The sequence below is a fragment of the Pinus tabuliformis genome, chromosome 7 (assembly GCF_031772625.1).
Source record: "Pinus tabuliformis cultivar Carrire ecotype Pingquan chromosome 7, CPIR1, whole genome shotgun sequence".
Taxonomy (NCBI): Eukaryota; Viridiplantae; Streptophyta; class Pinopsida; order Pinales; family Pinaceae; genus Pinus; species Pinus tabuliformis.
This window is the reverse complement of record NC_142293.1, coordinates 875916835-876061013: the sequence shown is the minus strand read 5'-3', so window position 1 is coordinate 876061013 and position 144179 is coordinate 875916835.

Genomic DNA, 144179 nt, shown 5'->3' with positions numbered 1-144179 from the left:
TATAATGGACCAACTCCACCCCTACTATGTGTCAATTTCATGGTTGATTTTTAAGTTTTCATTGCAATCACTCGAGTTTGTCTCCACTGCGTGTCAATTTGATGGTTGACTTTTAAATTTTTGTTGCATTGTTTCAAGTTGTATTAGGCTAAGATTTTAAAATAGCTATACTTCTTGCATTTAAAAAGAAAAATACTCTTGACATAATGTCTCTTTCATTCAAGTGTTCATTTTAAAAAAAATTACTCATATAATTTTTCCATAATTCAATGGTTGAAATATGTTGAAAGCTTAAGATTTTTTGTAGTCATTATATTTTATCTTTAATGTTATGGTTGAAACTCATTCAAATACAATTTAATTAAGAAAAACAAAAAAAAAATGTGAAAAAAAACATACAGAAAAAATGGTCCAATTAAATTATAAAAAATAAAATAAATGAATAAAAGACAAAAACAAAAAGAAAAACAAAACATTAAATAAATATCTAAAAAAAATTCGTTGCAGCGACCATTCAGCCACTGCTAGAAGGGTTGATTTTTTTTTTGTAATTTTTAAGTTTTATTTTATTTCAATGTTTTTTAAATTTTTAGATATTGATTTTTTTAAATAAATTTTTTAATAACTTTTTTTAATGTGTTATTTTCTAATTAATGTTTAAAAAAAAATAATGGTTTTAGTTTAATGTTTTTTATTATTTTTTAAACCTTTTTTCAAAAAAAAATTGTGTGTTTTTTATATATATTTTTATGTTTGATTTTCTTTTTAGTTTTTTTGTCATTTTTTTTAATACCATGGCTAAAACTTGTTGGAATTTTATGGCTTCTCAAAGACATGATATCTTATCTTTAACGCCATGCCTGAAAATTGTGGAATTTTAAGGTTTTTGGAGTTATGATATTTTATCTTTAAAATTGTTCGCATCTTAACACTTTTCAGAGACATGATATATTATCTTTAATGTCATTCTTGAAAATTATTGGAATTTTAAGGTTTTTCAGAGTCATGATATTTTATATTTAATTTCATTGCTAAAAAATGTTGAAAATTTGCCCAAAAATAAAATCTTGTTACAGTATCAACATTTTTTTCTTTAAGCGTGCTTTTTCATGTTAAAAATTTAATTTTCACTACCATTTATAAAAGAGTTCAAAATTTCCCCTGCTTGGGGTGTGAGTTGGCCTCATTAGGCTTGTCCTGGCCCAGTGTTTAATGCATATCCATCAAAATTTTTTGATCACCCTCTGCATGCATGCTACACTTGGAGAGGTGACGGTGCACATGAAGAGTTTAATGACCTTGCTTGAGGGTGGAAACATTATTATGACAATGGTAAATGCGAGATTTCCCTCTGGCTTGGTGGGTAAGTTAGTCAACAAACTTGGGCTTCTCTGGATTTGGTTTGAGCTAGTCGTTCTAGGCAGTTGGTGGTTGTCGTTGACTCCAGGTTTTGGCAATGCTCACTGGTATGTTTCCGGCCTTAATTTAGCATCTTTTGTTTGTATGGATCAATTTATTTTCCCCTTGATCTATGAGATGAATGGGTTTGTGGTTTGGGGGGTTTGGAATTGGAATAGCCTAAAGCATGGCCTTGATAAGTTTCAAGTTTGGGTTGAGTCTATCATTATGTATGTCCTGGTGTCTATCGTGTATGGCATATAGTTGTCCCGCATGGGCTCTCGTAGCATCTGGTTGGTAGAGGGTTATATATGTGGTGGTACTGCGTGCTTGGGTGAGAATGAACCAGAAAGGGTTTGGGTTTGGGTTGAATTTTGTTTGGTTCCAGGGTATGTACGATTTGGGAGAGCTCAAAGTTGAGCCTTGGTTGTATGTAACCCCATCCTTGTCCTATGTTGTCATAGGGTCGAAGATAGGAGATCCCTGGTGGACCCTCTTAGGGCCAGTCTGGACTTGTTGGATAGAGTCTGTCAGGTTTGGCAGTTTTGTTTGGTTATGGGACAGTCCTGGTTTCTTGGCCAGTATTGGATTAATTCCTATCATCATAGGCATACTAAGCAGGTTTGGTTTCTATAGTTTGCATTGTCAGTATGGAGTCTCGATGGAAGGGGCTTAGCAGGCTACAAGCTCATCGTAATTGTTCGCTCAAATTTATCTTCAGTTATTTGTGAAATGTTCTATTGGTGGAATCGATAACCTCTAGGGCTTGCTTGGATAATTCAGAGGTCCTGAATATGGATGGTATGGTTAGTAAATTTAGGCCCCTCAGTGGGAAAAGGTGGAATAGTAATAAAGGTGATACCATTAATCTGTGTTAGCATCCATTTGACAATAAAATTTAGAGCGGGTTCCTTACTTGGTTGGTTTCATTTAAATTTGATTTCACAGGTCTGTACCATTGGAGTGACCCTTCACAATGCCAGGCATCCAAGCTATGATCCTATTCGAGTTGATCTCCAGAGTTAGACGTGAAGTAGTCTTTGTCAAGAAACAGAAAAATCATGGTCCGGGCAGCTAGTACATGTAAGAATGGTCGTGGGGGCCTTAGCCATGGGAAACAAAGGAAGGACTCTTCTTCTCTAACTAGTCAACCCAACTCTTTTGGTGGGGTGGGTCAAGGAAGTAAGGCAACATATCATATAATTCAGGAAGCATCTCAAGCATATCATGCTAGCAAATCCAACCCGATCAAGCAACTTATTACAAATTGGGAGCTTCTAATTCAGCAAACCAAGGAGGATTTTTAACTTGATATGGACGAGTGGAAAACTGTTGCCCCAGATCCAAGCCACACTCGTGGTAGGTCATCTTAATACAAGCAGACAACCCATTTGTTTTGGATGATGAATAACATTATGGCGAAATCTCTAGAGAAGCTTCCTCCTGACATGCATTTAGACCCTTGGGGTCACGAAGATTACACCAAATAATTTCAAAAAATATAGTTTCAATTACAGTAGCATAATGGTTGGCTTAGCCGAATAGAGACACATATCCCATGCATAGCCCAGTTGGAGCTGTCAGTGGATTCAGTTGATGATGAGTAGCGACATTGCATCCTTGCTTCTAGTTTTGCATGACACAGTTTCAAATTTTTAGGCTTATTAGTGGTTATTTTTATAGTTATTTAGAAAATAGAAAGAACAAAGACTCTCAAATTTACATAGCGTGGCTGGTTAGAATTATTATTTTTTGGTTTTGGATGGAATATTTTGTGGTTAGGTGGTCAATATAACTAGTTTCCCTCTCGGCAGGTTGAGGCCACCTTACTCTTAGACATACGGATGTACCCTGCATTATTTTCAAAAATTAATGGAAAAGTACCACCAAGCTTACAAAAAAAAATGTTGAAAATTTACACTGGAAAAAAATTGTGGTTTCAGCTTGTACACTTTTCGTTTTTGGCTTATTTTTTCATGTTTTTCGGTTAGAGTTCTTTTTTTGAGTTCACGGTTCTCATTTCACTAGTAACTTTGTTCTTCCATATTTGAGGAATAATTGTACAACTGTAGGTACTTCCTCATCTCTAACATCCAAGCCTCAACTTCTAATCATTTCCTTTGTTCCTTATTGAATGTGGGAGGTTTATTTTTCTAAGCTCCCTTATAAATTATCCTTGTCTCGTCTACTCTGTGATTTTTTGACTAGTGATAAACTTTGGTTGTTTTTTGATTTCAAGGTAGTGTAAGCCCTCTTGATTGATCTCCTTGTTGAGTGACAATGTTGTTGGGAAACACTTCTAAAAGTTTTTGAGCTTCTAGCACCTCTTTCCTTGATTCCAATAGTGTACTCATGTGTTTTCCTAAACTCAGTCTACTAGTCCAATTTTCTTCTGATTTTGTTTAGACTTTGAAATATTTGTTGTTATTTTAATGTTGATCCTTTATTAGCCTCTCATTATCATAATGGAAGTCGAGTACCTCAATTTTTAGGTTTCTCATGGTCTCCTCTAGATCTTTTTTCTCTAGCCTATCCACTCCATGGCCATTTGACTCTATCTTAGCATTACCCATGTCAATATTCATAGCTCTAACTTCTTCTTCCTCACTATAAGGTCCCTGAGAATACTCTGCACTTCTAGCCCTCATTTTGAATTTTCTCCTTGTTACCTCCTATAGGTTTTCCTAAAGAATATTATTGGAATTCTTACCCAATGTCATATTTTTTTGGCCTAATAATGTATCCTCCTTGTCAATAGATTTCTATTGACTATCTATTTCACAATTTTGATAGTTGGTCTAAAAGCTATGCCCTCTAGAATTTTCAACCTACTAAGAAATTTTGTCCTTTAAAACTATTATAGATTTGTCCTAGAATTTCAACAGAATTTGTTGTCAAATCAAAATTCTTGGTTGGTAGTTGTTTTTTACTCATAAACAACATTTTTTTGACTTCTTTTCTTCCCAATTTTGACTATTGGGCTAAGGGTTATGGGCGTATAAGGTTTTGGTCTATTTATCTCACTTCTTCCTATTCTATCATAACACGCTATTTTCACCTTTCTGAGAAATCACATATTAAAATTTCAAAGTTGACTCCATGGTGGAATTATATAGTCCCATAGCTTTCCATTGACTACTTCAATACCCCAATCAAAACCTTGGTTTCTAAGTTCTTTCCTTTTAAAGTTCCAATTTACCCCATTTTTTACTTCATATTGTTTCAGTCATAAATCCTTCATATTTTCTCTAAAATATAATTGTAGTATATCATTGGAAAGATCTCTTCACTCTTTGATCTCTTTCTCCTTGTGTTACAACTATCTATACTATAGGTACAACAATTTCCAAAATGGTTTCTCCCCTTGAAAGAATTGTTAAGGGCCTCAAAAATGCTCTCCATGTAAATGACCCAAAACATTCGTAGATTTTAAGAGAAATACGAAAAAAATTTGGTTCTTTTCATGCCCTTGGACTAATAAAATTTCTTGTAAGGATGTCCTGTAATTATATTCGGGCCTATGAATTTCCCCTATGCACCCCTATATTCATTTACCTTTTCTCCTTACATTTTTCCTCCCTAAATTCATATTGGGCATGAACTGGTTTGTCCAAGTTATCCTTTTAACACTTGTCATGTCTAGAACTTCCTTTCTTTCATTTAATACCCACTTAAACCTACCATAATTCATATGGGACTTCCACATGGTAGAAGTTGAATGGCTACAGTTGGGGGGTGGGTCCACTCTCCCCTCCCCAAAATATGGTGGCATTTCTTTCTCTTCCTAATCCAACGGTTGTGATTTATTTGATTAGATGGAAGAAATTTAATGTCACGCTATAACCAGCACATCCATTACCCTCACCACTAGCGCCCGATAGGATTGGATGGTCATGATCAAGCGATATCGACAACCATGATTATTTATTGGCATCAAACCTACTTAGCAGTTAAATTTTCCATCCATGCCCAATGAGATCTAATGGTATCTAGATTTATCCTAGTTAATGGTGTCGATCTAACATCAAGCTCCAAAGTGCTCAATGGTTAACTTAGCCTCCCATGCCTAATGGGATCCAAAAACACACTTTGAATATATGATTGTAGACTCAGATCTATCATCAAATCATCACTTGCAATGTATTTAATATCACCCTTCGATTATTATGAGATCTACATCCCAGATTATTTCCAATCAAAAACCCAAATTAATAAAGCTTCTCCACCCCCTCCGGAACTATGCCCAACAAAAAATTTCCTAGAATGTAACGAGAGTGTATTTTAATGATAATTCATGTTTCGTGGAACCCTACCTCCTGATAGAGATTTATCTGTGAACTAACATTGATTACCTCCACATCCTTTGATAGATTTCTCGTCAATGGATCCACCTCCTTAGAACCCTGTCTTCTGACAACAATTTTCATTAAAATGGATGAAGATTCTTTTTCATAAATTGAAAGATATATCCATAACAACAATAATAGGAATTTAACACCTATAACCAAAAATTGGAATGATATTTTCTCGTAAACTAACAGGAAGTTTGGCCATCACCTTTGTAGGCTACCATTGCAAGAATTTAGCCCTCTATGGTTAAATTTCACCCATTAACATCCAATTTCTAAGCATGGCACATCCCTCAAGCTTTGTTAGGTCCCTTTCCTATACAGATCTCGCTTTAATTTTATAAATTTAACCATTTCCAATTCTTATGAATTTTATCAAACAATGTATAAGAAATCTATAACGTTTACCTGTAAGGGTTTTTTCTTGGTCCATGCAGGCCCAAATTTTTAACTTGTGCTCTGATACCACTTTTAATACCCCCAACCCCTGTCGGGAATCACTACGAACTACAAAAGCTTGGGCACTAACAAAATTTCAGCAGAAGCATATAAACCCTGGTAGTTTCCAAAATATTGGCTCATTTCTAGAGCCCCTATGACCACCCCAACCTAAGACCAGTCCTCTATAATAATTTAATATCTTATGTATCTATCAATTTAGTCATACCAATTCTTCCATGGTGAATACATGTGTACATGTTAATTTATTAATTTAAAAAATGCATATTAACTTTCACGAATCCTTCAATACCTAGTTGTTATATACCATGTAATAATTATCCATTTAATCACATGTTTAACTAGAAAATTATATACATGAGATAAATTATGCACAATAGAATCAACACACAAATACCAAAACCCAACTAGGGTTTACAGAAAACTAGCATATAAATTTAATATATGGCAAAAAAATAGAATAAACTACAAAGTGAACACTTATCTGAACATATGACTAACTAGTTGCAGACCTTCCACATTTCACCCAGCAGTAGACCACGTAGTTCATAATATTTCAACTATAAGTCACCCTGACTTGGGGCCTCAACTCCATAGGAAACATTATGTACACTGAGTATCAAACATCAACACCGGCCAACGTACCAAACCCAACAGTATCAACCTCTAACCACAAGCTCATGCTTCACCACCCCATCTTGTTCCCAAGAGGAGAAAGCCTTCTTTACGGCTAGGAGTCCCTTAATTGTGCCCACCTTCGAGGGTGCCTTACAACGAGCTAGGGTTGGTCTCAACCTTGTGGCTTCTAGGTGCTCATACTGCTCTCTCAGGCTTCCAAGTACCCTTTTAAGGCAAACAAAAACAACTCCCAATCAGTTACAAAGCCTAAGCATGGGGCTCACTAACTGGTCACCAACACCAAGTTACACCAAAACCCCATGGCTTCCAAATCCATAAATTGGAGCCATCAAGGACCTCACCAAGATGCATCCTCTATGGCATGATTAAATGAATAACCATGCCCTAGTTAGGCATAGATTCCAAGCTTGGGGCTCACTGACTAACTAACAACCTAAAAAAAAATGCATAATTGAATAAACCATTGAAAGAATTCCTTCACAAGTAAAACACTCACTTTATATATGAATGGTTGTGTCTTCCCATGTGGAACCCTCCAAATACACTTGGGATTTAGTTCCTTTTCATCATAAACTATCACATTAGAAATTGTTCCATCTTTCCTTGGAGTTGAATGCTCCCCCATACTCTTTTCCACGGAGTTAGTTTGCAGCCAACCATTTTATTTTATTAATTTATGTACAAAGTTTATATCATGTTTACAATTCCAATCTCTTTATACTTATGGCCTCTAAAGGGATATATCCGAGGGAAATATTCCTCTAAAATATATATAAAAAAATATACATGGCAGGTCCTAAAAATATACCTCAACTCACCTACCTATTGATCGCATGTATCTACCTCACCAGCCTAAATATCATATGTACATAGATTTACATCAACTAGATTAAGCATGGGTATTACAATTATGGTGAACATTAAAATAATCACTATATCTCTCTAGATATATATATATATATATCCCCAAGGGTTAGCTCAACTGGTCTAGAGCTAGACATGAAGGTCTTTGATATTACTACTAATTTATGAAATTAGGTTTATGTGATCCATAACTTGTATGTTAAGAAATATTTAGGTAAAATCACATAAGAGAAATTTTGTGTCGACGCATTTCGAACCATCAATTGCGCTTCATCTTCAGGACTAGCTATTGTTGATTGGGAATTCAACTCTCTTAAAATCCCTTACAGAAAGGCCCCATAATCATGACCAGCAATTTAGCAAGTTTACCTTCCAAGAAATGTGAGTACTCTCGGGTATGTCATGATTTTATTCCAAGTAAAACACACACACACACACATACACACAAACACATATATCAGAAGTTGATATTTTTCATTTTATGTGAATTAAGATTGTATTACCTTGAAATTTCAGCACACATCATATAAACATATCATTGTTCATGCAAAATTTAGTCTCAATTTTCCACTAGGGAAACCAGATATGTTTACCATTAACTTAAATTCAAGTAATGTCAATTAAAAACATCTAATGCTTAGAAACTACTAAAATCACCATATGTTGGACTACAAGAAGAAATAAAACAGTTTCTAGAAGGCATAGCATGATGTTAAGAGTCTAAAGAGGTAACTAGGAATAGGTTATGTGCACTAGTATTTGTTGGAGAAAGAGGTTTTATATCACAATGAAAGTGTCTTTCCAGATGAGCTAGTTGGGCATCCAAACTAGCAAGATAAGATCATTGGTATCATTGCACTCACTTGATTTTGTTCAAGGAGGAGGTGTTACCATTACGGTCTTCATGATTTTCCTTCAAGACCCTACATATAAGAGTTTCCATCTGCTAATGGAGTTCAAGTATTGGCTTCATCTTCCTCTGGTATGACCAAGTTCGGGAACCCAATTAGCTACATCTTCTTATAATTTTGAAACTAAATAGACTTTTTGATCATTGGTTTTGGGCACTTCAAGTTGACATGTTTCTTCATGAATTTCATGGGGTGTAGCAGAATGGAAGACAAATGTCACTGGCTAAGCATCATGGCTTGGGCATGAGCTCTATATTGAGGTCTTCTACCCCCATTCCTTCAATGATGGCATGTTTATTGTTAGGAAATAATGCATCAGAAGGAAATATCCAAGCTAGATAACGTAACCACAAAAATACAACACTTAGGGGAATGAGACTAAGAAAACCCATAAGATGTAAACACCAATGGATTCTATGAAACTAGTGCAAGAAAGGCCAATATACAAATAAGAGAAAATAAAATAAACTAATAAATGAAATTATTTTGGTAGGGCATAAAATGCACCGAGAGACACTAAAATTTTGGCCATGAATTAACACAATTGAATTCAAAACCAAGTAAATAAGCATACGTCAACAAGAAAAAAAAGCATAGAATAATATTAAAGAACCAGAGGGATAAACAATACCCTGAATTTTCTACCCACCAAAATCAGACCGTCGAATTTATGTGATCTAAAGGAAGATGAACATCATAAACTCTTACAACTGCCATCTCTGTTGCAATGAGTGAATTCCTAGAATTTAAAATCCTTTTCTTCGCAAGTCCTTCTTTCTAACCATTACTCAGTTGCTAAGGTCGACGTCGAAGACCTCCAAATCTAGAGACCAGTATATCATGCATGCATATGTAGGTTAATTCTAGCCCATCACAGAAGGCCAAGGACAATGCCTAGTTAATAGCCCATGGATTATGTCATGACTCTAAGAATTTTCCCCTGCACATAGACCTTCCACTATTAGACATCTAAGGGAGTTGTCCACATGTGGCAAGGGAAAGGTCCAAGAATATTGGGAAAGCCAAGGAGTGAGAGACTTCCTCACATAATAGTCAAATAAAGGAAGTCTTGACATTGAAATGGTAAAATGTGTGCAATTCGCATGTGTGTTTCCTGGTGATGGTTAACCATGCCAACCCCTTGCCACTCCCCGCCCCCTTAAATGTTATGGGAAGTGGTGGGATAGGGGGCTTTCCTCGACCTCCAACATTCGATCGAAAAACACCTCGATTGAGGGCATATACGATGTTGGTATTAAAATATACTAGCACAATCATATAAATTAAATGACTTGTAAATATGGATAGACATCAAAACACTTATATATAAGAAGTTGATATTGGATCATATTGATTAACATGGATATTTAAATAGTTTATTATGATGATAGGCATGTTTATTTTGGAATAGGGCTTCTAAAATTTTAATTTAATTATCAATATTTATTATGTGATTGGTGGGGATTTAACCTCCACTAATATTTTAGAATAATTTTAGTATTACTCTCAAATTAAAGGTTGTTATTTATCTCTAAAGTAGATATATATTATTTTCTCTTTCAATTAAAATTGATTAATTCTAAAAGATATCTTAAGAACAAGTGTCATATGAAATGAGCTACCCTTTTTTTGGGCATGTCACCTATGAAACTTTGATTTCAATGAATCCCTTATGGATTTTAGACAAATTATATCAGAAAATAAAAAGGAAAAATCTTGAAAAAGTAGCCATATAAGTTAAATCTGTAGTAAATTCTCATAGGAATCAATCTATAATAAACATCAAAAATATCATAAAAACTAATTAAATTTAATTTTAACTTAAATTATTATAATTATTATTATTAATAAAAAGAATTAATATATAAGTTAAACATATATACATATTTAAAAACACAGAACAAGATTCTCAACTATGGATATTTAGCCCAGTTTACCATGGTGATTTTTAATTTTTGTATAGAGTTTGTTATAATACCATGAGTTAGATATCATGAAATAAGTGTTCTAATGCTTATTATGGATTGTTGTCTATTGGCATATATTAGTCATTTAATTTATATGCTTGCTAAGGAGCACAATGTATATAAGAGAAGGAGTTGCATAATTCATTTTTTTCTCAACCTAGAGTTGACATGTCTATTTTAAAATAAAAATAAAATATTATCTAAATGAAAAAAAAATGTAAATTAGAAACAAAAATTAATATACATGTTTGATTAATTTTAATTAAAAGTTGTCTGAGAGAGAATTCTGGGGGGAACTCCCCTGACTAGCCTGGTGAGCATTGGTGATGTCGTTATAAAATATGCACAACAAAAATGGGCAAAGTGAGATTGTAAACATATTTTGTAATATGCACAACATATTTTGTGATATGCACAACAAAAATAAACAAAGTAAAATTAAGATTATGAATATTTCATTATATATATATATATATATATATATATATATATATAATATATATTTTTATTTTGATATTTTATTTTTATTTTATTTATTAATTCAAAATTAACTATAATTAATAATAATATAAATAAAATTAATTTAAAAATTATAATATAATACTATCATGCATATATTTGTGTAATGATTATTATTTAAAAAATCACTGTAAAAATTATATTATATTAATAATAATATAGATAAACTTAATTTAAAAATAATAATATTAACACTATCACTATACGATGAGTATTTGTATTTGTGTAATCATTTCAGAGAACAATGAAAATCATGCTAAAAATAAAAATAAAAAAAATTGGGAACCGGACTAGAGCAATGATAGCATACAGTAGAATAGAAACTTTTGCGGGTATGGTGCTACCTATCAGACAAGAGAAACAAACGAAACGAGGCAACCAATATGCGTGATGATGACATGACATGACATGACGTAACAAGTAACGACATCCTATGGGGGAATTAACATAGGGGTCGGTCTCTAATGAGACTGTTTTTCGTTTTGAAAGTTATGTAAATATAGGTTATATATTGAGAAAATCTAATGTGTGATTTTGTAAATTCAACTTAAAATTGTTAAACTTTAAAATTTTAAATTTATTTCTACCATAACTATTTAAAACAATTAATCGGAGTCCTCCTTAACATAATGTTACATGTAATCCCATTTTCGGAACACAATTACCTATCCTATCGTAGTATATGATAACACCATGAAAGTAAGATAATAGTAATAACAACTGATGCTATGTTATGCTATCCTATCCAATCTTAGTACATGTCATAATTTCCTCATCCTCTACACATACACATGTGATATCATCATCATTACTACTATGGTGAATAACGGGAATGATCGCCCGACTGCGATTTCTTCTTCATTATCATAGCAGAACAGCCTATCCACACCAGGATCATCGCCGCTTTAATTGTAATAACAACAACCGTACATGCCATTTCCTCATCATCCTTCATCATCTCGATCTGCACACACACACATGCGATACCATCATCATTAGTAGTATGCAAAAGATCAATAACCAGAACGAACAACCGTACATGCATGTCCTCAGAATTTCACAATAACACAGAGATTTCGAAGGAGATTATCCTTTGGGATTTACAGGGAATTGCTTATCCACATACATAGAAACCAAATTTTCCCAATTTGCTGGATTCGCTCCAGGAACGCCAAATTTCTTCAACAGTCAAAATCCCCTTATAATAGTGTGAAAATTACATAAGTACTGGTTCATCCTAACAACCAGATCCTAATTCAAAGGCTAAAATTGATTAACCCTATCTGTCCTGCGAGGCATTCTCCTCGAGAATCTCCACTACAGATAACTAACTAAAATTTACTACATCATGATCAAATCCTATATTCTAGCTCTATGCTTAACTAAAAAAACATGGAAAATGATGGCTAAAGGATCCCACTCCTTTGCCTATAATATTTTTTTGTATTTTTGGAATAATTCTTTGAATTTGTCTTCAAGCCTTATGCTCCTGCATCAGACTCCTGAGGAAAAAATTCTTCATTGGCTCCTGTCCATGAGCTCTTCTACAGAACTGTCCAATTTCTGTAGCATGTTTTCTGTTACCCAAGTAGCTTCAACAATTGGCTAATCCTTCCATTTGACAAAATACTGAAAGTACTCTTGTCCTCTGGTTTTCTTGAACACTTTCTTATCTAAAATCCTTTCTGGTTGTAATTCCATTACTGTAGGTAACTGTTTTACTCAGTCAATTTCCTGTGTCTCTTGGTCTTCTTCTGTATCATTTTCAATTTCACCTTCATACTTGTACAAATCAACAACATTGAAAATTGGATATATTCCAACATCAGGGGGTAATTCAGTTTCATATGCATTTGCAGAAAATTTCCTTAATACTCTACATGTTCCAATTTTCTTGAACTTCAATTTGTTATACTCCCTCTTTGGAAATCTTTCCTTCCTTAGGTGTGCTAAAACCAAATCCCCAACTTCAAAGTTCACTTCTCTTCTTCTCATGTTTGCTCTGTTTTTGTACTTGATGTTTCTATCCTATAGCTGTTGTTTCACTTGTTCATGTATTGCTTGTATTTGTAAAGCAAAATCTTCTCCCTCTGCACTTCTCATCTCATCTTTTCCCAAGTTTCTTAACTTAGACACTCCTCTTGGATTCATTCCATAAACTATGTGGAATGAACTTTGACCTGTACTCCTGTTAGGTGAGTCATTATATGCATATTCATCCTGTGCCAATACTTGATCCCACTGCGTAGGATTTTTCCCAGTAAGACTCCTTAAAGGATTACCCAAACTCCTGTTCACAACCTCAGTCTGTCCACTACAACAAAAATTGAATCATTTCCTCTTTGAGTCTTTGGTAAGCCCAAAACAAAATCCATACTTACCATATCCCAAGGCCTATCTAGAATTGGTAATGGAACATACAAACCTGTGTTTTGACTTCTTCCCTTTGCATATTGACAGACTTTACAAGTTTTCACATACTTTTCCACTTCAAATCTCATTTTCGGCCAGAAATAAAATCTGTTCAACTGTTCATAAGTCTTATCTATACCAAATTGTCCTGCAAGTACACCACTATGTTTCTCTTTGATTAAGTTCTCCCTCATAGAACAATTTGGTATGCACAGCTGATTTCTCTTAAACAACAATCCATCTTGTAAGAAATAATCAAACCATTTATTCCTATCCATCAAAACAGGATTCTTACAAGCCTCAAATGCCTCTTTAAAATCTAAATCTGTCTCATACAATTCTTTAAGAAAATCAAAACCCAACACTTGAATTTGACTCTCTTGAAATAATGTATTTCTCCTACTTAAAGCATCTGCAACTTTGTTTGATTGGCCATTTATATGCTTCAAGACAAAATGGAAACCCTGAAGATACTCTACCCATTTGGCATGTTTCTAGTTAAGCTTTGGCTGTTGCATAATATACTGCAATGCATGGTTATCTAAATAAAGTATAAACTCTTTTGGAATTAGATAATGTCTCCACTTCTTCAATGACTGCACAACTGCATAAAACTCTTTATCATAAGAATAATACTTCTTCTTTGAATCATTCAACTTTTCACTAATATAAGCTATAGGTCTGTCTTCCTGACTTAAAACACCTCCGATAGCTTCTCCATTGGCATCACATTTCACTTAGAAAGGTTTACTAAAATTAGGTAGAACCAAAATAGGTTTTTAAGTGATCTTCTGCTTCAATAGCTAAAAATTATTTTCTACTTCAGCAGTCCATATAAATGGTTGTTTATCCTTCCTTATAGTCTCAACAATAGGAGCATTGATCTTACTAAAATTCTTTATGAATTTCCTATAAAAACTAGCAAGACCATGAAAACTTCTTACCTCAAAAATACTTTTAAGTGAAGGCCACTCCATGATTTCCTTGATCTTCTCTAGATCCATCTTCAACCCTTTTTAGCGGAAATAACAAAACCCAAATACACTAATTCCTCTTTCATGAATGAACATTTCTTCAAATTGAGCAATAATTTCTCTTGTTGTAACCTTTGTAAGACATAATTCAGATGCCTCATGTGTTCCTCCTTAGACCTGCTGTAAACTAATATATAATCAATATATACTATTACAAATTTACCAATGAACTCTTTAAGAACTTCATTCATGAGTCTCATAAACGTACTTGGTGCATTTGACAACCCAAAAGGCATTACTCTCCATTCATACAAACCTTCATTTGTCTTAAAAGCAGTTTTCCACTCATCTCCTTCTCTTATCCTAATCTGATGATACCCACACTTAAGATCTAGTTTTGTAAAATACTTTGCTCCACTCAAACAATCCATCAAATATTCAATTATAGGTAAAGGAAATCTGTACCTGATTGTGATTTTATTGATGGCTCTTGAATCAATACACGTTCTCCAGCCTCCATCTTTCTTTGGCCTCAACACTGTTGTTATTTTACAAGGACTCAAACTTTCTCTGATCAGTCTTTTGTCAAGCAATTCCTGAACCTCCTTTCTAACCTCTTCATTTTATGTAGGAGTCATTCTGTAAGCTGCTTTGTTTGGTAGATTTGCTCCAGGAATCAAATCTATATGATGGCTAATTCTTCTAATGGGTGGTAACTCATTAGGCAATTCATCAACAATGATATCACAATAGTTGTCCAACATTTCTTTAATTTCAATGGGTAAATCAGAAACTTTAGTAGAAGTCATTATTACTTTGGGCTTGAAAATTATGGCAAAATTCACCTCATTTTCTTTAATCCACTGTAAGTATTCCTTTCCTCCTAGTAATAGAGTTTTTGGGTCAGTCTTCTTTCCTGATGCATCCTCTTCTTCCATAGGCAGCAATGTATGATTGACACCATCTTTACCAAACTTGTATGTGTTTCTTTTCCCATCATGCATAGCTCCTCTGTCATATTGCCAAGGTCTCCCAAGCAATATGTGACACACATCCATAGGCATCACATTACATACAATTTTATCCTTATATTTGCACAACTGCAACTCCACTTCACACTGTTCATTCACTAACAACTGATGTCCCTTTTGTAACCATGACACCTGGTAAGGTGTTGGATGTCTCATTGTCTTCAACTTCAATTTCTCTACCACTTCTGTAGAGACCAAATTATCAATGTTGCCACTATCAATAATCATCTGACAGCATTTCCCTCAAACCTTACACACTGTTCTGAACAAAGTCTTTCTTTGTGATGGTTCAACTATCTCCTTTGTTGGCTTGAGAAATATTTTATTGACTATAAAGATTCTCCCCTCTTTGGTACATCTTCTTCTTCTGTCACTACTGCTGCTTCTTCCTCAACTTGAGCAACAATTTCATTCCCCTGACTTGTTCCTGCATTCTCTGGGCACTCAAAAGCTCTGTGTCCCAGGTTGTTACACCTGTAACATCTAAATTCTCTTCTTCTCCCTCTGTCTCCTCTTCCTCTAGAAAAACTCCCTCTACCACTTTCATCACCTCATGTGGTTGCATGCTGGTTTGAGATACTACTAGCTCCATCTCTAGGTGTTGTAGATCTTCCTCTACCACCTTGACTTCCTTTTCCTCGGAAAGTACCTCTTCCTCTGGCAGACTTCTTCCTCATGAGTTTTTCTTCAGCTTTCAGTACCATCTGATAAGCTTCTTCTACTGTTTTAGGAGAGTATACTTATCTCATCTTAAATGTCCATTCTAAGACCATTCACATATCTAACCACCTTCTCATCTGTATCCTAAGTTTTTCCAGCTCTTATACTTACCTTATAGAATTCCTCTGTATATTCCCTCATTGTCATAGACCTCTGTCCAAGATTCTGCATCTGTTTGAACAAGGTTTGTAGATAATTACTTGGTAGAAACTTACCTCTTAGCTTTGCTACCATCCCATTCCAATTTTGTCTTGGTTTCTTGCCAAGACTCTTTCTTTCTGCTTGCACTCCATCCCACCAAAGTGTTGCATGTCCTTTTAGCTTGGTGACAACAAACTTTACTTTCTTCTCATGTTCTGTTTCTTCATAATCAAAGAATTTCTCCATGCCATTAATCCAGTTTATCAATTCTTCTGGATTCAATCCTCCTGCATATATTGAAACCTCAGCTTTTGGCCTAGTTGTGGATCTCAACACTGATTGGAAGAATCTCATCTCAGGAGTAATTGCTATAGTTTGCTCCTCTTCTTTAGTTTCAACCTCAGGCTCACTAACATCTCCATCATCTATATTTCTCCCTGTTGTTAATGCTTCTAATCTAGCGTACATCTATTGCATAGCTTCCATCACCTCAGCATTTGCAACTAGTCATCCTCTTCTACCACGTCCTCATCCTCTTCCAACTTTGAAAGCCATATTGGATTTCCTTTTCTTGCTTCTGAGATTCAATTCAGTTTCAACAAGTTTCTCTAATACCACTAATGACGGCGGTATGGATGTAGGAAGGAGTGTTAATCTCCCAAATTGTGAGATTATATCTTCTACTTCTGTTTGCAGATGTATTTGTTGGTTCAATGGGCTCTCTATCATCCATTGACAACTTTAGAGATTTCTCTAAGTTAGCAGATCCCTCCCAAAGTCCCAGAGTTCCGCTAAACTTCCACTAGTCCGGACCCGACGGTACTACAAACCATAGTTTAATAAATTTGAAATCCGCCTTCTAAAAACTCGTTGGCACTTCTTCACCATTGATCTATTCATGATCCAACATTCACAACACTCCCCCACCTCAAACTTGCTCCACGTCTGTCAATCGTCGATCTCGCTCCACCAGATCTCATGGCTCACGCATATCGGCCTGTTAACTTGCCACTCCAAATCAACCCGAAAAGTGGTTTCCCTCTCTCTCCTCGCTGCTATGTGTCACTGCATCTCTAGTTATGGCAATCCTTAATCATCGTCTGATATTTGATAATAATCAATTATCTAACTTCACCAAATCAACACACCATTCAACTCTCCGTGTGGTCCAATCGCAGAACACAACGCACAGCCTATCATCGCCCCTTTAATTGTAATACGCCATCTCGATCTGCACAAACACACATGTGATACCATCATCATCATTAGTAGTATGCTTAGCTGGGCTGCCCGCCGATTCATATCTACACCCTCGTTTTACTTAATTGTCAATCAACTTATTAAATTATCTTTTTACTTAATTGTCAATCAACTTCTTAAATTATCGTAGGTTGAAAAGATTAAACATTTCATGCAGTAGGTAACCGGAAAATTTAAGATTAAAATTCTGGGTTTAAGTCCAATTATGCATTGAATTTCTTTATCAGCGGACATTCTTTACAAAGATGCTTGGACCGTGCGGGACATTTTTTATTAAAAACACTTCGTCAATGGAAATCTTGATATATTTTTTTAATGTTGTTTTCCATATAATCGCAGTAGCATGTTGTTAATTCCACCGCATTGATATTTTGTTATGAGAACGCACATGACAACAAAATGAATTATAGAAGAAGGGAAAAGAGGTTAAAATTACACAAAAGTAAAACAAAGGAAAAAAGATGTGGTTTATAAGAAAAAAAAAACAAAAACCAAACTATAAAAGAAAATGGAGAGAAGTCATAGGCTCATTTTAGTGGTAGAACTATGATGACATTGGTAATGATTCTAACATAAGTAAGGAAAATATTTGACATCTTGTGTAGATTATGACTCATTGGTTAATTTTATTTGGTTATATGTTTTTTAATTTGTATTAAATAGTTTTAATTTTATTTGTTTATATGTTTTTTAATTTGTATTAAATATTTTTAATCATTTTGATGTAGTTAATATTTATAGGTGGGTGTAAGTTAATGATGGTCTTTCATAATGTGTTAGTGGAAATTTAAACATAGAAAAGGAACATCCTGTTAGAAAATTATATATTACAGAGCAATGGAACACATAAAATATTGCAGAAATATAAACACAGAAAACGAATAAAACAAGAGAGACACAGATATGTGGTTCACCCAGTTTGGGCTATGTCCATGGAGAAACAACCAGTCCTTCTTTTATTATATTATCCAGCAAATTGAAGAGATACAACCTACAACACACCCTCTTCACTCTCAATTTCCTCTCTCTTCCTCAGTTAGAATACAGATCTACATAGATGCAATACAATTCCCTCATATATAGCGGGGGGTTTCCTTCTAGGGCAAAACCCCTAAATTAAACATAACTTCTACCATCAGATCTCCGCCTAATTTTTATGACCAAGGTTGACTACAAAATTACAACATTTGAAAAAGCAATTTTACATCTATTCTTATCTTCGGGGGCACTACCCCCGAAACCCCCCACCAAGGGGGACCCCCCCAAAGGTCGCAGCCAGTCCCCCTTGGACCCCCCCTGCAGCGAATATTTTATAGGTGGCGTTACCACCCCATTTCGAACTGGGGTCCAATGCGACGATACCTTTGAATACAGAAGATAATCAGGCTCCACACCCAACAATCTCCCACTTGGAGACTGATTATAGCAACTCCACCGCTGTTTCATTTGCTAGACAATGACTCCACTTTAGACCTGGATGTTTCTCATCCTTTTCATCATACTTGAAGACCAATTAAAAATGAGCAGATTCTCAGTTTCTCCCTGTTTACAACTTTTGTTAACATATCTGCAGGATTCTGGCTAGTGTGTATCTTTTCTAGCTTCAATTGTCCATCTTCCAACCCTGACCGTATGAAATGGTACTTGAGCTGTATATGCTTAGTCTTGGAATGAAATGTAGAGTTCTTTGCAATATGCATGACACTCTGGCTATCACTGTATAACCTACCCAACTCCTACTTCTTACCCAATTCATCTAGAAACCTTTATAACCAAATCATTTCTTTACTAGCCTCTGTAGCAGCAACATACTCTGCTTCTGTTGTTGAGAGTGCAACATCACTTTGCAGTTTTGAGACCCAACTGACAGCTGTTCCACCTAGAGTAAACACATACCCTATTGTGCTCCTCCTGTTATCTTTATCACCCGCAATATCTGCATCAACATATCCCTGTAGAGCAATGTTTGAACCACCAAAGCATAATGCTTGATTTGTGGTACCTCTCAAATACCTGAGAATCCACTTCACTACCATCCAATGTTCTTTTCCTGGATTGTTCATGTACCTGCTTACAACTCCCACTACATGTGCAATATCAGGCCTTGTGCATACCATTGCATACATTAAGCTTCCAACTGTTGACGCATATGGAACTTTAGACATATGAGCCATTTCTTCCCGAGTCTTGGGACACTCCTCCTTACTTAATTTGAAATTGCTAGCCAAAGGTATACTAACTGGTTTTGCATTCTGCATATTAAACCTTTTCAACACCTTTTCTATGTACTCACTTTGAGACAATGTTAATTTGCAATTCTTCCCGTCTCTAGTTATTCTCATACCAAGGATTTGTTTTGCAGCACCCAAATCCTTCATTGCAAATGAGTTTGCCAATTTTCTTTTGAGCACATTTATTTCCTGCATGTTAGATCCTGCAACAAGCATGTCATCTACATACAATAACAATATAATGTAGCTGCCATCATTTTGCTTTTTCAGATAAACACAATGATCAGAGTCACATCTAATATAACCTTGTTCAGACATAAACTTGTCAAATTTTAGATACCACTGCCTTGGAGCCTGTTTTAAGCCATACAAGCTCTTTTTCAACCTGCACACTAGTTTCTCCTTCCCTTTTACCTCATATCCTTGTGGCTATTGTATATATATCTCTTCTTCCAAATCCCCATGGAGAAAGGTTGCCTTTACATCTAACTGCTCTAGATGCAAATCTTCAACTGCTACTAGACTTAGAATAGTTCTAATTGAAGTCATTTTCACAACAAGAGAAAATATCTCATCAAAGTATATACCCTTTTTCTGTGCAAACCCTTTCACCACAAGTCTAGATTTATACCTTTTTCTACCACCATCTTCTTCCTTCAACTTGTAAACCCATTTATTCTGTAATGTTGTTTTACCTGCAAGCAATCTGACTAAGTCCCAAGTCTGGTTATGTGCTAAGGAGTCCATCTCTTCTTTCATGGCTTGCTCCCACTTCTTCCTGGTTTCTACCTGCACTGCTTCTTCATAACATTCTAGTTCACCAGAATAAGTCAATAATACATAATATAATGAAGGAGAGTATCGTTCAGGGAGTCTAATTTTCATGGTTGTGATGGCCTTGTAATATTCCTATGCCTGCTTATGTCTTCTCATGTTCTCTTATGATGTGCCTCCAAGAATAAGACTCATAGATCTATAGTCATGGTTATTGGTGAAAGTTCCTAACTGATATAGGCCTTAATCAAGTAAGAGATAGGGTTAAGGAGATAGAGGAACTTAACCCTTTGATTTCTTGAAGAACCTAAATGGTGGGCTGGTTTCAAAAGACTCTCAAGGAGTTTTAAATAGAAGTCTAGTCTACCCTAGACAAGCCAAATAAGCTCAAATTCTATTGTGGAGAATGCAAAATCCTTTAGTGATGTGGACTCAACTACAAGAGTAGAAGCTTGATTGCAGAGTGGATACTCAAAAGAAGGATCCTTATTGGAACATCTGAAGAAAAGTATTATATAGGTCCACAAAATAATTGTTGAACTAGTGGAAGGTTGTTAAAGGACACGATCAAATTATAAATAAGCTTGTGAGGCCTTAAGTGATGATGTTGGCCTTTATTAGGCCATCTAAGGGATTGAACAACCATGTTGCATCCTTGCTTGACCATTATTCCTTAAAAAGGTACCCCTATTTATGATAAGAATGCTTGAAGGCCTCAAATGGGAAAATTGGGACAATGACCTTCTTCTAAATCTTGGGAGGAAAGGCCTAGAAAGTGGCTAAAGATTGAAGGACCTTGGGATTGCATTCATAGGTTGGAAAAGAGTCTTGTATCATTAGAATCCTTGTAGGAAAACCCTTACTATGGTGAGATGTTAGGCTTTTGGGAGAATCAGGATGCGATATCAAACTTCCCCCCAATACTGATAGAACCTAAAACCTCATTAAATTCCAAAGATTGGTATTCATCAACTACTATTGAGGATTAGGTGACTGGGATTCAATGATTGATAGATTGGTGTTCAAATATTAGGAGGTCAAAAAGATGTTATCGGGATTTCCCTTTGATACAAATCAGGCCTAATATGATAGCTAGCATCAACGTGGTAGAGTGACATGGTTTAGTAGAGGATGTGGTCCAATGCAATGTTGAAATGTGGATGTGGGATGCCACATGTCATTCACATGGTATGGGGTACATATGTTGATGTGGCACATGGAGTGGAAAAACCTTTAATTGGGAATAACTTTGAGGGTATATCTCACTTTAAGATGAAATTTATATCACTAGAAATCCCTTGGAAAAAAGAAGATGATGGAAATATCAATATCAAGTTTTGACATGGTTGTAGAAAAATGAAAACAATTTAACCCCATCTCCATAATTTAACCTTAGAGTTCGGGTTTGGACATTGTGTAGCCATAATCAAGAATTTAGGTGGTGGGCACCTTAGATAAGGTATAAGAGCTAAAGGTTTAATACTTGGATTGAATGGGATCAAGAAATGAGAAATTATAAAAATGTGGTTCAAGTATGACCTAGAGGGCCAAAGATACACCACTGAGATGAATACATCAAGGCAAAGTTCAACATTATACTTGGATGGGCTAAGAAAACAAAATTGAAAATTTAAGGCAAATCATAGAGTATAGGTTCCAGAGCAAGGAGTATAATAATAAGGTTGTACAATAACGGACTAGGATTGCTGAGTGAACTAGAAAGCTTTTATAGACCCAATATTTTTGTTAAAAGAGTTTTAAACTATTTGCGACAAGAGTATAATATATTTGCTAAGAGATTGAAATAGAATTATTGAAGATAAATAAAATGAGGAAATCTAGTGGAATATTGATTGCCAAGGTTGTGAAAAGTGATACGATTAGGATGTTGCCTAGAGTTTCCTTGAACAACTGAATTGAATGATAATTGCATAAACATATTTCCAAGTGAAGTAATCATAACCTTGAGGGGGGGATATCTCAACTTATCTCTTGCTAATTTAAATGTGTTTTCTTTAAGTTTTTAAAAGTATGTTATATGTTAGTGAATAAGGGCATAGGCATGAGGAAAGTGAAATGTTAAATGCATATAGATATGCCATGTGCATATAAATAATGATTGATCATGCATTTATTGTACTTATGGACTCATAGTAGCCTACTATCATAAGAAAATTGTGATGGATGAACATTGTTAATGATGAACCTGCAAACAAGAATAGGTTAACTCTATGGTTAGAGAAGTTGACAAGGATAATACATAGAGTCTTTAGGGGCAAAGCTATGGATAAAAAATTATTTATCAAATCATTGGAAAGATAAATGAAATAACCCTTCTTGAGATACTAATTGATCAAGTAGCATCCAGTAGTTCCTAGCAACCATACAAGTACGATTTTGGTCTACTCAAAGTATTAAAAGGGAATTAGGTAAGAAGTTCCTGATTTGATCTAATAATAGCAATGATATGAATGCATGAATGGTAAGTAAATCAATATATAGCACTATGTTATGGATGAGGTTAATGATCACTTGGTAATTTCATGATACTTGGAGTAAAGGAATTCTTGTTATTTGTTGTCATAGTAAACAGGATAACATGTTATTCCTATGAGACATGTTATTGAATGGTTATATGTTCTCATAAAGTAGGTTATTGTTGCATATATAGATGAATATGAATGATGAGAAAAGTATAAGGAGTATGCAAGCATGTTAATGTGCATGATGAATGCATAAAATGAATGCATTGGTATGTATACTCACATGAAATGGATAAATAAGCAAGAGGAATGATAGAGTTGGACATTGCAACCAAGGAGAGTTACGAACTAAGGTGGTCACAAGAAAAGGGACTAGAGGAAGGATATTATTGAGGAAACAAATATACACAATATGGGCATAACAACTAAGTATTACGATATTATTAGATTGGACTTGAACCATTGATTTTCATTTGATTACATATATTGGATACTACTATGCTCTGCAAAGTGTTTATGTTATGTAGAAAGAAGGGCTCAATCAAAGAGTCCAATAACAAGCTAGATTGATAGTAACTACTTAAGAGAATGTGGTAGAGTTGTGAATTTCAAGCTATTCAAAGGAACTAAAAAAGGAGAACCTTAAACTTTCTTCCCTACTAGTGTTTTGTTGAGAAGGAAAAATACTAGGATGTAGAAAATTATAAAGGCCTGAGAATGTTTGAATAATTGATACCAAAAGGACATTGGTATTGATATAGCCAAGTATGAAATAACTTTGTAAGCATAGGAGTGTTGGCTAATTGGGGCCTAACCCAGGTTCAGAAATGTGTTAGCCGAACAAATCCCGAAACTACCGGCCCTTTCGGCAACAGTCTGCGGAGCGCGGACTGAGGTCTCACACTAGGCAGTATGGGAGGGTGCTAGAACCATGTTTCCACACTATAGGGATGTCTTGATGAGATCTGGATAGGTCGTGAACCAGTCCTACACACTAGTGCAGCTCCGCGCAGCTGTCTGACCTTTGCGTAGCTCTGTACAGAGTGTGAAGGGGTGCTATCTAGATCCTCTAACCTTACTATGTTATTATTATAGATTTGACTTAATTTTGTGGGCCCGATAATCTTTATAAATCATTCAACATTTATAACCAGTGCGCACAATCATAAATTGTAAAGAGCTGCATAAACATCCAAATCTACGAATAGATGCACAATATTTCCAAGTCAACTTAGCTTTTATTAAACTTTTGTTCCATTACAATCCCAACTTTTCCCTGTGCACTCAGCAGCAGGGGTCCGCGCACACAGTTGCAGACTGTACCAAGCCTCTACACACACAACTGCAGTGCCTCTTCCTCTTCCTACAACCCAAGACTCGAACTTACAGACTCAAAGTGAATATCGCATTCAAAATCCCATATCACTTTATATTACATCTAAAAACTTAAACTCCCTTCTACAATTAGAGCCTCGCTCTATTTATACATTCCCATGGTCTACGGACCATGGGCAGGCCAACTCACTACATTACCTTACATTATTTGAGGCAAACAATCCTTTGGCTTGACTCATTACAATTCGCACTCCGTGCACTTCGTGGAGCCTTTACATTATCATTACCCAAAATTATGGGCTTTAAGCCCCAAAACCATTACGCGGGGGATCTGCTGCCCAATGGGCCCACAACACAAACATCGTGACTCACCCTCGAGTCACCCCGTCGGTGTGGTGAGTCGCGCTGCCAAGGCTTTGCGGTCCACCATCCCTGTGAGTGACGCACTACAATCTATTGCTTTGTCATTACCTCCTGCGATGCTTCTTCAAGCTCCTGCTCCATTGCCCCTACTAATTCGCTTAACTGATGATGCTCATTCTGCTCTGTTAGGTTAACAAAAAGCAACCACTCATAAGATCTTAGCTCTAGCTGAGATGTCAAATGCATGAACTTTTTGTGCAAGAGCAGCAAGCTTGCGATCTCTGGTTCAGTATACTCAATGTCTGTTGAAGCTTGTGTTGCATTTTTGCAAGAGAGTTGTTGTTGTCTGTGAGGTCCCAATCTTCAAGATTCATTGTGGACACTCGGCCTAGAGACAACTTTTTAAACAGAATTATGTCTTTTGTCTCAATATTCACTGTCCTTCCCTTATTTTTCATAGATCACTTACCAGACCGCGGGTTTTGCGGTGACATCCGGACTAGTCCTGCTACTTGTCTGGGAATTTCCAGTACATCTCCCACCATTGGCATTGGGCTCAGTGCGACATCCTTAGCTGTCAACCTTACACTATCCCGAAGGTATTGCGTCTCTTTTGGCAATGTTGCAAATGTTGGGCTTGCTCTCAATGCGTCAAAGTTCGACAGGTCCATACCTATTAGATAGCACAATAACTTAATCCTCAAGATTCCATGGTTTGTTCAGTGGATGACCAACTGTGATTTATAAGGCTGCTGAAATTCAAATTCGGCCATTCCCCCCTTATTCGAGTCATTAATGCGAGATTTAGGGTAGATCATTCCAAATGTGGCTCTTAATTCAAATCTTAGTTTCCTACCGCCCGCGCCTTTTTGCCTTAACTTGGACATCTTGTCATGTATAGTGACACCAACGGTCACTTGCTTGTCTATCCACGCAGCAGTGCAGCCCTTCTGCATGACCGTGACCCTTGTGACATATCGACCCTGTGCGTACCCCTATTGTCACACAGCTCCCTAACAAACTGTTTTATAGTTCTACACTCTCTTTCAATTGTCTGGAGCGGTGAAATTGTCTCCTATTCAACTAGTCAGGGGATCTCACCCTAGTGCGAGGCTTTAAGTTTTCTGCTAGCCTGGGTTGTAGGCACCCTTCAAATACCCTTGCATCTAGTAGTGTGTCGCGTTCTTCCTTGTATGGTACATTCCCCTGTTTAGTAAGGTGTAGTCGCAGCCATGATAGCAGGGTCGCAACTCTTTCTAATGCATTAGTAGGTCCGGATAGACTTGGTCCCATCATGCTTAGTTTATTGCGGCCCACTTGCGCGACTTTAGTTTCCAGATCGCTAATTTCTTCGTCCAATGTCACGCTTTTCTTCCTCATCCATGCCCACTCTTCATCGATTTCGTGAAGTTTCAAGCTCCCTCGCCGAATGGCTTCCTGTAACTTCCTAATTCCTTTACCCAGGTCCTCGCGCCTCGTCTCAACTATGAGAGTTGTGGTCTAGGGATTCTTCTCTGCCCTCCTCGTTTCATCACGTCTTGTCAATGTTGGGGTCATTTTATTGCTCTGGTTTTTGCTTATGGTCCTATAGGCCCATTGAACCTCTGGTATGCGCAGGTCCCAGTTGGTTCGGCTCACCTGGTGAACTCTATTCATGACTCCACATAGATTTTTGACTGCTCCGTCGCGGACTGTTTTTGGAGTGCGTCGCCTTCCCTACTGCCGCATCAAGTTCTAATTTTCGATCCTTAGTTTGGGAGGTGTTTGCACAGCAAACGTCTATACCCATTGATACAGGTGGGCGCGCAAACTGCATCGTCCTGGCTACCGAGCTCATGTTCATCGCTGATGACTTCCAAATTGTATGTGCATCCACCTGCTACATTCGCACCAGGTTGTATGCCCCCACCATGTGTGTGTCGCGTGAAACACCCCTTTGAGTGCACCGCCCTGCCACTGTGCCAGTACTGCACTTTCAAATTTGTCTAAGGATTCATCCACTCTTGTTACCCCATCATCTGTTAGCAGTTCCCTTGCTCCAGTCGTCACGCACCACAGTGATCTAATCATCATGCTTCAATTTAGCGTTGTCACTTCGTGCAACTGGTTTTTCCAGTGCTCTATTTCTTCATCTGAATCTAAAGTATAGGAACTGTCGCGCTCCCATGAGATTCTCCCATATATTGTTGGGTTCACCCAATCCTGGTCTTGTGCCGTTATCTGGTAAATTCAATCTAGCTCATCGTCACTGTCGTCGTCATGCACAGGTTCAGTGTAGTGCGCTCCTTCGACTGGATCTAGCGAAACTACTACGCGTAGAGACTTTTTCTCGAATATCATCTTCTGCTTCTTCAGGTTGATGACTCCATTCATATCAATGGCCCAGTCTATTCCTAACAATGCTAGGTAAGAGTTACTGTCATCAACAATCTCTATTACATCAAAGTCCATCTGCATGCTCACACCTTCAATATCCATTGTTACCCCTTGCAACCTCCCCATGGGCAGGATCTTTTTTTGGTTCACCATCCGTAATTAAATCGGGGACCACTGTAATGCAGGCCTGCCCATGCGTTCCCATGTCTGCTTAGGTAACACATTCGCATCCGAACCCTGGTCTAGGCTTACCTGATCCATTTCATATTTGCCAATCTGCGTCGTTAACCTCATCTCCCTCTCGATGCGCAATGTATGGTTTCCTAGTTTCCTAACTACACACAGTTCCCCTAACCCTACGCACCTAGTTATCAGTTCTTGTAGTCCTTTAACCACCTTATTATCGCGCAACAATTTCATGCATGTCTCTACAAAGGTAGTAAGCATAGAAGGATCCATTCCTGGCTCTGGTTGATCCTTACTACCTGAAGTAGAGGCCTCCGTGAAGCTCTTCTTAGCTTCCATAAACATCTCCTTTGCGCATTCCAAGTCAAACTCAAGTTCCTTTATAGGAGCCTTTCGAACCCATGTATCTTCCTTGGGCTACTTCCCCTCATCTTCCCTATGGTTGCACCACTTCTGAGCACCATATTCACATTTGGGTCTTCTTCACGCAATTCAGACCTCATCATTTGAATATTCTACATTGGAGTAGGCTGAAGGACCCCTTTCTCTTACATATGCATGATCAATGTAGGACAATCTACTACTTCATGATCGAATTGAGCATAGTAGGAACAAGATAGTCTCGTCGGGTTGGTACAATTGCGATCGTAGTGTCCCGGTCCTCCGTAATTGTAACAGATTAATTGCCTGCAACCCCTTCCTAGCCCTATTCCTCCTCGTCCTTGACCCTGCCCTTGAAATCCAGCGCGCACCATCCCCGCGGCTGGGTCAAGACTTCGCGTTTCTGTCTGCATTCTATATGCTGGGGTTCACTCCATCATTAACTCGTAGTTGCGACAAGTACGCTCTTCGTGACCCACCGATCTACAAAAATTGCAAAACAGCTGCTGGGGAGTCTATGTATACTTCTGTAACAATTGATAGTTGTCTATCGTGTGCTTTCCTCCCACCTAACAGATCGCACACTAAAGCGTGGGTGTCGTACTTGGCCCTACCTGTGCCTTTGGTCTCAACGGTATTAGTCCCCCTCCTACCAAGTAGTTCGCGAAGAATGGGTAGTGGTCTTTGTCATGGCCCTGGCCTTTACATTTTATGCACCACACTTCTTCGCGCGCCCCTGGTCGAGGTGCCCTATCCTGCTTCAAGCTCTGCATTTCCAGGTAGAGAGTCTGAAACTACACGTGGATCTATTGAACTCCCAATCCCGGATCCTGTATCAGTGTTTCATGCAACCTCATCGCCATTTCCAATGCTTCGGCCTGTGTTGAAAGCTTTTGTTGTGACAACGCCGTCCTCAGGTGTGGTGTCAAAGACACTACAAACCATGCACAATGTTGTGCATCCGTCAACGTCATATTACCCTCGTGGATCATACTCTTCAACCTCTGATCCAAATCCCATGAAGTATCACCTGGAAGCATCGCGATCTCCTTAAATTTGATGATTGACTACGTCTCTGATTTCGGTCGGATAAATTCTCTGTTCAGCGCATTCTGGATCTCCGCTATTCCTGCATTTAGGTGATCGTTTGAGTGTTTGATATACCACGTCAACGTGTGATCCTGTAGTGCGCTCACCAATGTATCCTTCTTAATGTTATCTTCCGTAGCCCCTTGTGCTTCCCACACTGCTCTTACCATGAACCAGAATTGATCTGGGTCCTCATTTCCTACTCCTCTAAATATGGGTAGCTTAATCGCACTCACCATGCTAAACCGTGGGGGTGGTGGTGGTGGGGTGGGTGAAGATGGAAATGAAGAAGGTGAAGCGGGTGATGGCATAAGTGGAGGTGATAACTACAGAATGCACTGTCTTATTAAACTGATTGCACTTCTCGGAGAAACCAGAGCATGCTCTTTCTCGCTCTCTTGCGAAGGTGAAATTAAGGGACTATTTCCTAACCCTTCGATACTTTTGTAGACCTTTCCGCTCCACGTCGTTCCAATCATTAATGTATTCGCATCACCCATTTTTCACATAACAGCATCTTAATCCAGGTATTCAAAGATTCGATGTACTTACCTCGCAGTCCCTTGAGAAAATGTCTTTTTGCCTTGTTGTAGCTCATAGTCATGTCTATCACAAAGTCAGTGATAAACCATCATATTACCATTCGAGCCAATGGTCCATGGTCCGCGCAATCTTATCTTTTGATGCCTCTAGTCTGCACACTAACTCCAGAGTCCACACTATCCATTAATCGAGCTTATACCTTCCCTGGTTGTCGGTTAACCTCGCGATCCAATCATACAACTCTGAAGAGAAGGACGTGAAGAAGATCTCGTGGATTTCTGTATATACGTAGCAATCTGGCCACATCTTCTCAGATATCTGCACAGTTATGTTTTCCTGTGTTACGAACTAGTGAAGCTCTGATCCAACCAATCTTCAATTTCCTTCTTCGTAGGGTTCCAATGTTCCGACATCAAACATCCCTTAGGTAGATCTCGGTCCTGGCAACGGAACCATTTGTTGGCTTATTGGGGCCTGACCCAGGTTCAAAAGTGTGTTAGCCAAACAAATCCCGAAACTATCGGCCCTTCCGACAAAAGTCCGCGAAGCGCGGACTGAGGTCTCACCCGAGGCAGTATCAGAGGGTGTTGGAGCTAGGTTTCCACACCCTAGGGATGTCTTGATGAGATCTGGACAGGTCGCGAACCGGTCCTACACACTAGTGCAGCTCTGCGCAGCTGTTTGACCTTTATGTAGCTCTGTACAGAGTGCAAAGGGGTGCTATCTAGATCCTCTAACCTTAATGTGTTATTATTATAGATCAGACTTGATTTTGTGGGTCTACTAATCTTTATCAATAATTCAACATTTATAACCAGTGCACGTAATCATAAACTGTAAAGAGATGCATAAACATATAACAGATGCATAAACATCCAGATCTACGAATAGATGCACAATATTTCCAAATCAACTTAGCTTTTATTAAACTTTTGTTCTATTACGATCCCAACTTCGTCCTGCACACTCAGCTACAAGGGTCCGCGCACACAGCTGCGGACTCTACTAGGCCTCTGTGCACACATCTGTAGAGCCTTTCCTCTTCCTACAACCTAAGACTCAGACTTACAAACTCAGAGTGAATATCACATTCAAATACCCATATCACTTCAGATTACATCTAAAAACTTAAACTCCCTTCTACGCTTAAAGCCTCACTCTATTTATACATTCCCATGGTCCGTGGACCATGGGTAGGTCGATTCAGTTTACATTACCTTACATTATTTAAGGGCAGAAAACCCTTTGACTTGACTCATTACAATTCACGCTCCACGCACTTCACGGAGCCTTTGCAATACCATTACCCAAAATTGTGGGCTTTAAGCCCCAAAACCGTTACGCGGGGGATCCGCTGCCCAACAAGGAGTGTAAGGGGGAGGGACCCCTAGGCTGTTACAGGAAGTAATTTGGGTTTCTAAGCCTCTTGAAAATTATGTGAAAAAATTAATCAAATTTATTGCATATGTTTAATAGATAAACTTGGAAAAATACACTTGTTGAAATGAATGCAAAGTTGCATCATTTGATTTATTAGAATTCTTCTATATAAATATTTATTGCGATGATATGAATAGTTGGACCATGGAGTCCCTAAGTTGTGTAAAATATTTAGGAAGGGGATTCTACCTTGAAACGATTTTTGTAATGGTTGCTATCCCTTCCTTTAAATTGAAAAAGGATGAATTATGAAAGGCCTTAAGCTTATCTGTGATAAGTTATTAGTAATAGTTGAATGTATAATTTCAATATTAAAAATGAATGTGTGTATGTCATGTAAATAGATTAAATTAGTTATTGAATATAAGTGTTGAAGCACATATTTGAGACTAATTTAACTAACAAATGTTGTGTGTGTGATATTGTGCATAAGGAAAAGCAGTATGTTCTTAGAAATTTGACATAAAGGACCACTTATTGAAGTGGGATTGGAGGAAAGGGACCTTCAGTCATTGAAAAGGTCTTGATGACAATGACAAGGTAATGCAAGTTTAGAGAAGGAGACAAATGGACATTGTTGGGTCATGGAATTGGATTCCTTTTTACCATTATTTTCCCATATTCTCAACTATCTTTATCCTTATAATCATACTTTGCTACTGCACTGATCGCCATTTTGATTAATGCATGCAACCCTTTCATGTGACCTTAGTTCATGAAGTTTTGCTTGTATTTTGATGAGAGGTTAACTTCTTTAGTTGACTTTATTAATAGAATTGACAAAGAGGGTATTTCAGGATGACTTGGCTGACTAAAGTGTTGTTGCTCACATGTAATGTTGTTTCTCCAAGATTTGTGTTGTTGATATTCTAGAACAGGGTATGTTGATGCTGCTATTGATGTTGATACTTAGTTTCATAATTCTCTATTTTCTTGATGATGTCATTGGGAGTCAACGCGGGATGCTACTCAATTGTAGTTAATGCAGATCATTATGCCTGCAAGGAAAACTATATTTTTACGATACAACCAACTTGGTTGTGAAAATTATGATTCTTCATGGTTGGATTCTCAGTAACTAAAGATATTATTACAACAATATTTTTATTCTTATCAAATTAGTTGTAAATTTTTGTATGATCCACTCAAATTGGACAGACTAAGAATCAAAATATTCTCATGGTTGATTAAAGATTAGAAGAAATGCAATTCTATAAAAGGAGAATCCCTTCGCCTCGTATGGGGGAGAAACTATTGTATTTTGGAGAAATTGTGCATCTGTAACTTTTTAAGATTGATATAAACTTTCATGGATTCATGGCTCAACAGTATATTTCTGTTTTAGCTTGTGAGTTATAAATTACTAGCTCCCTACTAAGGAGGAAGGGCCCTCCTCTTTAGCAGGGATCACTATCTTAGTAAGCTAGTGTAGTAGTGTGTTTGGTTTCCTCGTGGTTAGGTTGAATATTTTTTTTTTCTAAATAAGTTTAATCTATTAATATGATACAAAAAGGATTTATAGTGAGGCTCGACCTCAGAGGATCTGAGCATCATTCATCACACAGTCATATTAACTAGCTTTGACTACCCCAACAGAGGGGAAACCAGTCCAAAAAATCATAAGTCCAAAAATAGCCCATGCAGGGGTTACCAGTTTGATCACAACACAACAGAAACATTTTAAACAAAACAGAATCCTAACCAGGAGACACAGAAACTTAACCAAAACTGCCTAGTCAACAAGACAAAACATCCACCTGGCAAACTCGACACCTGGCTATCAATTGTCCGGGGCTGGTTCCTCCACAATCAGACACGCATACTTGTCCAAATTGTCATCCTCATCTGAAGCACCACATCCATGTGCTGGAGGGTCTCCCTCAATGTTGCATGCACCCACACACGTTCCTGACATGTCTCCACAGAGATTACCTGATGCCTGCATGTTACTGTGCTTACCCTCCTCAACATGCTGACTGCCAGCCACCGCTTTACCATGTAGGGTGGCTCTATCTTCATCAGCTCTCCAATCAACAATGTTGCCTCGGCTTCTGCTGCTTGGTTCTGCTTTGTTCGGCTCATCGTTGTGTTCAACCAAATGAGTTGGCAGCTCAATTTCTTCCGTAAAAGTAATTGAAACGGTGGCTACAATTACTGGGTGATTCAGGGAGCTACGAAATCGAAATTGCGTGGTATGGGGAGCAGGAAGCAGAGGTAGGGGGAAATTAGCAGTGCAAACTGCCACATCTCCTCATCCTGTGCCATGGAGTTAGGCTCTTCCTCTTCCGTTGTGGGTGTCTGGGTAACACCCAGCGAAACTTAGCGGATTTGGGTTATCATCTGAGGAGGCAGGGAAAAACGAATCGGGGTTGGGCATTACAGGAGAGTGAGAGCTTCCACCTTTGGTGCCACCTCTCCTACTTCACATATGGTGGTGAACCATGATGGGGATGAATGCAGGGGTTGTAGCAGCAGGGATGGTGGAGGAATTGATAGAAGAATGGTGCGGGGAATTCACATAGGAATTGGGGACCTAAGCTAGATTGCAGAGGAGGGTGTGGGAATGGTGGAATCCGTTGCCCAGGTCAATGCAGCTTAACAACCAGCATTGACTACCTGTTACAGTGTGCACATTAGGCTCTCCAGCCTACGGAGGAAAAACACAATGAATCAGGGGGGAAGGAATAACAGAGTAGTTTGCAAGCTCCATCGTTATGTGAGAATTGGTTCTATCTCGGCCTGTGCATTCATTAAATGGCGCCTGCAAGGTGCCTTGAATGCAATTCAGATTGGCATGGGGGAAGCCAACCCATCTGCCGCCTTGCCGTCTCATCATTTTTAATGATTGGGGTAATCACTCGCATATAGGTTGGTTATGTTGAATATTGTTTACTTGTCACTTTGTAGATTTCTATCAATGTGTTACAATTATTTATCAATTGGTTTGCATAATAGTTGATCTTGATTATTTATGTAACAACATAGATCCCAGATCAATTTGTTTCTCAGTGTGTGTTATTAATTATTTTGCTGCTACAATTTATGGGTTTTACTTAGTAGAATATTTGTAAAATTGTTGCATACTTGTTATAGTGTGTTGCACATATTAATGATTTGATGATTGCAAAGAGTTTATTGGTTGTGTGAAGCTTTATTTGAATGGTTTTTCAATTCTTTCCATGAGTGTCATTTCCTTTTCCACAAATGTGATCTTGAATGATTGGAGTGGTGTTTATTTTGCAAGAGTGATTTTGATTTCAGAACTATATGCAAAGTGCTTGGAATGTTTGAAGTGTGAAAGTGATGATTTCAGTGTGCTAAGAGTGAAGAGTTACAACGACGTGAGTTTTGATTGTGTGACATGATCGTAGATATTTTAGTATTAAATAGTGTTATTTAATTATTGCTACCTGCATATACTTTTCATAATAACCTTGAAATAAAATACCTACCTTGGTTGAAAATTTATTTGTGTGTGCAATTAATTGGCTCTAACTAAAAGATAATTAATTTGCCCAAAATTTTGGCATTGTTTCCACGAAGGTTATTAGAGGTGCATAAGCGTGCTAGCATTATTTTTTTCTGCATTGTTAGACAAATGTATTATAGGTGTTCCTGGTTCTAAGGTGACAAGGTGATAAGATGAGGGGTAATAACCTGCGCATAGCTTCGACAAACTAAAGCGGGACCAACCTCATAAGGAGTTAGAACACATAGAATTGTGTGAATAGAGAAGAAGAAAAATTCAATTCCCCCAAAAATACTAACTATGCAGGTAGAAGACGACGTAGAGGAAAGAATAATCAAGATCTAGGAATGGTAATATTCATCCAGGAGTCTATCTCAAAATCCAAGGCAAAATCATCTACCCCAAAAATAATTTTCAAGAAAATAGGATCCCATAAAACTATTCTTCAAAGGTCGGAATCTCCAAGATCATCCATGTTGGGAGCACGTATTTGGGAGGTAGAATCTCATGAACATTCAAATTTAGACATGAGCTCAAAAATTTTTGGTTCATCTGTATCAACAGAGGAAGAGTATCAGGACTTGATGGAAGGACAAGGAGGTACCTATGGGCATAAATTGGAATATCACAAATTAATTCCAGAATTTCAACCTCTTGCTCATTCTGTTCCAGATTAGGAAATGTTGTGAAACAACCTTAGCATCCATTAGATGACCTCTCACATCCAAGGGAACAATGAATTCTTGAATGTGTTTGGAACGATCGTCAAAACTTGAAGGAGAAGAAGATGGAAGAAGAAATATTTACCACTTTTGAGTTCCCTTTTGGAGAAGTCTAGGGGAAACATCCAATGAATAACATTCCTTTATTAGCCCATCCAATTTTCCAGGGTACAACCAGTGAGATCCAAACACTTTTATTTTTTATTTTGATGTTCTATGTAGGAGTTATGTATACACCATAGGTGGCCAAAAGTTGAAATTTTTCATTCCTACTCCAAAGGGAGTCACACTAAGATGGTTTATGGAGCCTAGTGGTGCATTTATTTCCTCATAGGATGATATGAAGAAAACCTTTCTGAAAATGTACTGAGATTATTACCGGACTAGGGATCAAAGAGATAAATTATTTAGGATATCCCAGAGAGAGGAAGAAAGATTGGAGGACTATATATAGTGCCTTCAAAAATTGCAGGTATCCAAGCATAGCAATTTAGATAAGGACATTTTGAAGAAAATTTTGATCAGGGGAATGAAGGAATACTAATTGGATATGTTAAATCTAAGGGGCAATGGGACATATCTAAAGAACCCTATGATGATATAGTTGCACTTTTCTTGAGATGTTCAAGAGGATCCTCAAAAAATAAAACCTTGGTACAAGATGCCTATGAGAGAGTACAAAAATCAACTAATGGTGGGTTGACAAGAGAAAATATTGGAAATCTATTTGAAAATTTCAAAACCAATATCATTAGCTCTTTATCCTCTCAATTGGATATGTGATAGGTGAAACAGGATCATATTGAGGCTCAGAAAGATCTACCCATATTCAACCCCAATTGTAGAAAGAAGCATCCTCTTAGGGAATGCCCACTGAACAATATATAGATATGTAGTATTTTCGAACAAGATCATTCTTCAGAACATCACCCATCGTTTTCAAGACTAAAGGAAATTTTTGAGAAATTGAGTGAAGAGGATGAACATCATACTTCATCGACTCCAAGGAACCATGGCAAGCTCAACCACCAAGTATGGTCCAAGTCCTTTATCTTATTTTAATACTTGGTCTAACATGTGTTTAGAATCATGATTTTCATTAAACCAAAACTCCCAGGTGTTAGTCAATGATCATATCGCCAGAGATAAGGATCCACGAGAGGTGGTTAGTCCATGTCACGAAACACACGAGTGTTGGTTTATCCAATGTCCAACAATATCCCCCTGCAACACAAGCCAGTTGTGCATCAAACTCGTGACCTATGCTTTGATACCACTTGTTGGGAATCACTATTGTCGTTAAAGCAAAACCAGCAGGTATTAGTCAACGATCATATCTCCAAAGATAAGGATCCACGAGAGGCGGTTAGTCCATGTCACGAAACACACGGGGAGCGTTGGTTTAACCAATGTCCAACAACATGTACAATCCTCAATGATTTTATCAGCAAATGCAATACCTTATATCCCCTTGGTAGTTTCCTAACCCTCCTCTAGTCCAAAATCTAATTCCTTGGACCTAGTGGCCTTCTCCTCCAAACCAATCACTTACATGGCCTCAAGGATGGCGTGGAACCTATTTCCCAAGATAATTTCCTATTCAATTACCAATGTAGTAATAAAATTTATAGATTCCTTCTAATACACAAGTAAACCTCCCTTATGACCTTAGTTACCTATACAACCTAACCCCAATCCAAATAATAAGTCAGCGTAACAAGTTGAAGCACCAATTTTCCCCACTTACTATATCTCCACTATTGGGTGTAATGAAGTGTGATTATGGTCAAGGATAATAGTAAGTCCAGGAGCTTTCCCTGTTATTATATAAAATGAATAATATAGTTCACCTAGAGAGGAAACTAAAAACCAGGGATCGTTGGACCAACAACACATTGAACCCTTTGTAACAACCAATAACAGTGTTACTATTGAGGCCATAGTAACATTCGATGTTGTTGATACTACTAAAGTTCCTGTAATAGTTGATGCTATTGTGACTGTAGGTTCTATAATAGTCGAAGCTCATATCAATACTGAGACTCTTTTAAATCCACCATATCCAAAAATATTAATTGTAGCTAAGTCTACCCCTCAATCTAAGTTTGATTTTCTAAAAGAATTAAATAATTAACTCGTCTAAATTCCATTACTTCAAGCAATTAGAGATGTCCCAATTTACACAAAAACTGTAAGGGAGATTTGTATTAAGAAATCTAGTAGGAAGCCCCAAGATCCACCCACTATGCATGTGGTGGGAAAACTGTCAAATTTGTATATTGGGAGAAAATCCACCTACCAAGTACAAAGATCCTAGGAATTCAATAGTAACTATTCATATTGGAGGAACATTTATTCCAAATACATTGGTTGACCTAGGTGTTGTATTCAGTATAATGACAAGGAAGACCTTTGAGTTGTTTGGATTCATTAATCTATAACCAACTCCTACTAGGATGGAATTTCCTGATAGGTCTAAAATTCGGCCTAAGGGAATTCTAGATGAAATATTCTATTAGGTTCTTATACCGAGTCATAATTTTGAATGGCCAATGTTAAGCCTTGAAATATTGTACATACCTTTGCTTTCTGCAAATGTTTTCCATATTAAAAAAATTAAAAAATATAAAGAGGGTATGTCCTAAAAGAAAAATCAGAGGACAAAAAGAATGAGAAAAGGTCAAAAAATGAAAATATATCAACCCCAAAAAACAAAAAGAGACCATGAAAGTGTGCAAGTCTAAATGCCACTACTATTTACTTTTATGCATAATAATAATTGTGTGTAACTTGTTTTTCATGCCATAATCCATGGTATTAATATTGATTATATCATGCTTTGGATTTTATGTTTATAGTTAGAGAATAAAATCTGACCAAATAATTTAATCTTGGCAGATCATTAGATAGGTAGAGAAAATAAAATGAGCTCATCAGTTTAATCTGAGCCCCTGGATGATATAAGGTTAGAAATAGATAGTTTGTTTTATTAAAGAAAAGATAGAATAAGGGTTTGATAGCCTAAATGCACCCAAATAAATGAAGAAAAAATGTTAGAAGAGGTAAATGGTTAAGTAGAAGAAAGGTTGCTCAAAGCATAAAGTTAATTGGATCAAAATGCATGCATCATGCTTAGATACATATTTCAAAATGTATGATCAATTATGAAGGCAAAAGAAAAGGTTACAAATTCATGTGATTTAACTCCCCCCCATTCATTTTTCCCCTTTACTTACTAATTTCCTATCCACAAGTATGTTCTAATACTTTAAATCCTACAAGTCAAAGAGGCTCAGAATATTTCTCTAACTTTTGGAGGGACCGAACCCTTGGCTTAATGACTTACGGACATCAAGTGCTAGAATCCCCTTCATAAAATCCATTCCCCCCCTCATTTCCCTAATAAAACCCCTTTTCCTAGGGTAAAAACTCTTTTGCCTAGGAAAAATAAAAACAATTCCATGTTAAAGCCCTTTTCATTCCAAAAACCCACAAAAAGTACTTTATCCTAAGTGCCAAATTTATGAAATAAAATGCACATATTTTACATTATGCTAAGGATATATCCACTCCGCTCATCACTTTTCTTATTAAGTTTTAACTTAATTATATAAATCCCAAAATACGTTTTCCTGTATATTAATTAAATCACCTATATAAATATTCCCAACCTTAGTTTTAATATAAAATATATAATTTACCCCATATCCTGTCAAAACCCACTTAATTTACCAAATCTCAGTAAACCTAAGTTGATCTCGTCAATAAGTTCCACCTGATCCCCTAACCTCGTGATTAACCCCACGTTAATCACAAACCACAGTGATTAAGGCCCCTGGCCCCCCCCTAAACTCTCGTTCATTTCATCCACGCAAGTTTGTCACTCGACTGCTGTCAGATCAACTTCCCACTCATCCAATGGTCCACAGCCATATCGGCTGCGCCCGATGGATGAACGTGACCCACACGATAAAGTGGTTTCCCCCGACCTCCCGAAGGCTATGTGTCAAGCTCTAGATTATATCAACTGGCCCCTACTAAAAACTTCCTTCACCTCATAAGTGGTGCGATGGCCTGGGAAACTGCCTCCCCGCTCAACCCGCCAAACCACCTACTGTTCATTCGAAATAACCCACCAAAAAATAATCGTTGCTTCATAAAAAGGCCGAGAAGCCCTTTTTCACCCTTTTTCACTCATTTTCTCTGTGAACTAGTGTGATTCCTACAAACGCTGAATTCACCATTTAAACTCTGAATTCACTCCTCAAGAAAGTTGCAGAGACCCCAGTCGACCTCTCAGTCCATACTAGATCCATTCGAACCTTTGTAGCTGCCTCCAAATTTGAAAATTATTAACCCAATTGTAGGTATTTCACCACAAATTATCACTCACCCTTTCAAATTCAGAAATGCTCAGCCTTTTACAGTGTTTCAATTAAGTAAAATTAATTGAATAAATACTTTAAATTTAAAAACCCATGATCAAACCCTTTGAAAAATCCTAGTTTCCATTAAAAGCTTCTGAGTAAACTTGTAAAGCCAAATTTAAATCCACAAGAACTAAATTATGGCTGCCCCTGTTGCCATGGATGTTAGACCTATCACAACTCCCCATTTGGACCTCGAACACCTTCCCTTGGCTGACAGGGATTTCCAAATTAAGGATACATCTACCCAAAATCTCCTGCTTAAAATCCATTATTCAAGTCGAGACGAATACCTCAACCATGCTGATGATATTGGCCTTTGGGAGTCAAATTTTCCCAAATACCAATTCCCACAGGTACATGTTTTCCCTGAAATCGTCCACTAGTGCCATGCCCGTTACATTCCCAGCCTGAGAGCTAGTATGTCCCCTTACCAAAAGATTCTATTCACCATTACAACTAATTCCATAAATAAAATGTTGTAACTCCAACCAGGACCAAACCTGACTCCACTCTCAATTGGAGATTTTTTAGACCAATAATCAAGGTTAAGTCCATCTAGACTGGCCCAATTGTTCCAAGATTTCATTGTTGAAGAGTAGCACATTCCTAAAATCCCCCCCCCCGCCATATGTTTATACCATGTTCTCTAAAAGGGGAAAAAAATCATCACCATGATATCATGTGTCCTAGGATGCTCCATTAATGAGTTCATTGATGAACTTGTCCTATCCTTCATGTCAATTTATACCCCAAGACTGCCTCCTGCTATTTTGTACAATTATGCTGAGTTCATAGCTGAGAGAATGCATGAAAAATTCACCAAGATGCATTATGAGAGAGTATTTAAATACTCATCTGTCCTCTACCATATGTTCCTATGCTATCAGCCAGATAGATTCCCTTTTTCCATCCAGAAGATGGATACCAAAGGCCAGCCCAAGTCTGCCATTTTTTGGACCCCACTATTCCATAACTTTCAGCCACCATATAACTATTCAAATTTCATAGATTCTTTTGTTCATACATTCATGACTATGTTGAAAGGAAGCCCTCCACCCAGGATAAGTCCAGAGATCAAAAGGGTCCTTCAGTTGTCTAAACAAAGCAAAGTGGGAGATCGGTACCTTTACCAAAACCACACAGAGATAAGAATTTATGGTTGCCAGCTTGCACCATATAAACTACCGAAATACCTCCCCATGAGGTTGTTTTCTCTAGAGTACTATAGAAAAATAATGAACTTTGATGAGATAAATTTTGTCTCGGCCAAGAAAAGATCAAAATTCAAAGTAAAAAACTAGTTAGGCCCCTTCATCTACAATTCTAGAGAGGTAGGGGAGGAAGCAGACCAAATTTTGCAGAATATGAAGTTCTGAAAGAGTTTCATGTGGAGGTATGACCCTCAAGAATGTATGACCAGATTGAGAAAGAAGGCCAAGTTGGGACCTTATATTCACCACCCCATACCAGAGATAAAAAGATATGAAAATCAATCTGAGTGGGTGGAAAACATTCTTGTAGACAAAGACAGTACAAAGGTAGATGTAGAGAATGCCTTATGTGACTTAGAAAGACAGTTTGATGAGAGCTCGTTTCTGTAGGTACCTGATGAGCAATAGCTAGCCATGAGCACCCTTCCTATCATGCAGACTCCTTAGAATGAGGAAAAGAACCCCAAAAGGACCAGGGAGGAACCCTCAAGTTCAGGAATGGGCACATCAAATGTACAATATGGGACCAATGAGAGCAAAAGACCTAGGCTAAATCCTATTTCAAAGCAAGAAGACACAGAAGGCTCAGTAGAAATAACCGATAGTGAGATGGACAGAAGTAAAGGCCAGCTCTATCTGAGGAAACATAGGGGTCATCCACATCATAGACCCAGATTTTGGAAAGACAAATAAGTGTAGAAGTATCCTCATTCAGTAGACCTGCTGATAGGGATAAGGATATAAAAGATCGATATAAAGAGATCAAGATGAGAAATGACAAACTAAAGGCCAAAACTTATGCTCAGTATCTCAAACTCACACCTACCAATCAGACAAGGTTGATGTCAGCTTTTGACATCAAGGAGGGAAAATTATAGATGTCCTTCATGAAACCAACTGCACAACAACCAAGGACATCAGCAGATTACAAGAGAATTGGTTTTGAGGTATTGGCAAGGGATATTTAACCCATTGACCAAATTTAATTTCACAAACAGGCTGGAGAAATGGTTTATTCCACCCTCACAGGTAAAGCCATCGTTGCCCATCAACTACAAAATTCATTGAGTAATATCTCAGCTCAATATCAATTAGAGAAGGCATCCTCACAGGCCAAGGATACTAGAATCAAGTCTTTGGAAGACTTAGTGATTGAATTGGGACATGATCCCAAAGATATCAAAGCCACTGAACAACTGATAAAGAAGAAAAATGATGAAATTACTGCACTGAAAAAATAATTGAAGATACCTCAGCTGCAATATCCCCAAGCACAGGAGGTCTTAGAGAGCCAAAAAAAACATGAAGAGTTAATGGAACTGGTCCTAAGACTTAATGATTAGTTAAAGGATACAGAGAAATAATTAGACACTTTATTCAATTGAAGCAAAATGATATTGCCACTACATCTGCAAATGTCATCCCAACGTTCTCAATAGCAGTCCCTTCAATGCTGACAGGCCCATTGGCTCCCCCAGCTCCCATGCCTACAACACAACCAGTTTCAACAGAGTCTACATCAGTAGCAAGTGCATCAGGAGAAGAAGCAGCAAAGTTGGTCAGAGACATGGAGGAAATGTCTATTCAGGCTACATAAATGAACAAACTAAAAGAAAAAGTGACAAGCTTGGAAATAGATTGAAAGCATTCCAAGATCATGCACAAGGAAGAAATGAAGAAAGCTTCTAGAATGAATGAAAGATTAAAGGCCATGGAGAAATATCTAACACTAAAGGAACCCCTTGGGCAAACCAAGGAACTATTATGGGCCAATATCATTGACTCTATCAATGATATTTGGCCATCTATTCAAGTGATTTTTGAACAGATAGACCCGATAAGGATAGCTACAGAAGCTATCCAAAAAGTCAAGGAAGAACTAGGAGACATGCCTAAAGATGCAACCAGACTTATCCACTTCCTCAATAGTAAAAACAAATATGAACTTCAAGAATTGGATATAGAGGACAGGACATAAACAATTTTGGAGGTAAGAAAGTTCCTTTCCAAGAGAAAATTAATGTTAGACTTGGAGGACAAGTGTCAAAATATGCAGGTAGCATTCGATAGACTTATGACAAGGTTTCTAATTTTGAGAGAGAAAGGGTTACCCAATCCCTTGGTCATAAATGACAAGCTCATGACACAACATTATTATGACAAAAAAATCAGAGAGCTAGCTAAAGAACAGGCCAGTACCTCATCGATAAAGGCATTGCCAACAGGTAAAGTTCTTTACCAAACATTTGAAAACATGTTTTTCCTCTAGCATGAGGTGAAACACCTATTCATCACCAGGCCTACTTTTGCTAAATACTCCGAGGCAGATGAGATATATAGAAGGATGTTGAAAATCAAGTTACCTGATGCTGAATTATGGGAAAATTTGACTGATTTATTATAGTAAAATGTTGTAAAAGGTTAATGTACAGTTAGCAAGGTAAAAGGTAAAGGCAGGTTAGCATGGTTAAAGAGTATTTGTGCCAAAGTGTATCAGATGAAAGCAAAAAGTGAATGTAGGCTCCAACGTGAAAGTTCAAACAACAAAGAGCATAAAGGGATACAAACCAAACTATAAAGGCCAACAACACCACAATAAAAGGGACATCATGAAAGCAATTCAATAGTTGTCTCTATCTTCTTGCAAGAAGATATTTGTATTTCCTAGATTAAATCTCAAGTTAGTTTGAGATATTTTGTAATAATTTTTGTATAAATACTCCACAATTCGAAGTATGTAGGGCGGATTCTTAGACATTTCAAAAAACTTCTTGATCAAAAGACTATAAAGCTATTGTATCACTAACTGGAGCAACAAGTCGGATTGATGAATAAAGACAAGATATTTCACAGGATTCATGTGTTGAGTGAAGTGCAGACAAGTATTTTCTCATGTTGTTGTTATCTTTCTTAAAGTTTTTCCACAATCTTTAATGTATATCTAAATTTTCATTATATAACTGGAGTATTATCTCAGAATTTGTTTAATTACACTAGGTTTTAACAGTTAGGCATATAAACGTTTTCTACTGATATCTAAGTTAAGGAATTCTTAATTGCTACTTAGTTTAGTTTGTCTCTTTATAATCTACAGCAAAGGATTCTTAATTTCCCTTTGTTTCTGATTACCCTTTGTTCCTTGTTTAAGTCCCGATCTGAGAATTCTTGATTGCTCTCTCACCCTGACTCAAACCATTTCACCCCTCTGGCCCAAAGACCTGCACTTTCCTCTTCAAGCTTGCCCTTTGAACATTCCCTTTAGTGAGTTAATCCAGTTCTGCTACCCCTCTATTGACTCCATAGCCCAATGGTCTAAAGACATCATTCTATCCATCTGTTTTAAGGATCCCACCATCTAATCATCAATACAAATTAAAAACCCCCCTAAACATTCATAACTAGCCTGAAATCCTAGCAAAAAAAGCTAAATCACATAGAGAGAGCCCTCTTTGAGCCACAGGTTGGATAGATCCTATGCTTAAAAGTTGTTTTGTGGTTACCTCAGTCATTTTCTTTCTTCTAATAACTTCTAGAGAAAATTATGAGTGATAACATAGTGGCGACCATAGTGGGGACATCGAATCCTCAGTCCTAATAAAGCTTTAATAAAATTTTAAATATACGTTCTGAGCCTCTTAAAGTCATTTGTTAGAAGTTCTCACAAAAGCAATTAAAAAATTTAAAATTCTGGCTTCCAGAAAGATTCATTTTACTAGGACTAATCCAGATCCAAACCCTACCCCGGTAGTTGATAATCCCAACCTAATTTCAAGAAAATCCAAAAAAGAAGAAATTCGAGTTAGCCAAATACCATTAGGTAAAGCTAATTCATGTCCTGATGAGTGGTTATTTTTAGAAGAACTTCCCTTTGATGTGCCATTTGATCTTTCATTATTTAGAACAAAATCTGAAAATGCACTCAGTGAAATTGTTCTAGATCCTGATTTTATTGCAAACCTTGAAGTTCAACAAGCCAACAAATCCATTGATGAATACATTTTGAAATCTCCACAATCATCCATTAATACTACCACAGCCCCGAGCTTTCTAAAAAATCGTCCATTACTTTGAGTTCACCATTGTTCCCTTCAACTTCATCAATAATACCTTCTGAAGTCCATTCTTCGCCACCATTTATACCTATTCTCCCTCACCAACCTATCATTACTCGTTCATCACCCACTAGTCCTAGTTCTTCATCCACTACTGCATCATCTCCAAGTACCTCAACCCCACATCTTAACCCCTCCCAGCTTACATCCATGGCAAATAGATATGCTCCTCTTGCTTTACCTGCCCAACTTGGTGCTATGCCAGCAGAATACCAAAACAAAATTGTTCAATTTGATGGTACAGGACATTACTCTGCATAGCAACAAGTCAACAAAATCACATATTACTTTGAGTTGCACGAGATTGACACAGATAATGTTCAAATGAGACTCTTTTCCCAGACTTTAGCTGGTGATGTTAGGAAATGGTTTAGAGCATTGCCTGCTAATAGTATTGATAGTTTAGATGCATTTCACTAGCAACTTTTGAATATATGGGAAACGAAAAAGAATCCCCTACAAATCCTTTCAAAACATGAGAATATTAGAAGAGGACCTAATGAAACTTTTCAAGATTACTACACTTGATTCAATAATATATATAATGCCATCCTAATTAATCTAAGACCCCCACCTAACTTAGCATTAATAAAGTTCCCTGATGGTTTTGACACAGATATGGCATACCAACTTAGGGAAAGAAATCCCCCAACATTGGAAGAAATGCAAAGTGTACCTGTTAGTGTTGAAGCTAATTTGTTAGCTAAAAGGGCTAGAGTCAGAAATGAAAAAAAGAAAGGAACTTCTAAGGATGAAGCTTCACCATCTGACATTAAAATAGATAGTTTAGCCAAAAGTATGGAAATACTAATGGATATAATAGAAAACATAGAAAGGAAACCCCAATGGGATAACCAACAAGCACCTCCAGTTAGAAACCCGAATTTTAGAAAAAACCAAAACATTGAGAAAAATGGACCGGATCAGAACATTAGGCCTCTTTTTCAAGAAAATTATGCAGAGACATCCCATCTAGAAGATCCAGACCAATATACACAAAATTAACCTAATGGGAATAAATGATGAGGATATTGTTTTTCTAACCCAAGATGAGCAGGAACTGCATATGCTGCAGCAATTACAAATACAGTCTGGAGAATCATTTAATTACAAACAAGGATATGATTCTGCCATCTTTGAAGTACATAAAAAGTATAATCTAAGAAGCAAAAAGAATGTTGATGTCCTTTACCAAACCAAGAAAACAGTGCAAACTCAACCCAAGAAAATAAAAGAAGCCCCTGTTTCAAAGATCCTCCAAATTCTCCCTAGGCAGAACCCAAATCCTTCTGGCCCCACAATTGTAGATATAACCTCTGAGCAACCTTCTGTTGATTTTCCATCCACTTCAATTCCACCTAAGGAACCAGTGGAAAAAGCTCAAAACACCGGATCTGAAAGTCCACATAAGGAGATCCCCAATAAAGGAAAAGAAGATAAGCCTACTCAAGTCCCTACTGCAAAAATTCAAAACCTTCAAACAGAAAAAAGTCTCTTTGTCATTCAATCTGGGAGCAGAGATAGCAAAGCTAAAGATTTCACTTCCTTCAACATAACTAATCAAGAATGAAACTTACAAATCACATATAAACCAAACCTTAAACATTGCTGAAAATGAGGATTCAGTCAACTTCTTTGATGACTAACCGGAACTCATATTTGGTCCAGATGTTAATGGAAAACCATTAGAAGGAGGAGTTCCACCTTTTTATATTATCCTTAGTATCCATGACAAAATTCTACACAATGCAATGTTGGATTCTGGGGCCTCTCACAACTTAATGCCCAAATCAGTGATGGAGAAATTAAACCTAGACATTACAAGGCCTTACAAAGACTTATTATCATTTGACTCCAATCAGATACAATGTCTAGGATTGAACAAAGACGTGTGTGCCACTTTAGTTCACTATCTTGCCAAAAGCATCCTTATGGATATTGTACTTTCTGACATCCCACCAAAGTATGGCATGTTGTTATCCATATCATGGGGAGCCAAAATTCAGGGATCCTTACAACTAGATATGTCATATGCAACGATCTCTATTTTTGGACAACCTAAGAAACTATACCGAGAAACCTTATTGAAATATATGGTGAGTAGCTAGGATCGGCCTCAAAACTTTCCCATCTACTCCATACACTCAGATATCGATTCTTTTATCTTGTATAATGCTGATCAAACACAAGAAGAAATTCCGGACAGTATTAATACAGAACCAAAATAAATTGCAGTTTCTACACAAAATGAAACTAACCAAATAACATAACTTTTCAATAAACAAGATGGTCAAACTTCTATAAATGATGAAAAAATTGTTGCACAAGATAGTGAAAATTATGAGCATGAGATATTATGGCATCTAGAATTTGATGGGTTAGTCAATAAGTTAGGAGTAAGAGCAGGAGTGTGGATATATAATTTGGAAAATAATCACTCAAAAGGCCATGCATATCGATTGAATTTTAAATGTACCAATAATATGGCCGATTATGAAGCAAATTAGGTCTTAAGTTAGTCATGAATCTAGGAGCTAAAAGAGTTTCTGTCATGGGATACTCTGAACTAATTATAAAACAGGTTGATGTTGTATATATGAAAAAGGACCCTAGATTAAGTTGTTATAGAGGAACTATTGTAGAAATACTTAACACTTTCCTAGAAACAAAGCTTGCAGTAATTCCTAGAAAACACAATATGCAAGCCCATAGTTTAGCAATGTTTGCCAGCACCTACAAATTACCCTTCCAACCTAACCATCAATACACTACTGAAGTTAGGAACAAACCTTCAATTCCAAATAATTTGAAGAATTGGCAAATATTTTCTAGTAAAAAACAAACAAATAAATTTTTGCTTTCAGAGGAAGAGTTTGTAAATAACAATATAGATATTGATACATCCATAGATCCTGACACTAAGGATGAGATAGAAATAAATGAGATAGAAGGTGACAAACTAGATAGACTCAACCCAACTAAATTTACTAAATCAGATGTAGATAACTTAGAGCAAATTGAGATTGATGAAATAATCAGTGAAGAACCTGAAGTAATTAATCTCAAGGATAATTTCTTACCAAAAGGATTAACCCCTCTGGAAGATTTATTTGATTCAAATGGTGTTCCTATGAAACCAAAAATGGAACCATTAAGGCTTGATATAGAGGAATGTAATATAGGCACCAATGAAAATCCTAAACTGATCAAACTTTCAAAATCATTACCTCCAACTGAAAAATTAAAATACATTGAGTTGTTGAAATAATTTCAGGATGTATTTGCTTGGAGTTATGAGGACCTCAAATCCTATGACACCAATATCATCCAGCACATAATTCCTATTAAAGAAAATAAAAATCCTTTCAAACAAAAACTTCGAAGCATCAATCATGTCTTATTACCTGTAATTGAAAAGGAAATTCAAAGGATGTATGAGGCCAAAATAATTGCACCAATCAGATTTTCTGATTAGGTCTCAAACTTGGTGCCAACTAGAAAGAAAACTGGTGAGATCATACTCTGTGTGGATCTCAGAAACCTCAACAAAGTGTCACTGAAAGACAATTACCCTCTCCCCAAAATGGACTACATTTTACAGAGAGTAGTTGGATCAAACATAATCTCATTGTTGGATGGGTTTTCTGGTTACATTCAAATCTTGGTTCATCCTGATGACCAACCCAAAACTGCTTTTACTACTCCTAGGGGCACATTTATGTATGTGAAAATGCCTTTTGGGATAATGAATGTAGGAGCCACTTTCTAGAGGGCTATGGATATAGCCTTTGCAAAAGAAATTCATGATTTCCTTGTGATATATCTAGATGATATTACCGTATTTTCAAAATCTGACAATCAACATTTGGATCATCTAAGACAAGTTTTTATTAAATGCAGGAAATTTGGAATCTCCTTAAACCCCAGAAAGTCCTTGTTTGGGTTAGAAGAAGGAAAGTTGTTAGGTCACATAATTTCAAAATATGGTATAAGAATAGACCCAACGAGAATAGAAACCATCTTGCAAATACAACAGCCTAGGAACATTAGAGAGTTACAAGCTCTTTTAGGAAAAATTAATTTTCTTAAAAGATTTATATCTAATCTAGCAGAATTAATTAGATCACTAAACAACATGCTAAAAAAAGATTCCACCATAAAATGGATTGTTGAGGCTAAAAAATCCTTTGAAGACATTAAACTAGCCTAGACTAAAACACCTGTGTTAATCAGTCCTAAATTTTACAGAGATTTCATCTTATTTTCCTTTGCTTCCGAGCACACAATTGCTGCAGTTCTATTGCAGAATAATGACCAGGGCTATGAGAAACCCATTTCTTTCTTTAGCAAAGCCCTGAGAGATTCCCCCTTGAAATACAATATAATGGAAAAAACAAGCATTGGCTTTAGTCAAAGCCATTAAGGACTTTAGGGTATGCATCTTGTATTCTCATTTAATAACCTACGTTCCAAATTTAGTAGTCAAAGACGTCCTAACTCAGGATGGTCCTGATGGAAAGAGGGGAAAGTGGATTGCTACTATTTTAGAGTATGATATAGAAATCAAACCTACTAAGTTAATCAAGGGCCAAGTTTTAGCCAAGCTCATGGTTGAATCGAACTGTCAGACCTTGGATATAAACTTTGTTGCAACAATAGATAATGAAGAGGAGATGGCAACTCCACTAATCATCCAGGCCTTTATTGAATCACCTTGGTATGATGATATTATTTCTGTTTTACTGAACTTAGAAGCTTCTCCTAAATTATCTAGGACTAAAAGCAGGCTTTTGAAGATGAAATCCTTGAAATTTTGTATATTAGACAATGCTCTGTTTTGGAGAGATCATGAAGGTATTCTTCTTAATTGCTTATTAAAAGATGAATCTGACAAAGTTTTGTAAGAGTTTGATGTAGGTGACTATGGAGGACGCCTTTACTGGAAGATCACTGCAGCTAAAATCCTTAGAGCTGGTTTCTACTAGCCTACCTTGTTTGCTGATGTGAAAAAATATGTGACCTCATGTCACAAATGTCAAATTTTTGAGGGGAAGAAAAAGCTTTTACCTTTTCCCCTCAAGCCAATCTCTGCTGAAATACCTTTTCAATAATGGGGTTTAGACTTCAATGATGAAATTCACCCACCCTCCTCTGCCCAGCACAAATGGATCCTCACAGCCACAAACTACTTCACAAAATGGATAGAGGCCATACCTTCAAGGCAAGCCACAAACACTATTATCATAACCTTCCTTGAAACCAATATTCTATCAAGATTTAGATGTCCAACTAAACTCATTACTGATAATGCAGCAGCCTTTAAATCCAAAATAATGACATATTTCTTCAATAAATACCATATCACCCTGGGCCATTCTACAACATATTACCCTCAAGGAAATGGACTGGCAGAGTCCTCAAACAAAAGCCTAGTAAACATCATCAAGAAGTTACTAAAGGACAATAAGAAAACTTGGAACAAAAAGCTATTCAATGCCTTATGGGCAGACAGATTGACTACTAAGAAATCAATTGGTACTTCTCCCTACCAACTAGTTTATGGGATGGAAGTTATCTTTCCATCCTCTTTGGGAGTACCAATAATGAAGATACTTCAAGAATTGTAGGTTGAACCTAATAATATCCAAAGAAGAATCAACCAAACTATTCATCTACAACAAACTAGAGAAGAGGTCTATATCAGGTCTCAAGTTGTGTAGGAAAGGGTTAAAAATATTTTTGATAAGAGAACCAAGGCTGAAGATTTCTACCTTGGTGACAAGGTGCTCAAGTGGGATTCAAGGAGGGAAGACAAACGTAAACATGGGAAATTTTATTTCCTATGGAAAGGTCCCTATGTCATTTATGCTTACAGAGGAAATAATGATTTCTTCTTGAGATAAATTGATGGTACAGATGCAGAAGGTGGGCCAATGAATGGTCGAATGCTAAAACACTACTTTGAACCTAGTTACTAATTTTCATTTCCCATGTTGTAAATACTTCATTTACAAAGCTTAGTTTGGTTTGGGTGGTGTTATTTGAAGTTGAAGCCCGAAGAGAAGGCCCTAGGCTTTAAAAGATTTACTATCATAAGTATCAATAATGCAGATGCATAGAAGAACACTTTGCAAGGTAACATCAACAACAATTCAAAGGCTATTGATCTTCATTAGTTCTTGACATCTTTTCAAAAGATTCCATCCCCAAGTGGAGCCACTGTTAGGTTCCTATACCAATAGGAGTCATAATTTTAAATGACTAAGGTTAAGCCTTGTAATATTGTACATACCTTTGCTTTCTGCAAATATTTTCCATATTAAAAAACTAAAAAATATAAAGAGGGTATGTCCTAAAAGAAAAATCAGAGGACAAAAAGAATGAGAAAAGTCAAAAAATGAAAATATATCAACCACAAAAAACAAAAAGAGACCATGAAAGTGTGCAGGTCTAAATGCCACTACTATTTACTTTTATGCATAATAATGATTTTGTGCAACTTGTTTCTCATGCCACAATTGATCGTAATCAAATTGTTTAATCTTGATTATATCATGCTTTGAATTTTATGTTTATAGTTAGAGAATAAAATCTGACCAAACGGTTTAATATTGGCAGATCATTAGATAGGTAGAGAAAATAAAAGGAGCTCATCAGTTTAATCTCAGCCCTTGGATGATAAAAGGTTAGAAATAGATAGTTTGTTTTATTAAAGAAAATATAGAAGGGTTTGCTAGCCTAAATGCACCCAAATAATTGAAAAAAAAAATGTTAGAATAGGTAAATGGGTAAGTAGAAGAAAGGTTGTTGAAAGCATAAAGTTAATTGGATAAAAATACATGCATCATGCTTAAATACATATTTCAATATGTATGATCAATTATGAAGGCAAAAGCAAAGGTTACAAGTTCATGTGATTAACTCCCCCTCATTCATTTTCCCCTTTACTTACTAATTTCTTATCCACAAGTATGTTCTAGTACTTTAAATCCTACAAGTCAAAGAGGCTCAGAGCATTTCTCTGACTTTTGGAGGGACCGGACCCTCGGATTAATGACTTATGGACATCAAGTGCTAGAATCCCATTCATAAAACCCATTCCCCCCTTCATTTCCCTAATAAAACCCCTTTTCCTAGGGCTAAAACTCTTTTTCCTAGGAAAAAATAAAAACAACTCCATGTTAAAGCCATTTTCATTCCAAAAACCCACAAAAGGTACTTTATCCTAAGTGCCAAATGTATGAAATAAAATGCACATATTTTACATTATACTAAGGATATAGTCACTCGCTCATCACTTTTCATATTAATTTTTAACTTAATTATATAAATCCCAAATTACCTTTTCCTGTATATTAATTAAATCCCCTTATAAATATTCCCACCCTTGGTTTTAATATAAACTATATAATTTACCCCATATCCCCTAAAAACCCACTTAATTTAACAAATCTCGATAAACCTAAGTTGATACCGTCACTAAGTTCCAACTGATCCCCTAACCTAATGATTAACCACATGTTAATCAAAAACCACCGTGATTAAGGCCCCTGGGCCCCCCCTAAACTCCCGTTCATTTCCTCCGTGCAAGTTAGTCACCCGACTACCATTAGATCAACTTCCTGCTCATCCAACGGTCCACAACCATATAGGCCGCGCCCTATGGATGAACATTACCTGCCCGATAAAGTGGTTTTCCCGTACCCCCTGAAGGCTACGTGTCAAGCTCTAGACTATATGGGGTGACCCCTACCGAAAATCGCCTTCACCTCATAAGTGGTGCAATGGCCTGGGAAACCGCCTCCATGCTCATCCTGCCAAACCACCTATTGTTCATTCGAAATCACCTGCCAAAAAACAACCGTTGCTCCATAAAAAGGCCAAGAAGCCCTTTTTCACCTTTTTTCGCTCATTTCTTTGCGAAACAATGTGATTCCTACAAACGACGAATTCACCATTTAAACTTTGGACCTCTCAATTCGTACCAGATCCATTCGAACCTCTGCAGTTGCCTCCAAATTTGCAGATTATTCACCCAATTCCAGGTATTTTACCACAAATTATCACTCGCCCTTTCAAATTCGGAAATGATCAGCCTTGTACAGTGTTTCAATTAAGTAAAATTAATTGAATAAATACTTTAAATTTAAAAACCCACGACCAAACCCTCTGAAAAATTGCAGTTTCCGTGAAAAACTTATGAATAAACCTGTAAAGCCAAAATTAAATCCACAAGAACTAAATTATGGCTACCTTTGTTGCCTTGGACATTAGACCTGTCATAACTCCCCATTTGGACCTCGACCACCTTCCCTTGGCTGACAGGGATTTCCAAATTAAGGATACATCTACCTAGAACCTCCTGCTTAAAATCCATTGTTCAAGTCGAGACAGATACCTCAACCATGCTAATGATATTGGCCTTTGGGAGTCAAATTTTCCCAAATACTAGTTCCCACAGGTACATGTTTTCCCTAAAATCATCAACTAGTGCCATGTCTGTTACATTCACAACCTCAGAGCTATTATGTCCCCTGACCAAAAGATTCTATTCACCATTAGAGATGATTCCATAAATGAAATGCTGCAACTCCAACTAGGACCAAACATAACTCCACTCTCAATTGGAGATTTGTTAGACCAATATTCCAAGTTAAGTCCCTCTAGACTGGCCCAATTGTTCCAATATTTCATTGTTGAAGAGCAACACATTACTAAAATCCCCCCCCCCCCACCATATGTTTATGCCATGTTCTCTGAAAGGGGAAAACAAATCATCACCATCATATCATGTGTCCTAGGATGCTCCACTAATGAATTTGTTGATGAACTTGTCTTGGCCTTCATGTCAATTTATACCCCAGAACAGCCTCCTGTTGTTTTGTACAATTATGTTGAGTTCATAGCCAAGAGAATGCATGAACAGTTCACAAGGATGCATAATGAGAGAGTATTTAAATACTCATTTGTCCTCTACCATAGGTTCCTATACTATCAACTGGATAGATTTCCTTTTTCCCTCTAGAAGTTGGATACCAAAGGCCAGCCCAGGTTTGTCAGTTTTTGGACCCCACTTTTCCATAAGTTTCAGTCACCATATACCTATTTAGATTTCATAGATTCTTTTGTTCATCCAGTCATGACTATGCTGAAAGGAAGCCCTCCACCCAGGATAAGTCCAGAGATCAAAAGGGTCCTTCAGTTGTCTAAACAAAGCAAAGTGGGAGATTGGTACCTTTACTAAAACCACACAGAGATAAGAATTTATGGTGCCAGCTTCCACCATATAAAGTACCCAAATACCTCCCCATGAGGTTATTTTCTCTAGAGTACTATAGAAAAATAATGAACTCTGATGAGATAAATTTTGTCTTGGACAAGAAAATATCACAATTAAAAGTAAAAAACCAGTTAGGGTCCTTCATCTGCAATTCTAGCGAGGCAGCGGAGGAAGCAGACAAAATTTTGCAGCAAATGAAGTTCCAAAAGAGTTTCATGTGGAGGTATGACCCTCAAGAATTTATGACCTAATTGAGAAAGAAGGCCAAGTTGGGACCTTATATTCACCACCCCATACCAAAGATAGAAAGATATGCAAATCAATCTGAGTGGGTGGAAAACATTCTTGTAGACAGAGACAATACAAAGGTAGATGTAGAGAATGCCTTATGTGACTTAGAAAGACAGTTTGATGAGAACTCGTTTCCACAGGTACCTGAACAACAAGAGCCAGACATGAGCACCCTTCCTATCATGCAGACTCCTTAGAATGAGGAAAAGAACCCCAAAAGGACCAGGGAGGAACCCTCAAGTTCAGGAATGGGCACATCAAATGTACAATATGGGACCAGTCAGAGCAAAAGACCTAGGCTAAATCTTGTTTCATAGCAGGAAGACATAGAAGGCTCAGTAGAAATAACTAATACTGAGCTTGACAGAAGTAAAGCCACAGCTCTATCTGAGGAAACACAGGGGCCATCCACATCACAGACCTAGATTTTGGAAAGACGGCTAAGTGTGGAAGTATCCTCATTCAGTAGACCTGCTCATAAGGATAAGGATATAAAAGATAGATATAAAGAGATGAAGATGAGAAATGAGAAACTAAAGGCCCAAACTTATGCTCAATATCTCAAACTCACACCTACCAATCAGACAAGGTTGATGTCAGCTTTTGACATCAAGGAGGGAAAATTACAGATGTCCTTCATGAAACCAACTGCACAACAACCAAGGGCATCAACAGATTATCAAAGAATTGATTTTGAGGTATTGGCAAGGGAAATTCATCCCATTGACCAAATTGAATTTCACAAACAGGCTGGGGAAATGATTTACTCCACCCTCACAGGTAAATCCATAGCTGCCCATCAACTGCAAAATTCAATGAACAATATCTCAGCTCAATATGAATTAGAGAAGGCCTCCTCACAGGCCAAGGATACTAGAATCAATTCTTTGGAAGACTTAGTGATTAAATTGGGACATGATCCCAAAGACATCAAAGCCACTAAGAAACTGATAAAGAAGAAAAATGATGAAATTGCAACACTGAAAAAACAATTGAAGGTACCTCAGCTACAACATCCCCAAGCATAGGAGGTCTTAGAGAGCCAAACCAGACATGAAGAGTTGATGGAATTGGTCCTAAAACTTAATGATCAGTTAAAGGAGACAAAGAAAGAATTAGACACTTTAATTCAATTGAATCAAAGTGATATTGCCACTACATCTACAAATGTCATCTCAACAGTCTCAATAGCAGTCCTTTCAACGCTGGCAGCCTCATTGTCTCCCCTAACTCCCATGCCTACAACACAACTAGTTTCAACAGAGTCTACGACAGCAACAAGTGCATTAGTAGAAGAAGTAGCAAAGTTGGTCAGAGCCATGGAGAAAATGTCTATTCAGGCTACAAAAATGAACAAACTGAAAGAAAAAGTGGCAAGCTTGGAAACACATTGCAATCTTGCCAAGATCATGCACAAGGAAGAAGTGCAGAAAGCTTCTAGAATGAATGAAATATTAAAGGCCATGGAGAAAGATCTAACACTAAAGGAACCCCTTGGGCAAGCCAAGGAACTATTATGGGCCAATATCATTGACTATGTCAATGATATTTGGCCATCTATTCAAGTGATATTTGAACAGATAGACCTGATAAGGATAGCTATAGAAGCTATCCAAAAATTCAAGGAAGAACTTCAACTAAGAGACATGCCTGAACATGCAACTAGACTTATCCACTTCCTCAACAGTAAAAACAAGTATGAACTTCAAGAATTGGATATAGAGGATAGGACAGAAACAATTTTGGAGGTAAGAAAGGTCCTTTGCAAGAGAAACTTAATGTTAAACTTGGAGGGCAAGCGTCACAATATGCAAGTAGCAGTCAATAGATTTATGACCAAGTTTCAAATTTTGAGAGAGAAAGAGTTACCCAGTCCCTTGGTCATAAATGACAAGCTCATGACACAACATGCTTATGACAACAAAATCAAAGAGCTAGCTAAATAATAGGCTAGTCTATCATCGATAAAGGCATTTCCAACAGGTAAAGTTCTTTACCAGACATTTGAAAACATGTTTTTCCTCCAGCATGAGGTGAACACCTATTCATCACTAGGCCTACTTTTGCTAAGTACACTGAGGCAGATGAGATATATAGAATGATGTTGAAAATCAAGTTACCTGATGCTGAATTATGGGAAAATTTAACTGATTTACTATAGTAAAATGTAGTAAAAGGTTAATGTACAGTCAGCAAGGTAAAAGGTAAAGGCAGGTCAACATGGTTAAAGAGTACCAGTGCCAAATTGTATCAGATGAAAGCCAAAAGTGAATGCAGCCTCCAGCGTGAAAGTTCAAACAACAAAGAGCATAAAGGGATACAAACCAGATTATAAAGGCCAGCAACACCATAGTAAAAGGGACAGCATGAAAGCAGTTCAATAGTTGTCTCTATCTTCTTGTAAGAAGATATTTGTATTTCCTAGATTAAATCTTAAGTTAGTTTGAGATATTTTGTAATAATGTTTATATAAATACTTCACAATTCGAAGTATGTAGGGTGGATTCTTAGACATTTCTATAGAATTCTTGATCAAAAGACCATAAAGCTATTGTATCACTGACTGGACTAGCAAGCTGGATTGATGAATAAAGACAAGATATTTCACAGGATTCATGTGTTGAGCGAAGTGCAGACAAGTATTTTCTCATGTTTTTGTTATCTTTCTTAAATTTTTTCCAACATCTTTAATGTATATCTGAATCTGAATGCTATAACTGGAGTATTATCTCAGAATATGTTTAATTACACTATGTTTTAATAGTTAGGCATATAAACGTTTTCTACTGATATCTAAGTTAAGGAATTATTAATTGCTCCTTAGTTTAGGTTGTCTCTTTATAATCTATAGCAAAGGATTCTTAATTTCCCTTTGTTTTCGATTACCCTCTCTTCCTCGTTTAAGTCCCAGTATGAGAATTATTGGTTGCTTTCTCACCCTGACTCAAACCATTTCACCCTTCTGGCCCAAAGACCTACACTTTACTCTGCTATCTTTCCCTTTGAACATTCCCTTTAGTGAGTTAATCTAGTTCTATTGCCCTTCTTTTGACTCCATAGCCCAATGGTCTAAAGACATCATTCTATCCATCTGTTTTAAGGATCCCACCATCCAATCATCAATACAAATCAAAAACCCCCCTGCACCTCATAACTAGCCTGAAATCCCAACAAAAAATGCTAAATCATATAGAGAGAGCCCTCTCTAAGCCATAGGTTGGATAAAGCCTATGCTTAAAAGTTGGTTTGTGGTTACCTCGGTCATATTGTTTCTTCTAATAACTTCTAGAGAAAATTCTGAGTGATAACATACTCATTTTATTTTACTCGTAGGAGTATCCATTTGATTTTTTGTTGCTACATCCTAAGACACACTTGGGAGGACACCCATTGATTTTAGGAAGACCCTGGTTAGCCACTGCAGATGCATTTATCAGCTGCAAATCAGGTTTTATGACCATATCCAATGGAAATACTAAGAACCTTATTCTTTATTGTCCATCTATGTCAAGTGTTGATTATGAGAGCCCTCTATGGCCTAAATTTGAGCTAAAATGGGATGATACATGACCACTACTTACCATTGGCAAGGCCTTGTATTTCAAAAATGACATAGAGGACGATACCATCAACAATTTTATTAATGGTGCTTTGTTGTTACTTAGCCAGTCCCACTTATCAAGCTCTATTATAGACAAACCCAATGGAGATGATGCCACTAATGATCTTATTACATAATAGATACCAATTGTCCCAAGCCTTAAGAGTATTCCAGTTGAAATTGAGCTTGGAAAGACCCTAAATATTAATTATAATTTATCTATTGCATAAACACGGAAGTTGGTACAGTCATTGAGAAAGTATAAAGAAGCCTTTGCATGGGACTATATGGACATGAAGGGTATTCACCCGAGTTGATGCATGCACCACATTTATTTAAGAGAGGGTTCCCATCCTGTCTAATAACCTTAGCATAGAATGGACCCAACATTGAAAGATATTGTTAAAGAAGAGCTTCAAAAACTATTAAATGTAAACTTCATCTGCCCAATTTTCAAAAGTCAATGGTTATCTTCACTTGTTGTTGTGCCTAAGAAAAATGAAAAGTGGAGAACCTGTGTTGACTAAAGGGATCTTGATAAATCCACTCAGAAAGACCATTTCCCATTGCCTTTTATTGTTCAGGTCCTTGATATCCTATCTAGTAACAAAAAAATCATTTCTTCATGGGCTTAGTGGTTATAATCAGATCCAAACTTCCCTTGAATGATAGAACAATACTACCTTCACTTGTAAGTTTGCCCATAGAGTCCTTGATTTTGGGAATATTATATGATCTATTTAATGATTGTTTGTAAATTTCCATGGATGTTACAAAATACGATGATGAGTTCGATGAAGCCTTAAATAATCTTGAGAAGGTTCTTAAACATTGTATATAGATTCATCTTTTTCTCAAAAATAAAAAATGCCATATGATGATGAATGAAGGGAACGTGTTGGGACATTATCTCTATGTTGAAATTATATAGGTTGGTCCAATAAATATTAAGGTAATTTTAAGAATTCCTACTCCTAAGGCACAAAAATATGTACATATATTTTTAAAGCATGTTGGACACTATACGTGTTTTATAGAAAATATTGCTAAAATTTCACCTTCATTGTTTTCCCTACTTTAAAAAGACAAGGAAAATGGAATGGACATTGGAAATAATAAGAGGGGGTGAATCAATATTTCACTTCAATTAGTTAATTTTTAATCTTCATAGAATTAATTAACATTAGCATCAAATCAAAACATAAATCAAAAACATCATTTAACAATGCACAAGGTCAAAGACAATAGACAATATATTTTTAGGTGGAAATCGTTCCGAGAGAAAAAAACACTAAATGCTTCTTAATATAGGGATTCAAATTTACAATGTACATCAACAGGAAACTCCAACTTCCAAGATTTTTAGCATCAACTAAAGGAAGCTCCAACTCCTTAATTTACCAACTCCAACTAGAAGGACGCTCCAATGCCTTGATTTACCAGCTCCAACTGGAAGGATGCTCCAACACCCTATTTTTATCAGCTTCAACTGGAAGGATGATTCAACACCCTGCATGGGCTCCTACCTACCCTAGAACCACCCTATTACCCTGAAGTGTTATCAAGCTCCAACATGAAGGAGATTCCAATCTCCTGCATCGCACCACCCTACTACCCTACTCAGAAAGTAGAACACATTTTGTATATTTTCATATTGGATCCACCTTTGCTTAATATCAATACAAAAACAAACAAAAATGCAATATTTTCTTAATTAATTATGCTTTTTCTCAATATGGCATCAAACCCTACCTTCATAAAACCTAGCTAACCTTTTCTCAAGTTACATCAACCTATCGTCAAACATCCAACCATATAACCTAACATCATCTACATAAATGCACTAGCATTATATCATGCCAAACTTCTCTAAATGCAAGCTTTCTCTATTGTCTTAAACCCCAGCTATTCTGATTAAATGAACTGACGACTCCACAAACAACTCCTGCAAAGTCAATGTGATTAGTAGCACACTTACTCATTAATAGATTTAAACCATGATTTCCAACAAACAACAACCTTTTTCCTTTGTCTTAATATATGCATCAAACCCTAAAAGGAACAAACCCTGGTACAAACCCAAGGTCTACCGACACTACCAAACAAAATCATTGTAATCACTTTAACAAAATTTGACTCTAATTTCTTATCTCAATGCTTCTTCTACCTTTTAATTTGGATCAATAATGCTCTCAAAACCCCATTAAAGTGCTAACAAACTTATATACAATTTAAATTTTCTACAAAATGGTGCTTTTCAAGTGCTTTATACAAAGAGGATCCTTTTGGTGCTAGTGTTCCAAAGTTCCAATCGGATATTGCAAAAAGTGCGACAAAATGGTAAGATATAAAATATAAATTGAGACCCACCTCTCAATCAATCCCGTGATCTCAATCATGTAGTATACAGGCCCTAGCAACTTGGGTTTACACTGAGATTCACATGTGCATTTTGTCATAAATGAGTTAACTCAAAATACAATCTCATGTTTTACATTGACCATCAATTCTGACCGACTAAGCTACGATCTTTGCATCTGTCAAATGTTTAATTCAACCTTCACCAAATATGAATGAAAGTATATGTATGTTCCATTCATTTAGCAAACACAACACTTATAGTAAAGAGTAGAAGTCAATTGTGAATGCAGGAAGGTGTAGGGTGAATGAGTGGAATATTAAAGAATCATCTCTCACATGTACACAAAATGAATTGTAGAAGGCTACACAATCAATGTGTCTATTCCATTTCTTCTTATGGCTTTGTCTATTTCCTTCAATCAAAACGTTATTTATAACTACCAAAGAGGAGCATACAATTTTATTTACACGAGAGTGCATACAATTTTTTTCTCAATGCATTTAGATCCATATGCATCATCGCATAAATACCTCTTGACCTAGTCGCTCTCTAACATATGCATTGAACATTTACTCAATACGCTCCATCCCTCTAACTACCATCACATTGATCTATTGTTCTTAGCTCTATCCAACGCACTTCTCTTAGGCTACATGCATTGTCTTTGTGGTATACGTGTATCAATCTCAACAATACACACATGTGCACTCCACAGCATCAAATTCGACCCATAATCACTAAAGTTTTACACAGTGACATGAAACAAAAACAAAAAAAATATAGTTTGATGGTGCCAACAATATCCTTAGGTACAGTTAGGTTCAAATAAATTCACAAATAGCGTTAGATCTAATACAAGATATCAACAACAAATTACCACCAAAAGGTCTCCTAGCCAAGACTGAGTTTCCACAAAGGATCTGAGATTTTATCCATAGAGACTACTTTCAAAATGCTTCACAGATACATTGGTAATGACTTGGATCTGCCCTACCATAGAAGGCCACAACTATGATCATATATATGCTTTAGTTTCCTTGAATCAACAAAAGGTGTCGAGATTGACCCTTAGGAAATTTTCCCTGTTGTAACGAAATTCCATACAAAAAAATATTAGGAATGCTCTATCATAAAAGGGGCTAAATGGACTCAAGATGCTTCCATACAAAAAAAATCTTAGGAATACTCTATCATAGAAGGGGTCGAATGGACTCAAGATGCTTGAACAGATACATAGAATATCTAACAAAAATATTCAATCAAAGAGACATAAAATTAACCAAGAACTTCAACCTTCTTATTTAGATTTGCAAGAATATTGAAGGTCGCAAGATTCATAGTTGATTTGTTTTAGATCATTTGTATTTTCTGTGTACTTACTTTGGAGGGCTAGTGAATTTTAATTTTATAGGAAAAATAATAATCTAGGAGGAGGCCGACATGCTTAAAGTAATGGAGCCGACCCATAAAAAAGTTAATTTTGAATTTTCAAAATTTATTTTTGGAGTCAAATTTTAAAATCCCTTTGAAGTCGACTTAATATGCATAATTCTAAAATTAAACGAGAATTTGTGTGAAGGTCTAATAGGTCCATCATTATTTTTAACTTTTCATGAGAATAAATGTAACCAATAAATCAATCATCATGCAACCCTTGTCCTTTTACATTTTGCGACCTTGACCAAATTTCAGGGCACAAAGTTGAAACAAGAATATCTCCTCAACATTGAGGAGTTATAGAGCATGCCACCTACCATTGGAATTGACAAGATGAGGAAAGTAAATGAATAATGTATTGTAATCAAAATCATTTTCCATTCAATCCATTTTCCTCAACAAGTGTGGGGAACCTAGGGCTTTCCATGGCTTCTTGCCATTTGGAGCTTCCAATCAATGCAAACAAGATGAATATTAAGAGTGTTCAAGGACCAACGTTGGCATCAATGACAACACCATTCAAAAATATCCCCCTTTTTAATTGATGGCAACACACATTATCCCCATGTGATTTATGCTCCCCCTTACTCCATGCTCTGATCTTCCTTTCTTGATTTCTCTCCCGCTTTGACATCAATGGAAAATAGTTACTCCCCCTCATGAATAATCTTCCTCTAATTCTTCATGCAACATGCCTTCCTTTCATTGACTGCTTCTCTCCCCCTTACATGCTATGTCTTTCATGACTTGCCACAACTGATTCTACTTGTCAATAAACATTATTAAAAAGAAGAGTCCTTTTGAAAAATTGTCCATGACCAAATCTTCCATTCCACATGTTGACTAGACTATTAACAATTATGCTTTGATGACTTCTTCATATCTACCATGTGTCATTCCAAATAAAATTGTCGAAGGATAGATCTATAAGTTTTGCAACCACTTCTACTTAGAATCCCCCTCTTCAATATGCACAAGATACGGAGCTTCCAAGCTAGAATGTTTAGAATGATATATGAACCTACCTTGTTATAGGATCATTCTAAACCTTGACATATTCCTTCCCATCAATGGATTCATCATGGTTTTATCACTTCAAAAATATTGAGAGCATGGTTTCTAATATTTCTACATTCACTTTATTTTCTTACTTTTGTTTTCTTCTCCAAACCTTCTTGTACCTGATATTAGAGTTCTCCTTCATGGAGGATTCCATCTTGTATTTATATTCTTGAGTTATATGTCTATGGTTATGTATTTGAACCACTATATATGGTACCTGAATGACGAATCATCTCACTGTTAGGACTCAGAATTGACCAATTTTGACCTTATATTTTTGCCATAATATTATCCTTTTTCAGTCATAGGTTGAAAGCTTTGATTACATAATGACTTAATCACCCCAAGGTACGAAGTAACTCTCCGCATATCTATATGTTTAATTGTTCATTGCATATTCATGAATATCTTTATATTTATCTTTGGAAAAGCTAATTAAGTTGCCAAGTAATCGCTGGACTGTCTAAAGTCTGCAGGAATTATAATTCATAGTTGCTGTAACACCAGAAACAGCAACTACGCAGTTGCTGCAACACCGGAAGCAGCAACTACGCAGTTGCTACAGCCAGCAACGGCAACCATCTAAAGCAGGGGAATGCTATTTTTGCAACAACTGGAAATAACAAACGGCAACTATCTGGAGATCGCCAGAATTCCACGCTGACACGGCATGATCAGAAACTGTCCAAAAAGGGCAAAACACAGTTACAGTTGCTAAAATATCAGGAACAGCACGGGTTTACTAAATCAGCAACCATGGGGAAACGACAAAGGATAGTGCGAGGATCCCAAGAAGACGGTCGAAGTGCGGTTACCAGCTGTGTAACAGCAAGAAACCCAAGAAAGAATACATTGTCACATTGTTGTAACAACATCCTGTAACTCTTATTTTTGACAGAAAGGTCTAACTGAATGAACTGTGATAATCTATTGTAATAGATGTCTCCTCTATAAAGAGGAGAAATCTACATTAGAGAAGGGGGGAGAAAAATAGTTTTGTAAGGGGAATTCTGAAAGACAAACAGAAAAATCTGAACTTTTCTTGTAACTGGATCTTTTGGCAGATGAATAGAAGATTGTTCTGAGCACCTAATCTAGCAATTGTGTTCTGGGGAATCTTGTGAGAGGGACCGGGCCCACCTTCCTCACAAGATTCACCCATTTACTTTTCTGTCAAGTGTGTAAGTGTGTTTGGTGATTTCTTTATGCTGATACTCTGTTTTGGATTCTGTAGCATTACCTCTGATAATTTCCTTTTTGCTGGCACTCTGTTTTGTTAATCGTTTGAAGCTGTACTTCACCGGTGAATTAGAATTGCAGTGTGTATTAGCAATCTGGTTACAGGGGCAGGTGTTGAACGTCCTTGCTTGGAGGATAGGGTCCTGATCCTCTGATAACAGAGCATCCACCACTCTTCTTTTCAGATTTGTCATCTTAAATTAACTGCTTTCATTTTATCTTTACAGTACACTGTTATGACATAACGTGAGAATTACGTATACTACAACTTTTTAATGCTTTTAGAGTTAAGTACATACAGTACGCGGTAGCCTTTGAAATAAAAGACTTTCCCAGGTTGACAATTTAATGTGGTACTTGATTGTTAATCAATAAACAATTCAACTAGCCAACATTTTGGCGTCGTTTCCGGGGAAGGCAACTAGAGATTTCTAAAAGCATTAATGATTTCTTTTTTAGAATAACAGGTGCATGAGAGGACGCAGGAAACCTAATTTCACAGGCGGCAAAGGCGGAGGAGGAAGAAAAACTTTTATTGACGAAATCATCTCAAAGGCCAAAACATCACAGTGGACAAGTTCCCGGAGACCTCAGATCCAGTATTCCTCACAAATAGATCGACAGACGGAGGAAGTACTGGGACCTGAAAGGAAGCTGGAAGTACCAGAATACACTGAGGAACCGGTAGAAGAACCTGAAGAAACAGAAGATACAGAAGATAAAGCAAGTGATTCAGGAAAAAGACCAATGGAGGATAACAGAACAGAAGGAAGAGGGGAAAATTCGCTCTCTACCCTGGAATTCCCTATTGGGGAGCTCCCGAGAGGGGCAACCCCCATGAAAAACATTCCACTCTCAGCATTACCCAACTTTCATGGGTTATCCTCTGAAGACCCGGATGAATTCCTCTTTGAATTCGACATACTATGTAGGAGTTATGATTATGTGAGCCCTAATCAGAAACTAAAACTGTTTCCAGCAACACTGAAAGGGAATGCGTTAAGGTGGTTTATGAGCTTAGGAGCTCAGGCAATCACTACCTGGGATCAGATGAAAGAAAGCTTTCTGGCCAAGTATCAAGATTACTGCCGGACAAGAGAAAGGAAGGAAGAATTGTTTAAAATGGTTCAGAAGGAGGACGAGAATCTGGAAGATTTTGTGGAAAGATTGCAGTATAATCTGCAGCGGTCTGACCACCCTAATATGAGTAAAGATATTCTGAAAACTATATTGCTGAAAGGGGTACGAGATGACTGCTTGGACATGTTAAACATGCTGGGAAAAGGGGACATTTCCAAGGAACCATTTGATGAAATTATCAATCTCTGCATGAGATGTTCAAGAGGAGCAGTAAGCAGATCAAAAAGCAGGGACAATGTATATTCAAGAGTTCAGAAGTCAGCAAGTGGAGGAGCAACAAGGGCTGAAATAGGTAATTTGTTAGAAGAATTTAAAACTGAGATGTTAAGCTCTTTTGCTTCACAAATTGATGCTCTGCAGGTAAAGAAGAAACAGGCAGAAGCAGAAGCTGCCCTAGCTATTTTTTGTTCCAAATGCAGAGAAAAACACCCACTCAGGGAATGCCCACTAGATAAGGTACCAATCTGCACGATCTGCGAAAAGGACCATGAGACCCAGCAATGCCCCTCTCTGCTTGGAATTAAAGCAGCATTGTAGTCAACTAAAGAAGAGGCTGAAGCAGTGTACCTGATGACACAGAGGAGGCAATGGCCACAAAGACAAGGTATGAATTCTAACACAGCATTTAATCGTTGGAATAATCATTCTCCTTTTCAAACAAATTACCCACCCATGAACCAAATGCAGTACCCACCCTTTAACACAATGAATTTTCCACCTATGCAACAACCAAATCTTCCTTTTCCTGATCCTACCATATGGAATCCTTGGGCTCCCCAGCAACCATATTTCAATCAATGGAACTCAGGCTGGGCAGCCCAACAGATGCCATTTCCTCAACATCAACAGTCTCTTTCCTTACCATCCAATACTCCTCCAAATAACCAGGCAATTAGACCGCAGCTGCCTGTGCAACCCAACCCCAACCCAAATAATAATAAAGCCTTGCAAGTAATTGATATTCAAAATCAGCCTGTCTCCCCCATGCAATGTAACGATATCCATCTTCGTTCAGGGAGAATTGTTGAACCCATCATTGATGACATCACTGACTCTGATAAAGAGGAAGTTAGAAAAGAAAAACCAGCTAACAATAATGCTGAAACAGTTGAATCAGCATCTAACAACAATGATCAAACAACAGATCCGCCATTCCCTGAACGTCTGGCTCTCACTAAAACACTGGAGCAACCTGCTTTTAACCTTTTAGGTGAACTACAGAATTTATATGTTAAAATCCCATTGTTGCAAGCGCTAAGAGATGTTCCCATTTATGCTAGGACTGTTAGAGATATCTGCATAAAAAAACCTGGAAGAAAAGCTAAGGACCCCCTCACAGTTCATGTGATGGGAGAACTGACTGCTTTAATGACAGAAAAAGATCCTCCTGTGAAATATGGTGACCCTGGTCACCCTACAGTAACAGTTCAGGTTGGAAAAACCTTTGTCTCTAAAGTTCTAGTAGATTTAGGAGCTGCAATAAATATTATGACACTGGAAACAACACAATTGCTGCAGCTAAAAAAATTTATTAGGGAAACACCAACCATCCTAGAATTGGCTGATCGCTCTACAATTAAACCTGAAGGGGTCATTGAAGATTTAATAATTTCTGTAGAATCCTGGAATTACCCAGCCGACTTTGTGGTGTTACAAACTAAAACAAAGTTGGGGGGTCATCCGCTGATTCTAGGAAGACCTTGGCTGGCTACAGCAGATGCTTTCATTAGCTGTAGATCAGGATCAATGACCATCTCTAATGGACAGGAAACAAAACAGCTTACCCTTTATCCTCATGCTACACCCATGATTAATAATGACAGCTCTGTATGGGTAGATTATGAGGATGAAGAAACCCAACCTATATTGACTATCGGACAAGCCTTAACTTTCAAAGATTCTACCGAAGATGAATTAATCAGCAGCTTCATTTCTGAACCTTCTTCGGTCAACCCAGAAATGTACAGTCACTTTACTGCAATCTTGGAATCTGAATCTCAGCAGAACTTGGAAGATAAAAATTTATTTCAGACAACAGTAGGCAGCCCCTCCAAAAGTACAACAATAGAAATTGAGCCTGGCAAAACATTAAATATAAATCCTAATTTAACTGACAATGAAAAACAGCAATTAATAAAGTTACTCCAGGAAAATAAAGAAGCATTTGCATGGGACTATACAGACATGAAAGGGATCTCCCCTGAGCTATGCACTCACCGGATTTATATTAAAGAGGGATCCCGGCCAGTCTGTCAACCCCAGCGGCGAATGAATCCCAATCTAAGGGAAATTGTGAAGGAGGAACTTCAAAAACTCTTGAATGCAGGATTTATATACCCTATATCTGATAGTGAGTGGGTTTCCCCACTTGTAATTGTACCCAAGAAAAATGGTAAATGGAGAGTATGTGTGGATTACAGAGCACTGAATAAAGCCACCCAGAAAGACCATTTCCCTTTACCATTCATTGATCAGGTATTGGATAATTTGGCAGGTAAGAAATTCTTTTCATTCTTGGACGGGTTTAGTGGATATAATCAGATTAATATTGCACCCCAAGACCAGGACAAGACCACGTTTACTAGCCCTTGGGGGACCTTTGCTTACAGGGTACTTCCATTTGGGCTATGTAATGCTCCAGCAACATTTCAAAGAGCAGTAATAGGGATTTTTTCTGATATGCTAAATGATTCATTAGAAATATTTATGGATGACTTTACTCCTTATGGAGTGACTTTTGAGGATGCACTGCAGAATCTTGAAAAAGTACTTAAGCGGTGTATAGAAGCACACCTTGCCTTAAGCACTGAAAAGTGCCATATGATGATGAATCAAGGTATTGTATTGGGTCACTTTGTCTCATTCCTAGGAATTCAAGTCGATCCAGCTAAAATACAGGTAATTCAGACTCTCCCTATCCCCAAAACACAAACTGATGTAAGAAGCTTTTTAGGACATGCTGGATACTATAGAAGATTTATTAAGAATTTTTCCAAAATAGCTTCTCCTTTATTTGTGTTATTAACAAAGAATGCTGAATTTAAGTGGACTGATGATTGTGAAAAAGCATTTAATGAACTTAAACATCAGTTGTCTACAGCTCCCATTTTGAGAGGACCTGATTGGGCACTACCCTTTCATATATCCTCTGATGCCTTAGACACTGCAATTGGAGCTGTCTTAGGTCAGGAAGAAAATAGTCTTCCCTATGCTATTTATTTTATCAGTAAGAATATGACACCAACTGAATTAAATTATACAGTCACTGAGAAGGAATTCCTAGCAGTTATTTATGCAATAAATAAATTTCGACATTATATTACTGGCTACACTACTTTTGTGCATACTGATCACTCGGCCATTAAATATTTGATGAATAAATCAGTTACAAATGCTCGAGTCACTAGATGGTTGTTATTATTGCAAGAATTTGACATCACAATTGTAGATAGGCCAGGAAAAGAAAATGTAGTTGCTGATTTCCTTTCTCGATTAAAAACTGATGAAAATGCTCCAGTAGATGATTCTTTTCCTGATGAATATTTATTTGCAGTATCTGCTCACTCACCTTGGTATGCAGACATTGCCAATTATCTAGTTGCAGGAAAGTGCTAGGTACAGCTGGATAAGCGGGTGTCTTTTCCATACAGGAATCGATCAGGAAATTTGAAGGTGCATTGGTGAAGATGAAATTTATGATGTACTAAAAGCTTGTCATGATGGCCCTTGTGGAGGACATTTTGCAGATAAAAGAACAGCACACAAGGTACTCAGAATGGGTTATTATTGGCCATCACTCTTCAAAGATGCTAGAAAATATGTCAAGGCCTGTGATAGCTGTCAAAGAATGGGCCAACCTAATCACAGGGATGAAATGCCACTCAATCCCCAGGTAATTCTTGAACCTTTTGAGAAATGGGCATTAGATTTTATAGGTCCCATTAATCCTCCATCCAATCAAAGAGTGTACATATTAGTATGCACAGATTACATGACTAAATGGGTAGAAGCTAAGGCACTCCTGAAAGCTAATGAAGAAGCAGTACTAACATTTTTATTTGAAGAAATCTTTGTTAGATTTGGATTGCCTAGAGAATTAGTCATAGATGGAGGACCTCCTTTCAACTCTCATGGCTTCAAAAATACGCTTCAGAAATATCATATTAAGCACAAAATGACTACACCTTATCACCCCCAAGCAAATGGGCAGGTAGAAAGCACCAATAAAGTCATAGAAGCCATCTTAACAAAAACAATAAAGGAGAATAGAAGGGACTGGTTTCAAAGGTTGCCCGAGGCATTATGGGCCTATAGAACTACTTGGAGGAATACCACAGGTTTTTCACCCTATGAATTAGTTTTTGGAAAGAATGTTATTTTCCCTGTAGAGTTTGAGATCAAAACCTTAAGAACTGCTTTAGCTATTAACCTTGATTTGACTGATGCACAGACAGCCAGGTTACAGCAACTTCAAGAATTGGATGAGAAAAGACTGGATGCCATCCATCAGACAACCATGATACAGCAACAAAGAAGCAGGTGGCATGACAGAACCATCAAGCAAAAGCAGTTCCAGAAAGGTGACTGGGCTCTACTTTATGATTCCCGTTTCGATAATTTCCAAGGTAAGTTAAGAACAAGGTGGTTAGGGCCTTATGAAGTGGATGATGTTTTTCCAAATGGGACAGTTAGACTTTTAACAATTGATGGAAGCAGAACACCCCTACTAGTGAATGGATATCGACTTCGGTTATATCAGAGGCTGTTTCTAAAGAAGATTTTAAAGCCACTTGCATGGCAATTAAACAGTATTCTTTTCCGGGGGAACTTGCTGTCCCTCAAAGCACTTAAATTTCTATTTATTTATGCATTTTTTATAGATTAGATATTCTTTTTTTTTTAACTACTAATAATCCCTGCCAAGGGCTACCATATTATGTTTCAGTATTTTGCAGATTTGAGTGGTGGAAAATAGCTGAGAACGAAAGCTTTAAAGGAATCACTTTGCGGACTTGGAATTCTCGTTGCTACAACACCAATTCTCGTTGCTGCAACACCAATACCTGTTGTTGCAACACCACTTCCCGTTGCTGCAACACCGATCCCCGTTGCTGCAACACTTTTTCACGTTATTACAACATCTTTTCCCGATGATGTAACATCACTTCCAGTGGCTGCAACACCAATCCCGTTGCTGCAACACCACTTCCTGATCCCGTAATACCTTTTCAGCAATCCTCTCATTTACAAAAACACCAGTCTTACCACTTCAGCCCCCAAGAAACGAATTTTTATAAAATACACCACTTCTTGTGATGATTACAATACTCCACTATCACTTCCCGTCATTATTATTAAAAATCGTCGATATTCCCATGCTCTTAGACCCGCTGTAATCATTATGATCCAGCAAAAGATAAGACAAGACTTTTTGACGTAGCAACCAAAAAGGTAAAACATAAAGGTACGCATGATTATGTATGGACATTAAATAATAGTTAATGCAGAGAAGCTGATAGGACTACCAAATAATTGTACTTCCAATCATATCACTTACGCGTAGGGGGGGGGATTACCAAAGCGCTCTCATAATTACATACTATGCCAACTGTCGCCGCCCTTAACTCTCCCGGTAATATGTAAAAGTCACCTTATCATGGCATGTTACCATTTGCAACGGTTTACTCTGAACTGAATTCGGAAGCTCGGCTCTGAACTGTGAAATTCACTGAAACAACAGCCATGGGAGGAAACCTCATTACATATGAACCTGGCACAACAGCACTTCTTGAGCTCTATCCCGAGGTTTATCAAATCTTTCTGCAAGCGGGATGGATAGATTATTTCAGGAGACTTCCAGACTTCGACGCGCAGCAAGTCCTCGAGTTTGCATGCAATTTAACAGAAGGATTTTCTGTCGTTCAAGGAGTTCAAATTCCAGTCACGGAGGAAGTCATAGTCCAAGTTACTGGGCTACCAGCTAATGGCATACGGTGGTTCAGTAGAAAGCACTTGATCCTTAATGCGCAGCAGGATTTTCTTCAACTAGGCGAGTAGGTAGAACCCAAGGGCAGAGGCATAGCACTTCAATCATTACCTCAACCGTGGCCGAAGGTTGCTGAATTTGTGAAGCAATATCTGACGTGCGAAGGCCGGTACCAGGTAATTTACCAGCATGATTTCGTCTTGTTGAATCATTTGAGAAATGGTCAGTTGATAAATATGCCATATTATTTGTTGGGATGTCTTAAAAATATGTCACGTTACACTGTCAACGCAAAGCGTCCGCTTCTTTCCCTGAAACACCACCGTTTAGCCCAATTGCTGATAAATAGAGGTCTCGCCTTAAATAACCCTCCACCCCCCATTAATCCCCATCCAGAGGCAGAAATTCCACAGCCAGAACTTGAAATTCCTCATCAACAAGAGGAAATTCTTCACCAAGCTGAAGACATACCTCAGCAAGATGAAGAAATCCCTCAGCAAGCAGAGGACATTCCTGAGAAAATACCCATAGAAACCCCTCAGCAAGCAGACGACATTCCAGAACAAATGTCCAAAGAAGTCCTCCAGCAAACACCCCCACAAGTTGCTGAAAATGAACAATCAGCGGTAGAAATACCCGCGGAAACAATCCCATCCCCCAATAGAACCAATCCTTCCATTCCCATACTTGGTATTTCTACCGATGACTCTGAGGATAACATCCCTATTACTCTCCTCAAACGGAAAATACAGCAGAAAAAGGGAACCCCACCAAAAAGAAGAAGAACTAGGGCTTCGGCTAAAGCAGCTGCTATTTCTGCCACCATCCCTATCTTAAAGAAAGCCAGCTGAAAAAGAAAAATGTCTGAATTCCCTGCTTCTCTACCAAAGCAAAGGACTCGGTCGTCTGTAATAGCTGAAATTCCTAGCCATACCCTCCCTAGCTCACCACCCATCACCTTAAAAACCCGCATTCCCACCAGCCCTGGAAACTCCTCTCCCTCACCCTCGGAGGCTGAGATGCAGAGTGTTCACAGTTTCGTGACATCATATTTTAAGGCAGCTGACACACAAGAACCAGCTGCCGACACCCAAGGTAATATTGGCCAAGAAGCTGCAACACAAGAAACAGCCACTACCCCAGGTGACACACAAGAACCACCTGTCGAGGGTATAAGGGATCAAATCAATGATGAAGCACAACCTCTGCCTCCACTGGAACCTGCTACTCCACAAGCTCAGCCTACCATATCTGCTCTGCAGGAAGAAATTGAATTTCTGAAGTCCCAGATTCAGGACTACCAGGAGGAAATAATAAGGGTCAAGGAAGCCTATCAAAATGAATTTAGCCTGCATATTTTAGCACGAGTAGCATCTGCAGCAGAGAAGAGTAAGGACAATGAATATGTGTGTGCCAATTGTGGTGAGATATTTACTCAAGCAGGATACAAGGTAGTGGCAGAACCAATGAATGAAGTTCCTGCTGTTGTGGTTGAAACAAAAGAATCTGTTGTTACACAGATGGAAACATCACAACCCTCTGCTCAGACAGAAGAACCTGTTGTCACACAAGAACCAACAGGCTCTCCAGAAAAGGTGCAGGAGTAGACAGAAGAACCTGTTGTCACACAAGAACCAACAGGTTCTCCAGAAAAGGTGCAGGAGCAGACAGAAGAACCTGTTGTCACACAAGAACCAACAGGTTCTCCAGAAAAGGTGCAGGAGCAGACAGAAGAACCTGTTGTCACACAAGAACCAACAGGCTCTCCAGAAACGGTGCAGGAGCAGACAGAGGAACTTGCTAACACACAAGAACCAGTAAGTTCTCCAGAAACTACACAGGAGCAAACAGAAGAACTTGCTGACACACAAGAACCAGTAAGTTCTCCAGAAACTGCACAAGAGCAAACAGAAGAACTCACTGAAACACAAGAACTAGCAAGTTCTCCAGAGACTATGCAGGAGGTAACAGGGAATAAAGAAGAGGAAAAGTCACCACGGCCTACCCAAATTTCCATGGAACGAGAGGAAGAAATGGTTACAGAAGAAAATGAGGAAGAAAACATGGACTCACCCAGGCCTATTCAAACTGCCATAGAAAAAGAAGAAAATGAAGAAGAAAATATAGACTCACCTAGGCCTATTCAAACTGCCATGGAACGAGAAGAAAAAGAAGTTATAGCAGGAAGTGAAGAAGAAGGCATAGACTCACCCCGGCCTACCCAAAAGGAAGAAATAGTTACATGAGGAAATGAGGAAAAAGGCATAGACTCACCCCGGCCTACCGAAATCGCCATAGAACAAGAAGAGGAAGCAGATACACAGGAATCAGTACAGAATATAGAACATGAAGAAGAAACAGTAGCTGGAAATGGAAAGGAAGACATTGGGTCATCCCGGCCTACTCCAATTATCACAGGGCAGATTACCCTTGTTGATGCCTTTACATAAACAGAACTTCCCTCTGTTAGTGATGCATGCACAGAAACAGATAGTTTTCAGGAACTAAAAGGAAAATGGTGGAGAGAATATGAGCTGTCACAAGGTAAAGCATTCCAACAGCAAAAGGGGACCTGGTTCAATTATGCATATAAGAACTGGGAAGCACTTGAGCAGTGTAGAGCTCAGTACAAAGAAATTAAGGAACTAAAAGCCAGATTGTCCCAGATGTTTGAGTTATTCCAAAGAATACTTGCGACAAGGAAACCCTCTTTCAATTATGCAACATTTTTTAGGGAAAGACTCACATTCTTACAGATAAATGCTGTTAGAGAAGGTAGACCTCATCAGGTGGTTACATCAGAGCAATTTATGCAAACCTTTGCAGAGGCACCTAAAAATGATCAAAATTTGTTATGCGAGCTTTATCTCCATAATGAAGCCATGTCCGAAGAAAGAAACATGAATATGATACCTGTTGTTGGCGACATACAGCTGAGAGCTTTCATCTCCTTTTTAGCTAACCAACTTACATGGCAGAACGCCTTTACCTCAGCTCAACATAATGAACAAAATTGCCTTCTGTGGATTAGGGCTGAACCTCAGAACGCAGCCACCTTCATCGCACAACATCAAAGAATGATAAGTGATCCTGAAATGAAGGACCACGTCAGGAAACTACAAGCAGTGGTCCTGAGAGACTGTCAACACTATGTGAGAACTAAGGCACCCTTGGCTGTCAAGGCAAATAACTTGTTTTGGGAAAACTGCCCCAAGGAGAGGCAGGAATATCACCCTTATAATCCACCTAATTTACAGGTAGCACTCTCAAGGGTACCTTACTATGTTAGATGCATGCAACACTGTGCTGAAAATTGGATTGGCTACAGATTTAAATTTCCACTTCTATGGTTATCTGGTGAACAATACAAGGGCCAGTTTGGATTATCTAACAAGGAAGAAGCAGCAGCATGGAGGCAAATACAGACTGTCTGTGGGTTCATGAAGAAGTTTGATGCCACTTCCTATAACTATTGTCTCAGTAATCTACACTGTTCATCCCAGTTCTCCGACTTAGACTCAGAGTAAGCATTGCATGGGGACATGCAATCTCTTCAGTTGGGGGGGATGTTAGGACTCAGAATTGACCAATTTTGACCTTATATTTTTGCCATAATATTATCCTTTTTCAGTCATAGGTTGAAAGCTTTGATTACATAATGACTTAATCACCCCAAGGTACGAAGTAACTCTCCACATATCTATATGTTTAATTGTTCATTGCATATTCATGAATATCTTTATATTTATCTTTGGAAAAGCTAATTAAGTTGCCAAGTAATCGTTGGACTGTCTAAAGTCTGCAGGAATTATAATTCATAGTTGTTGTAACACCAGAAACAGCAACTACGCAGTTGCTGCAACACCGGAAGCAGCAACTACGCAGTTGCTACAGCCAGCAACAGCAACCATCTAAAGCAGGGGAATGTTATTTTTGCAACAACTGGAAATAACAAACGGCAACTATCTGGAGATCGCTAGAATTCCACGCTGACACGGCATGATCAGCAACTGTCCAAAAAGGGAAAAACACAGTTACAGTTGCTAAAATATCAGGAACAACAGGGGTTTAATAAATCAGCAACCATGGGGAAACGGCAAAGGATAGTGCGAGGATCCCAAGAAGACGGTCGAAGTGCGGTTACCAGTTGTGTAACAGCAAGAAACCCAAGAAAGAATACATTGTCACACTGTTGTAACAGCATCCTGTAACTCTTATTTTTGACAGAAAGGTATAACTGAATGAATTGTGATAATCTATTGTAATAGATGTCTCCTCTATAAAGAGGAGACATCTACATTAGAGAAGGGGGGAGAAAAATAGTTTTGTAAGGGGAATTCTGAAAGACAAACAGAAAAATCTGAACTTTTATTATAACTGGATCTTTTGGCAGATGAATAGAAGATTGTTCTGAGCACCTAATCTAGCAATTGTGTTCTGGGGAATCTTGTGAGAGGGACCGGGCCCACCTTCGTCACAAGATTCACCCATTTACTTTTCTGTCAAGTGTGTAAGTGTGTTTGGTGATTTCTTTATGCTGATACTTTGTTTTGGATTCTGTAGCATTACCTCTGATAATTTCCTTTTTGCTGGCACTCTGTTTTGTTAATCGTTTGAAGCTGTACTTCACCGGTGAATTAGAAAATTGTTTGTGTATTAGCAATCTGGTTACAGGGGCAGGTGCTGAACGTCCTTGCTTGGAGGATAGGGTCCTGATCCTTTGATAACAGAGCATCCACCACTCTTCTTTTCAGATTTTTCATCTTAAATTAACTGCTTTCATTTTATCTTTACAGTACACTGTTATGACATAACGTGAGAATTACGTATACTACAACTTTTTAATGCTTTTAGAGTTAAGTACATACAGTACGCGATAGCCTTTGAAATAAAAGACTTTCCCAGGTTGACAATTTAATGTGGTACTTGATTGTTAATCAATAAACAATTCAACTAGCCAACACTCACGTATACTTTTTGTTAACAAATTCATTTTGAAATATGTCCTGCAATGCTGCAAAATTGCTTCTAGGGTTTTGATAATGTTTGCAATCCCTAGCCATATGTTAGAAGTTAGAACCTGAGAAACAATAACCATTAATCATACTAAGGTAGCTAGATGAGATGTTTTGTCTTGACAGTATTCTATAAACAATATTTCTTGGAGGAGGTACAACCCTTTATTGATCCTTGTCCTTGATCACTTTAGTATTATTTCTTGGAGTAGAATTACTTTTAATATTCTTTTGACCTTGATTTGGCCTTTGAAGGATCTTGTAGTCAGGATTTTCGTATATCTTTCTTTTGGGGGGCTTGGATTTTGTGCCTTCATTGTATGGGGATTCATCTATTTCTTTTTCCTTCATCTTCAATCAACAAATGACATTATTATTCCTTTCGTCATCAAAAAACTTCTCCTTTTTCCATTTCTTGAGCTCATATATTTCAATTAAGGCAGTGTCAAGTTATTTTTTCTTTTGAGGAATATCTTCTTGAAACTGTATTTTCAAGACTTTTCTTCTTTCTTTTGCCTCCTCTACCTAAAGTTTTAGAAGGGTGACCTTTTCTTTTTCTTTGTTAAAATCTTTCATTTGTTCCTTTTGTCTTTTTATTTCCTTTCTAAGCCTATTTATTTTTGCTAGAGATGCATGAAGATCATTTTTATTTTGACTAACTTCTACTACATACTTCTAAATGGATTCCTCTAATTCGTTTTCTAAGTTTTTCTCTTTCTTTCCATCTTCTTGCACTTCAACTCTCAGAAGGGAACTTTGTATTCGAGTATCTAATTTGTTTCCTTTATTTGTTAATATCACATAAGGCGTTGATCAGTTCTCCTTCCATGTCGACTAGTGCTTCTTCTTCTTGATCTACCTCATCTGAATCACAATCATCATCATCTTCATCTTGACATGTAGGCTTCTTTGAGTAGAGATCATGAAGTTTCTTCCAAAGACTTTTGGTTAATGAGTATTGATCTACTTTGGCTTTTGCAGGGTCTGAAAGAGCTCTTAGAATGAAATTCATTAATTTTGTATTGTAATTTCTAGATTCATTGATAGATATGTCACTAGAAACAATAGAGCACCAAACATCTCTTCCATGAGGTTTCAAATATGCTTCCATGTTGGATTCCCATAATTCATATTTGGCTTCATCGAAATCATGAGCTGAATAACCAACTTGACTCTTTTCATTAGCTATAATAGATTTGGAGACTAGTGTAATATCATATGCTTCCTTTTATCATTTGGATGTGTGCTTCTTTGAATTTCCCATATTTTCACTTTTGAGATCTTCCTTCCAGTTGTGAAGCTACAACAAAAGGAACATGGCTCTCGTATTAATTTTTGGAAATACTGAGAGGGGGTTGAACCAATATTTCACTTCAATTAGTTAATTTTTAATTTTTAAGGCATTAATTAACATTAAAATCATATCAAAACATAAATAAAAAACACCAATAAACAATGCAAAATATTAAAGACAATAGCCACGATATTTTTAGGTGGAAACCCTTTTAGGAGAAAAGCCACCAAACGATTCTTAATATAGGTCTTTAGATTTACATCAACTAGAAGCTCCAACTTCCAATATTTTCAAGATATATTGAAGGAGGCTCCAATCCCCTGGTTTACAATATCCAACCTGAAGGAAGCTCCAACCCTCTAATTTAATAGCTCCAGCTAGAAGGATGATCCAACGCCCTGATTTACCAACTCCAATTGGAAGGATGCTCCAATGCATTGATTTTATCAACACCAATTGAAAGGATGATTCAACATTGTGCATAGGCTCCAACCTGCCACCCTGAAGTGTTATCAAGCTCCAACTTAAAGGCGAATCCAATATTTTTCATCCCACCACCATGCCACCCCACTCAAGTGGACCACATTTCATATATTTTCAGACTAGATCCACCTCTTCTTAATATCAATACAAAAACAAATTACAATACAATATTTACTTGATCAAATCTAATTTTGCTCAATATGTTCATCAAATCCTAGCTTCATAAAACTTATTTATCATATGCTCAAGCTACATCAACCTATCATCAAACATCCAACCTTATAGCCCATAATCCTCTACATTAATGCACTAGCAATATATCATGCCAAACTTCTCTACAATGCAATCTTTCTTTGTTGTCTTAAACCTTGGATATTCTAATTAAATGAACTAATAACTCCACAAACAACCACACAAATTCATTGTTATTAGAAACACATTTAATTCATTAATAGCTACCTTGATTTCGAACTACAGGAAAACATTTTTCCTTTGTCACAACATATGCATCAAAACCTAAAGGGTGCAAACTCTAGTACAAACCCTAGGTTTATCGACACTTGCAAGCAAGATCATTTTAATCTCTTTAACAAGATATTCCTATGAGTTTTGATCTCAGTGCTTCTTCTACCTTTTAATTTGGACCAATAATGATCTCATATTCTCATAAAAAAGAATAATAAACTTATATATAATTCAAATGTTCTACAGAATGGTCCTTTTCAGATGATTTTTACAAATTCCATCCTTCTCGTGCCAGTGCTAGAAAATTCTAGTTGGATATTGTAAACAGTGCAACAAAATGGTAATATATAAAAGATAAAATGAGGCAGACCTATCGATCGAGTCTGTGATATAATCCATGCATTATAAATGCCCTACTAACTCGGTTTTACACAAAGATTCTTTGGTGAATTTTATTATAAATGAGCTAACTTATAATACAATCCCATGTTTTATGTTGGCCATTAATTCTAACAGACTAAGCTATGAACTTTTCTTTTGTCAAATGTTTAATTCATCCTTCATCAAATACTAATGTGAGTAGATGCATGTTCCATTCTTTAGAAAACCTGGTACTTGCAGTAAATAGTAGAAGTCAACTGTGAATGCAAGAAAGAATAGGGAGAATGAATTGAATATTAAAGAATCCATCTGCCACACGCATATAATGAATTGCAAAGACAAACTGCAAAAGGTTATGGCATCATTGCATCTATTCCATTTCTTATTATGGCTATAACTATTTCCTTCAATCAAAATGTTGTTCATGACTACTAGAGAGGAACATACAAATACTTATTTTATTTACACGGAAGCACATATTTTGTTTTTCTCTGTGCATTTAGATCCATACACACCATCACACAAATACCTTTGGAGAGAGTCTCTCTTTGACATGCACATTGGACATTCAATTTTAATCAATATGATCCATCCCTTTAACTGTCATTGCACTAATATACTATTCTCATCTCTTTTCAACGCACTTCTCTTAGACTATGTGCATTACGTTTGTGGTTTATATGTATCAATCTCAGCAATATGCCCATATGCACTCTACGACATCAATTTCAACCCATAATCTCTCAAATGTTAGATAGTCACATGCAACAACAAAAAAAATACCTTGATTGTTCCTACAATATCCTCATGTATAGTCTCGTTTAGCTTCAAAGAAATTCCAAGAAGTGGCTCAGATTCGATACAAGATATAACATAAAATTACCACAAAAAGGTCTCCTAGCCAGGCCTGAGTTGCCACAAAGGATCCAAGACTTTATTCCAAAAAGGCTAGTTGAAAATTTCTTCACAAATACATTGGTAATGATCTGGATCTTCCCTATTGCAAAAGGTTGTAATTATGCTCAGATATTTCCTTCATGTTCCTTGAATACAAAAAAGATGTCGAGATTAACCCTTAGGAAATTTTCCTTGTCGCAATAAATTCCATATAAACAAAAATGTCAATAATTCTTTGTCACAAAAGGGGGAAAATGGCCTCAATATGCTTGAACAGATCCATAGAAGCTCCAACAAAAATCTTCAATCAAAGATAAATCAAATTAACCTAGAACTTCGACCTTCTTCTTTAGATTTGCAAGACTACTTAAGGCCTCAAGATTCACAGTTGATTTGTTTTAGATCATTTTTATTTCTTGTGTACCTTAGAGGACCATCAATTTCTATATTTATAGGATGAATAAGCATCTAGGAGGAGGGAGTTGACATTCTTAAGGGAAAGGAGCTAACCCAAAAAAAAATGAATTTTTCAAAATTAAAGTTTGGAGCCAAATATTAAAATCTCATTAAGGGCAACTTAATCTCCATAATTCCAAAATTAAACAATTTTTTCTTATACATGAGAAGGGCTAATAGTTCCATCATTATTTCTGAAATTTTCTTGAGAGTAAATGAAACCAATAATCTGATCATCATGCAACCCTTTTTGTTTCACTTTGGGTGACCTTAACCAAATTTTAGGTCACAAAGTTTAAGTATGCATATCTCCTCAACCATGAGGATATATGGAGTGTGCCACATACCATTGTAATTGGCATGATGAGGACTATCAAACGAATATGGTCTTCCAATCAAAATTAGTGTCTTTTGCATCCATTTTCCTCAACACGTGAAGTGCATCTAGGGCTTCCCAAGGCTTCTCACCATTTGGAGCATCCAATCAATGCAAATGAAACAAATATTAAGAGTGTTCAAGGACTGAAATTGACATAAATGACAACACCATTCAACATTGACAAGTGTAAAAATGATTTTTTTGATCTAAAGAGGTGTGTAATAGAAGCTCCCATCTTACGAGGACCTAATTAGATCTTGTTGTTCCATATCTCTACAGATGCCTCTTGTTGGCATTATGATGTATGTGTTGTACTTGATGGCAACCCACTTATAGAAAAACAACTCACTTGTATATGGTAACTAGATGAATCTACAGAAGAGATATCAGATGTGACAAAATGCATGACAATCGAGTTTACAAATGTGATGAAATGCAGGGCAACTTCAAGGAATCATTTTAGAAGGCAACTCACTCAGATGAAAGATCACATTATAGCAGGTAAACAGAAAAGAATGATAGATCAATATTCACAGAATGAAGAAAGAGAGGTATACGTAGGTTCACCATTGACCAAGTTGTGTATACACGCAGGTTCACTGTATACAAGTCACGTATACATACACACGCACTTCCATAGAAGGAAAAGCGCGTATACCTTGGAAAACTAAATTTTTCGTCCGAAGTATTTGGCCCATGGTATTTTGATCCATGGTATTGGTCCAAGGTATCTGGTCCAAGGTATTGACCCCAACTATTTGGTCCAAGGTATTGGTCCTAATTGGTTTTGGTCCATGGTATTGAAAAAGGCCTAAAACTATAAAAGGAGGAGAAGATCATTAGGCCAAGGTGTGCAAGTATCGAATATCTGATGAACTGTGAGATCTAATATACAGGTGATTGGCTTATGGTGTTGTGCTCGATCTGAACCAAGGATGAACCTTATCATTTAATGAAGGATAAGATCTAATGTTGTATTAGGATCTTAAGGGTTGAAGTGAATTATATTTATGTGGTTTGTTCATGTATCTGAATAACTGGCGCATGTTGTAGTCTGTAAATATGATGATCGAGGTATGACTGAATTCTGGAATAGTTGTAATGTTTAAATCATCATTTACAGATCTCTACGCAAGTTCACTTTAGAAAAGTAGCATATACACGTTGGTTCTGCATATCAAAGCAACCGTATACATCATAAATTTGATTTGCAGATCTGTACGCTGGTTCACGTTGAGGAAAGCACGTATGCATGCAGGTTTGACACATGGAAGTATTGTATACCTTATAAAATAGTTTTAGTTGCTTCTATTTGCTATTGCAGTGTTCTGGGTTTTGGCTTGGGTTTTGGTTACTGTATTCTAGTCACAGTATTTTGAATGATCAAATTGATGGGTTGTCAAAGTGATTGATTGATTCGGTTATGGTTGGTTTGAAAGGTGATTTTTTGATGAAGATATATTTGATATGATGTTGTTGATGGATCCAATCTGAAAATTTATGAAACGTGGTCCCTGGAAGAAAAAGGAGAAGGTCGTAGCCTTCTGTAGGTCGGCACCTACGTACTAGTAAACACATCAGCTAGTACAAGAGCTAAGGGGTTGTAGCTCCCTTCTAGTAGAATCTAGAGAACGAGAGAAGGTTGTATCCTTCTGCAGGTAGAAGCCTGCGTATTGGTATAAGACTACACCAATACAAAAACTGTAAACAGAATTTTCTTATTAAAAGAAGACAGAGACGATTGTAGCAAGTGGTTTTAACCCACATTGGGTTTCCACCTTATATCTTGGTGTTCATGTGTTAATTCTAACAGACTAAGCTATGAACTTTGCTTTTGTCAAATGTTTAATTCATCCTTCATCAAATACTAATGTGAGTAGATGCCTGTTCCATTCTTTAGAAAACCTCGTGCTTGCAGTAAATAGTAGAAGTCAACTGTGAATGCAAGAAAGAATAGGGAGAATGAATTGAATATTAAAGAATCCATCTGCCACACGCATATAATGAATTGAAAAGACAAACTGCAAAAGGTTATGGCATCATTGCATCTATTCCATTTCTTATTATGGCTATAACTATTTCCTTCAATCAAAATGTTGTTCATGACTACTAGAGAGGAACATACAAATACTTATTTTATTTACACGGAAGCACATATTTTTTTTTCTCTGTGCATTTAGATCCATACACACCATCACACAAATACCTTTGGAGAGAGTCTCTCTTTGACATGCACATTGGACATTCAATTTTAATCAATATGATCCATCCCTTTAACTGTCATTGCACTAATATACTATTCTCATCTCTTTTCAACGCACTTCTCTTAGACTATGTGCATTACGTTTGTGGTTTATATGTATCAATCTCAGCAATATGCCCATATGCACTCTACGACATCAATTTCAACCCATAATCTCTCAAATGTTAGATAGTCACATGCAACAACAAAAACAATACCTTGATTGTTCCTACAATATCCTCATGTATAGTCTCGTTTAGCTTCAAAGAAATTCCAAGAAGTGGCTCAGATTCGATACAAGATATAACATAAAATTACCACAAAAACGTCTCCTAGCCAGGCCTGAGTTGCCACAAAGGATCCAAGACTTTATTCCAAAAAGGCTAGTTGAAAATTTCTTCACAAATACATTGGTAATGATCTGGATCTTCCCTATTGCAAAAGGTTGTAATTATGCTCAGATATTTCCTTCATGTTCCTTGAATACACAAAAGATGTCGAGATTGACCCTTAGGAAATTTTCCTTGTCGCAATAAATTCCATATAAACAAAAATGTCAATAATTCTTTGTCACAAAAGGGGGAAAATGGCCTCAATATGCTTGAACAGATCCATAGAAGCTCCAACAAAAATCTTCAATCAAAGATAAATCAAATTAACCTAGAACTTCGACCTTCTTCTTTAGATTTGCAAGACTACTTAAGGCCTCAAGATTCACAGTTGATTTGTTTTAGATCATTTTTATTTCTTGTGTACCTTAGAGGACCATCAATTTCTATATTTATAGGATGAATAAGCATCTAGGAGGAGGGGGTTGACATTCTTAAGGGAAAGGAGCTAACCCAAAAAAAAATGAATTTTTCAAAATTTAAGTTTGGAGCCAAATATTAAAATCTCATTAAGGGCAACTTAATCTCCATAATTCCAAAATGAAACAATTGTTTCTTATACATGAGAAGGGCTAATAGTTCCATCATTATTTCTGAAATTTTCTTGAGAGTAAATGAAACCAATAATCTGATCATCATGCAACCCTTTTTGTTTCACTTTGGGTGACCTTAACCAAATTTTAGGTCACAAAGTTTAAGTATGCATATCTCCTCAACCATGAGGATATATGGAGTGTGCCACATACCATTGTAATTGGCATGATGAGGACTATCAAACGAATATGGTCTTCCAATCAAAATTAGTGTCTTTTGCATCCATTTTCCTCAACACGTGCAGTGCATCTAGGGCTTCCCAAGGCTTCTCACCATTTGGAGCATCCAATCAATGCAAACGAAACAAATATTAAGAGTGTTCAAGGACTGAAATTGACATAAATGACAACACCATTCAACATTGACAAGTGTAAAAATGATTTTTTTGATCTAAAGAGGTGTGTAATAGAAGCTCCCATCTTACGAGGACCTAATTAGATCTTGTTGTTCCATATCTCTACAGATGCCTCTTGTTGGCATTATGATGTATGTGTTGTACTTGATGGCAACCCACTTATAGAAAAACAACTCACTTGTATATGGTAACTAGATGATGCTACAGAAGAGATATCAGATGTGACAAAATGCATGACAATCGAGTTTACAAATGTGATGAAATGCAGGGAAACTTCAAGGAATCATTTTAGAAGGAAACTCACTCAGATGAAAGATCACATTATAGCAGGTAAACAGAAAAGAATGATAGATCAATATTCACAGAATGAAGAAAGAGAGGTATACGTAGGTTCACCATTGACCAACGCAGGTTCACTGTATACAAGTCGCGTATAAATACACACGCACTTCCATAGAAGGAAAAGCGCGTATACCTTGGAAAACTAAATTTTTCGTCCGAAGTATTTGGCCCATGGTATTTTGATCCATGGTATTGGTACAAGGTATCTGGTCCAAGGTATTGACCCCAACTATTTGGTCCAAGGTATTGGTCCTAATTGGTTTTGGTCCATGGTATTGAAAAAGGCCTAAAACTATAAAAGGAGGAGAAGATCATTAGGCCAAGGTGTGCAAGTATCGAATATCTGATGAACTGTGAGATCTAATATACAGGTGATTGGCTTATGGTGTTGTGCTCGATCTGAACCAAGGATGAACCTTATCATTTGATGAAGGATAAGATCTAATGTTGTATTAGGATCTTAAGGGTTGAAGTGAATTATATTTATGTGGTTCTTTCATGTATCTGAATAACTGGCGCATGTTGTAGTCTGTAAATATGATGATCGAGGTATGACTGAAGTCTGGAATAGTTGTAATGTTTAAATCATCATTTACAGATCTCTACGCAAGTTCACTTTAGAAAAGTAGCATATACACGTTGGTTCTGCATATCAAAGCAACCGTATACATCATAAATTTGATTTGCAGATCTGTACGCTGGTTCACGTTGAGGAAAGCACGTATGCATGCAGGTTTGACACATGGAAGTATTGTATACCTTATAAAATAGTTTTAGTTGCTTCTATTTGCTATTGTAGTGTTCTGGGTTTTGGCTTGGGTTTTGGTTACTGTATTCTAGTCACAGTATTTTGAATGATCAAATTGATGGGTTGTCAAAGTGATTGATTGATTCGGTTATGGTTGGTTTGAAAGGTGATTTTTTGATGAAGATATATTTGATATGATGTTGTTGATGGATCCAATCTGAAAATTTATGAAACGTGGTCCCTGGAAGAAAAAGGAGAAGGTCGTAGCCTTCTGTAGGTCGGCACCTACGTACTAGTAAACACATCGGCTAGTACAAGAGCTAAGGGGTTGTAGCTCCCTTTTAGTAGAAGCTAGAGAACGAGAGAAGGTTGTATCCTTCTGCAGGTAGAAGCCTGCGTATTGGTATAAGACTGCACCAATACAAAAATTGTTAACAGAATTTTCTTATTAAAAGAAGATAGAGACGATTGCAGCAAGTGGTTTTAACCCACATTGGGTTTCCACCTTATATCTTGGTGTTCATGTGTGTTGCTTGTGTGTGATGCTTTAATCTGTTTTTACTGCACTGTCTAATGAATTCCTAATATACTAATTAAAGTTCAATAGATGATAATTTGGTTAAATCAAAAGATCTCTGCATATACGCTGGTTGCATTAAGTACAGTCGTGTATACATGCTAGTTCACTGAGCTGAAGTAGCATATACAAATGAGTTTTGAAAATTAAATTATTGATCTGATAATATTGATTCACCCCCCCTCTCAGTATTATTTCCAACACTTGGTATCAGAGCAGGTCCTTCAGAAGAAGATTGATTGCTTGAAGGAAGGTCCATCATCATTAGTAATAAATAAGGTGGGGGATCCATCAGACCGCCAATATTTGATGGGAGCAACTTTCTTTACTGGAAGGTAAGAACCAAAGCCTATCTTCAATCACTTGGAACAGATGTTTGGGAAATCGTGGAAGGAGGATATACATTTCCATCAACCATTCCTATAGATACGGCAGGTAAAAAGCAATATGAAACCAATGCCAAGGATGTCAATCCATTATTGGGAAGTCTATCACAATCAGAGTTTGTCAAAGTTATGTAGCTCAAATCAGCCAAAGAAATATGGGACAAAATCGTTCTAAGCTACGAAGGAGACTCTCAGGTAAAACATGCTAAAATGTAAACTCTCAGAATTCAATATGAAACTCTCAAGATGCACAATGATGAAAGTATAGCTAGTTACTTCTTACGTATAGATGAGGTTGTTAATTGCATGAAGAATCTAGGCGAAGAGATAAAGGAAGTTACCTTGGTTGAAAAAGTTTTAAGATCCTTGTCTGCTAAATTTGAATCAAAAGTATCTGCCATAGAAGAAAAGCAAGATCTATAGACTATTACTATGACACAGCTTCACAAAATCTTAACTGCCTTTGAGATGAGAAAAGGAGGTCCATCATATATGAGAGAAGCCGCATTTAAAGCGTCAGCAAAATGAAAAGAGGAACTCAATGAATCAGGACATATTTCAGAAGAAGAAGAAGCAAACTTTGTCAAGAACCTTCAACAGGGTTCCAGAAGATTCAGAGGTAAACTACCTTTCAAATGTTTTTCCTGTGGTAGAGTCCGTCATTATGCTGCCAAATGTCCTCATAAAGATAAATATGATAAAGGAAAGGAATCTGCAAAATGGAATAGAAAACAAAGTGTAAGTAAAAAGAGCTACTATACTCATGAAGATAGCATGGTTTATCAAATAGTGATGAAGATGAAAATAGTATTGACTATAGACTTCTGATGGCTTATGAAGATGATGATTTCTTGGATGCTTCAGATGAAGATGACCTTTATGAAGAAATCTCTAAACTTAAAATCTGTTTAGAAGAAAATAATATGATTATAGATACCTTGACATACCAACTTGTTGAAAGAGAAAAACACAATGAAAAACTATAATGTGAAATTGTGGGTCTAAGAAAGGATCTTCAGAAAACAAAAGCTATCAATATTAGATTTGCTAAAGGATCAAAAACCTTAAATGAACTTATCAAAGTGCATCATTCTCATCTGATAAAGATAGGTCTTGGATCTATTGAAGAAGCATCTCAATCACATAAGCCGTTAACCTCCACTAAAATCTATATTGATGCAGCAAAGAGTAGTGAACAGTTTGAAAATCGTCAGCAAAGGCATAAAGCAAATTACTAGGTAAACCAGGCTCAATTTACTTCAAGGATGAACAAAAGCCATAACCAACCTCAGGTAAATTGTACTCAATTTGCTTCAAAGATGAATATCAATAAAAACTACAATCATCAGGTCAGTAGATTCGATAATTGCATGAACTTATTTAATGGTCAATGTTTCTCATGTCATAATTTTGGACACAAAGTTGTTCAATGTGTTGCTTACAAAACCATCATGACTAGAGAAGCATGAAATCAAAGGAATGTGACAGGGATCAAGAAAATTTCCTATAATAACTTTTCTCTGCTTGAAAATGAAATAGAATGCTCAATCTGTAACAACTTTGGCCATGAAGAATCTGAATGTAGGAGCAAAGTCCATTGAATCCCAAAATATGGAGAAAGAAAGAACCACAAACAGAAAGATGTGGTATAGCCTTGTATGTAGAAGGACAAGAAAACCAGTGGTACATCGACAGTGGATGCTCAAAACACATGACAGGTGATAGAGAAAAACTACACTCATATAATGCCTTAGAAAAGGAAAAGAGTGTCTCATTTGGAAATGAAACTCATGTTGTCATAAAAGGTACAGAACTCCAAACAACCTATACATACTCAAGGGAGGACAACGACATTGTTATCTAAGCAAAAATGATGAAAACTGGCTATGGCATAGAAGATTGGGACATCTAAGATTTTCTCAAATAATAAATGCATGCAGATTCCAGGTTGTTCGAGATCTTCCAAATATCAACATTCCTCAAAATAATATATGGAAATCATGTCAATTCGGTAAGTAAACCATATCTCAATTCATCAAAAAGGAAGGATCAGCTAGTAAGCCTCTTGAACTTGTTCATATTGATTTATGTGGACCATCAAGGAAAAAATCACCTCGTGGAGAAGAATACTTTATATTGTTCATTGATGATTTTTCCATAATGTGTTGGATAGGTCTTCTAAAGCATAAAGATGAAGCATTTGAAAAGTTCAAAGCCTTCAAAGCTTTGGTTGAAAATGAATCAGATCGCAAAATCAAATGCCTCAGATCTGATTGAGGAGGGGAATTTACCTCAGATGAATTCTTTGACTTCTGTGAACAACATGGAATAAAAAGACAATTCTCCACTGCAAGGACTCCTCAGCAAAATGGAGTGGTAGAAAGGATCAACATAACTGTGTTGGCATTATGAGATAAGTGTTGTCCTTGATGGCAAACCACACTGATGACAAATCATAGTGCAAAAGGTCAGCAGCAAGGAATTGATGATCAGACTATAAGAAGAAGAGAAAGTTCATACACGCAGGTTCATTAAGCCCAAGTCGCGTATACAAGCAGGTTCACTATCTACCAAGTCGCGTGTACACGCAGGTTGGCTTCAGTAAAAGCGCGTGTATGTGGAAAACTTATCTTTGGTCCACGGCGGTTATTCCTTGGAAGTTGTGCCTATGGTTTTGGACCTTGGTGTCTCGACGGACGTGTTGATCCCTAGTTTTGAAGTTGATGGTATTGGATTTCTATGGTTTTGGCTCTTGGTACTGAACAAGGCCTAAGGCTATATAAGGAGAAGGAAATCTTTAGGCAAAGGTATCTGAAATGTCTTGAATATCTGAAGAAGCATGAGATCCAGTATGCAGGTTATTGGTTGATGGTGTATTGCTTGATCTGAGCGAAGGAGAGATCTCATCGGTTGATGGAGAACAAGATCTAAGGAGAGATCAGGATCAAATGGTTTGAAATGAACTATCTTTATGATGCTTATTCTAGATCTACATACTGACGCATGTATTGTTCTATAAGTGTTATAAGTATGACTGATGTCTGGTACAGCTGCAAGTTATGAGAAATTATTTTTAGATCTGTACGCGGGTTGTCTTTGGCAAAAGCGCGTATACACGCGGGTTTGATTCATCGAAGTAGCGTATACATTGTAAAGCTTGATATTTGAAGTTGCAGATGGGTCTGATGGTTATTACAGGGTTCTGTGTCTGCTCTGTGTTCTGGTGACGGTGTTGTTAACAGGGTTTCAGTGATTCAGAGTTTGATGATTGTTTTGAGCTTCAATGATAGTTATGGGTCCAGTATGAAAATTGGATGAAAAGTGGCCTTTCAGATTATGTGTTGTGCTTCAGTGTATCCAGTCTGAAAATTGATGAAACGTGGTACCTGGAGGAGAGAGGATTGTAGGTAAGCACCTACGTACTAGTATCTGAGCTAGTACAAAAGCTAAGGGAGATCTTTGGAGCATTGTAGCAGGTAGCAGCCTGTGTACTAGTAAATGGATCGGCTAGTACAAAAGCAAAGGGGGTTGTAGCTCCCGTACTGGTATAAGACTGCACCAATACAAATATTGTAAAAGGATTTTCTTATTAAGAAGAAGATTGAGATGACTTGCAGCAGGTGGTTTTCACCCACATTGGGTTTCCACCTTATATCTTTGTGTTCATGTGTGTGGCTTTTGTGTGATGATATGTTCTGTTATACTGCACCTGTTTACTGTTAATATGGTTAATAATGTTCTGATGCATTTACTGAAGATAAGCTAACTGAATCATAAGATTTCTGGATATACGCTAGTTGCTTTAGACACAGCAGCGTGTACACGCGGGTTCACTTAACTTAAGTAGCGTATATGTTTTTGAGCATTGAAAAAGTTTTAATGATCTGATAATACTGATTCACCCCCCCCCCCCCCCTCTCATTATTATTTCCAACAATTGGTATCAGAGCAGGTCCTTCAGAGAAGCTTTATCGCTTGAAGGAGATCCATGGAACAATGGGAAAGAAGCTTAAGAAGAAAGCTCATAAGAAGAAGAAGACATCTCAGAAGATCTATGACAGTGGGAGAGTCGAATGGGGATTAGGTATAAGAAGTTCTTCAGATTCAGGATCAGATTCAGAATCATTATCAGGTATGAATGTGTTATCCTCTGATGTTCCTGCTATATTTGCTTGTGAAAGTGATGGAAGTGATAGTGAAACTACTGAACATGCTTTTATGGGTGAGCAAGAAAAGTATCAAATAGAGGCAGTATTTAGAAGGCTTGCAGACAAAGTTAAAGATCAACAAGATCTATTGAAAAAAAGGGAATGTGCTTTCAAAGAAGAAGTTACCAAACTAAAGGCCCAACTAGAAGAAGGAAACAAGGTAAGAAAGCTTCTCAAGGACAAGGAAGACCAATGTCAAAAATTGCAGCATGAAGTGACATCATTAAGAAAAGAAGTCAATGAAAGAAGCACAACCATCAAGAAACTCAAAGATAGATCCAGCTACTATGAAAATCTTGAAGCTACAATCCTCACACTAAAAGGAGATCTTGAAGAATCAAAGAAGCAGAATACAGATCTACTCCAAGCTATTGCAATACAGGAAAACGAAGCCACCAGCTTAAAATCTCAACTAGAATGTGCCTTCCGAGTTCGTCAAATGCAGCAGGATCTGAATGAAGAACAAGAAAAGGAGATTCTCAAACTAAGGGAACAAATGGAAGAAGGAAGGAAAGATGAAGAAGATTTGAAAAAGCAATCTCTTGAAAAGGAAGAACAGCTTCAGGTTGAGGTAAATATCTTGAAAGGTAAACTAGAAGAAAAGGATAAGCTTTTACGATTTCAAGATAGTTCTAAAGTCTTGGATGATATTCTTCGTAGTCAAAGGTCTCCTGCTATCAAGACTGGTCTTGGTTTTCATGAATCTGTTGAAGGTGAATCTAGTTCACAAGGTGAGGCAAGGAACTCTAAAGAGAAGTCTAAAATGATCAACAAGGAGTTGAAAGGTCAACCCCATCAACAATCAAGGAAAGGGACTCCTCAAAGAAAATCTTTTACTCGTCCTATGAATAATGTTGAATGTTATGTATGTCATAATCTTGGACACGTTGCAGCTAGATGTAGAAGAAGAAGGGTTCAAGACCATCATGCAGAAACATCATCATACTCAAGGTACTTTAATGGATATTGCTTTGCTTGCAATATGTTTGGTCACAAAGCGGCTGATTGCTGCAGGAGGAATATGAAACATGTAAGATGTTATGCATGTAACAAGCTTGGACATATAGCAAAGGAATGCAGGAACAAAGGATGGACATCACACCAAAAGGAGAAAACCTCATCACACTTGAAGATATGGAGGAAGAAGGAAGTACAGTCAGCACAAGGTACTGAGACACAGCACAGCACATACATATCAGACTCAGGGGGAGCTGAAAGTGTAAAACATCAGTGTTCTGAATCTAATACGCAAGTTCCTTAAAAGGAAGTCGCGTACATACGCGAGTTAGACACTGCAAAGTCGCGTATATGTTAGTCTGAGGAAAAGCAGTGGTGACAGGATCAGAAAAAGGATCTGATATGATTCAATCTCTTATTTGCTCTATTGGTTACAGTCTGTTGAGGATGTGTGGAAATGTTTTATTACATGTCTAGAAGTGTTTTGATCCTAACTTGAGGATGATTATGTTTTTGATGCTTATTGCTGATATATGCATGATCAGATCTAACAGATGGCACTGGTTGAGGGGGAGCATATGCCTTTAGTAATTCATTGTTGGCATTATGGTTAATAATCCTTGGTGATGATTCTTATATGGCTAAATGATATATCTTGCTATGATAAACTCTCATATGATTCTTGAAGTTACATAGTAGATGTTCAGATCAGATTTATGGTTGATCCTTTGATGATGCTTATATGGTGATCTTCATAAGGATAAGGAGAAGTACAAAGCTTGAATACACATCTTCCTCACTTGATGATGAGTCACTCATATACTGCTATCGTCATATGCATAAAGATCATATAATTATGATGCAGGCACTCTTGTGGATAAGGATTGCTGCTATTGATGATATCAAGAAGTTTTGTCAAATGAGCTTGAGCTCAAGATACATAGTGTTGATACATGGATGACTACTCAAAGTTGCTTTGCTGGAGACATGGTGATGAGTTCTTATCTATATGATGATAGGTTGATACTTACATATGTTGATTGATGCAGATGTTCCCAAGTAATGATACTTGGATCATGTAATGGCTATGGTGGTTTCACATGTAATGTGAATGATTTCATGATGATGTTTAAAAGGAGGAGTTGACATCTATGTTCAGACATACCTTGCTGCAGGACATTTACAGGTTGCTGATATGAAAATGGTTGTACGCGAGTTTCATAAGGCCTATCCGCGTATATACGCTTGTTTATGTGGATGCAGACGCGTATATGGAGTTTTGAAGGAAATCAGCAGGGACAGATGTTGGTTGCAGAAAATCTGATATGGGTCCGACAGAGATCACCTGGCACAGGTTCAGGGGGAGCAGATAATCTTCCAATGATGCATTGTTGGCATTTGGTTCTAGTTCACATTTGTTGTTGGTTTCAAGTGGAACAAAGGCGAAAGGAGAACAGAAGGATCTCTTGGTTGCTGATCTGAATGGTGATTATCAGATGCTGCTGGTAACTTTCATAAGTCTTGGTCCAGTTCTTTCGTCTCTATGTCATATATCTCTTTTGTGGTATCTCTTTCATGGTGTCAAGGTCATGTAACGGCCTATTTTGGTTTCCCCACTATGCCTGGGATGATTGATGCAATATGATTGGTTGTCATATGCAAACTTTTGATGTATCCCCACTTGGTTGGGTAGATGAGTCAATTTTTGTATATCCTCACTTAGTTGAGAGATGGATGTATGTATGAGTCTTTGGTGATAGGAAGGTCTTTTATGATGTATAGAGTCATGTTCTTCTTGAAGAACATCTTTTGCAGATCTTGCCTACAGTCAGGAAGAGCATGAACAGCACACTTCAGCAGTACAGAGACTTGGCATGTACTCAGGGGGAGCATTGACAGATTGGTACACTTTGGCATATACAAAGGGGGAGATCATTCAGAGATTTTAACAGATACTCAGGGGGAGTATGGACAGCGAAATGTTCAGCAAAGGAAGAGAACATCTTTGTCCACCCTTTGCCCTTGATGTTAAAGGGGGAGAGTGATTTGGTGTTGTTGCCATCAAGTCCAAAGGGGGAGATTGTTGGCATTATGATGCATGTGTTGTACTTGATGGCAACCCTCTCATAGAAGAATATCTCACTTATGTATAACTGGATGAATCTTCAGAAGAGATGTCAGATGTGACTAATGGAGGACAACTCAAAGGAATCAGATGATAGTTCTAAGTGTGACAAGTTAGCCTTGCCATCAAGTCCAAAGGGGGAGATTGTTGGCATTATGAGATAAGTGTTGTCCTTGATGGCAAACCACACTGATGACAAATCATAGTGCAGAAGGTCAGCAGCAAGGAATTGATGATCAGACTATAAGAAGAAGAGAAAGTTCATACACGCAGGTTCATTAAGCCCAAGTCGCGTATACAAGCAGGTTCACTATATACCAAGTCGCGTGTACACGCAGGTTGGCTTCAGTAAAAGCGCGTGTATGTGGAAAAATTATCTTTGGTCCACGGCGGTTATTCCTTGGAAGTTGTGCCTATGGTTTTGGACCTTGGTGTCTCGACGGACGTGTTGATCCCTAGTTTTGAAGTTGATGGTATTGGATTTCTATGGTTTTGGCTCTTGGTATTGAACAAGGCCTAAGGCTATATAAGAAGAAGGAAATCTTTAGGCAAAGGTATCTGAAATGTCTTGAATATCTGAAGAAGCATGAGATCCAGTATGCAGGTTATTGGTTGATGGTGTATTGCTTGATCTGAGCTAAGGAGAGATCTCATCGGTTGATGGAGAACAAGATCTAAGGAGAGATCGGGATCAAATGGTTTGAAATGAACTATCTTTATGATGCTTATTCTAGATCTACATACTGACGCATGTATTGTTCTATAAGTGTTATAAGTATGACTGATGTCTGGTACAACTGCAAGTTATGAGAAATTATTTTTAGATCTGTACGCAGGTTGTCTTTGGCAAAAGCGCGTATACACGCGAGTTTGATTCATCGAAGTAGCGTATACATTGTAAAGCTTGATATTTGAAGTTGTAGATGGGTCTGATGGTTATTACAGGGTTCTGTGTCTGCTCTATGTTCTGGTGACGGTGTTGTTAACAGGGTTTCAGTGATTCAAAGTTTGATGATTGTTTTGAGCTTCAAATGATAGTTATGGGTCCAGTATGAAAATTGGATGAAAAGTGGCCTTTCAGATTATGTGTTGTGCTTCAGTGTATCCAGTCTGAAAATTGATGAAACGTGGTACCTGGAGGAGAGAAGATTGTAGGTAAGCACCTACGTACTAGTATCTAAGCTAGTACAAAAGCTAAGGGAGATCTTTGGAGCATTGTAGCAGGTAGCAGCCTGTGTACTAGTAAATGGATCGGCTAGTACAAAAGCAAAGGGGGTTGTAGCTCCCGTACTGGTATAAGACTGCACCAGTACAAATATTGTAAAAGGATTTTCTTATTAAGAAGAAGATTGAGATGACTTGCAGCAGGTGGTTTTCACCCACACTGGGTTTCCACCTTATATCTTTGTGTTCATGTGTGTGGCTTTTGTGTGATGATTAGTTCTGTTATACTACACCTGTTTACTGTTAATATGGTTAATAATGTTCTGATGCATTTACTGAAGATAAGCTAACTGAATCATAAGATTTCTGGATATACGCTAGTTGCTTTAGACACAGCAGCGTGTACACGCGAGTTCACTTAACTTAAGTAGCGTATATGTTTTTGAGCATTGAAAAAGTTTTAATGATCTGATAATACTGATTCACCCCCCCCCCCCCCCCCCTCTCAGTATTATTTCCAACAAACTGTTCAACAAACGGCTTGTGCTATGCTAGATGAATCTGGAACTCCTGCAACCTTCTGGGGTGAAGCTGCATTCACCACTGTCACTATTCTCAACCAAGCAAATGTTTGGGTAAACAACACTCAAACTCTGCATGAACTTTGGTATGGTAAAACTCTTACGGTAAAGTACTTCAAAGTTTTTGGAAGCAAATGTTACATCAAAAGGACTGATGGAAAACTTGGTAATTTTGAACCTAGAGCAGATGAAGGTATTCTTCTTGGCTACTCTTCCCGAAGTAAAGGATATAAATGTTATAACAAAAGACTTGGGAAAAATAATTGAAAGTATTGATGTTGTAGTTGATGAAGCATGCAAAAATCCAACGCAGATAAAAACCAAAGATCATGACAATGAAGAAGATGAGGATCATTTTCCCACTTCAAATCAGATTGATTCTGAAGAAGAAACCAATGAAGCACCAGAAGAAGAGATGACAATAGAATAAAAGACTTTGTCCAGGTATGTTCAGAAAAATCATCCAGAAACTCAAATTTTGGGGGAAAAAGGGGCAGGTGTGCAGACAAGAAGAACTATTGCCAAAACCTCAAACTATCTAGCATTACTATCTTCCACTGAACCTCAAAATGTGAATGAAGCATGCAAAGATGAATGTTGGGTCAAGGCCATGAATGAAGAACTTGAGCAAATTGAAAAGAATAATACTTGGGAATTAGTTCCTAGTCCTCATGATAAGAATATCATAGGAACTAAATGGATATTCAAAAACAAGCTGAACGAAAATGGAGAAGTTATTAGAAACAAGGCCAGACTTGTTTGCAAAGGATATGCTCATTCTCGTCGACTTTGATGTGGTCTCCCTTTATACTTGCATCCCTATAAAGGAGGCCTTGGAAGTGATCTTTCGCATAACAGATCCCGATACTGCGCATCTGGTGGAGATCTGTCTCACTTCCACTTTCTTCTGTTTCGAGGGTGAGTTCTTTGAACAAACTTGTGGTGTTGCCATGGGTTCCCCTCTTTCCTCTATTGTTGCAAATCTTTTTATGGAAGATTTCGAAGCCAAAGCTTTAGCCTCGGCTCGTCTCCTTCCCAAGCTTTGGAAAAGGTATGTAGATGACACTAATATCATCTGGCCCCATGACCTAGAGGAGCTTGAACACTTCTTTAATCACCTCAACAGCCAGTCCTCTGCCATTAAGTCCACCATGGAAAAAGAGGTCAATGGTTGCCTCCCTTTCCTAGATATTCTTATATCCAAGAATAAGGATGGCTATCTCTCTCACTCTGTGTTCCGAAAGAAAACGCATACTGAGCAGTATCTTCATGCAGATTCCCATCATTTCACTGCTCAAAAGATGGGTGTTCTTAACACCCTCGCTACTCGTGCCCTTAGGATTTCTGATAGCGAGAGCTTTGATAAGGAGAGATCCCATCTCCTTGATGTCTTTGTGGAAAATGGATATAGTAGGCACCTAGGTCAGAAGGCTTTCCGTAAAGCCTCTAAAAATGTGTTAATTAAGAAAGAGCCTAAAGAACGTCGTCTAGGTGTACATCTTCCCTATGTCCAAGGAACCATGGACAAGATTGATCAGATCCTTAAGATGTATGATATTCCCTCAACCTTTAGGTCCCTCAACACCATCCGCAATTCCCTCCGATCGGTGAAAGATCCGATTAACCCTAAGGACATGAAGGGTGTCTACTTGATCCCTTGTTCTTGTGGGACCCCCTATATTGGGGAAACAGGGCGCTCCATCCATCAGAGGATCAGCGAACATGCAGCTGACCTAAGACATGGGAGATCCAAATCATTGGCAGAGCATGTTGAGAAGACCAAGCATCAGGTGTGTATAGAGGAGGCCAAGGTTGTTGCCAAAGTTGCTCAGTTCCATCATCGTAAATTCAGGGAAGCTATTGAGATTGAAAGAAGGCCAATCAATCTCAATAGAGATGACGGCTGGAAGATCAGTAGATGTTGGATCCCCGCCCTTTCTTCCTAGTCTTTCTCTTCCTCCCTCCTTTTTCATCTTCTTTGCTTTCGTTAGGGTTTGTCCTTATTGTTTTAGGCCTTTTCCGGTCCTTCTCCTTCTTTTTATGTTAGGCGCTCTTGCTTTTTTCTTCTTCCTGATAGATATTAATTTGATCATAACTATTATATATTATTATTATTAGTTAATTAATTAATTTAATTTATTATTATTATTATTATTTATTTTTTATTTTTTTCACGTTCTTAATTAGTTTTATTCAGTTTTATTTTTAGTTAGCTATCCATCTTATTTTAGCATATTAGGACTATATAATTACTATAACCATCTATCACCTTAAATTACCTTATAAATATATTTATGAAAGTAAGGTCCTTTATCTAACTAATTTCCTTTAAATTTATATAAAATTTTAACCAACCAATAAGTTATCACCATATAAAATTATTTTTTAAAAAGTTTCTAGTTATTTATATTTTGACCTTTCCCCCTTAATTTTACTTTTCAACTAACTTTTGTTATTTTATTTATATATATATATATATATATATATATATATATATATATATATATATATATATATTTATATATAGTTATTATAACTAACTACCATATATATATATATATATATATATATATATATATATATATAAGTCAGGTCCTTAATTCTAACTAATTCCCATATAAGTCACTATTCTTATTAAACTAATAACTGAATCAATATATATAATTGTTTCTTTTATTTAATCTAAATAACTCCCCTTAGTTATCATTTTCACTTTTTGACTGTTGTCCCTAAGTCAAAATTAGCCGTTGGTTAAGATAGCCATTGGAGGCTCTGCTCAGACTATTTAGCATGCATAGCTAGATCTATTTCTTCAACTTGTCCTGACGATGAGCCACACTAGTTGGTTCAAAACACGTCGACAAATGTCTCTCTTTATGTGATTTACGCCAAAGTTCTACTTATAAATAAAGAAGGTATAGATTTTGAAGAAACTTTTGCACCTGTTGCTAGACTTGAAGCCATAAGAATGTTTCTTGCTCTTTCAAGTTTTCAGAAATTCAAAGTATACCAAATGGATGTAAAATTTGCCTTTCTTAATGGAGACTTTGAAGAAGAAATCTATATTGAACAACCAGAAGGATTCATTCTTGGAAATGATGCAAAACTTGTATGCAAACACAGAAAAGCTCTCTATGGTCTAAAACAAGCTCCAAGAGCATGGTATTACCGTCTTGACAAATATCTCCACCAACAAGGTTTTTCAAAGGGGTCAGCAGATAGCAATCTATATACAAAGATGGAAACTAATAAATTGCTAATAATTGTTGTGTATGTTGATGATATCATTTTTGGTAGCAATGAAGAATCCGTGAGTCAAAAAATTTCCTCAGTAATGCAACAAGAATTTGAAATGTCCTTGCTTGGTGAGATCACCTACTTTCTTGGTCTACAAGTTCAGCAAAATAAAGATGGTATTTTTCTCTCACAAACCAAATATCTCAAACAAATCCTCAAAAAGTACAGCATGGAAGATTCTAAACCAGTATGTACCCCAATGGTAACAAGATGCAGTCTTAGCTCAAATGATGAATCAGCAGCAGTACATCAACCAAATTACAGATCCATGATTAGCAGTGTGCTTTATCTAATAGGTACCCGACCGGACATCATGCATGCAGTGGGAATAGTTGGATGATTCCAAGCAAATCCTAAGGAAAAACATCTTTAGACAGTCAAAAGGATTTTTAAATATCTTCAAGGAACAAAAAACTTTGGTTTATGGTATCCTAGAGATACAGATCTTACACTTCATGCATATATAGATGCAAATTGGGTAGGAAGTGTTGATGATAGAAAAAGTACAAGTGGTGGTGCATTCTATATGGGTTTCAAGTTAGTGTCTTGGTTCAGCAAGAAACAAAGTTCAATTGCATTATCTACAGCTGAAGCAGAATATGTGGCTGTTGCATCTTGCTACACACAACTACTTTGGATGGTGCAAACCTTACAAGACATTCAGATCACATGTACTCCACCCATCTCCATTCTATGTGATAATATAAGTACCATCATTATTTCAAAGAATCCAGTCATGCACTCCAAGACCATGCACATACCCATCAAATATCATTTTCTATGTGAACAAGTGCTTGAAAAAAAGGTCAAACTGGAGTATATGCCCTCCAAAGAACAGGTTGCTGATATATTTACTAAACCACTACCCAGAGAGACATTTGAATATCTCAGACAAAAGCTGGCAGTAGTTGTTGCTTCATCCTACTGTTAAATCCTAATTTCTTCAAAGAAAGATGGTTATACGCAAGTTTCATAAAACGTAGACGCGTACATACGTGAGTTTCTGTGGGCACAGTTGCGTATATGTTGGTTTAAAGGAAAGCAGTGGGCCAGACTCAGGAAAAAGGGGTCTGCCATAGTTCTGTCAATTATCTGCTCTGTTTGATGATGGTTTCACTCTACTAATAACATATGGAAATATATTGGTTATCATAAAGTTGTCAATAACTTTATGTATATCTGATTGATGATGATGCTTTGATATCTCTTACTGACATATGTAATGATCAAGTCTGGCAGTGAACATGTAGAACAGGTTCAGGGGGAGAACATGGTTGATGATAGTTTGGGAACTAATGATGGACATATACAGGTTGTTGGTCTGGATGTTGATTGACAGATGATGTTGATGGTGCAGATCATATGATAGTTGCTGATGACTATCATGGTCTTGTTTAAGATATTTGGTCTATGTTATATATGTACATCTTTTAATGTAAAGGTCATGAAAAGACCTAATTTGTAACCCCACTATGCATGGGATGGATGATGTAATGTTTTTTGTTTTTTGTTTTGGCATGTATAAACAATTGGTATATCCCCACTTGGTTGGGTGGATGAGTCAAATTTGGTATAACCCCACTTGGTGGGGAGATGGATGTATGTATGAGTCATTGGTGATAGGAAGGTCATTCGTGATCTATGTATAGATTCATGTTCTTCTTTTAGAACATCTTTTTGCATACTTTGATTATGCTCAGGGGGAGCATGGACTCGATCAGGGGAGCTCAATAAACACACTTCAGCATATCAGAGAAGTCAGCATGCACTCAGGGGGAGCATGACCCTTTGCCCTTGATGTCAAAGGGGGAGAGTGACTTGGTGTGGTTGTTGTTGCCATCAAGTCCAAAGGGGGAGATTGTTGGCATTATGATGTATGTGTTGTACTTGATGGCAACCCACTTATAGCATAACAACTCACTTGTATATGGTAACTAGATGAATCTACAGAAGAGATATTAGATGTGACAGAATGCATGACAGTAGAGTTTACAGATGTGATGAAATGCAGGGCAACTTCAAGGAATTAGTTCAAAAGGCAACTCACTCAGATGAAAGATCACAGTATAGCAGGTAAATAGCAAAGAATGACAGATCAGTGTTCACGGAATTAAGAAAGAGAGGTATACGCAGGTTCACCATTAACCAAGCTGTGTATACACGCAGGTTCACTATATACAAGCCGCGTATACATACACACGCACTTTCACAGAAGGAAAAGCATGTATACCTTGGAAAACTAAATTTTTGGTATGAAGTATTTGGTCCATGGTATTTTGATCCATGGTATTGGTCCAAGGTATCTGGTCCAAGGTATTGACCCTAGCTATTTGGTCCAAGGTATTGGTCCTAAGTGGTTTGGTCCATGGTATTGAGAAAGGCCTAAAACTATAAAAGGAGGAGAAGATCATTAGGCCAAGGTGTGCAAGTATCGAATATTTGATGAAGTGTGAGATCTAATATACAGGTGATTGGCTTATGGTGTTGTGCTTGATCTTAACCAAGGATGAACCTTTTGATGAAGGATCAGATCCAATTTTGTATTAGGATCTTAAGGGATGAAGTGAATTATCTTTATGTGGTTTTTTCATGTATCTGAATAACTGGCGCATGTTGTAGTCTGTAAATATGATGATCGGGGTATGACTGAAGTCTGGAATAGTTGTAATGTTTAAATCATCATTTACATATCTGTACGCAGGTTCACATTAGAAAAGTAGCGTATACATGTTGGTTCTGCATATCAAAGCAATGTATACATCATAAATTTGATTTGCAGATCTGTATGTTGATTCACGTTGGGGAAAGCGTGTATGCATGCAGGTTTGACACATGGAAGTAGCGTATACCTTATAAAATATGTTTTAGTTGCTTCTGTTTTCTGTTGTAGTGTTCTAGGTTCTGGCTTGGGTTCTGGTTACTATATTCTGGTGACAGTATTCTGAATGATCAGATTGATGGGTTGTCAAAGTGATTGATTGATTCGGTTGTGGTTGGTTCGAAAGGTGATTGGTTGATGCAGATATATTTGATATGATGTTGTTGATGGATCCAATCTGAAAATTTATGAAATGTGGTCCCTGGAAGAAAAAGGAGAAGGTCGTAGCCTTCTGTAGGTCGGCACCTACGTACTAGTAAACACATCAGCTAGTACAAGAGCTAGGGGGTTGTAGCTCCCTTCCAGTAGAAGCTGGAGAACGAGAGAAGGTTGTAGCCTTCTGCAGGTAGAAGCCTGCATACTAGTATAAGACTGCACCAGTACAAAAACTATAAACAGAATTTTCTTATTAAAAGAAGACAGAGACGATTGCAGCAGGTGGTTTTCACCCACATTGGGTTTCCACCTTATATCTTGGTGTTCATGTGTGTTGCTTATGTGTGATGCTTTAATCTGTTTTTACTGCATTGTCTAATGAATTCCTGATATACTGATTAAAGTTCAATACATGATAATTTGGGTAAATCAAAAGATCTCTGCATATACGCTGGTTGCATTAAGTACAGTTGCGTATACATGCTAGTTCACTAAGCTGAAGTAGCGTATACAAATCAGTTTTGAAAATTAAATTATTGATCTGATAATATTGATTCACGCCACCACTCAATATTATTTCCAACACCTCTAATACAATTATTGGGGTTGTGTTATGATAGCAAGAAGGAAGTAAGCCTTATGTCATCTACTACATCAGAAAGAACTTGACCCCCACAAAATTTAATTATCTAGTAACCAAGAAGGAATTTCTTGTTTTTCTACATGTTATCAACAAACTTACACATTATATTACAAGCTATCAATTTTTTGTACATACTAATCATTCTGGTATTTGACTTTTAATGAGAAAACTAGTTATCAGTAGTAGGGTTATTAGGTGGTTAATGTTATTGCAAGAATTTGACATCACCATTGTAGAAAAGCTTGGAAAGGATAATGTTGTTGTTGATTTACTTTATAGACTTCCTAACAATGATGATAATCTTCCTATTGAGGATTCTTTCCCACATGAATAATTTTTTTGTGGTTTCCACTTACACACTGTGGTATGCAGATATTACTAATTATCTTGCTGCATGCAAACTTCCACACCACCTTTCTCCTAGGGAGAAACAAAAAATCATTCAACAAAGTGCCCGATATTTTTGGATGGATGGTTATCTCTTTCATACTAGCCTAGATCATCAAATCAATGGTGTGTAAAGGAAGACAAAATCCATGGAATTTTAAAGGCATATCATGATGAGCCTTATGGTGGGCACTTTGTTGATAGAAGAATAGATCATATGGTGCTTTAGATAGGCTACTTTTTGCCTACCATATTTTTGGATGCTAGAAAGTATGTGCAAGGGTGTGACAATTGCTATAGGATGGGCTAACCTATCTAATCAGATGAAATGTCATTACCACCTAAAATGGTGACAAACCCATTTGAGAGATGGGACTTGGAATTTGTGGAACCTATTAATCCCCTATCTTAATAGAAGTATTAGATTTCGGTCTGCACAAATTATGTCACCAAATGGATTGAAGGCAAGGAACCTACCAAATCTATTGAACAAGTTGTTTCAGACTTTTTGTTTGAAGAAATATTTGTTCATTATAGAGTGCCAAAGGAGATAGTTACAGATGGAAGGCCACAATATACTTCCGATCTGATTGATAACTATTAAGCAACCAACTCACAAAATATAGGAAAATATAGATCAACAACTAAAAAATTAGCCTCTTTGAGGGGGAAACCTCCTTTACATTACATAAATGAAGAATTATTAGATGATACAAATGATAAGACCTCTTTGGTATGTATAGGAGTCTAAGGGGTCACAATATAATCATAGCCTACATAACAATAATAATCTAAGGGCACAACAATAACAATAGTGGGCTTCTACGGGGCACAACAATAAAAACATGTGGGATACATGGGCACAAAAATAATAATAGGGGGATACACTAACAATAAAAATAATGGCAATACACTAGTATTATAAGGACCTAACATGCCTCTCTCCTTCAAAAAAGTGTTTTCCTCAATGCTTGAGTAGTTCTAGATGCTTCTATATGAAATTCTCATCCTCCAGTGTGGATTCTTCACCAACTAAGTTATTCCACTTAATGATATACTCTGAAATTAATTGATTCCAAAGCTATCAGGTTCTCATTTCCGTGACTGCTTTAAGATTAAATATGAATTTTCCTTCTTCATCAAGTTCTAGAAACATTGTTTGAACTGGAAGTTTGTCACTGATAACCTTCTTTAAGCATGAAACATGGAAAACTAGGTGTACTCGGGAAGACACATGCAACTCCAATTTGTATGCCATAGTACCAATGTTTTGCAACACCTTGTATGGACCATGGTACTTTTTTGATAATTTATTATCCTTCTTAGCTTACTTCAGGGACATTTGTTTGTATGGTTGTAGTTGCAAAAATACCTGGTTTCCTACATCAAAACTTCTTTCATTGCAATGTTGATTTTCCTATTGTTTCATTTAATTTTGTGCTAGATTGAGGTTATCCTTTAAGAGTTGGAGAACTTGTTGTTGATGCTCAATGTGATAATCCACTAATTGAACCTTATACTTTTCTCTTAAAGATGATGTGATGGATGGTGGATGATATCCATAAAGTGCCATAAATGGGGTCATTTTTTTTGCAGTGTGGAAGGAAGTGTTATACCACCATTCACTAGAGGTAATGACTTGCCCATTGTGTTTGTTTATCAGATACAAAGCAACAAATGTATCCTTGCAAACATTTGTTCACTATCTCAGTTTCCCCGTCAGATTAAGGATGATAAGATGAGCTATGAGTTAATTATTTACCATGACAAGAAAATAATTATATCCAAAAATTTGCAGTGAAAATGTGATCTCTGTCACTTAAAATAATCTTTGGGTTTCCATGTAGCTTTTGAATTATTTTTATAATCGCAGTAGCAATTGTACTGGATTTAAAAGGATGACATAATGCAAAAAAGTGTGCATACTTGGTAAGTCTATCAACTACCACCATGATGACACTCTTTCTTTCAGACTTTGGTAAACCTATCATAAAATCCTTTGAGACCTCCTCCCAACATTGACTTGGAATGGCTAAAGGTTGTAACAGAATCAGGGTCTTAATTGTCCCAACTTTATTTTGTTGGCAAACCAAACATTTTGCCACAAACTTTTGAATATCAAATTTAAGGCCATCTAGAAAAAAAACCTTCTTGACCCTATGGTAAGTTTTTAAAAATCCCTAGTGCCCTCCTAAAGGGGAGGTTTGCAATTCCAAAAGAATATTTTGCTTGAGTTGGGAATTCTTACAAAGATATAAACGATCTTTGTACCAAATGAATCATTTTTCGAGGTAAATGTATCAGATGTATTGGGATCTTGCTGTAAATTTTGAATGAGTGTCCACACCTTTTCATCATTCTTCCATTTATCGCTTGCTCTGGTTATCTAATCAGGTTGGATAATAGAAATGGCACAAAGAAATGCTTCCACATCCTCATCCTTTCTTAAGAGTGCATCTGCAACAACATTTTTCTTCCCTTTTTTGTAGATGATTTCAAAGTTGTAACCCAACATCTTTGTGACCCATTTTTGCTGCACTTTTGAAGATAATATTTGTTCCAAAAAGTATTTAAGACTATCATGATTTTTTTTTACCTTGAAGTGTCTTCCCATTAGGTAAGGTCACCATTGCTTTAGTGCATGTAGTATTGCCAACATTTACTTTTCATAAATATGTTTTTGTAAATACTTTCCTTTGATTGATGAATTTTAAAAGAAATGGGTCTTCCTTCTTGCATTTAAATAGCACCAATTCCATTTCTTGATTTATCACATTCCATAATAAAAGATTTTGTGAAGTCTGGAGTAGCCAAGACCGATGCTTGGCACATTTCCTCTTTAAGATGTTCAAAGCCTTAGTTGCTTCTGGAGTCTAAGAAAATGCATCTTTCTTCGGTAATGTTATTAGAGGCATTATTATTCTCCCATAATTCTTAACAAACTTGCAATAAGACCCTATGAACCTGAGAAATCCTTAAATATGCTTTATGGTTGTGGGTATTTTCTATTCCTTAATTGCTTTAATTTTGTTAATGTCTACCTTAACGCCCTCATGAAATACAATATGACCCAAATATTCCACCTCATGTACTCCAAAGAAACATTTGGAGGTTTTTTCATATAATTGCTTCTCCTCCAATAGTTTGAGCACCCTGTCAACATGTTTAACATCATCTGTCCAAGACTTGTTGTAGATTAGAATATCATCAAAAAATACTAACACAAGCTTTCTAAGGAAGGGTTTGAAAATAGAATTTACCAAACCTTGAAATGTGGAAGGTGCATTAGTAAGGAAAAAATTCATGACCAAAAATTCATAATGACCCTCATGAGTTCTTAATGTTGTTTTCATAATGTCTTCAGTCTTCATTCTGATTTCATGATATCCTAAATGAAGATCCAACTTGGTGAAGTAAATTTCTCCATGTAATTCATCAATGACAAGAATAGGAAATTTATCTTTAATAGTGAGCTTATTGAGCTACCTATAATCTGGACACATACACCATGATCCATCCTTCTTGTGCACCAACACTACTAGAGCAAAGAAAGAACTTTGACTAGGTTGAAATATACCAGCCTCTAGCATTTATGCAACCATGTGCTCAATTTCACTCTTTTGGGCATAGGGATATCTACAAGGTTTAATGTTTGGAGGAACACTTCCTGGAATCAAGTGAATAGCATGATCTTGATCATGAATAGGTGGGAGGGCTTTGGGAGTCTCAAATACCCTAGAATGATTGTCCAAGACTTTTTGGAGATCTGGAGAAATAGATGATTTCGATGTTTAAACCTATTGTGAGCTTAGTTATAAAATTACACCTCATTTTTCTTTCTTCATAATATTTGTCATGACATTAGAGCTGATTATATTTCCTGGTTTCCCTGCGATACCCCTTAATTTAGCTTCCTTTCCTTCCAAAAAAAAATTCAAGAAAAGTTCTTGAAAATTAAAATTTATCATCCCCAAAGATTGTAACCATTGGAATCCTAGTACAACATCAGCACCACCCATTGGAATGGAAATCATTTTACTATTAAATACATATTCCCCCATGGTTAGCTTGATATTATGGCATTTTCTAGAGAAATTTATAGTTCCTCCATTTGAAACCATCAATTGACACTCTGGTTTTAGATATAGGAAGGAATTCAATTCCTTGGCTATCTTATAATGAATAAAATTATGGGTACTACCCGAATCAATCAAAACTATTACCTTTTTCTTCTTGATATATCCTTCCATTTTGAGAGTTTGAGGAGTGGTAATTCATGCCAATGCATTACAAGATATGGCCAGATTCATTTCTTCTTTCTTCGGGGTTTGTTCCTGGTGTATATACTCCTCCTTTGATGTTTCTTGTTCCTTTTCTTCCTCATATTCACAATCTATGTAGAATAATTTCTTACCAGCACACTTATGACCTTTAGTGTATTTTCTATCACAATATTAACAAAGACCTTTTTGCTCTTTTTTCCTCCAATTTTTGTTGTGTCAACCTTGTAGGTTGTGGAAGACTAGGAGTAGAAACACTTCCATATTTATAGTTATGAGCGGTAGACTTCCTTATTGCCATAATTTTTCTTTCAACTTTTGTTGCCACCCTCAATGCCTTCTCTAATGAATCAGGTTCCCAAAGGTGAAACTCATATTGGATGTTATCCTTTAAATCCATATGAAGAAATCAATCATGTGCTCCTCTGGAATATCAGTTACCCTTATATTTAATTTTTGGAAGTATTTGATGTGCTCTGCCATTGAACCCTTTTGTTTGACATTTATCAATTGTCTAAAGAAGGTGTTTCTCTTTATATCTCCATAACATGCTATCAATTCCTCCTTAAAAATTAACCAGGTGACAAGTGGTTTACAAGAACAAATCCATATATACCATACAAACTAATTGGGTTCTAAATATAAAGAAGCAATATGTACCTTTTGTGAGGGTTTCACATCATGTAGATCAAAATATTGCTCCATCTGTAGTATCCATGTTACTGGGTCCTTGCCATCAAATTTTCTCATATTGATCTTTGGAATGTAGTAGGTCTTCAACCAAAAGTTAGAGCCTCTAAAATCATGATTAATATTCCTTTTTTTTCTCATCATGAGTTTCATGGAATACCTTGTCACCATTAGGAAGCATTTAATGTAGCAGCTTTGTCAAACCTTCCATTTCTTCTTTTAAACCATCCTTCAAACCTTCCATTTTTTATTGAAAAGCATCCATGTTCCCTTTTAAACCATCCATCTTAAAATTTATCATCACTTCTGTTATCACTAAAATCTATAGTTCATGTATATGATAATTGTCCATAAGTTTTTATAAAGTCTTGAGGTCTTGTAAATAGGTTTGTTTGCTTTTGTCAATTTCAAAATTTGAAATTCAAGAGTTATGGATGAAATTCGTGTAAAGGCAAGGGTATTAGTCATCCTCCATCATTGTTAGTTATGTCATGTCATGTCATTGGTACTTGCGCAGTTTCGCAGCGCGGGTATGATGTCTTAGGTACTTGCGCAGTTTCGCAGCGCGAGTGTGATTGGTTAGTTCTGCTGCGAAATAATGTTTGCATGTTTTCGTAGCGCCCCGTTTGTCAGCGATTTCGTAGCGCATTCCCTTAAATTTGAACTGCCCGCGCTACGAAATCGCGGTTTCAGGCTTTTGTGCAGCGTTTTTCCCTGAATATCTAATCCGAGAAGTAATGAGTCACGAATCCAGTCATAATTGTTTCTTCACACCATTTCTATGTCATGATTAGCCATTACTTTGCCATCTGGTCCGAAGTCATAGAGTTAGGTGTCAGTTTGGAGGACGTTATAGGAGATGGTCATTCCATAATGTGTTTTTCATAACATATGAATGCTTTTGCTCTATGAAAAGCTTGAGCTTTGTTCTAAACAGACTACTGCAAGCGAGCCTGTTCTCTACAGTTAAAGAGTGTTTTGGTGCTGCAAACCTCTGTCATTCCCTTGTGTAGAATTGCGCAAAGAAGCATGGAAAGAAAGGAGCACCGTTCGGGTAAATGTGTGAGAACAGAGCCGGAGGGATTAGATGTAACCCTCAGGGATGAGGAGGTAGCAAAGGCGTTCAGAAGTGCTGGTTGTTGGCGGTTTTGTGAAAAACTAAAGGGTGGACATGCAGAAGTGACCAAGGCATTTGCATTGAACTTCACTGGACTCAATTCGAAGGTGGCCATGTTGGAGTTTCCGGTATCCCCTGAAGTCATCTCTACTGTCACAGAAATCCCGAGGGGTGGCCAAGAGTGGTTCAAGAATTTCAAGTTTGACATGGGTCCATGTAAGGAGTTCTTAAAGGCACCATATGTAGACGAAGATCTCACTAAAGCTGTCCCAAGGAGCTATCTAAAGGAGAATTATGCTATGCTATTGACATGTATCCAGAAGTACTTGACATGTGAAGGTCGGTACAACAAAGTCTACTCATACCATTTCAAGCTGCTGCTACACTTCACTGGTAAGAGCTCAATAGACATACCTTTTTACTTATTCAGGAGTATTAGTAAGATGTGTGATAAGATTCAGTTGAAGAAGGAAGCTTATGAAACATCTCTCTTTCATCATGGTCTGGTTAAATTACTGGTGTTGGATAGCCTACATAAAATTGGTAAGGACTGGGATTCGTTTGTGTTCATGGCCGGTTTCCCAAGTAAAACGGGCCTCACTCCATTACCTGTAAGAGAAAGAAAAGATAGGAGTGAGGAAACTACTTTGGCTGAGATTAGGAAGGAAATAACAGACCATAAGAAGCCCAAAGCTAAAACAAAGAAGCCAGAGAAGTCTGTAACAGTCAAAGAAACACCTGAAGCATCAATGAGGAAAACTCCCAAGTCAGCAGTTAAAGAAACACCTCAATCATCAAAACAGAAGACTCACAAAAGAAAAGATGAAATTAAGTCTAGTGGAGTTGAAAGGGTTTCAAGGGTGAGAACTAGAGGCCAGCTAAGCAAAGAAAAAGGAAAGTCAGCCCCTGTGGAAGAGAGTCCTGTTTCTAAGGGTAGTTTAAATGACTTGTTGGAGGCCATTGAATTAGAACAAGAGCATCCAATTCAAATTGAACCACTTGAGATTGAGCAAGATCAATTGGTATCACCAATGCATATTGATCTAACACAATCTTCACCTGAAAGTTCTAAGAAGTCAAAGGCTTCTAAAAGGTTAAAGTTTGAAGAACCAAGTGAAGAGTATGCCTTTAAACCTCGTAGGCCAATGACCAGAAGGCAAATGAAAGAAGTAGAAAAGGCTCAAAAAGAGAAAGTACCTTCAGAGATGCCTAGGACAGAGGCACTTGAAATCTTCTCTGAAATAGTCCAAGCAGCTAAAAACAAGAACAAGGACAATAAGGTGGTTATTAGTCAAAGTGGAAATGTGATTGCCATTAAGAAACAAGCTGGAGCAAGCAAGGAAATACCTCAGGTTCAAAATGTTTTTAAAGAAAAGGCAGTAAGATACACAAGCTACAAGAAAGTTGTAATGAAAGGTAAAACAAGTTTGATCAGTCAAGCTAGTTCAGTATCAGATGCTTATATATGGACAGTGCCAGCTCTAAAGCAGGCAAAGACTATGAAACAAATGAATGCAGGTCTAAGAGCAGAGAACAAGAAGTTGAAGGAAGAAGTCATCAGCCTGAAAGAGAAGCTAGTCAAACTAGCTAAATGATTCACGGAGGAATGTGTTTTCCAAATTTTGATATATTTTGGCCATCGTCTTTTTAAAGCTTTTTGAGACTTTTTGATGTCCTTACATCTGTATAGAATGACTGAAGAAATCACAGACTTGAGTTATTGCTATTTTAAGGTTCATGTATTTAATTTTGATGACCTACAGCAGTTTCGTAGCGCGCTACGAAACTGCTGTAGGTGACTGGTTATGTTGAAAACTTGAGTTGGAATGCTGAGGTCAGCAATTATTTAAAGAGATGATTTAATGCCAGCATGGAGGTTATAGAAGATCAGTCAGATATTTAAAAAGGAGGCCAGGTGTAAATATTCGAAGTAAAGGTAAAGTTTTGTCTTTTGTTGAAAGTCACTTTATCTCCGAATTTTTAGGGTTTTGATAGAGCTGCTGAGGTGTTGAGTGATACACTTGTCTAGTTATGGGATAGCCAGATCATGAGTTTTCTTCAGTCACACGGGACTATCCAAGGATTAAATGGCTTGAAGATGGATCATTAATATATGAACACCGATGGGAGGCAGCAACCGAGAATATAGGCTTCATTTTCTTATTGGTTGTTGAATCATCTATGCATCAGGTATCCGGAGCTGTTCATACATTGAATCTGCTTTCAGTTTGGGTGTGGTTATTATTGTAATGCTACAGGTGGCAAGCTCCAAAGAATGCAGCAAATTATACGAGGATAAAGACTTAAAGTGCCAATATGATGGAATCCCCTGTTTTCGTAGCACCATATCTCTTGTAATCAATCAGTTTGTTTATGATGTAGTTAAGGTCATTAATGTCAAAATTCCGAGCTCCCTTCATGCTCGTTGGGAAGTCTCGTGCAGTAGTGTTTTGATAGGCTATATATAGGAATAACTTCTATGTAAAAAAGGTTGGATACTTAATAGAAAAACAGTGTTGTTTTGGGCCATTGTAAGACCTTTTTTGACAGTAATAGTAAAACAGAGTTATTCTCTTCTCAAGATTCTCGAAGGATTGTCATGATCAAATGTAGTGATGATGTGTGGTACTTTATGTTATTTTATGGTTTTGTTGTATGCAATCACTCAGAATTCATAAATATATGCTCTGACTTCCTGTGTATACAGCAAGCTATGTTTTGGTGAAATATGTTTGACATGTAATGCTAAGAGCCTTGATTTCTATGAGGTCACTGTGTTTTCCTTGTTTGCTTGATATTATAGACTCCATAGCCCAATGAGAGCTAGTTTGATGTGTTTCCAACCAGTTATGCTTTCATAAGTAAATAAAGAGTTAGCCATCTAGTGTTTGAAGGATTTTGTCAAGAGTTGTGAGAGAGCCCTCTCTGATTAGGAAGGCTAATTCCTAATCTAAAGTATGGTCTGAAACAGTTACATGAGACCTTGCTTGGTTGCAGTCCCTAGTACTGGTTTTGTGATAACAACTTCTAATTCATTTTAGGTTACTCTTTGAGAGAGTGAAATTTGTCGCACTTGGTCTCGTAATTTTGACATATCATACTACATTTCTTCCTCTTCTTCATGCATCATAGAAGAGCTTTCTGGTTTCTTACTAGATGTGTCTATTTTTTTTCAAGGCGATTTGGAATCAAACAATGATATCTATTCTTCTCTATGCCCTTGAATCACTTCAAACTGATTTTTCAAACAAAAGTTATGAGAAATTTAGAAAAATTACACACCCTTTTCTTGATTTTTAAGAGATCAATATTGAAACTATTTTATCTCTGTAATTTCGGATCTCCAAGGTCTAAAATTTCAATCAGTGGTATCCCTCAGATTCTTCTTTACAACCCCACAAGTCAGACTTAGATTGGATTCTTCAAGAAAGAGTTATGCCCAATCTCCCATGATGGCTTGATTATTGACTAGTTTGGTAGAGAAACCTTGTATGGAGATACATGTGCCAATATTTAGACCTTCGGCCTTCAAAATGATACAAAACAAACCAAATTCTATTCACTTTCATCCAATTTTTATGAAATTCAAATCTAATGCTCAGAGACAAATTTATGACGATTTTCCCTAGGTTTCTGTTTGAGATTGAATTCTAGAGTCTGAAAGAACCCTAACTTCCTTAGATCATATCTCTGAAAATATATCGAACCAAGATCTTAAATTAATACACGAAGTTCACCAACATTTTGGTTCCATATGGTTGCAATTTCCGCTTCTAAAGCCCCACATAAAATATATATATATATATATATATATATATATATATATATATATATATATATATATATATATATATATATATAGTGAAAATTCTAGGATGGCATGTTTGAAGAAGTGAAACCCTATAATCCAAAGCTCTGATACCAAATGTTATGCAACCATCTCACAAAATAGAAGAAAAGGTAAATCAACGACTTAGAAATTAGCCTCTTCAATGGGTAAAACTCCTTTACATTACATAAATTAACAATTCTTAGATGATACAAATGATAAGACTTCCTTCGTATATAAAAGATATTAAAGGGTCACAATATAATCAGATCCTACATAACAATAATAATGTAAGGGCACGACAATAACAATAGTGGGCTTCTATGGGGCACAACAATAACAATAGGGGGATACACTAACAATAACAATAATGGGAATACAATAGTATTATAGGGACCTAGCAATAACCTTGTCAAGAAATATAAGATTCATCACTAATTTACTTCACCTTACCATCCACAAGATAATGGACAAGTGGAGAGTACTAATAAAGTGCTTGAGATGATTCTTACAAAGACTATTGCAAGTCACTATTAAGATTGGGATGAAAGACTTCTAGAGATAATTTTGGTTTAACGAACTACTTGGCAAAACACCACGACCTTTTCTCCATACAATATTGTGTATGGTAATAATCCTCCATTTCCCATTGAGTTCAAAATAAAGACACTCATAATTGGTTTGGAGATGAATTTGGAACTTACTATAGCATAGAAACATTATATGTATTAGTTGAATGAATTGGGAGATATGTGCTTGGATACTATATAACACATTGATATCATCCAAAAACATCCTGCCAAGTGGCATGATAGTTTCATAAAAAAGAAGGTGTTTTAGGATGGTGATTGGGCTTTGGTATATTCCACATTTAAGGATTTTAAGGGAAATCTCTATACTAGGTGGCTAGGTCCTTACAAATTAGAAACAGTGTTTGAAAATGGGACTATCAATCTAACCATCAATAATTCACAAACATCTTTGCTTTCCAATGGACATCATCTTTGGTTATATCATAAGCCAACTTCTAAGGATTCATTTGTTGACATTGTCTTAGATTTAGATATCAAAGTTATTAGGGAAAGGGAAACTTTTCCTGCACTGCCAGCCATTTAATTTTTTTACTTTTGTTGCAAAATAATCAAATAAATAAATAGCAATAAAAGTGGTGAGAGCCTATTTGGGGTGATATTAGATAAAGTGTTGATTGAAAACTAGTTTGTTTGCAATTAACAGATAATTTTATTTGTGGTAATAGCTTCATGTTCTTTTTTTGTTGTTTCATCTATAATTTTTCTATTAATAATAAAGGCCAAATGTTCTTGCTAAAACTGAGACTGAATGTACCTACTAATGCTGAAAATCAAATATTGTTGTTGATACTAAAGGTTGAGTGTTGTTGTTGACATAGATCAGATGTATATGTTGATACTGGAAACTAAATGTTACTACTATAATTGGCAATTAATACTATCAAATTGTTAATCATTAAAAAAATGATGATCTTTTATCTTGATACTGCAAATTACCATACGAAACCAATTGTACTATTTCCTATTGATAACATTTTCTTGCTGTTACACTGGACAATGTCGACGCAGTATATCGGTTCTTCCACTATGATCACATAAAGGGAACCCACCAATGATGTTTTCCACGAGCTCTACAAACAATCACTCCCAGTTGAGTCAATTTTATCATGTCATTCATTGAATTATCATATTTGGTAAGGTATTGAAAAGTAACCTCTCTCATTTAATCACAATTTTTTAATTAAGCATGGCATGAACACCATGTTACAGTGGCTGAGGAAAACCTTTATTTTAGTTTGGGGGTGGATTTGTTTCATACTTTCATGTGATACACTATCATTACTTTGAGATGGCATGATGGTTGATTGAATTTCGCATGCACAACATCATTCCCAAACTCTCCATCACACCACCTCATTTTCATTACTCCAATGTGACCATTCCCAAAATCCATTGATATTATCTGCATAACTTTCTAATTATGGCATTGAAAAACAAACTAATGCTTTGCTGCAACTAAAAATTGCCAAATTTTGTAAATTTGACATCCTCCTCCCAGCAAAAAATTGCATGCGATGATTGTTGCACCTATAAAAATGTCTTGTATCAATGATCATAACTATGGGGGGGAGATTGTGCATCATGAACTTGATTCTAGCGATGCTCTAGGAGACTACCCAATAGCTTATAAATATTCTGAGAACTAGGTTGGTTAGCATACTTCAATAGGTTGAATGGGCTTAATGAATATATTTCTCCAGAGTTTGCACAGAATTTATAGAGCAGGGTTCATTCATAAGAGGAATGCAGATAGAAATTACATAGGAATTCATTTTCAGGTTGAATAAATTTACCTTTTACTCAGATGCATTGGTTCAGTAGAAAGGCTTTAGTCCCAATATCCAAGGCCACATTCTTATAGGAGCGTGAGAAAATAAGGAATAAGGGAAGTGGAGTATATAGAACCTCACTCCCACATCCTTGAGATGATGTAGCATACTTTATTAAAAAAATTATGACTTGTGAGGGTTGATTCAGGATAATCTTCAATTATCATTTTTAGTTGTTGGCACACATACGCAGTGGAAAAGTAGTCAACATGCCTTATTTTCTTTTGAAGTTGTTGGACCATATGACACTTTTTGTCTGAAAACCTAAACACCCTGAAACTTGTGTGGCAAATCATGGGCTAAGAAATCTCATCATTATTGACTCATTGGTGAAATAGGGGGGCACTTGGGCAAGATTGTTGGCTATTGAAAGAGGGCCAGCTCGAGAGGAGATAGAAACTGAGTTTGAAGAGAAAAGTGAAGATTTTGAAACATAGGAAGTAGGACCAAGTAGGAGAAGCAATTCCCTTGCTAATACACTTGTTAAAAACCCTAATGCTAACACCTTTGAAGAAACTCATTCTACAAGTATATCAAGCAGAGATTCATGTGTTGAAGAAGGCTTGCATACCAAAGTAAAATTAGATGTCACCAATGAAAAATTAGAAATTTCATAGTATGGGCATTTTACTACTATGGAGGAAAAATCCCCATAAATGAAAAATCAAGAAGAGGTTGTTGAAGAAGTATGTAGGTGGTAAATTTCCAAAGAAGAGGGTTGAGTTGATTGTTACAACATCACCTGCTCTATCATCCAAAACCCCCACTTCTACAGATTCAAGAGTTGAAAGAGTTAGAGGAGCATCTTGACAAGGACAAGGAGGAAGAGTCTAAAAAGAGACAAGATGAAAACCCCCTTCTGGTAAGTCTAAATTTGACCTTGTGTCTTACCAAGTTGATAATTTTAGGAAGGAAAATTATTATTTAAGGAATCAACTTTCAATGTTGAAGGAAAATTTTCAAACTATGAAAAAATTGAGACTAGAAACCTTAGTTGAGGCAAAATAAATGATGGGTGCAAGTTCTTCTCCTTTTAGAACTAGGAAAACTAGAAAAACATTATGTAAGGTGTGTGGTGAACTCCTTGAAGAGGTTGGATATACATAAGATAAAATCCAAAAACCTAAAACTATTTTAGTCTAGGTACAGGCAAAATTTGAAGGGAACGACATGGAATTTCAGGTTGTGACACAAGAACCCATTGAAGGTGTTATTTACACACATGAACCAATAGGTTGAAGCAAAGAAACCCGGAGGAAATAAAATCATTGGTACAAAAGAACCAACCAACAATGATACCAATACACATGAACCAGTAGCTAAGGCAATATAACTAGAAGAATAGGAAGACATGGAAGAACTAGAAGATCTACAAAATTTTGTTGAAGACATTATTGTAATAGCAGTAGAGACAGCACGACCCAAAACTAATGATTATTTGAGTTTAGTATTTTTATTGTTGAGTTAGGTAAATGTAGACAATTGAAAGTCTCACTACAAGAAGGGTTAATTTGATTAAGTGAGCATATAAAAATCATCCATGTCCTTAAGGAAGCTTGGGTTGAGGAATTGATGATTCAAAGATTGAAATGGGACAAAGTTAAGGAGGAATGAAGGACAAGGTATAAGTGTTGGAACTACAAAATAATGTCCAAAAATTACAAGAAGATAAGAAGCAAATGTATTGAGCTATAGAAGACCCTCTCCCTCTTACCCCTTGTTTTTACAAGAGAAACTTTTTCTTTTCAGAATAATAGTAGTAAAAGAAGGAAGACCACATAGAATGATTGATATTAATTCCTTTCATGATAGATTCAAGCAAACCAATTTTTCATAACAACATTTGTTTTGCAAACTGTACCTACACGACTTTGCTTGTTTTGGAGAAAAGAACTTTAATTTATTTCCCTATGTAGGAGACATCCAACTGAGGGAATTTACTTCTTTTATGAAAAATAAAATAATCTTGAAGTTATCTCATGAAACTATAATAACAAATATAGAAATAAAACCACTATGGAATCATGAATAGCTAGGTTATGTTGCAGGAATAATAAGAATATATGGAAATTTCCTACAATCTCCAAAAAGGAGGCATAAGGTATTTGAACTCAGTAATAAGGTCTCAGAGCATTGTTTAGGAATATTAAATTAATGATACAAGGTGAAGTGGATGGAATAAAATTGAGATGGGTAGTATGTGATAAGAATTTGAAAAATGAAGATCCTTATTGTTTCCAAAATTTCATTCATGCTCTTTCTAGAATCCCCAAGTATGTTGATTGTATCAGGCAGTGTGGGCCCAATTGGCTTGGGCTAAATTTAAATTTCCATTGATTTGGCTTCCTACCTTTTGAGTATCATAATTACTTTTAGCTGAATCTAGTAGATGTAGAAATGTGGTGGTTGGATTTGATCATTTCTCAACGTTACATGACTTTTACAGAAGACACAACAACCTACAATTTTTCTGAGCTACACTAAAGTCTAACAACATGCATTGAAGACTAACTAAATGGTTTACGTGAGGACATGAATTTATGTTAGTTGGGGGGGAGATGTTGGGTCATGGAATTGGCATCCTTTTTACCATCATTTTCCCATCTTTTCAACCATCTTTACCCTTATAATCATACTCTACTACTCCATTGATCGCCATTTTGACTAATGCATGCTACTCTTTCATGTCACCTTAGTTCATGCAATTTTTCTTGTATTTTGATAAGAGGTTGACTTTTTTGGGTGAATTTATTAATAGAATTTACAAAGAGATTATTTCAAGATGACTTGGCTCGTTGGAGTGTTGTTTCTTACATGTAATGTTGTTTCTCCAAGTTTTGTGTTGTTGATATTCTAGAACAAGTTATGTTGATGTTGTTGTCATGATGTTGATACTTTGTTTCATAATGCTTTGTTTTCTTGATGTAATGAAGAGGAAACATGGGTTGTTACTCAGTCATAGTCAACCTAGACCATTGTGCCAACAAGGCAAACTATCTTTTGATGATACAACCAACTTGGTTGTGACAGTTATGATTCTCCATGGTTGGCTTCTCACTAATTGAAGACACTATTATAGAATTATTTTTATTCTCAGCAAATTAATTGTAATATGTTGTATGAGACTCTCAAATTGGATAGCCTAAGAATCAAAAGATTCTCATGGTTGATTTCAGTTTTAAGATTCTGTAATGTGATTCTATAAAAGGAGAATCCCTTTACCTTGTGCGAGGGTGGCACTATTGTATTTTGGAGAGAATATGCATATGTAACTTTTCAAGATTAATAAAAAATTTAATGGGTTTGTGGTTCAATAGTATTTTTTTGTCTTGACACCTAATCCTCACGATTGGGTGAATTCATGTAAATAATTAATCAGGAATGTGGACAGTCATCAGAAGATGAACTGAACTGTCACATCCTTTTGTATATAACAATAACATGCCTGATGGAATAAGATGAATCAATTTTACTGCCTATTGGAGTTACGCCTGGCCTGACATGGTATCAGAGCCAACTCCTTGTTTTAGCTATTATGCTCCTGTAACTCCTCTGTCCTGTCCTAACATGATACAGTCCTGATTTACCTTCCAGTGCTGCTCTGCCTCTATCCTGAAATAACCTCCCTCTACCATATTCCTTTCCAGCGCTGCCTCATAACGTATCTGTCCATTCTTTCCAAACAGAAGTGTTGTACGTTAAATTTTTTTGTGAATAGTGCTGCCATACTTCCATACTGACATTTTTATTCATATTCACCTATAATACGTTGCGCTGCTCACCCTCTAAAATATCCCAACATCTGGTAATACCTTATGGACGTTGCCAGAGGCGTTGGAGGATTTGTCAGTAGGCGTTGGAGGCAGAAAGAAGCATCCTTCAGAAATCGATGGAACGATTTTCCTAATCTCTGTCTCGCTAATGCGCACCTGAGTGTGCTGTTGGAGTGTGCTGTTGAGAGTGCCGCTGTGTGTGTGTTGTTGAAGTGTGAGGGAGTGTTGCGTAAACGACAACCCGAGTCTGAAGGAGACTTTAATTTTTCATTCATTCATTCATGTAAGCTACGACATGAGGACGAGGTTGTCCTTATCACAGAAGAGCAGGGCAGCATTTGGGCATTTGGGAGGTGTGTGTATGTGTCCTTATGCCGCATTATTTTTCGGTTGGGCGTAAATCTGAGACAACCCGAGTAAGGAGACTTCAAATTTTCATTCGTGCGTAGATCTTAGGTGAAGGAGACGTTATTTGCTGGTGCCTCCACGCTGGAACGAGGAACGAGGTTGTGTGATATGGTTGTTAACACTGCCCCATGTATTTACGCTGCCATCGAAGTCTTTTGAACGCTGTTCTTGTATTTACGCTGTCACATATTCTCAATGGTGATGCTAGTCCAGAGGTTCGTCGTTGGTATAATTAGGCGCGAAGTTTAAATAGAATTTTTGACGAATTACTTACCACTCCATGCTGTGTTTTACTTACCACTCCATGTTGCGTTGTATGCACACCTTCGCACACCGTCGCTTTCCATTTTTTTAATACACCTCCGCTTCTCATTTTTATTACATTGGGTATTTTCCATTGAATGTTATTGTTGCGGATTATTGAATGTTATTGCTGCGGTATAATCCAGCATATCATAGTGCTTTGCCGCTTTCACAATATTAAACATTCAACACATTTTTCCAGCATATGTTTTTTTTACAGTACACAGTTTTAAAATGCATTCAATAATATCTATTGTGGAAATTTGAGATGGCTCGTGGTAAGAGAAACAGTTGTGGCTTCAAGGTCTAGAGAATCAAAGGGATTTATGGTGATTTTTTAGTCTTTTCAGTGAGCTTTGAAATTGTGATGTCGTTGCTGCTCCAACTTTGTAGAGCTCGCGGTTGATGCCGTTGCTGCTCCAAATTTGTAGAGCTCGTGGTGAATGATTGATTATTAACTGTATTAAACAACCAAAATCATTTCCACAGAAATTTTTGAGTACATTTTTACTGTATATTGGCAGAAGTATTCTTTTCTATCAGCAAAAGTTTTTTTTACAGAATGCATTCAATCATATCCATGGTAGGAATAGTTCTCACTGGCAAGGAGAACTATCCTGAATGGTCTTGGATGATAAAACACACCCTCATCTTCAATGAGTTGTGGAAAGGAGTGTGTGTCAGAGAAGGAGACAATGACCCAGTACAACCTACCTCAGACAAAGAGCTCGTCATTTGGGAAAACAAGAACAGCAAAGCCTATGCATTAATCGCAGCATCTGTAAATGAAGAGGTGAGTCGCCATATTTCGTCATATTCAACTGCCTTTGAAGCTCTACAAAAACTGAAAGAACTCTATGACTCACATTCTGCACTTGAAGTTGTCCAACTCATGATTAAACTCTTCACTCTTGAACTGCAAAATAATGATCCTCTTGCTCTTGCATCTGAAGTAAAGTCTATAATGCATGATATCAAATCTACTAAGGTTGAGCTGGATATCCCTCTTATTGCTTTTCTCAAGGCACTTTATCCTACTTACTCCAATTATCTTGAGTCTTTGCAAGCAAATGGAAATCTCAAAGATATAACCTTTGACTCTCTTGTGAAAAAGTTTGCTAAAAGAGAGAAAGCTTTTGGAAAGAAGACAACCCCTGAGTCTTCTGAAGAGACTGTGTGCCTTGCTCATAAAGAAAAGCATCCTGCTCAAGATTCTACAAGAGGAAGAGGTGGACGAAGAGGAAGATGAAGATATTTCAGAGGCAGGGGGGGCAGAAATTCTCAACGAGAAAAGGCAGATCTGCATTGCATTCGCTGCAAAAGAAATGGATCACATGATGCCTCTACATGCAAGCTACCATAGGACAAAATTGAGTAGAAAAGAAACCAAAAGAAAGGTAAACTGATGATGCAGACAAAGGTAAAGCACATGAATCTTCTCACTATGTTGAGGCACAATGTAACATTGGAGTAAATGAAGATTTGTTTAATGGTTCACTTGCTTCATGGAAAAATGATTGGTTGCTTGATTCAGGAGCAACCTGTCACATGACTCATAGAAAAGATTTTTTTGAAGATTTTACTGACAATGTTGATGGAGCAATATACTTTGCATATCAATCAAAAATCAAGCAATATACTGACAATGTTGATGGAGCAATATACTTTGCATATCAATCAGGCTTAAACTGCCTGGTCTTCCAGACTTTCTTCTGGATCATGTTCTATATCTCCCACAGCTCAAGAGAACTTGTTGTCCTTGGTCCACATCCGCCAGCAAGGTCACTCCATTCATATGTTTGATGGCAACCTTGAGGTAATAAAAGCATCTGAACACTCACTTGTCATGAGGGGAATAGAAGAAGAAAGGCTTCTCAAACTGCAAGGAACCTTTGCTCATGCACAACATTTCTCATATATTTCTCATCATGAAGAAGGTACACTTCCACCAAGTTTATTATGGCATGCTAGATTTGGACATTTAAACTATGACAGTCTCTGCTTATTGAAGAAAAATGGTGTTCCTGGTTTGCCTACAATTCCTAGGAAACTTAAGCAATGTGATGCTTGCATTCTAAGAAAGCATAGCAAACAGTCTTTTCATGATTCACATTCAAGAGCACATAGGAAGCTTGAACTCATTCATTCATATTTATGTGGTCCAATGCCTGTTCCTTCTGCAAATGGAAATAAATATATCATGACATTTATTGATGACTACACCAGAATGTGTTGGGTTTATTTATTGAAGAACAAATATGATGCTTTTCAAACATTCAAGAATTTTAATAAATGGATTGAAAATGATGCACAATCTCATATTGGTTCTATTCGCACTGATAATGGAAAAGAATACACATCAAATGAATTTGAAAACTATCTTCGCCAACATGGGATCAAACATCAAACAATTGTACCTTATAATCCCCAACAGAATGGTGTAGCTGAAAGAATGAATAGAACAATCTTGAATATGGTACGATCCATGCTTTAATTCAAAAATGTAAAGATAATGTTTTGGGCTAATGTTGTTCTATGTGCTGCATATATAAAGAATAGATGTTCATCTAATGCTATAAGAAACAAGACTCCTTATGAATTGTGGTATGGACATGTTCCTTCGGTAAAACATATCAGGGTCTTTGGTTCCACTTGTTATGCTTTGATACCAAAGGTACATAGAAACAAACTTGGTGCTAGAAGTCGTAAGTGTATCTTCCTAGGGTATTCAAACACCTCCAAAGCATACCGCCTCTATGATGAAGTAAATAAAAAGTTTGTTGTATCGACAGATGTAATTTTTCTTGAATCATCCAAATCTAACAATGTTGTTGAGCGGCAACTTGATCGCTTGGATAGATTCGCAAAAACAAAATCATTTCAAGAATTTGATATTTAGATTCCACATCTTGAAGGGAGGATTCCTATTCTAGATCAACATGTGGAATCTTCTTCTGAAGAACACTCTCCCCCGAATGAAACTCCAACAATGGATGATGCTTTAAGTGATGTAATTGATAGAATTGGGAGACTCAATCTTGATTCAGTCCCAACTCAATCAACAGAGTAGCCTGGACCATCTCAGAAAGGTCCCCCAAAGTGGCTGACAAAGACACTTGAAAGTGTTCATCCTGATGAAATTGGAAAAACTGGAACCAGAATTTCAAACCAACAAAATGGAGGTGATGTAGATGACTCTAATTCACCTATTGATATGGATGTTTATTATGATTGTGAATTGAACTTGTCTACAGATTTTGAACCAACTTCCTTCAAAGAAGCTACTTCTCATGATGAATGGAAAGAAGCGATGCAAAAGGAGTATGATGCCCTCATAAAGAATGGCACTTGGAAGCTGGTTGACCCTCCATTTGGAACCAAACCAATTGGCTGCAAGTGGGTCTACAAGAACAAGTACAAAGCTGATGGCTCACTTGACAAGCACAAAGCTAGGCTTGTGGCAAAAGGTTTTGCACAGAAGGAAGGGGTCGATTACGAGGAAACTTTTGCCCCCATAGCAAAATGGGCCACCATCCGGACACTCTTTGCACTAGTAGCTCAGAACGGTTAGAAAGTCCATCAAATGGATGTAAAAACTGCCTTCTTGAATGGAGATCTAAAAGAGAATGTTTTTATGTCCCAGCCTGAAGGATTTGTTGTGAAAGGACATGAACATAAAGTATTCAAACTTGTGAAGTCCTTGTATGGCCTCAAACAAGCACCGCGAGCCTGGTATGAAAAACTAACTGAGCATCTTCTGAAACTCAATTTCAATCATTTTGATCTTGATGATGCAACTTTATTTGTCAAGAAATTTGGCAAAACAGTTGTATATATTGTGGTATATGTAGATGATCTTTTAATGATAGGGAACAATGAAAGCTACATTGCATCCATAAAGAAGGAATTGGGAAAAAGTTTTGAAATGACTGATTTGGGTTATGTTCATTACTATCTGTTGGCTTTATGGCACAGGTTTGGAGCTATGGCACAGGTGTTGTCCTTGATGGCAACTCTCTTTGGTAACAGATCTCAGTTCAGGCTTTAAGAATGAAGGAAAAGTCATATACGCAGGTTCATATAGACTAAGACGCATATACACGCGGGTTAGACATTTCAAAGGCGCATATGCGTATACATGCACTTTCATGCATGGAAAAGAGCGTATATGTTGGAGAACTTACTTTTGGTCCGTGGTAGTTAGTCCTCGGTATTTGAACCTATGATTTTGGACCATGGTATCTCGTCAGAAGTGTTGATCCCAGGTATTGGGTCTGTGGTATTGGTTTATTATGGTTTTGGACCGTGGTATTGTGGAAGGCCTAAAACTATAAAAGAGGAAGGAGATCATGTGGCAAAAGATCATCTGAATTATTGTTGAATATCTGATAAAGTGCTAGATCTGGAATACTGGTAATTGGGTTATGGTGCAGATCTGGATCTGAATGAAGGAGGAACCTTAGCGCAAAGAGAAGGATAAGTTCTCTTGATGGATCATAATCTTTAAACTTGAATGATAGTATCTCTGTATGATTTTGATCTGTTACATGTGGCGCTTACTTGATCAAAAAACTGATAATCTGGGTTAATTGGTGTTTGAATATCTGAAAGAGATAATTATTTTTTATAGATCTATACGCAGGTTCAGTGAAGCGAAGGCGCATATATACGCTAGTTCATTGAAGGAAAACAGCGTATACGCATGTTGTTCCATATGCAGAAGCGTATGCACGCAGTTTTCAGGTTATTAAAGTAGCGTATATATTTTGAGTTGTGATCTTGCTACTTCTGTTTATTGCTGCAGTGTTCTGGGTTCAGATTTGGTGTGTGGTTACTGTCACTGTGATCTGGGTACAGTCATCAGAGAAGTGTTTATTTTGATCCAGTTTTGATTAGTAAAAAGGTGATTGGGTGATGCAGAAATTCTTGATTGATGCTATTTGTGGATCCAATTTGAAAATTTATGAAACATGGTCCCTGAAAGAAAGAGAAGGTGGTAGTCTTCTGTAGGCTAGCACCTACGTACTAGTATCTTGGCTAGTGCAAGAGCTAAGGGGGTTGTAGCTCCCTTCCAGGAGAAGCTGGAAAACGAGAGAGAGTTGTAGCTCTCTACAGGTTGCAGCCTGCGTACTGGTAAAGGACTGCAACAATACAATTGTAAAAAGAAGGTTCTAATTAAAGAAAAGATAGAGACGAATTGCAGCAGGTGGTTTTCACCCACATTGGGTTTCCACCTTATATCTTGTGTTCTTGTGTTCGATTGTCTTTCTTCTCTGTTTTACTGTTTTTGGTTACTGGTTAGTTGATGCTTAAATACAGATTAACAATCAACATCAGAAAGATAAAGTAAATTAAAGGGTTTGCATTGTATACGCAGGTTTCCTTCTGTATAATTCTGTATATACGCAGGTTCAATTAACTGAAGTAGCGTATATCATTTGATTTTGAAAAAGGAATAATTGACTTGATAATACTGATTCACCCCCCTCTCAGTATTATTTCCAACAATATCTTGGCATTGAAGTAACCCAACATCCAAAGTCCATATTTCTTTCTCAAAAGAAATACATTGGAGATTTGTTGAACAGGTTTGGCATGACAGAATGCAATCCTCTTACTACTCCAATGGAACAAAACTTGAAGCTCACATCTATTGAAGGAAAGGAATTTGAGGATGCAACAAAGTATAGACAGCTTGTAGGAAGTCTCAACTACCTAACTACCACCAGACCAGACATTTCATTTGTTGTTGGAATCCTCTCCAGGTTTATGCAAAAGCCTTGTGAGGGACATCGGTCTGCTACAAAAAGAGTTCTAAAGTACTTGAAGGGAACTCAAGACTTTGGAATCAAGTACACACAGGTGGATGACTTCAGTTTGATCGGATACTCTGATTCAGACTTCGATGGAGAAAAAGAAACTGGGGTATCTACTTCAGGATATGCTATGAGTCCTGGATCAGGAGCTGTCTCCTGGAGATCACGGAAACAATTAGTTCCAACAAATTCCACAACAGAAGCAGAATACGTGGCAGCAGCTGAAGCAACAAAAGAAATTGTGTGGCTCAAGAAAATTCTTGAAGATTTGTAGGTAAAACAAGTACAATCAACTCCACTCATGATTGACAACACCTCTGCAATAAATTTGGCCAAGAACCCAAAATTCCATGATCGAACAAAGCACATTAATACTAAATATCATTTGATCCGACATCATGTTGAGGCCAAAACAATCCATCTCCGTCATTGTTCCACAAATGAGAAAATTGCAGACATCTTCACCAAAGCTCTTGGAAGAGAAAAGCTTGAAAGATTCAGAATGATGCTTGGACTCACCAACATCCCTTCAGATTAAGGGGGGAATGTTGACACCTAATCCTCACGATTTGGTGAATTCATGTAAATAATTAATCAGGAATGTGGATAGTCATCAGAAGATGAACTGAACTATCACATCCTTTTTTATATAACAATAAGATGCCTAATGGAATAAGATGAATCAGTTTTACTTCCTATTGGAGTTATTGCCTGGCCTGACAGAGCTATAAATTATCAACTCCTTGCTAAGGAGAAAGGGCCCTCCTCTTTAGCATAAATCATTGTATTAGTAAGGTAGTATAGTGGTGTGCATTATTTCCTCACAATTATGTTTAATATTGTTTAATTCATGTCATTTTTATAGATTTATATTAATGTGTTACAGTTATTGAACAATTGGTCTGAAGAATAGTTTATCTCCATTATTTTTGTAGAAAAATATATCCTAGATCGATCCATTTCTCAATATGTGTTATTAATTATTTTTCTACTACATTTTTTGGGTTTTGCTGAGTAGAATATTAGGCAAATTTTTGCGTACTTGCTATAGTGTGTTGCACATATTGATGGTTTGATGATTGCAGTAATTTTATTGGTTGTGTGAAGTTTTAATTGAAAGGTTCTATAATTCTTTTTGGGAGTGCTATTTCATTTTCCACAAGTGTGATCTTGAATGATTGAGTGATGTTTATTCTACAAGAGTGATTTTGATTTTAGAACTGTGTGCAGAGTGCTTAGAATTTTTGACTTGTGACATTGATGATTTAAATGCCTCCAGAGTGATGAGTTATAACAACTTGAGTTTTGATTGTGTGCCATGATCGTAGAGAGTTTGGTATTAAACAATGTTAGTTAACGATTGCTACTTGCATATACTTTTCATAATAACCTTGAAATAAAAGACCTACCCTGGTTGACAATTTATGTGTGTGTAATTAATTGGTTCTAATTAAAAGACAATTAATTGTCCCAACAGATGCCATGATAACATCATCAACTAAGTAAGCATGGTAATGGAAACCATGTAAATATGGAATCTGGTGATGCACAAAAATTGGTAAGTTGAAGGAATTTGGTAAGAATTCCTTCAAGATGAGTTTATATTCATTTTTAGATAATATATTTGAATGCATGTATTGCATGAATTCCCAAGAAGGGTATGGCTAAGGAAGGGAGCTTCCATAACATAAGATTTGATAAGAATTTTAGAAATCTGATCCACATGTGAGGTTGTGAGCATGACTCTAAAATGGGTTAACTAAGAACCAATTGAGTAACCGTAGCTTGGGTGGAATTATGATTTTGATATTTTTGGTTAAGGAGATAAATTAAGAAGCCTCCGACCTAGGTCAAGGGCTTGAAGGATGTTCTCAAATGTTAGTATTAAATAAAGACCATAAGGCACTAAGAAAAGGAGAAGCAACGATGGATTTCTATATCAATGAAGGGATACATTTTGCATTGTGAAATCCCTTAATGACCATGCTTTATTGTGGTAATAGGCCTTGATTCCTCAATGTTTATAAGAGATTGAAAATGGAGCTCTTGACCTTAAGGTAATTTCAATAGCTAGCACGAAAAGTCTTCCTACCATAGATTTTCTAAATTGGTTGCAAGATGATATTGAATGAATTATGTTATGCAATGATGTTCCCTTTTGATTTGCATGGTGTGCAGCTAAACATCATTTAATGAGTGACTATGAGATGGCTTTGAAACAAATTTTGTGGTGGTTGCAAATATATATATATATATATATATATATTGAAAGGAATTTATGCCTAAGAAGCTAACATGTTGCAATTGAATGAGCATACAAATTACATCTAGAGTGTCTTGGGTATAGCATGCAACATAAGCCCAATGTAATGAAAGATAACATATCACCCCCTCGAAATACCAACATAGCACAAGAAGAGTCTTGTGTTTGTGGGACATGGCTTATGTATGAAGAAATTTTGGAAAATAAAATTTCTAATCAAAAGTTTTATGGTTAATCTAACAAGAACCATATGCATGTGATACAAGTGAGCTTCTAAATCTAACTATGAAGTATAGATAATGATTATGAAACATATAGATTGGGAATAAAGCCACTAAAGTGACAATGGACCCCAGTACAAGTATGCTATGTTAGGAACAAGACAAGGGGATGGCATAGCTATAAGACTAATAGTTCTTTCAATTCATATGAAGGAGAACCCCAGTCAAGTAGATCACCAAGGAAGGGGATTTCTTGGAAATTGAAATGGAAATCAATTCCAGGGAGAGGAGAATTGTTATGCACTCATTAGATAGAGAGTGTGAGATCACCTAAGGAAGGGGATTGCTTGGAAATTGAAATGGAAATCAATTCCAGGGAGAGGAAAATGGTCATGCACTCATTAGATAGAGAGTGTGAATGGGTCTGTTTGTTGTAAGCATTGAGATGAACTTGTTACCTATGGAAGCTTCTGAAGCAATAAGTATTAGGTTGAAATTTCATTTATTGAAATGCATGCTACCTTGTGTAAATTGAGATTTCCTACGGAAAATATATAATAGCTATATATGGAAATGATCATAACATGTGTTTAATTGGTTTGTTGATGTAGATACTATATGGATCGATGTAAGTCTAGAAGCAACCAGGTTGTGAAGAAAAATTCCATCAATGAAGTAGTGGAACAAATAAATGACATGATGAATGATATTGATATGTAAGAGAAAGGATCTTGGTGCAACTGAAAGGAAGCAGTAAACATACTGTTATGGTGAACAAAGGACACTTGGATTGTGTAATGCTATTGAGAACAACACCTGAAAGTTTATGAACACTGAGGAGGGTTTTACTTTAAGGGAAAGGGGATTGTAAGGTCCCTAACACCTAACCCCCGCTAATATTGTAATTGTAACTAATTTTTTTTATTGAACCCTACATAGGCATGTAAATTTAAATGGGAAAAAGAACCAAAATAAATGTATTTATAGCTTAATACTAGTTTATGAAGAGGTGAAGTCATGATACAAACCATGAGAATTCATTAGAGGGGAGAAGCCAGAAAAGAGGGTTTGTCGAATTAATCCTTGCAACGAATTATTGGTTATGCCAAAAATTCATGAGAAGCTAGGATTTTAAGACTTTCCCTAGGAAAATATATGGTGGGAAGGTGTGGAAATAACTTTCTTGTTTATGGAATAAATGGGGATGTTACCCTACTATCTTATCTAAGATATGGGAAATTTGCTAGGAGAGGACTTGTGGAGTCTAAAATATACGCATTCAACTTGACCTCAATTGACAATAATGACAAGAAAATCCACCACAAAATAAATTCAATGTTGGACATAAGAATATATAGAGAAGCATGTGTAGGAAGGAGAACAAAGGGGTTGAAAGAATAAGCATGAGGTGTGCCTAAAGTAGGACTATTTGAGAGGGGAGGCATAAAGAAAGGATATATGATATTTTAAGATGAGAGACTAGCATAAACAAAACAAAAAAGATAATAAAGAGGGATAATGAGTTTGAGTTGATGAAGGAGGATGGCCTTCATGACTCCACCCTATATTGGTAAATAAATATATTCCCTCATGGCTCCTTGGTCTAGCTTAGGGGTGGCTAGATACATGAAAGATTGCAATGAAGCTTATCCTATGTTAGGGTGGAATGTGTCTCACCCATCATTGGTTGCAAGTAGTCTTCTATTTTAATTATGTAACTCCCCTTGGGGACTTTGTGTTGAGATATGTAGCTTGGGAGGTACTCCAATCCCTAGGCTAGAGGGTTGTGGAGGAGTTGGCACACAAGTATGAATTGTGGGCTTAGAACCCAAACCTATGGGTTTTTCACCCAAGTAAGTGTAGGAATTTGCAAGGTAAGTTCCTCAAATAGAACACCAAAGGACATCGCTCAAAAACAGATCACAAATCAATACACCAGTATTCTTGAGTGGTTAAAACCCTCAAGAGGGAAACAGTCCACGGCCTAAGCCAACGCGACCACTTCACGAAATTTATTAATGTAAAAGAAAGAAAAATTACATAAGCTTCTCTCATGAACGGTCAACTTACAAATAACCCTGCATGCTCTTTAAATAGAGATCATGGACCAATCATGTGTTAAGCCATGGATCAAGTGTCAGTAATACCGAGGAGAGAATGAACAGTCAGATCACTTTATGTCTAGAATATATCGTGATCGTTGGATTGTAAGTTACAAAAGTACATAGTAAAGAAACACACTTTACCTAACACTACACTATACCAAGTTATACTTAACTATTTCCTATGTGTCGGAATATCTTAACATCCCCCCTTAAGAACAAATTGGGATAGGATTGAAGGATGTACAAATATGACACAATAGGAGAAGGAGGGAGGCATTAGAGCATATCCCCCCTTAGTGACAACTTCCTGAACTCCAACCATAAATCTAAGTTTTGTACACTTTACCTCTATGAGAGCCTTTGTAAAGATGTCTGCAACTTGATCATTGGTTGAACAATATTGTACTTCAAGAACATGGTCATGAATGAGTTTTCTGATGAATTGCATGTTTATTTCAATGTGTTTTCTATGCTAATGTTGGATTGGATCCTTGCATCGTTGAATGGAACTTTAATTATCACACCAAAGTGTAGTCAGATGTTGTTGCTGAAAGCCAAACTCCGATGGGATCTGACAGAGCCACAGGGCTTCCTTACTAGCTTCTAAGGCTCCACGATACTCTGCTTCTGTTGAGGAAAGAGAAATAGAACTTTGTTTCTTGCAAACCCATGTAATAGGTCCATTGTACTGCTGCCCATGACATTGCCACTACCACTACTGCATCTGTATTACAACTCCCTCTTAAATGTTGCATTTGCTATGCCTAGCTGATTTGAAAATGGGGCACTTAGGCTTCTTGTCTAACTTACAAGAACCTCTCCCACTTCCAAAGATTTAAGTTCTCCCAAGTCTTAATGATGAACCAATGCGGAACTAAGAAATGCTTGAAAATATAGGTGTATGATAGTATTTATTTTTAACTTCTCATGTGTTGTAAATTAATGTGCTGAAACTAATGTATAAATGCATATAACAATGAACAATGCAGCAATAAACAATCACACAGAAACAACAATTTAATTAGGAGTTCACCCACAACTCTTGGGCTACATCTCTGTGAGCTCTAATCAACTCAACTAGGCTCTCTGGGATTATGGTATAAAGTATTTTTTTTACAATATCTTGACCAAGAGTGAAGATATAACCTGCACTAGACTTCCAATCAGCAGGGTCACCAGCCCAATCAAAATCAGTGAAACGAGGTAATAGAGGAGATGCTTCTATACTGTAATGAATCCCAAACTAAATTGTACCTTGAAAATAATGAAGTATTATTTTAGCTTCTTTCCAATTACTTTCATGTGGGTTTTGCATAAACTAAGCAATAAGGACAACAACAAAGGAAAGGTCGGGATGTGTATGGGTCAAATACAAAAGTTTTCCTACAAGTTGATGGTACAAAGTAGCATCAACTTCAGGGGAAGTACAAGTGACTGAAAGTTTAGCTCCAGACTGAAAGGGAGAATGGGTTGGCTTACAACCTTCCATGTAAAAGTGGCGTTGAAGATCACAGGCATACTTGGACTGCGAAAGGGAAATACCTTCCTTGGATTGCAAGACTTGAAGACCAAGAAAATAATCCAAGTGTCCTAAGTCTGTCATTTCAAACTGATTTTTAAGGCTGGACTTCACATGGTTTATAAGGTTGTTATCACTACCAGTAAGGATAAGATCATCAACATAAAGAATAAGAATGATAAGAGACTTACCCACTTTCTTGGTGTAGATAGTATTTTCAGAATGACACCTAGAAAAGCCATTATCTAAAATAAAGCTATCCATTTTGGCATACCAAGCCCGAGGGGCTTGCTTGAGATGATAAAGGAATTTATTAAGCTAACATACAAGGCTGGAGTCCGTTTGTATAAAGCCAAGATGTTGTTCCATATAGATTTCTTCATGCAAGTCCCCATGCAAGAAGGCATATTTAACATCCATTTGATGGACTTCCCATTTAAAAGAGGCAGCAAGGGAAAGAACAAGGCAGATAGAGTTAATTTTTGCAATAGGGGAGAAGGTTTTAGTATAGTCAATGCCTTCAACTTGTGAAAAACCCTTAGAAACAACACGAGCATTATGTTTATCAACTTTTCCATCTGGTCCAAACTTGGTTCTGTGAACCCATTTTCATCTAACAATTTTTTGTCCCTTTGGAAGAGGAACAATATCCCATGTATCATTTTCCAATAATGAACGTTATTCTTCATTCATAGTTGTGTCCCAATCTAGATGGCCTGAAGCTTTTGTAAAGGTGTCAGGATCATAATTCGTTGAAGCTTGAGCTAGTAAAGAAAAGGCTCTATTGAATTCAGAATGTGTACGTCACTGATCTGTGGGATCACCTCCTGCATCTCGAGTAGCACAGACCCATTTTGGAAGCTGAGGAGCTAAAGGAGGATCCCAAGAAGGTGGGGGAGGATTGTCTTCATCGACGTCATCATCTGAAGAAGAAATATTTTCAAAAGTAGAAGGGATAGAGAGAGGTGGCACAACTACCGAACTAGGCTCGTAGGCCAATATATTTCCAACAAACTTTACATCTCTTCTAATGATAACATTTTTTGACTTAGGTAGAAGAAGTATATATCCTTTGACATCTTGAGAATATCCAACAAAAATACATTTTTCACTCTTAGATTCTAAGGCTTATGTTTCTCATTGAGAATATGGGCCCATGCTTCACTTCCAAAAACATGAAAGTGACTTACATCTGGTTTAATTGAGCTCCATGCTTCTTCTGCAGTGATATTCTTTAATACCTTAGTAAGAGTGAGATTACTATGGAATTTTCATAGTTAATTGCTTCTGCCCAAAAATTAAGACTAAGTCCTTTAGATTGAAGCATACAATTAGCCATTTCCTTTAAGGTGTGATTCTTCCTTTCAACTACACCATTTTGTTGTGGAGTATAGGGAACAGTATGTTTCATTTGAATTCCATGATCAGTGCAAAAGTTGATGAATTTTTTGTTAATGTATTCTCTGCCATTATCAGATCTTAGCTTAAGAATTTGATGTCCATATTGTTTCTCAGCAAAGGCCTTAAAGGCCAATAATGTGTTAAATACTTCACTCTTGAGTTTGAAGAAGTATACCCAAGTGCGTCTAGAGAAATCATCAATGAAAGTTAAGAAATACTTATAGCCAGAGAATGAAACAACTAGAAGTGAACCACATAAATCACTATGCACAAGATGTAAAGGGGTTGAGGCATGCTAAGAGGCACGTCTTTCAACACTATCCCGATGATGTTTTCCAAGTACACATCCAGAACAAACACCATCACTGCAAGATACCATAGGAAGACATGTCACCATATTTTCTTTACATAGATTTTGAAGGGAGCGATAGTGTAAGTGACCAAATCACTCATGCCAAAGTTTGCTCACTTCATCATTATGAGAAACAAATACCGAGGGAAGAGTTGATGACCCAAAGTTTTTAAACTTATACAACCTTGTAGAATCATCAGCAATGCCAATCACTGAAATCAGTCTAGGATCTCTTAGGTCCTTAATTACAACATCATGAGGTGAAAATTCAACGATTTTACCTTCATCTGAATGAGCTATTTGATATACAGATAGAAGGTTTCAGGATAAGATTGGAACACATAATACATCATTAAATTGACCATTGTCTAGATGAATAGTTCCAGTCCCTACAACACTAAGAGATTTATCATCACCAACATATATATTTTTGGTGTTACAGTCATTTAAAGAAGAAAACATGGCTTTTTTTTGGCCATGTGATAAGAAGCTCCAAAATCAATGAGCCACTCATGAGAATGAGAAGAAGAAGATACATTTAGTGCATAACTAGACCGAGATGCTTGACAACCACATGTAGAAAGTGTTATTACTGAAGATGAAGTTGAAGTTGAAGGGTACTCCAAATGGATGTTATACTTCTTCATTGCTGCTTCCAAGGCTTCCATCTTCTTAAAGAATTTGGATTCTAAGTGGCCATATCGATTACAAAAGTTGAAATGTATATCAATCTTCTTCCCTTTGTTTTTATTTGCCTTTTCATTTTTTTGAATTGATTTTTCATTTTTAGACTGAAAGTGCTTAGGACCCTTCGTTGGTTTAGGACCATTCTTTTTAGGATGTTGTTTCTTAGGATTCTTTGAGCTTGGTTGCTGCTAGGCGGCTAAGGCTTTCTTAGAAAAGTTTCCAAGATTAAGAAGACCAAGATGTAAGAGTTTTTCTTATTCTCTTATTAAAGAATCACAAAAGACATCAAAAGAGGAGGACTTGTAGGCTTGTCCTTGAGAAATAAAGGTTTTTCTAGTAGAATGGAAGGTGGAAACAAACACAGAGTAGACTAGTCCTAACTTAGTAAGAATGGAATAGGTAAGGCTACCATCTTCTTTCTTAACCTTAACACCTTCCAAGAGAAGTCTAAGGGTCTTGAACTTAGACAAAAAATCTTCAATGGAAGAAAAATTATTTGGGTCCAATGTAAGCAACTCATTTTCGAGTTGATGGGCTCTAATTTCATTTTTAATTCCAAAAACGTTATTGAGTTGTTTCAATACTCCCTCAGGGGTATCAAGTTATGCGATATGGAATCTAAGGTCTAGAGACATAGACATCTCTATCAACCTACGTGCTTGATCTTGCTTATTTTCCCATTTGACTGTCTTATCTTCATCTTTAGGTTTAGACTCTTGGACTGTGGCTAATCTATAAAGACCTTTACTTCTAAGTAAATCCTCCATTTAGGACACCCATTGGAAGTAGTTGGTGCTGTCATGAATAACTTAGCATGGAATTTCTATTATAACATAAGCATAAGTTGTATATTCTGAAACTAAGTGTTCCAATGGAAAGATTTCGAAAAATTAGGCCAATTAAAAAAAAAACGGCTCTGAAAACGGCTTCCGGATGAAGAAGTTATGGCTTTTTGAAGAAAAGTTGTTGAAGATGCCAATGAAGTACCTGAATGTGCAGAAGTGAATGATAATGTTATATTTTTTAAAAAATTGAGTTGTCTATAGTGTGACTTTTTGGACTTTCCGGTGTCGAAGTCCGACAGAAAAATTTGAGGTGAAATCTTGATTTGTATTATTTAAACTAGTTTTATAACTGCATATTTGGATTCATCAACCTGAAAAACCCCTAGGACACTTTGATTGTGCAAGGATTACCCATCAAGCTTGTGATTTCAATAAATTTCTACCGGATTTTAGAGAAATTTAACTGGAAAAGCCCACCAGAAAAGCTTCCAAAAATTTGCACTAAAAACAACGCCAAAAAAAATCCCTTGCCCTGCCCCCCCTTCCAAACTTAATCTAATTAGCTCTTTTAAAAAAAAAAAAATTGTGTGACCCACTTTTATAAATAAGTGAAAGTCACTTTTACAATGGTACTTTATGAGCTACCCACTAAATTGTAACTTAAATCTAAGATAAAGTGACTTTAGAATTATAAGTGACTCACTTTTTATAATGGGTGAGAACACTTTTACATAAAGTAACTTTAAAACATAAGTTACATGTGCTTTTTGAAAAAATAATTCAACAAAAAGAAAGACTTGAATGCAAGACATCTATTCTCATAAAGTAACTTTGGACCAAGTGAGCTAGTTTAAAAGGTTAGTAATTTTTGGAAAAGAAGAAGTGTTTTTTTTTTAGTCACTAAAGCTTTGGAGTGTGTGCTTACTTGAAAAAAACCATTTTTGCCTACAAAACAAAAAACCACACAAACCAACACGGACATACAAAAAAAACCAAACCTTATGGCTTGAAGTTAGCTTTCACTAGAAACTAAATATTTTCATCAATGTTTCTGATTTTCCGAAATCACACAAGGGCGCGGTGGAAAAGAGAATACGCATGAGAAAAATATTTCCTTTATGTTTTTTATTTTCCCAAATCGCACAGAGTCGTGGAGAAAAAATCATACGCAAAAATGAAAGGCATAGATCCGGTAATGAAAAAACAGAGAGATAAATAAACTGAAATAAATAGAGAGATAAATAACTAAAACTACAAATAAAGATTGTATGCCTCCAAATCTTAAAAATGATGTCACTAGGGCTACCGAAAACCTTTTCGCATGAAACAAAAGGGGTTCTTCACTGGATCAGATGATCCTAACATAATAGAGCAGTCCTCTCGACCTAAAAGCAGTCAAAAATAGTAGATCTAGGATACGACATTCGGATGCAATTTTACTGACTTCGAATTTGGATCACCAATGGACGCGGCCCTCAAATAGATTTGATACCATGTAAGAATTTACAGGGTAAGTTCCTCAGATAGAACACAAAAGGACATCACTCACAAATTGATCACAGACCAATACACCAGTATTCTTGATGTGGTTAAAACCCTCAAAGAGGAAAACATTCCACGGCTTGAGCCAACGCGACCACTTCAAGAAATTTATTAATGTAAAAGAAAGAAAATTTACATAAGCTTATCTCATGAAAAGCCACCTTACAAATGACCCTCCATGCTCTTTAAATAAAGATCATGGACCAATCAGGTGTTAAGACATGGATCAAGCATCAATAATACTGAGGAGAGAATGAACCATCAGATCACTTCATGTCTATAACATATCGTGACCGTAGGATTGTAAGTTACAAAAGTACATAATAAATAAACACACTTTACCTAACTCTACACTAGACCAAGTTATACTTAACTATTTCCTATGTGTCGAAATATCCTAACATCCCCCCTTAAGAACAACTTGGGATTGGATTGAAGGATGTACAAATATGACACAACAAAAGTTGATGGCTTGACTGATGGAGATGATAGAGGACCTCTAGAGAAACCGGGGGAAATGAAAATCATCGAAATCATAAATCTAGACTTTGAGATATGAATTTTTGAAGTTATGTGTAGGTTAAGTTGTCAAGGAGAGTAGGTTGGTTAGGGCTAGTTTAGCCCTCTTAACAAATTCATTAGAACCTTTGAGAAAAGTATAAATAGAATTGTTGTGCGAGGCTTATTCTCAAATCCAAGGAGCATCTAACATCAAACATACCTATTAAATAAGATTGCGAATTTGAGGCATCCTAGCATGGGAGTATCGAGGATGGTTTGAAGTGCTTCTCTTGATTGTTTTGGTGCATATCCTTTGGAGGATCCTAGCCACAAATGTTTGAGGTAAGTTGGGAGTATTATGTACATAATGTTGTGGTTGTTTATCTCTATTGAGATCCATAAATGCTTTTTGTAGCTCCAATAGCTTGGGAGAAATGTTTGAGAGGGTCGAGAGGCCTAGTAAATCCTCTCTCAACCAACCATGGGTATTAGGAGTAGGTCACAATAAAAATAGAGGGTATTTTTGTACTAGTTTGATGGTAGATTGTCTTTATTCTAAAACATAATCCTTGTTGTTGTAACAACAAGTGTGGGAAGGTTGTTTGGAGGGATGTAAGGCCTTGTGAAGGTCACCTTACCCTAGCCTTAGTTGCACAGAAGGAGAGTGAAATTAAATAGGGGTGTCAACCCTTGAAATAAGTTTGAATCCCTTGTTGTGGTGAGAAAACCTCTTATGTTTTGATATGAACGTTGTAGAGAGCCTTGTGGAGGTGCCGAAGGCCTAAAATAACATTATGGATTTCTAAGAAGGAACAAAAAAAGGAGGAAATAATTTTGAAAGGGTTACACATTGATTTGAGTAGGAGTTAGGGTTGTTGGTGTGCTCTAACCAGTGCTTTAGGAAGCTCAAATCCCAATGCAAGGAGGTAGCAACAATGTGTTGTAGATGTCTTCTTGTTGATGGTTAGATGTTCATGGATGAGAAGGTCCTAAAATAGGACACTGTAGCTAGAAGTGGCAAAGTTGGAGCATCCTAAAGAACAACTTGGGAGGATTGTAAAGGCTTACTTCAATCCCTAAGGAACAAGACCCTTGAAAGACTGAGGGATTATTAGAAGTGGCAGAAGAAGAGCTCATAGGTCTAGTCATCCAAGATCATTTTGTAGCCCTTGTCTTGCCTTGTGGAGAAGGACATCTACAACAGAATAAGGGAAGTCATCATTTCCCATGTTCATTGTGATAGATGGACATCTTGTAATGATAGATGGAAGCCCTTCATTCCCATGTTAGTCTTCATTGGTGTAGCACAGAAGGACTATAGTGGGATGAAATCCCAAAATAGGTGAGGAGAAGTAGTGGGTAGTGGAAAGTTGTTCATAAATGATGTTGTGAACAACTCGATAGGAGTCTCAATGTGTTGATGCATTACAGGACTAACAGTCAAGGAGAGAGAAGGTGGAGCTGAGATTCAGTGGCCAAATGGACTTGGTGCATTGAAAGAGGAAAGTTCTACAAATCGAGACCCAAACGACCAGACATACATGTACATGATATAACCAAGGCAGCTATGAGGAGATCTACATTAGTTGCACGACCAAAGTATCTTGTTATGGGTAGATCAGTGGCCATCACGACCCACACCAAGCCCTAGCCGTTGTTTTCTTATACTAGTGGATGTATGAGGGCCATTATACCGGGTACGAGATCCCAGGACTATTGTATTATCAGTTTTATTAATATAACAAAGTTGGGTTGTCAAAAAAATTGTAAAATGTTGTCTATATTTTATGCACTAGTAGATTTAGTGTTGTTTATATTATGTTTTGAAAAGTAGACTTGTTATGATACTTGGTTTCGTAGAGTCAATGATTTAATATTCTATCTTGGACACCAGTATCATGGAAAAGAAACATTGGATCATAGCTACTTTCAAGGGCCAGTGAATCAAAGTGTGCACAATGAAGCATCTCAGAGGGAGTTGTGGTTGTCTAGATCATGGAGCAAAGGGTTTAGCTGAATACATGGAATGTGGTCCTAACTAGCTTGGTAAAGAGGTTGGATGGGAGTTCTAGTAGATTGGTGGTGAGCCTAGGGAATAACAGTTTGTTGTAGGGCAAGTTGTTAATAATGGACTTCCTTTGATTTACCATGGATCATTGGGAAATCTCAAGGATTGCTTTGGCATGGATGATATTGGTATGATCGAGTTGGCTTCATGTGATGCACTACAGATTGGTGAATAGTTTCTTCATCGGATCATGATGTTGCATATCCAACATTGGAGGAATGTACACAAATTGTGTTTGATATAGGAGGATGAGTGCTTGTAGGACTAGGTTGCAGTGAGATGATGTCTCATGTTCAAACACAACTCAGACTGACCTTGTAGGACATGATATCATTAGTAGGTTGAGCCAGTGGAGATCGTGTAGACATAGAGGGATTCTAGGTTCATAGGGATCATCCCTATGGAAGTGCTGAGGTCTTCAATTTCATATGAGATGAGGTAAAGGCACTACCGAGGTTGCAGGGTTCATTCTACAAAGTATGATGCAGTGATGGACACCAGATGGGCTAGTTTCGCCAATAATGATGTTGATGGAGACTTCCTAGTGTTGGAAGTACCTCCCTCACTAGGAGGGAGTGTTAAGATTTGTAGCTTGGGAGGTACTCCAAACCCTAGGCTAGAGGTTTGTGGAGGAGTTGGAACACAAGTATGGCTTGTGGTTTTAGAACCCAAACCTTTGGGCTTTGCACCCAAGTATGTGGGTGTGAAACCGTGATGAGAGTTGATGGTTTAACTGATGGAGATGATATAGGACCTATAGAGAAACTAGGGGCAATGAAAATTATCAAAATAAAAGGTCTATAAGGTGATATATGAATTTTTGAAGTTATGTGTGGGCTAATTTGTCAAGGAGAGTAGGGCAGCTAAGGCTAGTTTCGCCCCCTTGACAAATTCATTGGAGCCTTTGAGAAAAGTATAAATAGAAGTGTTGAGTGAGGCTCGTTCTCACATTTAAGGAGAATATAATATCAAAGATACTTCTAAAATAAGACAACGATTTGAGGCATCCTAACATGGGATTGTTTCCCTTGACTATTTTGGTGTAGATCCTTTTAAGGATCCTAGCTGCAAATGTTTGACGTATGTTGGGAGTATTTTGTGCATAATTTTGTGGTTGTTTGTCTCTGTTGAGGGTCACAGGTGATTTTTGGAGTTACAAAATCTTGGGAGGAGTGTTAGAGAGGTCCAAGAGGCCTAGTAAGGGATATATCAACTAGCCATAGGCATTAATAGAAAACGACAATCAAAACAAAGGGTATTTTGTGCTAGTTTGATGGTGGATTGTCTATGCTCAAGAGTATAGTCCTTGTCATTGGAACAAGAAGTTTGGGAAGGTTGTTTGGAGGGATGTAAGGCCTTTTGAAGGTCACCTTACCCTAGTTTTAGTTGCACAGAAGGAGATTGTAGTTGAACATTATTGTCAACCCTTGAAATAAGAATGAATCCATTGTTATGGTGGGCAAACCTCTTGTGTTCTGATCTGAACATTGTAGAGAACCTTATGGAGGTTCCTAAGGCCTATAACAATGTTATGGATGTCTAGGAAGGAATATCAAAAGGAGGGACCAAGTTTGAAAGGGTTACATAATGATTTAAGCAGGATTTATGGCTACTGGTGTGCCCTAACCAGTGCTCTAGGAAGCACAAATCCCAAGACAAGGAGGCGAAAATAGTGTATTTTAGTTGTGTTCTTGTTGATGGTTGGATGTTAGTGGATGAGAAGGTCCTAGTAGAGGATATTGTATTGGAAACTTGTGGTTTGATGGAGGGTAGCATGAGAGTGGACCAAGTGTGGTCTAGAGTAACACCTTTATGGACTAACGTGGCTACTAGAAGTGGTACAGTTGGAGCAACGTAAAGAAAAACTTGGGAGGATTGTAGAGGCTTGCTTCAAGCCCTGAGGAACAAGTCCCTTGAAGGACTAAGGTATTGTTAGAAGTGGCAGAAGAAGAGCTCATAGGTATGATCAGCCAAGAGAATTTTGTAGCCCTAGACTTGCCTTATGGAGAAGGAAATATACAATAGAAGAAGGGTATTTCTCCTAGCCCGTGTTTATTGTGGGAGAAGGACATCTTGTAGTGATAGGTGGCAGCCCTCCATTTCCTATTTTGGTCTTCATTAGAGTAGTGCAGGAAGACTATAATGGAATGAAGTCCCAAAAGAGATGAGGAGCAATAGTGGGGAGTTGAGAGTTGTTCAAAAATGGAGTTATGAACAACTCGATAGGAGTCTCGATGTGTTGATGCGTTGAAGGACTAACAGTCAACGAGAGAGAAAGTGGAGCTGATATTTAGTGGCCAGATGGACTTGGAGCATTGATAGAGGTAGGTGTTGTAGATCTGGAGTTGAAGGACAGGATATGACCAAGGAAACTGTGAGGAGCTCTACATCAACTAGATGATCAGAGTATCTTATTTTGGGTATGTTAGTGGTCATGACGATAGACACCAAGCCCTAGTTTTTTTCTCTTGTACTAGTGGATGTATGAGGGCCATTATCCCTGGTACGGGAGCCCTAGAATGTTGCATTATTAGTTTTATTAATATGATGAATTGGGGTTGTTCTATAAATTATAAAAAGTTGTCTATATTTTTTCACTAGTATATTTACTGTTGTTTATATTCCATTGTGTAAAGTAGACTTGTTGTGACACTTGGTTTGGTAACGTCATTGATTTAAGATTCTATCCTCTACACTAGTATCGTGGAAAAAAAAAAAAAAAAAAAACTTTGAACCTGTAATGTAGGTCATGTGTGTGTGTGTGTGTGTGTGGTACACACACACACACACACACACATATGTCATGATATCTATTTAGTATGCAAGCTAACAGTGACACTCAAATTATCAACATGATTTCCATTTCATTCCATATGACTTGAATTATGTGTGTTTGTGAACATTGTTGGCATATGATATGAGAGAGTAAATCTAGTTTTAATGGTTGTGGTGGCCTTGTAATGTTCATATGGCTGCTTGTGTATTTTCGTGTGCTCTTATGATGCACCTCCAAGAATAAGACTAATAGATCTATAGCCCTAATTATTGTTGAAACTTCCTAAATACTACAAGCATTAATCAAGTAAGAGATATGGCTAAGGAGATAAAGACATTTAACACTTTAATTGCTTAAAGAAATTAAATGGTGGGTTGCTTGCAAATTACTCTCAAAGAATCATAAACAAGGGTCTAGTCTTCCTTAGTAGGCTATAGAAGATCATAACATGTTGTGAACCATAGAAAGTTTATTTAATAATGTGGACTTAGGTGCAAGAGTAGGAATTTTATTGCGGAATGGAGACCCAAAAAGGGATCCTTTTTAAAATATCTGAAGCAAAGTAATATAGAGCTCCATAAAATGATTGTTGAACTGGTGGAAAATAGTTAAGGGACCTGCGGTTCTTTGAAGTAAGCTTGTGAGATCGTAAGTGTTGATGTTGTCCTCTATTAGGCCATCTAAGGAATTAACTAGCCATTTTTCACCCTTGCTTGACTATTATTCATAAAAAAAGGTACCCCTATTTGGGATAAGAAAGCTTGAAGGCCTCAGATGGGGCAAGTTGGGATAGTGACCTTATTCTAACTCCTAGGAGGAAAGGCCTGAAAATTCGATGAATATTGAAAGAACTTGGTATTGAGTTCGTAGAACAGTAAATAATTTTGTGTCATCAAAAACCTTATAGGAATACCCCTTTCCTTTTAGATTCAAGATCATACTTTTAAGACAAGTTTGGAAGCTCTATTAGAACTTCTATAAATTTATGGATGGACTCTTGGATTTTTAGTTATGGAAAAAGTTTGGAAATTTTGGGATGGGATTCCTTAGCCACTTCCCTTGGTAATATTACCATAAGGAGTCATGACCAAGCACCAATAGAAAGAATAGGCTATCAGGTTATTGAGCCCTGGGTATTGGGAACGTTATTGAAAATACCCATGCAAAACCCATGATACTGACATTCCAAACCAGTATATTGATAGATGAGAATTGTCCCATCATTTTTTGGGATATTATGCCATCGACATAGGGATACTAGAGTGTTAGGATAGTTATAGCTAAGTAATGTGAGTTTTGATTGATAGGACCTTTGAAATATCCTGATATTAAGAGGCCTGATAACCATTTATTAACTAACATGCTACCTCGCCATCAATTATCATGTATTTTGAGCCATAAATTCTGATTATTAGGCTAGCAAGAGACACGAGACAGGAGATGCAAGGGTGGTGGCCATATTTCCTCCCTAGGTAGTAATTGAAGTTAACCCATGTCAATGGTTGGGAAATTTCTCCACCAAGTTCCTAAAGTGTGTCTAGATGTTAGTAGTTAGTTATTCATAGATTCAAAGGTAACTTTCTAGTTATCTTCCCAATATTGTTGGACCCAATATAGGCTTAGCAGGGTACAATATGGCATTATGGCATGGTTGATGTGGCACTTACATAGGATCGAATGGAACATCCACATGGTAGATGATGTGCCACCATGACATGGAATAATGCATAGTTCTTGATAACATGGCTTGCTGATGTGAAAATGGCATGGTCATTCACATGGTAGAGTGATGAGGCATGAAATGGATAAGACTGTGCAATAGGTGGTGGCCAAGATGGTAAGCACGGATGTGAAGCTACTAGATTTCAGGTATTAGGAGATATACAAAGTTACTATTGGTGCTAATCCCTAATAATAATGAAACCCAATAAGCCATCTATTTCTAGAGTCAGAGAATGTTAAGAGACAAATTTTAGTCTCGATGTGTCAAGACGTCAGTGGTCAAACATCAATATTTTAAGTGGATTAGGATGAGGTATCAGACTTTCCCCCATCATACTGAAAATCCTCAAAACCCTCTCATGATTTTGTGATAGGTATCGATCAACTATCGTTGGGTATCAAGTGACTATGAGTCGATGATTGGGATATTTGTGGTCATGTATTGGGAGGTTGGGAAACTACTATCAATCTTTCCTCTCGATATAGTTCAAGCTCAATATTACAATTGGGGTTGATGTGGCAGAATGGCATGGTCCAATAGAGTATGTGGTCTAGTACAAAGTTGACATGTGTATGTGGGCTAATATGGTTTAGCCACATGGTATTGTATAAAATTTAATGTGGCACATTGAGTGGACAAACCTTTAATTGAGCATAACTTTGTGCCCTAAAATTAGTTTGAGATTAAATTTATATCATTAGAAAAACCTTGATGAACAAAAGAGGTTAGTAATATTAGTATTTTGAGGTAGTTATTGAAAGTGGAAATTTTGCTAACCCCATCTCCATCATTTAATCTTGGAGGTCGGGTCTAGACACCCTAGAATCCTAATCAAACATTATGGGGGTTGGGTACGTTACACAACTAAAAAATCACTTCACCTGTTAGTTTTTTGGCTCACCAGAAGCTTAAGGAATAAATGAAACTGGTTGAATTTCCAACCTTCCTACCAAAATCTTAAATAATTACAAGTAGGATACACCAATGAACTCCATAAACAAATGAGTAATAG